The sequence below is a fragment of the Acipenser ruthenus genome, chromosome 1 (genome assembly GCF_902713425.1).
Source record: "Acipenser ruthenus chromosome 1, fAciRut3.2 maternal haplotype, whole genome shotgun sequence".
In the NCBI taxonomy this organism is placed as follows: Eukaryota; Metazoa; Chordata; class Actinopteri; order Acipenseriformes; family Acipenseridae; genus Acipenser; species Acipenser ruthenus.
In genome coordinates, this window is record NC_081189.1 from 113658128 (window position 1) to 113802306 (window position 144179).

The window sequence follows — 144179 nt, forward strand, 5'->3', positions numbered from 1 at the left end:
AGACCGACAAAGGGCTGCATGTACACTACTCTTAGAAACGCACAATATCATATCACATCAACAGTGTTGCTGTCTTAGACTTGTAAAAGTTAATAACCATCAAGCTGGGACATTGGATAGGAGGGATTTAAGCTGCCTATCTACACACACATTCCTGGCAACTTGTGTCTAGCACACTGTAGCCTACTGCTTGGCATTTCACAGCAGTGGACCCCCATAATCCATCTCAGAAAGCTCATAGCTCAGCTCATGAGACTGTAAGGCCATGTACTCTACCACCCAAAAAAAAAAAAAAGTGTTTTAAGAGAGTATATGAAACTGCTCCTTCACTGTTGTTTATATGTTGGTTACTGTATTATTATTATTATTATTATTATTATTCTTATTATTATTATTATTACTATTATTATTATACTTTTATTTAATTTTTTTCTTCCCAACTGCAACATAGTTCTGTTTACCAGAACTACAGTACATAGTTTTACTGTACAGTGCCGATAGACATCTTTCTAAATGGCAAATATTGCAACTGTCAGCAAATTGCACTGAATGGGCTTTTATACAGTGAATGGAGGCATTCTAGCATTTTCCTTTGACTATTTAGTGTTTTTTTTTAATTTACACTCAGCATACTGAGCTCACTCGCTCTTAGGAAATTGCTGTGCAGGCTGTTTACAGCAGCTAAGGGGATCATGGCAGGCTCTTAGTGCATAAATGCAAGTATGGTATACCTCAAAAAACATTCAACCTTTCTTGTAGGAGAAACTGTTGTGATCCAGCCTACCTCTTTGTGGCTTATCAGAGGGAGAAAATACTACATCTTGCCTGGCCTTTAGACTGGGTCAGACCCAGAATAACACTTACAGTTCTGCCATGAGCCAAAGCTGTCCAAATAATAAACAATTGGTCAATCCAAAATATATATACTATTCGTAGTGTTCTGGTCTCTTGCTAATATATAGACATTCTGCTTTCTAACCAGGGAACTGTGTAAAATGGCACACCGCAAACAACACCGACTTCAACATAATTTTAATAGCGTAGCATTCTGCATTTGTACTCTTTTTTTTATTATTATGCTTTTGAAGAAATGACAGTACCATTAGTCAGGTGTCTGAATCAGCCCTTAATAATATGAAAGCCTGGTCTGTGTGTTAAAGGTAGATGAATATCTTTTAATCTTTTTAACCCCCATCAAAAGGGGAATCTGAGGTATGTGCCTTTTTGTGGCATGCTGAATACACCTACTGCACACCCCCCGCATCTGCTCTGGAAATGTGAATTAAGTTTACAACATTTGGCTTCCAAACACTGTACAAGGGGTCATAGTGCACCCTTCTTTGTGCTGTGTTCTCTTCTTTTTGAAATTGGGGAGTGATTTAACCATCCCGTTCAGCTGTGATCTTAAAAAAGCCAACTTGGCTATATTGCATCAGGTTAATGAAGGTTCCACGTGAACATTAAGCATGGGATTTGAGCTGCATTACCTTCTTTGGATGCTTAAGAGAGCAGTCAGAATCTATTGACATTCTTCATAATTCAACTATTCTTGTTAAAACTGTTCAAATATCTGATCTCTTGGATGACATGACTGGGCATTGATAGGTTTGTTCTGCACAAGCGATATATCATAATTAAAATACAATTAAAATAAAAAGGATACTCGCTTAAAATTAAATTAGGGTGCTCCTTAATATTCACCACTTTTATATTGACAGCACTTCAGTTTATTACAGTTAGCCTTTCCTAACTATTTTCACAGCATCTCTGATGTAAATACGACATGTACTAACCCAAGTGTATGCATTTGTTGCATCTAATCCTTCGTAAGTTTCTTGAGGCAAGCACTGTTAAAATTCAAGAGCCGTTTCTCTGACTTTAATGCAAACACGGGGGTTAAAGACCTGCTTAGGAGTCTAGCATGTTTACCCCTGTGTTGAAAACAGTACAGTGTTGTGTTTTTTTTTTTTAATTATCTGTTTATTGAACACATATAGCGCAAACAATTCCCAAAGTTTAGAAAGACAGGTGCTTAATATCTCCCTGCAGAACAATGATTACTAAATGAATCCCGGCTTGTAAGAGTCTTCTTTTGAGGTGTTTACTTGTGGGAAACTTCAATTAGGGGGAGGGAGAGCAGGTTGATCACTTTTTATGGAGTAAATAACTTGACTATTTGATAGTCAAAAGACATTAGATATTTATATGACAGACAGTCTATATTAAAAGATAATAATGAATCTGTGAAGTATAAAAATACTGGACCCCATTTAGAATGACTTGATTGAATGCAAAGTTAAAATGTAAAGCAACTTTGTGGGTCACCTGAGTCGGGATGAGTTGACTGCCAGTTTTCAGGTTCCCCATGAGTTGTGAGTATCAGCATCTAGAAAGATTTTAGCATGAGGACTTTGAACGGTTGAGGTACGATACTGTTTTTTTTTTTTATATATATATAAAAGTGTCATCTGGACAAGATGTCTGCCAAAAAAGCAGCTGTAACATCAACAAGTAAACACTGACACCCTTGTCGCTGCTTTACAAACCGGGACAGCAAAACTCCAATACCTGTCACTGCAGTCAGTCTTATTTTTTTCTCAGTACTTGAGAGGCACAAGGAAATGACAACTCCTTATTCAGTATTATTATGTACAGACAGTTGAGAGTGTAGTCATTTTCTCTGAAGTTAACATTTTTAATTCTTGTTAGATACTCACACACGTAATACAGACAGATTGTTAGATAATTGTGATTTTACTATGTTCTCTCTCTCTCTCTCTCTCTCTCTCTCTCTCTCTCTCTCTCTCTCTCTCTCTCTCTCTCTCTCTCTCTCTCTCTCTCTCTCTCTCTCTCTCTCTCATATACTGTATATAGTGTTTATGAACCCAGAGACTCACTTTCATAGACATTTTTGTAAACTAAGAATTCTGCAGCAGAATATTTTTGGAAACATTTGCTGTATTTGTAAGCTCTATTTTTGTATATTTAATTGCTATTTTGAAACTGAGATGCATTTTTGTTTTGCTTTGTTTATGTTTATTCACTAAAATTAAAAAAATGTTGCATGTGATTGACTTGAACTGTAAATAAATAAAAAAATACAAAGTTTTGGAAATTGTGATGTGATCTCATTGCTTATTTTTTTTATATAAGAAGTAGCAGTTAGTTTATAGGATCAGAAATGGTTCCACCAACATAACTTTTTCCATGCAAGTGTAACAGGACGGGGGCTGGGCAAGAACTGGCAACTCTGCACACCACAAGCGAGCATTTTAATCACTGCAAAAGAGTCTCATCTGCAATCGTGGTTATAGAGCTTTTAACATGTAATCTCACGGGACAGAATCCGCAACAGAAGTGAATTAAACATGGTTGGAGGAGAGATGACTGTGGCAGCATGGAGTTCCCGTTTCTGCTGTATTTCAAAAGATCAGTCATGTCCCTATGTGTTGACATTCACCTCACTAGTGAATAGGGGATTCGAGATCTTCACACCTGCTCAACCAGATGTTTTAGCCCAGTTCAACCTACATCCTAACTTTAGGATTTCCAATTAGGATACATGAAAAGGCAAAGAAAGACTACATTGACCTTGTAATGATGCGACACAGAAACTGCATACAGAAAGTGAAATCAATGTCTATTTGGTATGTTGCTTGTGGCTTACATGCTGCAATGCACTCTCATTAGAAGTCCTCTTACTGTTTTACATCATCACTATGCTTCCTTCTACTAAACTCAACTAGCATGCATTATATGTAATACACAATAGACTGCACTACACTACAGACCTGAATTATATTTCCATGGGAGACTGTACTTACCTAACCAAACAGCAATGTACCATGAACATTTATTACTCATGTGGTCTTCTAGACACTACTGGTACAGTATAGTACTGTGTATGGGTTCTTACTGTCACTAATGATGATCATTGTGGTACCATTCTAGCAATGGCTCCTAGAATGTTAGCTTTTCTTCTCCTGCCATTCCTAGAATGTTAGCTTTTCTTCTGCCATTGCTTTGTACAGAGGATTTTAAGAAGTCAAATGTTTGACATACAAACAGGTAGACAGAAGCAGTCATGTAGCCCCAGATTAATCTCTAAACAAAGGCTCATCACAACTGAATAAGCACTACATTTACAATTGTACATACAGACGTGCTCAAATTTGTTGGTACCCCTCCACAAAAAACGAAGAATGCACAATTTTCTCTGAAATAACTTGAAACTGACAAAAGTAATTGGCATCCACCATTGTTTATTCCATATTTAATAGAAATCAGACTTTGCTTTTGATTTTTTATTCAACATAATATTGTAAATAAGAAAACAAATGAAAATGGCATGGACAAAAATGATGGGACCGCTAACCTAATATTTTGTTGCACAACCTTTAGAGGCAATCACTGCAATCAAACGTTTTCTGTAGCTCTCAATGAGACTTCTGCACCTGTTAACAGGTAGTTTGGCCCACTCTTCCTGAGCAAACTGCTCCAGCTGTCTCAGGTTTGATGGGTGCCTTCTCCAGACTGCAAGTTTCAGCTCTTTCCATAGATGTTCGATAGGATTCAGATCAGGACTCATAGAAGGCCACTTCAGAATAGTCCAATGTTTTGTTCTTATCCATTCTTGGGTGCTTTTAGCTGTGTGTTTTGGGTCATTATCCTGTTGGAGGACTGTGACAGTCTGGCTCGCAGTGGTGATGTGGATGACGTCACGGACCAGGAAGTAACTCAAACCAAACAGTGGATGGGCGGTTGAAGCTGAGTGTTAGTGCACTCAGCGTATTTAATAAACAAAATATTAAACAAATTAACACAACACAAAACAAAAGGGCACAAGGGCCAAACGAATGAACAAACAAACAAGTAAGTGATGTGCTGGGAAATCCAGCACGTCTTAGCAATTGTTTGGTTAATGTTGCTTTTTCTCTCTCCGCTCTCCCGTACTCTCCTCTACACTCTCAACCCCGAGTGCAGAGTGCTGCTGGTTTATATACTCTGGCCGAGGGATTTAACTAGTTGGTAATTATCTTATTATCCCCCGGCCAGAGTCTGCACGCGTTTGGTAAGGATGCATGACTGTCAGCTAGTTAAATAATCAGTAGCTGATCAGCCATGCATCCTCACGGGGTTTTTAAATATAATAACAAAAGACGCGGCGCTTTTACCCGCGCCGCAAACAAAAATACAAATAATAATAAATAGGGGCGGGACACTCCGCCACACATGCCCCCCCTTGTGCGCAGCACACATGGCCTTTTCGGCCACCTCCCCCCTTAGTCCCCAAAGTCCCGGTCAGCAGTCCCGGCGCAGGAACAGGGGCAGCAACGGGCCAAAGGTGGCGGCCACGGTGGGATGTCCTCCTCCCACCCAAACAGCCGTAGTGTTCCAATGGCCCGCGCACCGGCCAGCTCCTCTGGCCAAAAAATTTTTGGGGGTGGTCTCCAGACCTGCCCCCCCTTCTTCATGGCCGACAGCTCCCCTCCGTGGGGCTCTGGCCACCCTTTCTCCTGCAGCGAAATTGCTGCGGGGGAAGCTGGTCTCCTGACCTCCCCCCCCTTCTTCATGGCTGACAGCTGCCCTTCACGGGGCTCCAGCCACAGTATTTCCTGCCGCGAAAGTGCGGCTGGGGGAGCTGGTCTCCTGACCTCCCCCCCCTTTTCCATGGCTGGCAGCTCCCCTTCGTGGGGCTCTGACCACATGATCTCCGGCCGCGAAAGTGCGGCTGGGGAAGCTGGTCTCCTGACCTCCCCCCCTTTCTTCATGGCCGGCAGCTCCCCTCCGTGGGGCTCCGACCACAGTGTAGTGACCCCAGGCGAAGCAGGATCCCTGGCGACCCCAGGCAAAGCAGGATCCCTGGCGACCCCAGGCGAAGCAGGATCCCTGGCGACCCCAGGCGAAGCAGGATCCCTGGCGACCCCAGGCGATGTGGAACAGGCAGCCCCAGGCGATGCGAGGCAGGCATCCCTGGGTGGTGCGAGGCAGGGCAGGAGCAGTCCTTCCCATGACGGTGGATGTGGAACCAGCAGGTATTCACCCTCTGCTGGTGGAGGTGGGAGGGGAAAGCAGTCCTCCCACAGCGGCTGAGACGGAACCAGCAGGTATTCACCCTCTGCTGGTGGAGCTGGGAGTGGCAAGCAGTCCTCCCACGGCGGCTGAGGCGGAACCAGCAGGTATTCATCCTCTGCTGGTGGAGGTGGGAGGGGCAAGCAGTCCTCCCACGACGGTTGAGGCAGAACCAGCAGGCATTCATCCTCTGCTGGTGGAGGTGGGAGGGGCAAGCAGTCCTCCCACGACGGTGGAGGCGGAACCAGCAGGCATTCACCCTCTGCTGGTGGAGGTGGGAGGGGCAAGCAGTCCTCCCACGACGGTGGATGTGGAACCAGCAGGCATTCACCCTCTGCTGGTGGAGGTGGCGGAGGCAGAGGCAGCTCTTGCTGCTCTGCTCCTGGTGATGGTGGAGACAGAAGCAGCTCCTGCTGCCCTGCTCCTGGTGGTGGTGGAGACAGAGGCAGCTCCTGCTGCTCTGCTCCTGGTGGTGGTGGAGGCAGAGGCGATGGGGCGGATGCTGGCCACTCAGAGGGAGGCTGTGGCGGTTCTGGCTCCCTCTGCTGTGGCGGCTGGGCTGGTGTGTGCCGTGCTCCCTTCAGCAGCATAAATAGAGGCTGCTGGGGAACATCAGCATCCTGCCCTTCTCCCCCCCAGAAAAATTCAGGGGGTTGAGCCTGTAACTCCTCCCCTTCTGGCTCTTGGGACTGCAGCTTGGGTCCTAAGGCTGTGGAAGCGCAGACTTCCACCTCTTGGGCTATGGACGCACCGACTCCCCCCTCTTTGGGCTGTGGACGCACCGACTCCTCCCTCTTGGGCTGTGGACGCACCGACTCCTCCCTCTTGGGCTGTGGACGCACCGACTCCCCCCTCTTGGGCGTAGGACGTTCGGGCTCCTCCCACTCGGCCGTAGGACGTTCGGGCTCCTCCCACTCGGGCGTAGGACGTTCGGGCTCCTCCCACTCGGGCGTAGGACGTTCGGGCTCCTCCCACTCGGGCGTAGGACGTTCGGGCTCCTCCCACTCGGGCGTAGGACGTTCGGGCTCCTCCCACTCGGGCGTAGGACGTTCGGGCTCCTCCCCAGGCTGTGGAGGCGAAACCAGCAGGCATTCTCCCTCTGCAGGTGGAGACGGTAGCGATGGCTCCTCTCCCTCTGATGCTGGAGACGGTAGCGATGGCTCCTCTCCCTCTGATGCTGGAGATGGCAGCGATGGCTCCTCTCCCTCTGATGCTGGAGACGGTAGCGATGGCTCCTCTCCCTCTGATGCTGGAGACGGTAGCGATGGCTCCTCTCCCTCTGATGCTGGAGACGGCAGCGATGGCTCCTCTCCCTCTGGCGCTGGAGACGGCAGCGATGGCTCCTCTCCCTCTGGCGCTGGAGACGGCAGCGATGGCTCCTCTCCCTCTGGCGCTGGAGACGGCAGCGATGGCTCCTCTCCCTCTGGCGCTGGAGACGGCAGCGATGGCTCCTCTCCCTCTGCTGGTGGAGACGGTAGCGATGGCTCCTCTCCCTCTGATGCTGGAGACGGTAGCGATGGCTCCTCTCCCTCTGATGCTGGAGACGGTAGCGATGGCTCCTCTCCCTCTGATGCTGGAGACGGCAGCGATGGCTCCTCTCCCTCTGATGCTGGAGACGGCAGCGATGGCTCCTCTCCCTCTGGCGCTGGAGACGGCAGCGATGGCTCCTCTCCCTCTGGCGCTGGAGACGGCAGCGATGGCTCCTCTCCCTCTGGCGCTGGAGACGGCAGCGATGGCTCCTCTCCCTCTGGCGCTGGAGACGGCAGCGATGGCTCCTCTCCCTCTGGCGCTGGAGATGGCAGCAGCAGGGTCTCTCCCATATCCGCAGCCAGGTAGTTGAACACCATGGCTGCGATGTCTGGGAGGGAAGCTGGGTGGTGTTGCTGTTCCCAGGCCTCCCAGCGCTCCCCATCTCTTGCCCACAGGAGGTTGATCACTGCAGGGAGGGCTTCCTCATAATCCCTCCCCGGCTCCACCAGCCAGTCCCAGACTCCCTCAGAGGAGAGTGCATTCGTCCTCTTTGGAGGATGCAGGTCCTCCCTCACTGGACGCTCTGGCTCCTCTTTCTCCTGCCATGGAGGGGGTTGGTCTGGTGCCACGTGCCCAACCTCACCAACCGCGAAGCACCACTCCTCACCCTTCAGGCAGGTGAGGCAGATATCCAGTGTGGCAAGGTAAGGCTGATGTTGCTGCGCCTCCTGCTGCTGTTGTTGCTGCTGCTGCTGCTGCTTTCTCCTCCGGCTACTTTTCCCCATTTTTAATTTGAAAAAAAAACGAACAAACAAAAAAAACCGCACTTTTCAATCCTGGTCCGGCTGTTGGAGGCGTTGTTTATCCCACGCAGGACACCATATGTGACAGTCTGGCTCGCAGTGGTGATGTGGATGACGTCACGGACCAGGAAGTAACTCAAACCAAACAGTGGATGGGCGGTTGAAGCTGAGTGTTAGTGCACTCAGCGTATTTAATAAACAAAATATTAAACAAATTAACACAACACAAAACAAAAGGGCACAAGGGCCAAACGAATGAACAAACAAACAAGTAAGTGATGTGCTGGGAAATCCAGCACGTCTTAGCAATTGTTTGGTTAATGTTGCTTTTTCTCTCTCCGCTCTCCCGTACTCTCCTCTACACTCTCAACCCCGAGTGCAGAGTGCTGCTGGTTTATATACTCTGGCCGAGGGATTTAACTAGTTGGTAATTATCTTATTATCCCCCGGCCAGAGTCTGCACGCGTTTGGTAAGGATGCATGACTGTCAGCTAGTTAAATAATCAGTAGCTGATCAGCCATGCATCCTCACGGGGTTTTTAAATATAATAACAAAAGACGCGGCGCTTTTACCCGCGCCGCAAACAAAAATACAAATAATAATAAATAGGGGCGGGACACTCCGCCACAAGGACCCATGACCTGCGACTGAGACAGAGCTTTCTGACACTGGGCAGTACATTTTGCTCCAGAATGCCTTGATAGTCTTGAGATTTCATTGTGCCCTGCACAGATTCAAGACACCCTGTGCCAGGCGCAGCAAAGCAGCCCCAAAACACAACCGAGCCTCCTCCATGTTTCACTATAGGTATTGTGTTCTTTTCTTTGAAAGCTTCATTTTTTCATCTGTGAACATAGATCTGATGTGACTTGCCAAAAAGCTCCAGTTTTGACTCATCTGTCCAAAGGACATTCTCCCAGAAGGATTGTGGCTTGTCAATATGCATTTTAGCAAATTCCAGTCTGGCTTTTTTATGTTTTTCTTTCAAAAGTGGAGTCCTTCTTCCATGGAGCCCACTTTCGCTCAAAAAGCGACGGATGGTGCGATCACAAACTGACGTACCTTCACCTTGGAGTTCAGCTTGTATCTCTTTGGCAGTTATCCTTGGTTCTTTTTCTACCATTCGCACTATCCTTCTGTTCAATCTGGGGTCGATTTTCCTCTTGCGGCCATGCCCAGGGAGGTTGGCTACAGTTCCATGGACCTTAAACTTCTTAATAATATTTGCAACTGTTGTCACAGGAACATAAAGCTGCTTGGAGATGGTCTTGTAGCCTTTACCTTTACCATGCTTGTCTATTATTTTCTTTCTGATCTCCTCAGACAACTCTCTCCTTTGCTTTCTCTGGTCCATGTTCAGTGTAGTGCACACAATGATACCAAACAGCACAGTGACTACTTTTGAATGACTGATTACAAGATTGGAGACAAGTGTGATACTAATTAAAGAAACTAATTAGTTTGAAATATCACTATAATCCAATTATTTATTATCTTTTCTAAGGGGTACCAACAAATGTGTCCAGGCCATTTTAGAATATCTTTGTAGAATAAGCAATAATTCATCTCTTTTCACAGCTTCTTTGCTTTATTCTATGACATACCAAAGGCATGCAAGTATACATGATAAAATAGCTTTTAATTTCATCACTTTTCAGGAGGAATGAAGCATTATTTCAATGAGCTGTAAGGGTACCAACAAATTTGAGCACGTCTGTATGTCTGCCTGCACTATATCCCCATGACAGGGATATACATTACTTATGCCACAGGAGAGGGTATATCTAGCGTGGGATAACATGCTTACCGGACTTGTTTTGAATGTGTCTTTGCTTACATTCCAATCCAGTGGTGTGCTGCTGAAATTCAGGACGGAGCTGCATGTCGGTAGTTCAGACAATACTGCCACCTATACGTGTTTTATAACAACTTTAAAATGTCTGAAATTATTTCAAATTTTTATTGTTGTTTTGATTTGGATTCCTGATTTCCTTGAGAATGTCAAGAAATGTCAGTTACCAATCTGACTGCGTCTGACTTAGGAAACAACAGAGAGGATGTAAACTGACAGACTGAGCTCAAGGTTCTTTCTGAAGACGGTTGCAAAGAGGCCTACACAAGGTTTGAAACTAATCTACGTCGAAGCATAGTCTGTTGACAAGGAAAGTAAAGATCTGCCATGTAAAATAATCCCTGAATTAATTGATTTAATATAAAAAAAAAATGTACACATTTTTGCTTTTTATTTTAAATATCTACTTGTGCTAAAAACAGAATGTTGAATGATTGTTCGTAGTATACAGTTTTTATTCCCCTTAGGAGTATGTCCTTACATTAATGACTCGTGATTTACTGGACATCCTCCTGCGGGGAATAAAAACCATATACCACAAACGATCATTCAGTATCCTCTGTATATGCATGCTATAACAATAGAAAGATATCTTTATGCATCGTAACAGTGCATTTAGTCATTTTACTTCAAATCATACGCTATTTTAAAAGTCTTTGTGAGATGATTAGCTTCATAAACAAAAAGAGCATCTCCACTTACAGTAGGTCGTGTTCACATTGGGTTTGTTACAAACAGTCCCGGTTCAGTTCCTTTGGGTTAAAACAATGAATACATGTCCTTGCTGTTCACACTTATCTGGAAGCACAATGTTGCTGAGCTTCTTTGGGTTTTGTTTCTTTTGGTTCATTCCCATGTTTTTTCAGGACAGAGTTCATTTGTGTTCACATTATGATTAGTGGATAAGATGTTTACGCTGGCTGCAGTACATCTTGGTATTGTTTTAAGACGGCTGTGATTGGGGGATTATTCTGTTCTTTGTATGAGATGCAGTGATAGGTCTCTCTGCAGCATCAGGAAGATTTGATAATACCTGAATTCATGAATAAAGAAAGGCCGACAGTTAACACTGTCGAAACTGATCAGAAAACTGTATTTTCCTGCTAGACCTGTTTAGATCAGCTATTGCCTGGGTCAACTTTTTCAAGGACCGTCCTGCTGCAGTACCATTAGTATGTTAAAATATGTAAACTTCAAAATGATATGATCCAATGTTGGGGAGAATAACAGCCCAACAACTGTTTGAATTAGTAACTTTGGCCCTGGTCCATGAAAGTATTGCAACAAAAAATGTTGAAGAAATCTTCATTAAATAACTCAGGAGAAGCACTGACAAAGAAAGAGCACAAAAATGGATGATTACCGAAGAACAAACAGAGTCTGTTTAAACTCAAGGATACATTGTTCCATACATCAGGGCAGATTCAATCCATTTATATCCTATTCTGCAGTACACAAGACAGAAGCTGGTGTCAGGCAATGCCTATGGATATGAATGAACGCACTATCCAATTAAACGTTACAAATACAATATACAATACACTTTATCTGCATCTGCAGAGGCTGTTTTATGCAAAGGGGGCTAATTGTGAAGGAGTTAAACAAAGGTTTGCTTCAGGTAAATGCACAGTGGGTGAGTGGGAATAGTGCATCATTGCAGGGATTGTGCCCAATGAAAAGGCTGCCTGCGTGACTGCAGGAAGCCTCTGAGAATAGCTGGTGTCAGAGATTTGCTGAAAGTGCAGGCAGCAGCAGAAACTGTGTAGTAACCTCTAGGGGGGACACATGGAACCCTAACTGAAGCTGACGGCAGCAATAACAGGAGACCAGGCCAATGGTGTGGTTCAGCTGGTACCGTACCTTTTATTGAAACTGCTCCTTTACTAGTTAAGGAAAGCGCAGGAACTGAACCACACTTAAACGGACTAGGATATGTGTGCCTTGCATATAAGCCTCCATCACCGCTGCTCCCCTAACTTCCTCAGTGTCATTTGAAACTCCGCCCAGACTATCCACATCATCAGCCTGTGCTCAATTCTCTAGTTTCGAGATGGCCACTTTCGATGCAGAAGTTCACAATAAATGGAAATGTGCATATTTTTAATAAGTGAATAATAAATTAAATTAAAATTGGGACTATATTACACTGCAGATGTATACACAATAACATTTTCTGGTTTTGTCTTAATTTAAAATGTTTTTTAATTATTTTAATTATTTTTCTTCCCCCAAATGACAGGTAGCTGTGTTATAAGCTGTAAATAGCAGTGTGTAGGTGTAGGGGTGATGCAGTGCTCAAGACAAGGACAGACAATAAAGTACTGGTGAAATGGAGGTTTATTTATAATCCAAAGTCTGATGACAAAGCAGTAAACAATAATGATAACAGACAATACACAATGGGTTGCGTATTGCTCTGTTTAATCCACGGATTGGCTCCGAAATAATAGTCCTGATATTTAAACACCCACATGTAACACAAACACAATCACAAGTCCACGGTGAGTTCCCTTTACACAGCGCCCCCACAGGTCGGAAGGGAGATTTATCACCAAGAATCATTCTGTCACTGTTATCTTTCTCCAAGAATGAGGGGTCATACTTGTGTTTTGCTTGTGTAAAGGAAGCGCCATTCAAATTCTGTAAAGCAATGAAAGGACTGGTTTCGGTCAGGGATTAGCGACAGTTTTGGCTTTTCAACAACGATAACATCTACAGAATAGGTATTTTTTAAGACTTTAAGATTCAAGTAAAATACTATGTTTATATAGGAAATACTATATGCAAACCAGAAGTAAATATGTTATTAATACAGCGTATTATTATTATTATTATTATTTATTTATTTATTTATTTATTTATTTATTTATTTCTTAGCAGACGCCCTTATCCAGGGCGACTTACAGTTGTAAACAAAAATACATTTCAAGAATCACAGTACAGGTATTAATACAATTAAGAGCAAGATAAAATACAATGACTTCGGTTCTAGCAAGTACATGACAAAATACGATTCAATAACGGAGCAGATAACAGTGTCAGTGATAGTTACATCAGGATATAATTAAATACAAAATACTACAGATTAAATAACACTTGTGATAGATTACAGTACAGGATTCAATGCAATAAAATAGGGGGCAGATAAGAGCAAGTAAAGCACATTTAAGGAAGCATGATAAGTGTCCAGAGACAAAAAAGAGGAGTTCTACAGGTGCTGTCTGAAGAGGTGAGTCTTGAGGAGGTGCCGGAAGGTGGTCAGGGACTGGGCAGTCCTGACATCTGTAGGAAGGTCATTCCACCACTGCAGGGCAAGGGTGGAGAAGGAGCAGGCTCTGGAGGCAGGGGAGCGTAGAGAAGGTACAACCAGTCTTCTAGTGCAGGAGGAGCGGAGAGGTTGATTGGGGGTGTAGGGAGAGATGAGGGTCTGGAGGTAGCTGGGTGCAGTCTGGTCAAGGCATCTGTAGGCTAGTACAAGAGTCTTGAAGTGGATGCGAGTGGTGATCGGTAGCCAGTGGAGTGAGCGGAGCAGTGGAGTTGCGTGGGAGAAGCGAGGCAGAGAGAACACCAGGTGAGCAGCAGAGTTCTGGATGAGCTGGAGCGGACGGGTGGCGGACGCAGGGAGGCCAGCCAGGAGGGAGTTGCAGTAGTCTAGGCGGGAGAGTACCAGGGCCTGGACCAGGAGCTGGATTGCGTAGTTGGTGAGGAAGGGTCAGATTCTTCGTATATTGCTCAGGAAGAATCGGCAAGTGCGTGCCAGAGTGGAGATGTGCTGGGAATAAAAGAGGCAGGGGTCCAGGGTGACTCCAAGGAGCTTAGCTGAGGAGGAGGGAGAGAGTGTGGTAGATTCCAGAGGAATGGAGATAGAGAGATCAGAGGCGGGGAGGAGGAGGGAAAGAAAAGGAGGTCAGATTTAGAGAGGTTGAGTTTGAGGTGATGCAAGTGCATCCAGGAGGAGATAGCAGACAGACAGGTAGAGATACGGGAGGGGATGGTAGAGTCAGAGGTGGGGAAAGAGAGGAAAATCTGAGCATCATCAGCATGGAAATGATATGAGAAACCATAGGATGCAATGAGGGAGTTGAGGAAGGAGGTGAGGGGGAGAAGAGGGTGGAGGTGGCAGAGTCTACAGAGAATTGTGAGAAGGAGTCTATAGGAGGGAGGTGAGAGAGAGCAGTGGAGGCAAGGACAGAGGGGGAGAGAGAGCGGAGGTTATGGCGAGAGGTGACAGTGGGGGGTAGGAGGAGCAGGGAGAGAGGGGAGAGACAGAGAAAAAGAGATGAAATAGTGATCAGAGAGGTCCAGGGGGGTGACAGAGAGGGTGGAGGGGCAGCAGGCCCTGGAGAAGGTGAGGTCCAGCTGACGGCCAGCTTTGTGGGTAGGGGGGGATGGAGAGAGACAGAAGTCGAAGGAGTGAAGGAGAGGGAGGAATCCGGCAGAGTGGCTGAGGTTGGAGAGATGGATATTGAAGTCACCGAACAGGACAGTTGGGGTAGACAGAGAGGGGAGGGAGTAGAGTAGATAGTCAAGTTCATCGAGAAAGTGAGCGAGAGGTCCAGGGGGGCGGTACAGTACAAGTAGCAGGAGTTGACAGGGAGAGGTTAGTTGGACAGCATGAAATTCAAAGGTGTTAATAGAGAGTGAGGAGAGGTCGGAGGGGACAGAAAAAAGTAAGGAGGGAGAGAGGAGGAGACCAGTCCCACCTCCCTGTATTATTATTATTATTATTTGTTTATTTAGCAGACGCCTTTATCCAAGGCGACTTACAGAGACTAGGGTGTGTGAACTATGCATAAGCTGCTGAGTCACTTACAATTACGTCTCACCCAAAAGATGGAGCACAAGGAGGTTAAGTGACTTGCTCAGGGTCACACAATGAGTCAGTGGCTGAGGTGGGATTTGAACCGGGCACCTCCTGGTTACAAGCCCTTTTCTTTAACCATTGGACCACACAGCCTGTATGGGACAGGACGTAGAGAGAGGACAGGGCGGCAGGAGTTACAGTGTTATCAGGGGACAGCCAGGTTTCAGTGAGAGCAAGGAAATCGAGAGAGAGGTGGGAGGCAAAGGCAGAGATGAAATCAGCTTTGTTAGCAGAAGAGTGACAGTTCCAGAGTGCACCAGACGGTGTGCGGGAGGGGGGGAGAGGCAGAGGGATGAGGTTAGAGTGGTTGGAGAAGCAGCGGCGGAGAGAGGGTAGAGGGCGAGAGGACAGAACAGGGATGTGAGAGACAGTAACACTCTTAGCAGCGTAACACTCTGATGATATTGTGTGCATTTGAAAAAAACAGCAGTGAACGTCGGAACCATGTAAACATTGATTGAGTTTGTACAAGTTTGAATGAACTCTGGATTACAACTTAATACCAAATTACAACTTAAAGCCAATTGAAACTGCTTCTGAACTGAACTTGTTGAAATATAAATGCATTCTTCATCACAAAACAGACGCGCTTAACACTGTCACTGAATCCTGCGTGCATTTGTACGTAACCATGCTGAAGCCTGCTTGCTTATGAAAATATTTGTTTAAATGTTTTATTCCTGCTCGTGTCTATCCTTACAATTCTGGTACCATGATTTCCTATATCTTCTTCTTACTTTTGTGAGCCTTAATAAACGTAATAATTTGTATGTGTTGAGTATCATTTTTCCTGTTATGAGTACTAAAGTAAGCATTTATGATTGTTTTGTATGTTTGTATGTAATATGTTTGTATATCCACAACATATTGGGGGGATGGCCTAGGATATATTAATGTTAAATATTATGTATTCATAAATATGCACTATACTGGCCCTTGGAAAGGCAAGCGATTTCCTTTCATGAAACCTGTCCACTGTTCAGACACACTGAAACAAAGGAGCTCTCTGGTGTCAGATCCTGGTACTGCATTTCTTGCAAGGTTTTTCAACATCTGAGTAGTAATGAATGGGTTGAGATATATATAATTATTTTTTTAATATAGGGTGTTTTCCTGTAACTCATGTTGTAGAGTGGACATTTTTTTGGTAATTGCATGAAAGAAAATGTGTTGGTAATGTTAAACCATTTGCTGGAGGTGAGACTGGCACACGTAGAGTTGTTAATACCAGGCACTGAGGCGACACAGTGAAGCTTCCAGTAACTGCAGGATCATTGTGGACCATCAAGGTATCAGTCTGAGGGATCCCTCCAGGTGTTCAGGTAATCCGATCAATTGCCTCTCTCTGTTAATACCTGGGGCATGTATTGTATCTAAGCAATAACATTCAATGTAGAATTTAATATGGGTGTTTGGAACGAATAAATGGTAGACATTGTTACAATGTGAAGCATGGTCTGGTCTCATCCTTATCGCGTAACAAAGTATTTAATTCCAGATTTACCTTCATTCATAACCCTTACAATGTAATTCCTGATTAATGCTTATGTCTGCCAAATGATAGGACACTGGCTACCTAAAATATAACACAAATGAGATTTTTTTTTTTCCGAAGCAATGCTGGAATACTGATGCGTAAAGAAAACTGTACTGTAACGGTTTCTGTGTCTTGACAAACAGGGTATTTATGTTTTGCCAGCACATTCACAAAGAGTTAACATGCCAACATGAAGTAGGGAATCTTGCTCAGTCTCCTGTTCACAAAAATGATCACCTTAGGTTCGAAGGATCTAACACATAGACTTAGACTGGCAACAGTATATTTTTAGACATCATTTGGAAGGCTGTTTTTAGAATACTCAAATTCCATATGAGTGTTCAACCTGCCAAGTTAAAGTCTTTCTGTTTTTATGTTTGTAGATGTTATATTTATAAACTGCCCTAACAGCTTGGTATTCAGCCACAAAGTTATTTTGTTACCGCACCATGACAACCCTATTTTTAGAGGTTAATGTTTGTGTATTCGGTTGAGTAATCCGCAGTTTGAAAGGAGAAATTCCCTTTTGTCCAGAGTTACTATCTACAAAGCTTTCATGATGAAACTGTCCTTGGCCGAGCATTTATATAAGCCCCTTTCACACTGGCACTTCTACCTGGGTTCTGGCTACCCGGGTCACAATTCCGCATAGTATGAAACCACGCACCTGGGTCGTACCCGGGTCATCAGGATGTGGGTTGACACACTTTGACCCGGGTTGAGCAAGACAATGCATGACGGCAGATGAAATAACAAAAAGCCACGCCGGCGTGAAGGTTTCACTCCTGCAAGGAATGTTGTTTATTCTGTTTAGCCATAGTTTTGTTGATTGAGACACACCATGAGCCAGATTGCAGCAGGGATGAAGAAACATTTGCTCTAATCAACATTTGGGCCTATGGTTCAATCCAGAGAAGCTTGGATGGAAGCGTCCGTAACAAGCTGCTTCCAGGGCACTGATACATGTATTGTTTACTTGCGTCTGTCACCCAGGTCAATCATGCTTTATCCAAAGCAATGTGAAATCATGTAGCTGACCCGCATGACACCAGGTCCTGACCCAGGTAGATCATACCAGTGTGAAAGGGGCTCTAGACTTTAAAAACACTCTCAAACACTTTAGTTAAGAAGGGTTCATTTAAAGGGTTAGGATGGAGTTGATTGAAGTTTTAAAAAATCATAAAAGGATTTGACAAAGTTAACACTAGCCAATAACTTAAACTTAATATAGAAATCAGGACCAGAGGACATAGTTGGAGGACACAGACAGACTGTGTGGAGGGTGTGAATCATTGGTTACCTTTTATACCCAATAGAGTTTTGGGATCAACAAATTACTATGAACCAGACAAGCACTGATAACCCAAATGGTCTCCTCCCATTTGTAAATGTTCTTATGTTCTATTGAATATCAAACAGTATTTGTTTAAGGAATAATGGCATTGCTGTGGCATGTTACGAAGTATTAATGAAATTCGATTGAGTCAATGAAGAACAAGACTGCAGGTTGACAGCATTATTTGAAAGAGGGAGAATCCATTTTTACTGAGGAAAACACCATAGAAATGCCATTATCACTGTTATGCTACAACTAAAGTTATTTGTTTATTTACCTTTGCTTGTATGAAGTAATCACTGTAGTTCACTAAAAAAGGTAACCTGTAAAAAAAACTTGAAAACATCATTTGCTATTTGTAATGAGTGCCTGCATTATACTGGTATGATGAATATAGGCCCCGCTGTGATTGGTGATTTTTAGTTGAGTCTAATTGGGTTGAAGTGCTAACACACAGCTGCTTTGATGGGACTTGACTTTGCACATTTTTGAATGATTTGTGAGTATAATTAAATCACAAAAACCATACATGTGCATTAGAAATTGCATTGTCTTTGTAGTTTTTGGAGGTTGGAGTAATTGTGTAAATGGAAACGATAGCGCCACAGAACAACCTGTGTCATTATGAATTCCGTGTCTCACAGTGCCTATAGGTAGGCTCACATGACAGATGTTACCTGTAACGTACGCATCGAGTCGCTTCCAGTCAGAGGGCTGAATGGAGCACAGGGTGTCTGTAGAGGTTCAAGATGGGGGTGTTGAATCAGGAACAAGAGGAAGGGCGGAATCAAAAAAGCAGGAAGCATGAACACACACATTTGTTTTCAGCCTACATCAAGTCCCTTGACGGTGAATGTAGCTTTTGTTTCGCAACAGACAATGAATCAATAGACCTTGCCTTTGTGAAGGAGGAGTTACATCACACACACAGATTTTTTTTATTATTTTGTTATCATTCTTTGTTCAATAAGAAAGAAAAACAAAGGGGACCTCACTTTTTTGGGGGTCTTTATTTTTTTAATAAAGGACATTAATTTTTAACAGTCTGTCAGCTTTGTAACTTCACAGAGTTTCCCTCTAGCTGGATGGTAACATGTTGTCCCCACACTCAAGAGTTTGGATTGATCCCTTTAAGACCTAGCCAGTACCACGGGCCTTTAATAAATGTCATTAAATAAGCGCCGCCCCTTTGGATTGTTCTGGACTGGCTAGTACAGTTCATCTCTCTGGTAAGAATGAAGAAGGGCAACGTGCGACTCCTGTCTTGTTAGGTTTAGGTTTATAAGCAACATGTGTGTTAAATAAATGGTTACGTGAATGGCGAAGACCCTCAATCCCGTGCCTGAGTTAATACTGAGAATTGCTGTACAGTCTAGCCTACTGTTGCACAACTAGTTCAAGCCCTTGGATAACTGTAACAGTAATGTTGAAATATTGGACACAAAACACTCAGAATACCCTGTTACAATACCCTGACATTTCTGTAGCCAAGCAGATGACTCAAAGCAGATTCATTTTTATGACTATGTGTCTAAAGTTCAGGGGTTCTGTACAGTCCGATACTGTATGTAATCACCCTGTGTTCTTGTCATCATTCTTAACACTCTTCTGCATATGGATACACTTCAATTCAGGTCACACACAGAGTTCATTATGTGTACATGAGTTGGGGGAAATAAAATCATAACACCTGCCATTTCTGTATTATATTAGATACATTTTGATTCCATGTTCAAATATCTTGTGCTGTCATTTGCACGACACTGTCCATCTGTGATATACAGGGACCTCATGATTTTTATTACATGATAGTAGCTGTTATTTACTTCATGCTAATATTGGACTTGGCTTACTCCAACATAAAATGAGATAGTAGTGGTGGGAACCAACTAAGACGTAGCTTCACTTTAATATATGAGCCTTCAGCACTTTTCCTCCTATTGGCCCAGTGTTGATGGCTGAAGTGTCATGCTGGTAGGTGTTTTTGTTCTCTCTATAAGCCATTATTGTCAGCGTTAATCACTCATTGTTCATACCTACTGAAAATAAATGTTGTCATTCATAATGGTAGAGACTAAAACTATATCTTCCAGGCAAAAAACAAACATTCTAGAAGAAAATAGTCTTGAACATTATTTGCCCTCGTTTCATCTCCCCTAAATCCCACTGCAACCACACTCCACAAGGAGTAACTGCTACATCCTTTATTAAAACACAATAGGTTCAGGAAAACAGAGTGTAAAGTGTAACAGAGTTATTTAGGAAATGCCCTGCCACACTGGTGAGTGCAACCCTAATGCTGAGAAGCTTCCCCAATTGAACAGTGGTAAAAATCTATATACAGTTGTTGCTTTAAACTAAGGTAGGTTTTACAAACCACCAAGAAACTACACTGTTAAAAATATTTAAGAAAAGTAGTGTTATTTGGGAGTCAAACAATTCTAAACATTGTTAATATGAGAACAAATATCTTCTGTATCCCCCAGCTTGGTTTATGTTTTTGTAACAGTGCAGAAATCCAGCTCCCAGATTTCAGTGGTCCTTAGTAAACTAGTAACTTCCTGTGCCATCCAACTGTTAAACACTCAATTTTGCGAAACGTAGAAATACTAAAAGAAGCGTAATCAATTCAATGACAAACATTTTGACTAGAAGTATTTTCAGTATCTTGGTGTACAAGCCTGTATCCTTAACACTAGAAGCGCCAAGCCGGTCAATTTTCCATTTATACAGTTGGGTTTTTACTGGAGCAATCTAGATAAAGTACCTTGCTGAAGGATACAGCAGCAGTGTCCCCTACCTGGGATCGAACCCATGACCCTCCGGTCAGGAGTCCAGAGCCCTAACCACTACTCCACACTGCACAAAACAGTGGCCTGAGACAGTGAAATACTATATTGCCACAAAGTTCGGTGAGGATGTGCTGAACCAAATGGCATGGCAGTATTCAGTCAAAGGCGGATCTCATTGGTGACCTGTGGCTGTATTTTATAACATTTTGGACCTGGCAGCCATCAATGCGTACGTTTTGTACAAGGAATGTACCAGGGAAAACTGCAGCAGGAGGGACTTCATCTTGCAGTTAGCCATGGAGCTTCGGCAAGCACATATGGATCAGCAAAGGGCAGAGACAGATGCCCTTTCTGGCAGTGCTGCAGCCGCTGCACCCACACTGGTTGTGGAAGGGCAGTGTGGGTAAATGCTCAGGGAAAGTGGAGAAGCGTGTATTGTGTGTGGACTGTACAGGTTAGAAAGCAGCCAGGTATGTAGGCTAAATAAATATGTTATGTAAATAGTTTATTGTATTATAGTTATTTATGTTTTGAAGTAGTGCATTATACACTATTTTCGAAAAAAAGGCCCTATGATGTTATTTTTACAAACAAATAAAATGTTTATATAATTCTTTATGTACAGAGACCCGTTACAAAATAGTTACTATTGAAATGTTTCTTTTAAGTTTGTTTTCTTGTAAGTTTGTTTTATTTAAGTTTTTCTTGTTTTGTACTGCTCCTTTTGAAAAAAAAGATTTCATGTTTTGTTTTTCCATTTATGTTTTATTTAAGGTTTTCTTGTTTTGTACTGCTCTGTTTGAAAAAAAAGATTTCATGTTTTGTTTCCCATTTAAATATGGTGTTTCTGCTATGCAAATGTTTGATTTGATGTAAGATCATTTGTCTTTCATTTCATTATGATATTACAGCTGTTTAAAAAGCTACCGGTTAAAATGACCGGTTCGGTGCTTCCAGGTACTTCGAAATTTCGGCGCTTTTAATGTTAAAGGCTTGTACACACAAACAGAGGGCACAGGCGTCTTCCTAACATACACAGGGTTCTACCAAGGGTGTTAACTGTGATTGACCTTTTCAGCCTGCACCTCCAGCATGTAATGCAGACGGGACAGCAACTGAACAACACATGCTTTGACCTGATGTATGAAAATGTGATCTGTTACCATACAGTCAGCAAGAAAACTAGCCACAACATCAGCATTGGGATGAACAAGCCAAGGTCACACAGTGTAGTCACACCAGAACGCCCCGGAACACCATTCTGATTCTATTTTCTATAGGCAGCAGTGGTGTAGTCAAACTTGTGTAATAGGCAAGCTGAATGACTAATATTTCTTGCACAACTATCTGAGTCCTCTTGATGCAATGAAAAGAGCATCAGGAACTTCTTCTATTACGAACTACTTCTTAAGAAGGACTAACCTTGTGTGGTACCTGGTGGGACACATCCCAGTCCTTCAAAACCATACTTTGGTTCCACCATCACTTAACTCTCACCATCCCAATTGCAAAGCAACGCTTCACAGCACGGGCCATCCAGAAGGCACAGAGGAGTGCGTGCTGTTGAGTTTTGAGATGCATTTGAAAGATACTTGGCATCAAGGGAGAATCACACAACACTGGAAATCAGATTATGGGTTGGGATAACAATAACCATTTCTGGCAATTTCAACAAACAGACATAAACGCTATGGTCACATAGCCATGTGGTCATTTTGTTTTGACCTGCATTTACACAGTGATAAACACAAGCACAGACAACTCAGGATTCATGGGCTTGACATTAACTGCACGTGGCTTACTTAACAGCCCTGAACAGAGCAACTTGTGGCTTGTTTCCGCTGCCTTTTCCCAGGTACAGCTGAGCTGGCTGCTCTGGGCGAGGTGTAGTTAAAGATGGCTGCGTTCCAGTGTCATTTTGTCAGGTATAGCTGACCCAGGAAGTAGCAGTGCGGCAGTAAAAGGTCACGCTGGATTGTGGGATAGATTGAATATATGCAAACAAGCGAAGATGGACATAGTTGAACAAACATTTGTAGCTGTACAGTCTGAGGTGTAGCTAAGGTACAGCTGAACGTCAGTGGAAACACCCTCCAGCTACACCTCACCCAGACCATCCAGCTCAGCTATACCTGGGGAAAGGCAGTGGAAACACAGCATTGGAGGCGCAAAATTAATGAGAACCACGTCAAAGTGGACTGGGTTTAATGTCGTCCCCCCCCCCCACCCCACCCTCCCCCTCCCCCTCAGGGTGATTTATCATTGAAATTTTCATTTATCAAATGCTAACAAACAAAATTAAGCCTGTCTTTAGAGAAGAGAATGTAGATTTAAGGTTGTGTGAAATTAATACAGAGGCAATGGAATTTAGTTATCATTACAAAGGTTCTTGATAGCCTGAGGTTTATAACACTAAGCAAATATCACTGGTCGCACAGTGAAGCTCGCTTAGTTTTTTTAAGCTAGTAGATGTCTCCATCTAGTGGCTGTTCTCTTAATAGCATGTCAACAAATGCAAAGGCTGATGCACGTTTAGTGGAATGCAATTACTGTCCTTCATAAATACACTCCTGTATTCTATAAATTGATAACAACAGATATCCAAAGTATCCTAACAATTGTACTATTGTAACCCGATCAAATCATAACATAATATTCAATTACCTATAACATGTGGCCAATTCAGGTCACAGTAAAACATGAAAAGTGTTAAGCTGCTATGCAATAGGGATTTTATTTCTATTCTTGAGGCACTGAACAGGACCCAGGTTTGTCCGATAAGTGTGCAAAATGATCCTGACCTGAATGTCCATTTTAAACTGCTGTTCACAGAAGAAAATTTTTACTTCACAGAAGAAAATCATTGCACATGCCGAGATCATTCCGAGCGCCGCCCGGGGTGAGGGAGGGTTAGGTCGGCCAGGGTGTCCTCGGCTCACCGCGCACCAGCGACCCCTGTAGTCTGGCCGGGCGCATGCGGGCTTGCCTGTAAGCTGCCCGAGAGCTGCATTGTCCTCCGACGCTGTAGCTCTTGGGTGGCTGCATGGTGAGTCCGCAGTGTGAAAAAAAGTGGTCGGCTGACGGCACACGCTTTGGAGGACAGCATGTGTTCATCTTCGCCCTCCCAAGTCAGCGCAGGGGTGGTAGCGGTGAGCTGAGCCTAAAAATAATTGGTCATTTCCAAACTGGGGAGAAAATAATAATAAAAAAAAATAAATAAATAAAAAAATAAAAAATTCTACAACCCTTAATTTAAAACACATATAAACTATATCTCGGCAAAGTTTGAGTGAATATTGCATTAGAAGAAGAAAATAAGGCAGGTGTCGTATATATTTGTTCGAAATAACATTAAACATGTGTAGATGAAAGGTGTTAAAAGGATCCAATGGAATGCACTGTACTCTCAGCTTCAATTTCCAGAACTAAGAATACAATCCAAGACCCACACTCCTGAATTTGTTTCACAATCTTTATTGAACATGTATCCACAAAATGATAAGCGATACACATCTGTCAATAATATATTTTGCTTGCATTCTGCACAGTTTATTACACAACAAGAGCAGCAAATTCTACAAGTGCTTCTACAGGTGCTCTATTATCACACAGGTTAGATGAAATCAGACGCTCGATTTGAATAAAGCGGTACAATAAAAAGCCAGACAGTCATAATATGGCAACTTGAGTTTTTCGAAACACATTCCGGAATGGCATTTATATGAGATTGACTGATTCTGTCCTGAGGGAGAAATTTATATTCCCATTGCTCAATAACAAAGCTTTTTTTTTCTGATTACACTGCTTACAATAATACGTAATTATGCCGAAATAGATTAACTTCTTCAGAATATAGAGCAGTTTCGACAATATTTACCAGAATTATGTATGTAATTATAGTACAAAGCCTTTAAATACCTTTGGGGATAATTCATTACAAGTTAATCTCAGCCTTGTGGTAAAATCATACATTATAAAAGCATCAATTACCATACAACTTTAAATCACAATTATAGAACTGTTGTACAGCATAAGATACAAAGTACTACTAAAAAAAAACTAATACACTATCCACACTCCATTTTTACAATCACACTTTCAACATGTGGTAAACACGCATTAGTTAAGTAGTGTGGACAGTGTACAGTTTAAGTGACTTTTCAAAACTACTGTATGCTTTTGTCACCAAACGATTCTCTTTAATTCATGGGGTAGTGTGTGAAATGAGAATTGAATGCCCACCAAAGGGGTGGGATACTTGGATAAACCCCTTGAATTTCACCCTCTGGGTTTATGTAGCACCTGGAGGGTGGGCATTAAATTCTCATTTATCACACACTACCCCATGCAGTATTTTTTATTATCTCTGGTGAGCAATTGTCCCGGATGAGAAGCGAGTGAGAGAAGACAGCAATTATGTGAGATACGGTTGCAATTCTTTTCAGTTTGACAGCTAGCGCTGGGGTCGCGCTCTGTTGACAGTGTTAACAAGTGTGTGTTTCCCCTAATATCTGGACAGGAAATATCAACTGGATGAGCCCACTGAAAATATTGATCACCAGTTATTATTGCATAATAACATATTTGTTAACTACGTCTTAATGCATGGAGTTACTAACCTTTTGTATCCTTTAAATGCTACAACAATCCACCCATCTCTACATCACAATGGGTGTCATCTACATAACTTTTAACAGTATGGAAACATGTCATTTTAAAAGAGTAGCTATAATTTAAAAAATGAGCATGTTACATGACATTTTTAACTTGAAATAGTACTTCCAATAACATTTGATGTTAGGGGATTGCAATTTAAAGCTGAAACAGTCACAAATTATGTAGTAGCTTCTAGGGAAAATAAATCATCTTTAACAAAATACATGCTTTTATAGACCAAAATTGTACATGTAGCTGCAAGAGCTGAAGCAAGTCCTCAAATGAGTGGTTTGTGCACGGGTAGATTTGATGCAAGGCCTCAAATGAGTGGTTTGTGCACGGGTAGATTTGAAGCAAGGCCTCAAATGGGTGGTTTGTGCACGGGTAGATTTGAAGCAAGGCCTCAAATGAGTGGTTTGTGCACGGGTAGATTTGAAGCAAGGCCTCAAATGAGTGGTTTGTGCACGGGTAGATTTGATGCAAGGCCTCAAATGAGTGGTTTGTGCACGGGTAGATTTGATGCAAGGCCTCAAATGAGTGGTTTGTGCACGAGTAGATTTGAAGCAAGGCCTCAAATGAGTGGTTTGTGCACGGGTAGATTTGATGCAAGGCCTCAAATGAGTGGTTTGTGCACGGGTAGATTTGATGCAAGGCCTCAAATGAGTGGTTTGTGCACGGGTAGATTTGAAGCAAGGCCTCAAATGAGTGGTTTGTGCACGGGTACATTTAAAACAATGTAATTCCTATATTCCTACAAAATGTCTGTAAGATACAAATTTTTGAAAATATTGTTATAGGATTTTTTAAAGGAATTCAATGAGATTTTTTAAACAATTCCTTTGAGATTTTTAAAAGGGTTCGTATAACACTTCTGTAGTACTGTACTCCCATAACAACTGTATAGGGTTTATATAAGAAGTGCATAGGATTCCTCAAACTGTTCTGTTGGAACCTATAAGATTTTTAGAAGGATCTGTGTAAAAAAATTATTCCCATAGACATTTTCTGTAGGATTGTTTAATCTAGGTTGTTTTCTATAAACAATATTAAAATAGCAATTGATTGAGTGTAAGTTTTTGGTAAATTTACCAGTTCAATCTTATTGTGTCTCGCTCTCTTTATGAAACTGTGTGTGTATCATTATTTATCAGCTCCAAATAAAGATGAAAAACACAGAGTCTAATTTATGAAATCAAGATCTACAGTCGACAAGCATGACCGAAAATGTATTTGCAGTTGTGCTGGAGCAGCTATTTTTTGGCAAATACGTTTGGGAAATGATATCACAATAGTTTATTTTTTTTTTATCACCATACAAACAACTGTAAATAGGCAAAACATGTTCTTTACTTGCAACGACATAATTGAGTGGTTTAGATATAGGCACGCAACACCTGTACAGAGTGGACTGCTACCAGCACCATTTCAGAGTAAGATAAATAGCAAGAACTGGTAAATATTATGCAAGAACTGTAATTAATAAATTATTGAATGCACTGCATCAGAGAGTCAATGAAGTACAGTCATTTTCAAAGGGTCTTGTGGCATAAGGTGCAGGCTGTGGTTTATGAGTCCTGTGATTAGATTCTCCTATGCAGCATGGAGTGGTTTTCTATCACATAAACAGCCAGGCTATGAGGCAAATCCAGGGACTCAGTTGGGTTTTCATTACCTTTGATGTGCATGCTATCCTGTTGATTATTTATAAAGGGATTAATTCTACAGATCCCCGACAGGACTGGTTTTAAAAAATATTAGTAGTAGTATTTCCACTACAGTAGGCAGGCATATTGATTAAAGTACCATGATTGTTGGATATATATATATATATATATTTTTTTTTTTTTTTTTCTAGTGTCCTGTACAGGAAATCTCTAGGTTTGCCTAACAGCATTCTGTCTACATTGTCTGATGTGAACTCCACTTCTCCTCTTAAATGAAATAAATGAAATTATACACTACCGTTTTAGAACACCCCCATTTTTCCAGTTTTTTATTGAAATTTAAGCAGTTCAGGTCCAGTGAATAACCTGAAATGGTACAAAGGTAAGCGGTAAACTGCCAGAGGTTAAAAAAAAAAGTTTAGGTTACCAAAAACTGAAAAATAATGTACATTTCAGAGTTATACAAAAAGGTCTTTTTCAGGGAACAAGTAATGGGTTAACAACTTACAGCTGTTCTGCAGCAATGGAAGTAAATTAAGCCTTGAAAGTTGATGCTAACAATTCCTACAGGTGTCCCAACTTTTGTTGATTACTTACAAACCCTCTGTTTGTATAAAAGCAGTGTTGGAACAGACTGTGTTACTACACCCTCTTAAGCATTATTTGGACAGTATTGTACTGCAGGAAGTAGTATATTGCTCTCATAATGGTGAGAAAAAGGCAATTAACAAAGGAAGACAGACAGACCATTATAACCCTTACAAGTGTAGGTCTTTCCTTTAGAGAAATTGCAAAGAAAGCCAAGGTGTCAGTGAGTACAGTTTCCTACACCATCAAAAGGCACTTGGAAACTGGAGGAAACTCTGACAGGAAGAGGTCTGGCAGACCCAAAGCCACAACAGAATCAGAAGACAAGTTTCTGAGAGTCAACAGCTTGGGTGATAGGCGGCTCACAGGACAACAGCTTCAAGCACAGCTTAACACTGGTCGAAGTAAGCAAGTCTCAGTTTCAACTGTGAAGAGAAGACTTCGAGCTGCAGGTTTGACAGGTCGAGTGGCAGTAAGAAAGCCATTGCTAAGATGGCAAAATAAGAAAAAGGGGCTTGCCTGGGCCATGAAGCACCGCCAGTGGACTACTGAAGACTGGAAGAAGGTCTTATGGACCGATGAATCAAAATTTGAAATCTTCTGTTCATCACGCAGGGTTTTTGTACGCCGTCGAGTAGGCGAAAGGATGGTTCCTCGGTGTGTGACACCAACTGTCAAACATGGAGGAGGAAGCGTGATGGTCTGGGGCTCTTTTGCTGGATCCAGAGTCGGCGACTCGCAGTCGGCGAGTGAGTGGCACCCTGAACCAAAACTGCTACCACAGCATTTTGCAGCGCCATGCAATACCCTCTGGTATACGTCTAGTTGGTCAGGGGTTCATCCTACAGCAAGATAATGACCCAAAACATACCTCCAGGCTATGTCAGAACGACCTTAGAAGAAAAGAACAAGACGGTAGGCTTCAAATCATGGAATGGCCAGCACAGTCTCCAGACTTAAACCCCATCGAGCTGGTTTGGGATGAACTGGACAGAAGGGTGAAAGCAAAGCAACCTACAAGTGCAACACATTTGTGGGAACTTCTGCAACAGTGTTGGGAAGAACTTTCCGAACAATATTTGATTTCCATTGTAGAAAGAATGCCACGAGTGTGTTCGGCTGTTATATCTGCAAAAGGTGGCTACTTTGATGAGTCAAAAATTTAGATTAAACTTTGTTAAACAAAACGATTCCATGATTTATTTTTTATCTCCAATTGTTTATTTGTTCTATGCTTTAATTTCAGAGTACATTGAGACATTAAACTGCATAAATTTCAATAAAAACTGGAAAAATGGAGGTGTTCTAAAACTTTTGACCGGTAGTGTATACATACATGTATATATTACATTGTCCTTCAATAATAAGGTATGTCTTATTTTAATTTTGATCTGAATCTTTAGTGAAATCAACTAAGACTCATAAAACTAGGTGTAGGCTTAGAAATGTTCATGGTACTGTACTGGATTTAGAAAATGTATGGGAGACATACAGTACATTTGACTCATGCTTAATTTCCTATTACATAAGGATACTTTTTCAAGACATCATTGGTACATTACACAATTGTATGGTAGACACACCATGTTAGTGTGGTAGCTGTGAAGGAATATGATTTAGGTGAAGTGATCAATCTAGTCTTGTTTTTCACATCCCTGAGTAATTTTTGAGAGAAGCAATGTTTTAAATCACAGCTGAACCAACTGCTTCACCTACAAAGGTGTGGAGTGTAGTTTGTGTTTAAAAACAGGTCCTAAAAGATTAGATTTCACCAATAATCCGCCTCAATACGGCTCAAAATTACTGTTACCTTTTTTGAGACCTTAAAACAATCAACATAATAACTGTGTTTAAAATTGCATGTAAAATTGGCTTTTGTTACTATACAGATGTAACAGTACTGTTGCTAAGGGAGGCCTTTCTAGCAATTTCTAAGGGTTTATTTCCGTGATTTCAACCTGTCTGTGACATAGTTCTGTATAGTTCAGTATATTGGCAGAGAAAAAAACGTAATTAGCCATGCTAATTTGAATTTTTAAGCATACAGCAAACCCTAGATGTTCTTATACAGGTAACTTTAAAAAGAAGACATTATACAGTAAATATAAACAAACAAGATTTTAACAACAAGGTCATGTCATTCATAAAGCCCTTGACCGTGCTGTATTTTACTTTGTGAAAGACGTAATACACCACACACTTAACAACGAAGGTTAACAATGCAATGTTGCAATGTAACTGATTGAGGTTCTCAGTGCAATGGTTTGATGTAGATGACCAAAACAAGGCCACAACATCTACACAAATGTAAACAGTTTGGCACCAGCTCTTCTGCATGGCAGTCCCAGAAGACACAGCACAAGCTGCCAAACTGGAACGGGAAAGGGTGTTTCCATAGCTACCCACAGCCCTCACTGTGATGTGAAAAAAAAACTAATAATAGCAATGATCTCAAAATATCTCTGCCTACTTGTCATACTCTATATTAATCCTGTTAATGCCGTCAAAGCCCATTATAACCCAATCGACGTGAGCTGGCTTTATTCAGATTAAAGCAGAGCCTTTAACTGCCAAGGTGATAAAACTGCTGTCTGGATCATTAGCTACATATTTCATCCTCACAAGGTATTCACAAGAAAAGAGGACAAACACACCAACACAAGGAACCCTCTTCCCTTGTAAATACAGTAATAGAAATACACTGGGAGGCAGAGCCCTGTTGTCTTTTAAAGATCGTCTCTTGTTCTGCTAATGCAACCGCTACAGCGTGCTGACCGATTCTCTAAGAAAAACTATCTTCTGTGCTCCACGCTACCATTGCTTGACCCTTTTGGGGAGAGTGGGGAATTCCTGGCTAGTTTTTGATTTGATTTTATTATGTGACAGCTATGCACAATGTTACAGGTGTGTTTTTGTTTTTAACATTGTCAGGTAATGCTACTCAGACAGCCCGCTAGCCCAGTTTTAACTTCTGATAGCTGTGCAGAGAACTATTGGGATCTTGCTGTCTTGATGTTCTGTACAGCTTCAAGCTGCTGTCATTTCTGATGAAGGGATTCCAAATAGCAGAAATGATGGCACTCAATGTACAGTAGTAATTGTCAATCAGCTATACCTGGTTAAATTAGCAGAAGCGGTCCTACAATATAATTTCTCAATTGGCTTTTGTTATTTAGAATTAGGAGATGATTGTATTAACGCAAATACGGCATGTAAATATCAAAATATGAACCTACTGTGATTTCAAGAGTTACAACCCCCCCTTACTTTTTAGAACATTCTAAGTAAGTTTTATAACTACTTACTCTAGCTGATTCCTACAATAAAGATGCATAAATACACACACTGCATTATTAATATTAATATTATAAATCAAACACTTATTTTCCGAAGAATGGTCGCTAAACGTTAAACACATTAAATGTTCTATATAAAAATAGAATAAAATACGTCAAGCTACTCATCAAAATTCCAGAAAAAATGGAGATGTTTTGAGCTCATTTTTTGGACCACTCTGATGTTAATGACTATAGTATCTTTATAAGTGTTCCACAGACACCACTAACCAGGCTGTGAGTGGTTTCTTTTGCTCTTTTGGTTCGACAGACCATGTGACTTCGCGTAGTCTAGGGTCATGTGACTCTGCAGAAGAGCTGGTGCTTCAAGTCTTGGCACAACTGACAAAACCATGAAGAATACACAGTCATCACATAGAGTACACCAAATAAGCTTGATTTACTACCAGTTTTTACCTTTCACAACCACATATCTCTAAAAGCGCTAGCAAAAATTCTAAAGTGCTTCTTTATAACAAATATTGATAAATATATAAACAATTGAAAAAACACCACAGAGCTTTTTTTTTATTTTTAAATACTGCACAAAAGGAGATTTTTCACTGGTGAAATGAACCAACCATGAAACTAAAAAAGAAAAAAGGAAAAAAGAAAAAGATGAATGGCAACAAACCCCTTATATACATAGTCTAATATAAGCTAAAAAACACACAAACATGCCAACGGTATAGATGTCTCTCTTTTTATAGAAATAAATAATTCAAATACTTTGTATCCTCTGTTAAATAATGTTATCTTTCTTTATAGGTCTTTCTGTAATACTGTATTTGATACACATTTGTAATAAATAATTAATTGAATTAACTGCTAATTTAATACTAAACTCTTATATTTGGTCTGTCTTTGTATATACTGCTCAGCTAAGCAGACTCCTGGCTAGAGCATGTGCCAATTGGAGGATTTTTATTTTGATATTTGTTTGTAATTTGTATTTTACGTTAAGGGCCTGCACAGACACAGAATCAGGAGAAGGGGTGGAGATACTGATTTCAACTCTAGCTCAATAAAAGGTCTTGTCAAATTGTGTGGCCTTTATTGAACCAAATACAGCATTAAATTTAATATGAATACATGGCACTAATACCTCTGCCTACCATTGATTGTCAAAAATAGAACAAAAGGAAACTATGGGGTTACAATCGGTCCCCATTGCCAACACTTGACTGCTTAGCAAGTTCTGCCTCCTGTCGCAGTAATGTCCGGGCAATGCATTAACAAAATACCAGGTTTGTTCTGTATGCTTCAAAATTTGGGGCGAAACATTAACTTTTTTTTAAAGATTATTCCCTCCTCGCAATTTAGGGCGATATATACTACACTTCAGAAAAGATTGGGCGCCTTTCAGATTCAGGTTTAGGCATGTGAAATGGGAGACACTTTAAAATACAGGTACAATTGCTAGATGTAGTCACCATTTACTAATATTCACTGCATGCACGTAACACAGAATTCAAAACACGTACAGGGCTCCCTTGATATTTCACCATTCGGGAATTCATAATTTCCTTATTCAATTCTGTTCATTCACATTTAGGGCAAAAATTAAATAAAAACGCCCAGTGCGGCTACATTGTAGCTAATGTACCTAATGTATTTTTAAGTATGCTCATAAAATGAGGATACGAGACAAACGGTCTGATGCTTTTCCCTGTGTGCTCTATTTATTTATTTATTTGCTTGCTTTTTAAAATGTATTTATTTTATTTCAAGGCAGAGGAGCTTGGATCTGAACTTGTTCACTCATCTCTAGACAGCACCTCTACATAGTGCATGGGCTCTATAGGACTCATTGGCATCTAGAGCACAGTGGACTGATATGTAGGAAGGAAAACCAGGTGTGTACTCTGCTTTGTATTCAGAGACTCAGTACAATACTGTACAGCTTTGGCAAAAAGTTTTGAATCACCTAGAAATTTAGGATTGAGACATAATTAAAAAAAAAAAACTATATGAACATAATTTAAATATTTTATTTAACATAATGCAATCAAAGAAACTACAAAATGTAGCAAAAGTCAGAAGCCATAATAGTAGTACAGTATTTCATGTTAGATTTTGAATGTCACGCTTCCATTTTTGTCAGTTTGCAGTAAGTATATGGAAAAACTACAAAGTGGTATGTAATTCCATATGTTAACTTAACATTATTCAGCAGGTTTTATTCACCTTAATGAAACAAAATGAGTAAATTCGAGAGGGTGATGCAAAACTTTTGGCCAGAGCTGTACTAGGCTGCCGAGGTGACTAGCATGCAGCAGATGACCATCAACAAGCTGAAGTGAGGAAGAAACCCTTCGCCACCCCTTATAAAATAAGATGTTTTTTTTGACGAATGCAGCCTATCCTCCCAGCGCAGTTTTCTCTCTCTCTCTCTCTCTCTCTCTCTCTCTCTGAACAGGTGGATTTGGTCTCATGATTGCATGATCTCTCGGCGGGAAGAGGAGAGAGGGGGAGGAATGAACATGTTTTATCCACAAACCTTTCACTGAAGTTTACTTCCCCAGATTCCCTCAAAATCAGCTCAGTAGTCCCGTCAGCTGCTTAACACGGAAGTAATCCCAGTTGAGTTTAAGAATACCAAGTTTAGGAAGCTTGGAAAGCACTGACTGGGTTTGCAGTTGGTTGTCCCTGCTGGTTTGTATTTTGGGAAGTAGAAAGAGTTCATTCCTTTCCATGTGGCTGAAACATACTGCTGTTACAAAGCATGGTTTGGACTATACTAATACGACATATAAAGGTTGCTGAGTTGAAAATGTTTAATTGCCCTGCGCTATTAGGAAAGCTATTGTCTTGTCTGTTTGGCAAGGAGCAGGGGGTGAGAGGTGGTCCCTAAGTCTCTTGGATGGATTTCGTCTTTTCGAACGCTCACTGCCACCAAAGGTTTTCTCCCAGTCGCAAGAGCATGGAAACAATATAAAGTACTCAGACGTACACTGTGATTGTTCTCTAGAAATACAAGTCTATGCTCCTCCCACTCCGGCACCATACGATTTACAAGGAGGACAGTTTCTGGACTGGCAACAATTTGCACAAAAAAGCTCCCATTATTAAAGAATATGAGCCAGCAGTGTCTGCAGTCAGTGTGAACTGATTTGTAATGCCATAGCTGCTTGTTTTGTTTTGTTTTGTGTTTGTTTGTTTTTTCCTGGCAAGCTGCAAAGAATGCATTCAGATTGTGTCTTGTTTTTCTGAGGTAAAGTGTGTCTTATCAGTATTAAAGCAGGGTTAGCAAACTTCATCTGCCTTCACATGAAGAATCTTTGAAAAACCTGGCCTTTTCCTTAGCGCCTGTGGGGAAAAAAAAACAACAGATAAACATGTTATCCTGTCCATGTTATTGTTGGTACCAACCCTGTAATTAGAAAACTACAGGTGTAAGCAAAGAGAAACATATTCTGATCATTTTAATGTGTGGTTCAAATAGTATGATAAAATGTCTGAATTATGGGCCACCTTCTGTATATACAAAGCAGGACAACAATACCCCCTCCTACTGTATGCTAGCAGTCACATGATTACAGTCCTCTGTGCTTCATGTGGGCTGTTTCTTCTGTGTTGTCGCTCACTCTGTTACCTCCCTCAGCCACCTTTAATCTCTCTGCTCAGCTCTCCTCTCTGGTGAAGGACCATTACCTATTCCCCAGCCTCCTGTTGGCTTGGTAGTCTGTACTTTCACAAGAGGCCAGGATTACACCAGAACTGCTTTCTGCCTGTTTAATTTCTATGATTATGATGTTACTCACCCGGGGTCAGAAACCACATTCTAACCCTAACCTGCCCGGGGTCAGAAACCACATTCTAACCCTAACCTGCCCGGGGTCAGAAACCACATTCTAATCCTAACCCGCCCGGGGTCAGAAACCACATTCTAACCCTAACCCGCCCGGGGTCAGAAACTGCATTCTAACCCTAACCCGCCCGGGGTCAGAAACCACATTCTAACCCTAACCTGCCCGGGGTCAGAAACCACATTCTAACCCTAACCCGCCCGGGGTCAGAAACTGCATTCTAATTCCTACCTCAAGTGGGAATGTTCTTGAGCGAGGGGGTTTCTACAAAGCAAAAGCAATTTCCTTCTACAGTGCTAGTTACGAGACTGTGCTATTTGCGTTCCATTTTATAACAGAGTACAATGAATCTCAATGGGTATGTTACCCTGTAAAAATAAATATCTCTACTCAAACTGTATAGTATGTGCAACTGTGAAATAAGTGCAGTTACAAAGCAGTACATGGAAAATGCAGTATAATTAATTCTGTATGGAGTACTGTAGGTCTGGGGTAAAAACATTAGCTTTCAGTGAAGCTAAAAAAACACTCAGTATTGAGAAAAGCAATATTCTTACCTGCAGTTTGTTCACCATTTCCTCAAAGAGTTTTCTGGCCTCAGGGCTGTTAGGATCTTCAAAATAATCCACAATCCCAATCTGCACCACAATGGATTTCAGATTCCGACACACACCTACAAGGCAGATTCAGGGGGCAACAGACAGGTATAATAAATCATACCGTCATAACGCAAGATAAATGCACAGTGAATACATTACCAAAGCAAGGCTAAGTACAAAATGACGGTGCAACTTTACCAAGTATAAAGCAAGCATTTAAGTGATTCAGCTTTTCTGCCTAGTGCGTCTCCTCTTTTCTGACAGGGAGGTTCGGGTCTGGATTAATGAGCACAGCAAGGATTTCAAACACCTACCAGTTTGGCCGGATGACAATGCAGTTGGGGCACTATAGCACTGCCTGGGTTACACTTTCTATATAAACAGTGAGGAGGATCCTGGCATCAGTACTCACTGTTGAAATGCAGCAGAGCTTTGGGCGTGACCGGGGTGGAGGTGAGCACCAGCATCTCCAGCCCCTTCAGTCCCTCTCGACACACCTCTGCCGCCACCTCCTGGTTGATTTCGCTCACGTGATCCAGCTCCAGCACCTGCAGCCGCATGCAGTTCCGTGCTGGGAGAGAGGAGCACAAAACTTTCAGTGCATGCAACTCAGAACACAAAACCCTCCAGTGCATGCAACTCAGAACACAAAACCCTCCAGTGCATGCAACTCAGAACACAAAACCCTCCAGTGCATGCAACTCAGAACACAAAACCCTCCAGTGCATGCAATTCAGAATGCAAAAACCTCCAGTGCATGCAACTCAGAACACATCACACGGAGGTTAGAGGGCAGCGTAGTTATCATCTGCTATCTGTATTTTTCTGAAAGTCCAAGGCAGTTGAAGAAAAAAACAGCTAATACAAACCTTAGCCCTCAGGTTTCCACACAGAAAAATAGTCCATCACTATCCTTGTAACATTTATTTAATTCTATTTTGTTCTTTATATTGTTAGTCCTTATGCCCTTCACTGAGATCAGTATTGTAGCTGTTGTCAACCAGCTCTCTCTGTCTCTAAACAGAACCTACTTGTGCTAGCCAGTCTAGAACAAATCAAATGAGGCAGCTATTAAAGATAAGAAAACGTTTTCAATCATGTCAAGGTGCTGTATGGCATTTGAATGGTATTTTAAAAAAGCACAATTACGAAAACTAACATTCTGTAATTGTGTTAGAAAATTAAACAGTGCCCCTTGGTCAAATAAAAAAGCAAATCAATTATGTGATGAATGAGTAACTGGTCTCTCAGAACTTTTTTCAAATGTGACAACCCCTTTGAGAACTATATCACCAAATTCATTCTCTGCTTGGCGTTTTATGCTAATATTACTACAATGCAACACACACTCCCAAGAGCCCCCTATTATTATCCAAGGCAACTTATAGAGACTAGGTTGTGTGAACTATGCATCAACTGCAAAGTTACTTACAACAACGTCTCACCAGAAAGACAGAGCATAAGGAGGTTAAGTGATTTGCTCAAGGTCACACAGTGAGTTAGTCAGTGAGGCTGGATTTGAACCAGGGACCTCATGGTTACAAGCCCTTTTCTTTAACCACTGGACCACACAGCCTCCTTAGTGGTGATACTGCAGCACACTAATGTCATGAAACAGAAAGGCACTGTACAGTACATGTTGTATACTGTATGCATTGGGCTATCCAGTCTTTCCCATTGCAAGACCCCTGGCTACCTGTAGTTAACAATGCACCATGTACTTACATCAATTTGACTCTGTATGCACAGATTTGTTTGGGACTGGAATGAACAGAGATGTATAGAAATATTGATCTGCCCCTGTGATTAGGCAGCACTTGAAACTGTTCAAAGCTCCTCACATTTCAATATGAAAAAGGAGAGGGGAGGGGTCCCAATATTTGAAATAGCTACACTCTCAAAAATAATTATAATGTAAAGAAATACTGATCTGCCCCTGTGATTAGGCAGCACTTGAAACTGTTCAAAGCTCCTCACATTTCAATATGAAAAAGGAGAGGGGAGGGGTCCCAATATTTGAAATAGCTACACTCTCAAAAATAATTATAATGTTTTTAGTTCACTATTATACAGTATATATCAATTCATTGCCCTGGACCAACGGCACTGCCTAGCTCAGACTTACAGATCACGTGCAGACCGATTTATGAAAGAGTAACACCTCAATAATATGAATTTGCAGGGGGAAAGGAGTAGGAGCAGAACACTGGCAGTTTCTGTAGGGCAGTGTTAGATGGGTGAGGGTTGACGCAGATGGACGCAGTCCACTCACTTTTGTTATTTATCTTGAAAAGTACTATTTTATTTCTCCCCCATATTTCATTGTCTAATGTTCCTGACACAATTGTCCCTTGTAGTGCGTCTAAGTGTGGTCTTTGGCTGAACACTCACTGGAGTACTGAATTTGATAAGCAGCACCGGGAACTGAAATTCACATGATAAATGGTTTCTAGAGGGCGATTACATTTTAATTTTTTACATGTGTTGATTCCATTAAGACATTTCTAAAGTAAACTAAGTGAAAATGAGTATAACAGCTCATTGTTTTTTTTTCTTCCAAAACTGACATCCTAAACACCGACAGACTTGAAAAACAGCATCTGCACTGCTTCCCTCATCGATCCTGCGTTCCAAGCAAGATCTCTAGATTTGCTTAAAATAATTGTGACACCACAGACCTCTTTTACTAGGCTATAATATAAAGCCTTCCGTTCTTTATTTTATTGTATATATTTTGTCATTTATTATTTGAGACCTTTTCTCTTTTTTTTTGTATGCATTCTGTTTGCTTGTTTCTTATTCCTGTGATCTGTGATGATGTCTATATGGTCTTTATAGTTGTCAGTGTAAAAGCCATTTGGGATACTATATTGTATGTAAAAAGTGTAAGGCTATTGTCAGATTTTTTTAAGCTTTCGATTTCAATTTGCGATCTGCAGTTGCATGGTCTGTTTTTAACTGTTTTTTCTTTGTAAAGAGGATCCTTATAATGAAATATGTTATGTAACAAAGATTATGATGACCATTTATTAATAAATAATACACCGATGATCAAAAGCAGGAAGGACGGTCTTACAGTGAATATGTGATGTCAAGGTAATAGTTGCTTCTCTCTTTTTGTGGATGATATATCTTTGTTCTCTGGTTTTAATCATTGTCTAATCCTAACATTTATTTAAACATTATACCAGATATTTAGTGTATGTAATAACAGTATTTTTATATTAAATGTTTAAACAATTCTCTTTGGGACCAATTAGGGGATGTGAATAGTCAGACTGTTTTCCAAATGGTTTCATGTGGGTACATCCGGCATTCACATTTTTGAAAATCCAGTATTGGACTGAATATAGCCTTGCAGCCAAATAATATTTCTCAAGAGCGGGCAAGGATAGGCCTCCTAGTTCAGAGTGAGAGTCTCCTTTTCTTAATTCTGGGCTGAGAACCTTCCAAAGAAAATCTACCCAACAGTGAGATTGGCAGCATTTTCCAGTTTAGCATCTTCTACTATTAATTATAATTATTATACTGGTTATTGGTAGCCTAAAACTTAGTTACAGTCTTCACCTAATATAATTATTTACATACAAATAAACATTTTCCCAGCCAACTAACTGTATGATATGGACCCAAGCTCTCCAATTAATATTTTCATCTTTTTAGGTGTAAAATTGACTGTACTGGCTTTGCCCCTGGACCCCACTGGAGGCCTGATAGCTTCCAAGAACCCTTGCACATAGGAAAATGTGCACCATTTTCTGTAGGAGTCCAACCCTGCTGTAGCAGGTTTTCATTGCAATACTGCCTCAGCATTATTAGTACTTCAGCATTATGAGTCCTACACATCCCGCTCGAATTAAACCCAAATTTAGCCCAGAGAATTTACTGGTGTACAATGAATAAGGAAATGGTTTGTGGCAGAAACTACTGAAATGCACCTTGTGGACAGGATGGCTTGGTGGTGACAGTTTAAACAAAACAAGCACTGAACAAAACAAAAGGTATGTTGGCAAAAACAAATAATAAACAGAGACAAACAAACAAGTATCGTGCTGGTTTTGACCCAGCACACATAGCAAGGTCACTCTCTCTGCTCTCTCGTTCCTACTCTCCACTCTCATCAACCCTCTATGAGTGACTGCTTTGCTTTTACAGAAATCCATCGCGTATCTGCCCGTCACAAACCCGTTATCCGCCATGATCAACCTCTTCAGCAACGTTAGTTTATTATTAAACAGATTAGTTCAGAGACTGTAGATCCTACCAAAGTTTTCGTACACTGTGTTGTATGTCGTAATCCGGATATGCAACAGATTACTGTATATACGTGGCCATCTCCCAATTGGTATTTAATTAATTTGGGAGATGGTCACTGGATGGGGGACTTTAACCCCATCCATGCTGTAAAACAATAATAACCCTATTTTAAACAAACACAACTCCGTACATTTAAATAATAATAATACCAAATAATACAATAAGCACAGGGGCGGGGTGCAACCCGTCACACACATATCATATATATATTTTTTTTAATGCAAGGGCGAATTGCTGACACCACACATGCTTAAAATATGCTACAGTTCATTTAAAACAGCCAGATAAGTTCATGGATCAATTCCAAGATTATTATTACATTTATTTGTGTTTATTTTGTTTGATAATTTGCTGATGTTGAAAACAGAATTTCTGTAAAGGGGGACATAAAAAATAAATATTCTGCAATTTAGCATGTACCGTTGTTGTACAATACCTCTAGAGAACATTTTCAATTTTAAACGTGAAGGTGCTATTTGTGCTTTAATAAATATTATGTTTAAATCATGAAGCATCTATTTTTAGACTGTGAAATACCGTGAAATAAGCAGGTTTGTACTGTAAAGAAATACAGCCCTAGGCATGGAGACATGTGGGACGGTACTCACCTAACGATGCCAGGCCCTGGATGCCACACCCCGCACCACCAACACCCAGAGCTCGCAGGTGGGGCCAGCATCGCCCAATGGTTTGAAGGCAGCGGTTACTGAATCGAGCAGGCTGTTGGCTGGATTGAGAACATCTAAATAAGAGACAGCTATAGTGCACAGCTTCAAAGCTTCCACCAGATTGCATTTGGTGAAATACAGTACATTTTAAAATGACATACAGTACATTTTAAAATGACATGTGCAAAAAAAGATTCTCATACCCCAAAAACTTTCAAGCATGTTTAGAATGTCTGATCGGAACAAAAGGTATCCCAAGATTAGAAAATATTTAAATTACAGGAACGCATCCAACCCAGGGTACCAGAGAACTGTTCTCATTTTACAGATGTCAAATAAGAGCAATTAACTGGTAGCCTGAACGAGTTTAGACCACATGTTGTTGTCATCGTAAACCCTTTTAAAACTGGAGATGAAAAGGGTTCATTTATATCATTCACTTATTTATGTTGGCTATTCCTGCTTATGTACAGTAGTTGCTGTGTTGGTAATATGTTTTGCTTACCATGGGTGGAGTGGCGCCACCTGCAGTGAAATAATGTCTCTGCAGCCTGCCCCAAGTGCCCAGATCACCTCCTGGCCAACTGGATCAGTGGCACTCCTGAACAAGAAAAGGGTTATACAATGAAGACGTTATGAACATTCCCCTTGTCACCGCTCACCTTCACTGGCTCCCATTCTGAGGACAACTATTTCATCTTGAAAGGGTGATAATCAAGGAGTGAAAAATCATATCCTTACCTCTCGCATTATAACATTTACCACAGTAAAAGTATAGCAAAGTGTTATAAAGAACAGTGAAAGCATGGCACAGCCTAGGTCAACCCAGAGAGGTATGGTAAACATATTAAAAAACATGGCAAACCAAGGTAAACTATGGTAAATGAAAAGTTTAGCCTGCAAAAGTACAGTGCAAAATTTACTGGGTAAACTTTTATAAGGGTTATAAGTTGTTTAAGTATAACTTTATTTGAACTCAAATAAAGCCAAATAATGATGCCACCACAGTATAAAGTAAGTATTCGGACCTAGTCTCCCCACACTCACAGTCTGTGATTCTATGTGTAGTTCTAGAACCTGTTACTCAGCAAGTTAATTCATAGTGTGGTGGCAAAATACATAAGCTTCATCTGCATCATAGCGGAGATAAATTGCGTGAAGCTAAATTCCACAAGGACGTGGACATGGTTAAAGGATTAGTGACCCTTTTAACCTATAAAAAGTTCAGGCTCAGACTAATTAACAAAGTACTTTATCTGCACTTACTGAAACAGAACATCCCCAAATGTACAGTATTGCTTGACTTTTCCATGTCATTGCTTTCAGGGCACAGAATGTGTCAGGGAAATCATTTCACTTGTAACCTCCTGCTGTTTTGTTTTTATGAACAGTGGAGATGTACAGTGTAAAGCATGATTCAGACACATGCTGTCTCCCAAGACAACACAGACAACTAGGCAATTCATTGTAATCACTTCATTAAATCAGTAAAGACCCTTGGCCAGTGTACAGTGACTGCAACAGAAGGAAGACCTAGAACCCTTGTATCTTTTATTAAAGTTTCCCATAGTAAAAGCATAGTATAATAAAGCATTGTGAAAGCATGTGAAAGCATAGGTAAGCATTGTAAAGAATAGCAAAGGTATGGTAAAGCATATTAATAAACATGGTAAACCAGGGTAAAAGAGAAATACCGTGCAAAAATACAGTGGTACAGATGTATAAGGGATTATATGGCTGAAGTATACATTGTAGGATTTCAATTAACTTCCACCTGCATATAGCAGAAGAAAAAACTGTCTGTACTGACCACTCCCCTGTGTAAACAGGATGCACTTGTAAATGAAAAGTAGCATGCAGCTGAAAATGTATATTTAAAATAATAAATTAACATATAGTCAAATCTACTTTTAATGGCCAGTCAAGGCACTATTAAAAAAATGGTCCTTCAAGGCATGTATCTTTCAATACAGATAATTTAACATTGTAACTATGTTCATCAGAGTGGCCACTATAGACAGTGGCCCATCAACACCTTTAAAATACCCTATAAAAACCGTTCACCTATTCCTTTGTGAACAGGTTCAGAGCCATGTCTTCACTCCCCCCACTCACCGGTAGGTTACGGCCTGCAGAGCACGGCAGTGGCAGCTGGCCAGCCACAGGGAGCGGTCAGTCAGCACACTGGGGCAGTGCGAGATCTTCAGGATCAGCAGATTTCCTCCTGCAGCCTTCAGCAGAGCCTCCAGCCCCACCTCCAGACAGCCTCTGAGCAGGGAAGAGGAGAGGAACGCACTGCAGTATAGCAACTTGTGGAAAGCGAATTGGAAAAACCGCAAGAGGGGCCAGTGTTTTTAAAAAAAAAACAAACCCATTGTGATTTAGAACCCTGATGTGTATGTACTGACAGACAGACTCTGATACACTCAGTAACTGGTGCTAAAGAATGTCCGAACCAAGTTTCCTTCCAATCGGATAGTGGTTTTGTAGATATATGTACGATCTTAATGTGTGACATATAAACATGCTGGCATAACCACTGTATCTCAATCCCCCAATGAGGTAATAATTGCAGCTGACATGTAGTGGTTCAATCATTCAGTTAAAGTGTTTATATGGGCAATGTCTGAGTGCTGTATACAGCTGTATTACAAGGCTTACCGTGTGCTTTTCAGGTACTCCTCTTTTGTCTCCTTCTTCACCCTTTGTCGTGGTTTGAGGTTTTGGAGGATGAGGGAGTGTGTCTGGGTACACCACTGAGACACGGTTGTCATAAACTGCAACAAGGGGCAAAGAACCGAACAGACAGTTTACATACTAAGGGCAACATCTGTATCACTGCTCAACCCTATAACTAAGCAACAGAAACCCAGAAATTGTACATAGTAAAGGTATAATAGAGCCCTATAATGTGCGTGCAGTCCATTTCCATGTTTCCTATCAGGTCCCCAGTGTCTGAAAACAAGCATGTGGTCCCCCTATATTGAAGGCTGATGCCGTGTCCTCCTATTGCACAAATGTACAGCACAGATGTGGTGAAAAGCAGCACACTGCACCTTGGAGGATATCCTGGCGTTCTCCAGCAGCACCCGGGTCCACACTGCAGGGTGCCGGGCGACAAACTTCCAGTCCTTGCAGACCTGGGCGGCCCGGAGCAGGGTCTTGGTATCCAGGTAGGTGAAGATGCAGAACAGCACAGCCCTCATTTTGAGAATCTCCGGGCTGATCACCTCGTTCGACTGGGAAGGGCTGTGCTTATCGTGCCGGCAGGGCTTATACCCCCCCTCCGACCGACCTGTTCATCAAAACAGTAACAGTGTTCCAATTAAAATATTCACTCTTCCACTGGTCCCAGCTGTTTGTACCAATAGCAGGTTTACAGATGGGGCAGCCTTCAATGGAAAACTACATAGCTAATCGCATCAATATTCAAATAAAGACTCCAGACTACAGAAAAGGCCTATGCTTCCGTTTTTTAATAAAGCTTGATTGCTGAGGCTGAAATGCACAATGAATCTGCTCACAGATGAATGGTGTGAGGAGCTAATGAAGCTGAAACACCTCTGACTCACAGAGGCCTTCTGGTCTGTGTGATTTCATTAATAATGTATAGGTTCGGACTAGAATGCAATTTCACCTGCTTATACTGCACTCTGCTGCAGCACCCGTATGCATGAGAGTGTTTTATTTGTTCTGTCTATTCTTTTTTAATTGCACAATCAAGTATTCTACCCCATTTTCTCCGCAAATTTAAATTGCTAATTTGTATGTCACCTCCTACGTACTGACTCAGGAGAACTATAGATCAATGGGCAGCCTCCATTCTCGCTGCTTTGCATATCGCCTCTTTTCACCCAACAAATTGAAGCACCAGATATTGCAAAGCTAATGAACCGTGTAAGCAAGACCCAGCCTGGCTGGTTCTGCCTGGCCTCATCTGGAACCTGACCAGTAGAGTTCACTATGGCTAGCAGGAGCAGAGAGGTTAATGCAGAGCTCCTTATGGGTCACTGTGGGTCCCCAGCTAAGATTGGCAACATCAGCTAGTTCCATATTGCACAATTCATCCTGTGCTTAACTATGTTATACTGTATAACTGTGATGAACAGAAGGGCTAACAGCAGTGATCAGCAGTGATCAGCAGTGATCAGCAGTGATCAGCGTTCCTGTGATTTCTTCCACCAAATACATTTTTTTTTTCTTTATTGCGTTTGGAATTTCTTATCGTCACGAATCAATAAAACTCACATTTTCTAAATCGCTATATATTACCAACAAAAACATAAAATGCGAAGGGCATCTTGAATTGTTTGCAGGAGAAGAGAAGACTACATAAACCCTTTCAGTTGGGTTTGACACCATTGTTCATGGTAGTCTACTGCCATAACATATTGCCAAATCAGACAGGAATGTGGCTCCATACTGACATCCTGCGTGGCATGAAGCTAATCGAGACCCAACATGTCAACAGGAAATAATGTCTGCATATTCCACCAGGAGGCAGCTACATTTAAACAGTTGACCTGCTGAAACTGAGGATCCGATGACCTGAATGACGGTCATTGTGATGATACCACAACATGAAGTTTTGAGACAGCATGTTCAACAAGTTGCTATGAAATAATTCAATTGATCTTATTTATATAACACCTTTCATACCACAGTATCTCAAAGCGCTTTACGAGTTAAAACTAAAAGAAGTCTGCAATATCAAGAAGTAGTAACAATTGCAAAGAAACAAGAAATAATAATAATAATAATAATAATAATAATAATAATAATAATAATAATAATAATAATAATAATATAACAAAATCTAAATAAAGCAATTGAAGAAAACAGGAAATTAATAAAAAGACCACTCAGAGATGCTAAAGAAAAAGAAAAAGAAATTGTCACAACACTGTCAATATGATGCAGACAATGTTTATATCTTCCTAAGGCATACATGTGGTGGTACGTGACCAATCTTCAGTGGTTTCTGCCACTTTATACTTAATAGAGAATGGGGTCGAAATCTGCAGCATGGTTGCTGGAGTCATTACTTTTGAGACAGTTCCTTGTGGAAAAAACCTTCAGTTGTACAGTCATCAATCAATCAATCTTTATTTTATATAGTGCCTTTCATAGTGGACCACCATCACAAAGTGCTTTACAAGATGCAGTAACAAGAAAATCCATAATACTTTAAATACGGAGAAATGCAGTAAAAAAAACAATGCATAATACATGACATACAGTAAAAAAAAAAGCATAATACATTAAATACAGTGAAAAATGCATAATACATGATATAGTAGCATAATACATGAAACAGTAGCAACAACACAGCAGCTAATAGCAGATATCAGGCTAAAGAGCATGGAAAGCAAGAGAGAACAAGTGCTTCTTGAGAGTTGATTTAAAGCGAGCGTCGGTGGGAGCATCACGCACCAAAGCAGGGAGAGAGTTCCAAAGAGTCGGAGCCATGAAGCTAAACGAGCGTTCTCCAAGTGTGGTGCACTTTTGCTTGGGGATAACAAGCAGGCCAGAGTCTTAGGACCTCAGCTTGCTGTCAGGATCATAGCAGGTCAGCAGGTTGGGACTTGTGTGATGGAGGGCATTGTAGGGGAGCAGGAGTTTTGAAAGTAATCCTGAACTTTACAGGTAGCCAGTGCAGTTGGGCATGGGGGGGGGGAGTGGGGGGTGGGGGGGGTGATGTGTTCGCGTTTTTTACATCTGGTAAGGATTCTGGCAGCGGCATTCTGAACTAGCTACAGTCGGTTTATGGTGCGTGCCAGGAGACCACCATAAAGAGAGTCGAGAGGAGACAAATGCATGACAGATTATCTCCGCATCCAGGAGGGAAAGGTAGGGACGGACTTTGGAGATCTTTAGAAGATGGTAGAAGGAAGATTAATATTAGCAGAGATTAAGAAATGGTTAGAGAGAGAGATAACTGAGATGGAGAGATTTGAGGGGTCAATACCCTTGGTGTCCCCGGGTGTGAGTGGGGACGTTGACAGGTTGAGAGAGCCCAAGACAGTTCAGAAGTGTGTTGAAGTCGGTCACTAGGGGGGAGGAAGGCAAGTCAACATGAATGTTGAAGTCACCTAGGAGTAGGATTTTGTCAGTAGAAGTGCAGAGGAGGGAGAGGAATTCTGAAAACTCAGCAATAAAAGCAGAGTTGCTCTTAGGTGGACGGTAGATAACAGCAAGGGTGAGGGACATGGGAGAGGGGAGCGTGATAGTGAGATGCTCAAATGAAGAGAAGCAAAGAAAGAACCGAGGAAGCAAGCACAGAATTTGCAATAACAGCAGTGCCCCCACCTCGGTCAGTGAGGTGAGGTTTATCAAAGAGGGAATAGCGCTTTGGGGTGGCTAGATGCAGCGAGTGCATGTCGTTTACAGAGTGCCAGGTTTCAGCAAGACAGAGAAGATCAAGATTGGTATCAGTTATAAGTTCACTGAGAAGCAGAGATTTGTTAGTCAGAGAATGACAATTGAAAAAGGAGATTTTCAAGTTTGTAGCAGGCAGCGTAGGGGGAGAAGGAGTTAGTAAGGGTATGTGCAGCAGGTACTTACCAGTGTTCATTCTGGGAGTGGAGAACGAGTGAGCCCGCTTTGTCCAGGGGATCCAGACGTTAGGTGTCAAAGTAAGAATGAGGCCTCTAGTAGCCATTGGGAGGGATTTGGAAAAGGTCCTCACTCCACCTGTCCTTGCTCTGACTGCCACAGCTCTGACTGCCCTTTGACATGTGGCTCTTCGACTGTCTGGCGCTTAGAATGGCTGTCGTTCTAAGACACTGTTCGCCAATTTATACTGGCCTGCAGGTCTAGAGCTGGTCCAGTTTACACGCTATCTAAATTCACTTCAATCTACCACAGCTCTGAACATTTTAGAAAATTAAATTACTTCAACCAGCTGATTTAGTTACCTCAGCAAATAAGATTTCAAAAGTTACTTAGCAATCGCTATTTTCTTCCTTCCGACTGCAAACAGCAACAAAACCGCGTGCTAAGCAGGTCACTCGCTTAAATAAACAATCACTATTTTCTTCCTTCTTCCTTCCGACTCCAAACAGCAACAAAACTGCGTACTAAGCAGGCCAGTCATGGTACAGAAGCCTATGCCAACTGAGAGCTTACAATCCTATCAGCCCACTGTGACTGAAATACGTGTCAGGGAGCGACAACCAAGAGTACTGTATCAGTGAATGTATTTTTTAACTGAACCGACTACACAGGACTGGCAAGTGCTTTTTTTAAAAGTAGACTGTGTCTTGTACTGTAGCTGCATAACCTGCTCTGTTACTGTCCCCTAGGACCTTGTATTGTTCCTCCTGCAGTGCCTGCCGCTGCTACTGTTTGCTTACACCATGAAACAATGGGTTAAATTTGTGTTTCCTGGTAAATTTATATAATAATAATAATAATAATAATAATAATAATAATAATAATAATAATAAGTAAGGTACAACAATGCCATCACCTGGAACAAGTGTGGGACACCAGCTGAGGTAGATTAAACTCATCAGCTGAGAGATGTTAACTGACTTATTGAGAAGTCATTCAAATTACTGTCTAAAATACCATCATTTATTGCTTCACAAGGTCTTGATACCCTCACCCTCAAGTTTGTCAACCTGCTCTTTCGCTGCTCAGATGACTTGTCAGAGACAGATGGACATGATCAACGAATAAGGCTCCTCAGTTTGAATGAGGACCCAAAACAGGGTGTTAGTATTTGAATAGGGGGCCAATATTACCCGCAGGCAATAATATGAGCAGGATTATTAAAGTTAGGGTGGCAGTATTTAGATCAATTGCTGTTTATATATCACAGAGACCCCACTGGTCACACTGTGTGAACACATCCTGGGGTTAAATCTGAGATTTTTCTGCTGGTCTCCATAATCCAGTATGTTACTACAAGGTAAAACCAGCCACAGTCAGGCACCACCCAACACAAGTCGTTCACCCTATCCTGGGTTTCAGAATCAACCCTTAGTTAAGTATATTATTTAAATGATCATGAGCAATCAGACCGCCTCTTAAACTACCCTATAGCTAGCTTTCTAATAGTTAGCTAACCTACAGAATATAAAAGGAGAGCTTTTCATGATGTGATATGTGGTGAGCAGCAGCTTTAGCATGGCTGACAGCCAGGACAGGGTGCATGACTAGTGTGAGTTTTTTAAGACAAACTTCCCTGAAGGCTCAACAATGGAATTGGACCCTGCACCAAAGCCTTTTAGTAACTGGGTGCAGGATCCTGCACTCTTTGAAATGAATCATGAAGGGTCACCTGTGCCGAGCCTGTATCCCCCGCTGGCCTTGTTGGAGTTGGACTGCTGTGCCTCTGAAGAGGCCTCCCTCTTCTGCTCCCAGACCTCAGCCTCGGATTCGGTGGTACGGGAGCCCCCATCGGACACGTCTCCCTCCTCCCCCTCGGTGCTGTTGAGGTAGGGCCGCCGCTGCCAGTTTTGGATGGCATGTTTCCTCAGCCCCCAGCTCTGTGACATGCTGGCCCTCTCAAACCCCACCTCCCCTGAGCGGCACTGCACATGGTAGTACTGTGCCTCGGGGCACTCCTTCAGGGGGTGCATCTCGATGCTGTCGCTGTCATACCCCCCCGAGCTCTGCGACACCGTCTTCACCCGGCTGGAGGCTCTGAAACAAGGGGGCACAGCCATAAGCATTGCACCACAGCGTCCAGAACTTAAAAACCCTCAATCACAATTCAAGGAAATAAGTCAAGCAGACAAACTAGCCAAGACGTGTGTCTACTCAACTTAGTTTCTTCTTTCTAATAGTATTACATTATACCACAATGTGATACAAGTACAGCAAGCTCATGCTTTGAGGTAAATACTGCAGCACCAAATTCCATTTGAATAGATGTTTCCCTCACTTTTTTCTATTTGCAATCATTCTGAGTAGTTCTGGGTTCAACTGCTCCAATAATGAGTTATTATCATTTTTACTGTTACATGGCTTGAACAATTTTAACTTCTGTATTGAACAGACTTCTGCATTCTATTTAAATCATGCGTCACTGTGACCTTTCAACTCTGCTGTCCCCATCTACTGTACATATATACAGTATAGAGAGAGTAAGCGGGTGGGGCCAGCATAGCTGAAAGCTCAATAGACCCCAGAACCACTGTGCATGATAGAAAAGTAAGTGCTCTGTTCCAGTGAAATGCCAAGCAGCATACGTTCTAGAGAAACAGCATGTTTTTACACACTGGAATTCATTTATTTCTACTTTTTGAATATCACCTGTAAAAGGGTTATTCTTCGCACTCAGTTTCCACTTCTTGCAGTTTTGAAAGCATGTGTCTTTTATATTCACCTGACTACGTCTCACCCAAAAGAGCACAAGGAGGTTAAGTGACTTGCTCAGGGTCACACAATGAGTCAGTGGCTGAGGTGGGATTTGAACTGGGGACCTCCTGGTTACAAGCCCTTTTCTTTAACCACTGGACCACACAGCCTCCTAAAAGGAGAGCTTTTCATGATGTGATATGTGGTGAGCAGCAGCTTTAGCATGGCTGACAGACAGGACTGGGTGCATGGCTAGTGAGTTTTTTAATTCATGTACCTAGATGATGTTGCTCACTTCCTACAAGGCAGTGAAAGCTGTAACCAGGCTTGGTACAGGTAAGAAATACAAAATAAAATTCATAACAAGCTTCCATTTATTGTTCTCCAGTCCAAGCAAATACTGTTAGACACATTTTTTCTTTTTACGTAGACAGTACCTTGAAATAAACAAATAAATAAATAAATAAATAGTATATATAATGCTGCATAACATTACAGTATCATGCAGACAACCCCAATAAATCCCCTGTTTGGAAGCTACAGCTACTGACTGGCATAGTGGGTCTGCATATCACAGCAGTGTCATTTATTGCAACAAACCCGTGTAGACAGAGACAGGATCCTGAATCAGACAATACTGTGACTCAGTCAAGGTTACAAGAGAAGGGTGTTTGAATGCAAGATTCTCAATGTCATTCTCATTCTTACGTAAAAAAAAAAAAAACAGTGTGATTCCAAACAGCTTCAGCTGGTAAATGCAAACTTTGGGTAAGCCACAGTAACTTGATTATGCAAAATGTGCCTCTAGGTACAGCAAACACAGCTGTGCGAACGAAACGTAACATTTGAGCAGGCCTGGTGATATTCAGAGAGCTGTGAGGCTATGGAGGAGCCTTGAGAATGTGTGCACTTGTGCAGCTACATAGCAGGCTTACTAACTGGACGATGGCTGGTGAAGCAAGCCTTGCCCTTGCCTGAGCAGTGAAATGGCACATAGAACACACTCTGACAGACATGGACAACCCACAGTGTACTCAGAAACTTCCTCTGCTACACTCGCAATCGTGTGCCACTTTAGGCATGCACAGAGGGTTTACATTAGTCAAACAAGCAGCAGCTTATGAAATGACCTGCTATGGTGGTGAAAGTAAAAGTAACACTTGAATAATTCAGTCAGTTCATCCTGTGTTTTACAAGCTGTCCACCGGGACCATTTACCAGCTTGGTATAGTTTGACAGCAGTGTAATAGATGAGGGGGAGCTGCATAGTTTAAGAGTTACATTAAGAACCAACCATGGCATTCACCTACTGCAGTCTAATTAAAACGTTTTCAGTTGTCAGCTGCAGAGGTATATGCTTCCGTGTACTGTTGTCCAGTACAAGTGATTTCTGATGACAATATTTTAGTTTTTAAGCAGATAGATCTTTTACCAATTGTCTGTGGAGCCCACCATACGTTAACTGCCATGTGAAACATGGTTTCTCAATTTCTGAGTTAACAACACTATAGTAAACTCCCTGGCCAATTTGTTAGGACCCCCCAGGATACCTTTGCCCCATTTTAATTAGCTGGGTCATATGATTCTCCTTGAAGGCTGAATAATGTCCTGTGTGTACTGAAACGTTGTTGCTGTTCCACCCTTAACCCTTTGCAGTCCATTTATTCAGTGTGTCTCAGGCGCGTCAGGTCCAATTTATTTTCACATGCGCTGTTTTAAAGTTTTTTTTTCACATTAAAACAGGTTTAAAAGGCACTGCATATCAACAGGACAGCCCTGCCGCACCCCCTGTTCACTGTATTTTTCACATACCTCTTCATAGTCGTGCATACTGATAAATCATCTCCTGATCACTCGTTTTATCACCAAACTCCTCAATAATGCGATCCAAGTCATTATTTTATTACTATAACATCTGAAAAAGCTCTGCAAATGTCTGTGATGTTCTTTGAGCGCTGGATGCGGAAGCAGCTATCTTGTTTGTTTATGTCCGTGTTATCTCTGTGGTGCCGGGGCTATGTGTATTGCTCAGATCCGCCCCTTTTTTTTTCTCTTGGCTTTCTTGGCTATCGGTTTCACTCGGCCATTGAATGGTTTTCTCGGCTTTTTCCGGAGAAAAAATGACTAGAGACCTTTCTTTTACGTCTTTTTGATTACTTTGGACAGGGTCCGACATCGGACTGGAAAGGAGAAATTGTAATGTTGGACCTGGTTCGACATTACAAAGGGTTAATGCTGACTGTGTAATGTTTTAATGGAGTAGAACTAATTGCCTTTCTTCAAATGATCTAAATACCATCACTGTTTCAACAATAAATTAGGACATAATCTGGCCTGTGAAGTACAGTCATCTATGCCTAAACCTGAGATTGAGAGTAGTGCTGAATCATTTTTTACATACAAAATGAATGTGCTACAAGTAACAAGTACTACGCTTTTAGCTTGTGTACTATTCATGCTCCAAAAAAAAATGTAATCGTAACTGATACCCGTATGATCCAGGCACTTGGAACATCCTGATGAACGTTCCTGTGTAAGGACAAGGACTGATGTGATGTAAATCTGGCAGACTCACCCAGTGCTTGCTGAGGAGCGTCGATCCGACACCTCATACATCCCTTGAGAAACAGCTGAGCCAGAGTTTCTTTCCCTCTAAGGAAAATGATTAGAAAAAATGTAATATAATGTGAAACATCTTGAATAAAACTGAATAATAAAAAGGTACGTTAGCACCCTGCTTAAACCCAGCCAGGGTTATACATAACACTTGCTTGAGTAAGTATGTAAATATCCACCACTGCATGTAGAATAGTAGCTTGCAACCTATGTCCATGTAAAGTTTGATCTGATTTATGCAAGAGTTTTTGAAAATAGTTATAAGATTACACATGGGGGATATAGGACTAACGCAAACACATTTGGCAAAACTAACGCACATTTTGTCAATTAAGGTCCATTAAAAAGGATTCCAGAACTTGAACAATTATTTTTTCATAACATAATTTGACCAGCAATTGAAACTAATATATTTATCTTGCCCTACAGCAGGGTTTACAATGGACTTAACATTTATGTTGTAAATCATTATGTTCCTCTGAAGACTACTGTAACAAAGTGATTGAAATGATAAAATGTGGTATTTCTGGTTCTTCTTTCCTGCCTGGATTCAAACTGACTCATAAAGAGACACATAGGTTATATATAGCATTGGTGTTAGTAGCTGCATCACTGGTGGGGAGCATGAGAAATGCAAAAATATACAGAAACACACACATTCCTTTTGTAGCAGAGGTTTGGTCACAAGTTAATCCCACTTTGGAGCTTTTTGTTATAAACTATCGAGAATATTAAATAGAGAGAGCCCTGCTCACCCATTGTTGTAAACATTTACGCCACTTGATTGGTCAGTGTTGTGACGTACTTCCACCCATCCCGCTTTGGGAAAGGGTCCAAAAATAACCTAGCGGCAGCTCGGACTGGTAGCCAATCCGGGTTGGGTAAATTAACATGGAAACACAGGATCAGGGGCACCAGGGTTTTCAACCCAGGTTGACTGGTGCATGTAAACGAGGTATATATTGTTCTGCATAACCCAAACTGAAGGTAAGAAGGAAAAATATTTATTTTTGTATGGTAGACCACTTCTTATGATGCCCAAATTATGATACTCTCAAAAACTTGTTAAGCGGTTCTCAAGATGTACAAATGCAAATGTGACATATTGTATATATCGCCTCCAGTGGGTACTGATCTCATGGTTATTCAGTACTTCTTGTGGCCCATCGTCATATTTATTACAAGGTGTGTGTGTGTCAATACTGCTGACTGCAACACAATGTCAGCAAAGTTTTAGCAAACAAAGCATTCCGTCAATGTTCAGAAATGTATTTTATTTCTATTTCACTAATCCCAGTACATTTTCCTAAAATAACAGTGTGCATAAAAGTTATGATGAAGTGAAGTGAATGTGCTGTTGAATGCCAAGGCTAATACGAGATGGAAAGTGATGTTGTCATGAAATAAATGCCCTGAGTAAAATATTTGGATGTGGTGGTGTTTAAATGTAAAGAGCCATTGTTGGGAGCAAAGTGACAAGACTTTACTGGTATATTGGTCAAAGTGACAAGACTTTACTGGTATATTGGTCAAAGTGACAAGACTTTACTGGTATATTGGTCAGAGCGAAGCTAAATAACCAAAACACATTCTCTCTCTTCCTTTGAATCTTGAGCCTCCCTATAACTTTACAGTACACTTTCAAATATGATTTTCGGTTCACAATAGCAATTAATTTAGTTTCAAAATGCCACGATCAGTCATCTATCAGCTTGGCCAATATAATTCGTATGCTATGGAATCCATTTTACCATGTATTGGAATTACATGTCCTGTGCCATTAGAGGAAAAACAACTCCATAGAAGGATATTACCACCTCCATGCTTGACAGTAGGTATGATGTTCTTTTCTTTATACGCCTCACCACAGTCTCCAAACTTAACGACTATCAGTGTGACCAAATAGCTTGATTTTTGTTTCATCACTCCACAAAACCTTTCACCAGAACTCATATCCATCATTCAAATGCTGTTTTGCAAACTTTAAGCGATTGTCCTTGTGATGTTTTCCTAATTGTGGCTTTTTCCTTGGCATGGAACCATTGAGACCTTCACCATGCAATACTCGACCTATGGTTGAAATGGAAACCCCACTTGCAGCCAATTCACTTTGAATATCTTTGGCAGTCAATCTCGGATTGTTATTAACCTTCCTCACAATTCTTCTTCTTCTTCTTGGTAAAATAACTTTCTTTCTTCCAGACCGAGGGAGCGTTGTGACAGTACCATGAGTCTTGTACTTCTTGATAATAGAAAGTTGAATAGTTGAAATTGGGATACTCAAATGCTTGGAAATCTTCTTGTATCCTTCTCCAGTTTATGACAAGGTCTTCTAAGGTCTTCATTTAGCTTTTTGCTTTTTCCCATATTGACTTATTGGTAATGACAGCAATCAATCTATGCCTAACCCTTTTATGCGCTCTAAGAATGTTCACCTACAGACTTTTCTAGAATTAGGTTCTGCATTATCATATTGAAATTTCTAGCACCTTGTAGACAATACTATCATAGCATCAAAGGATATGAATACTTCTGAATTAGCATTTTTGCAGTTTTGCAAAAAAAAAAAAAACAATTGTAGACATATATTTCTTGTAACTTTTTTCTTCATCCACAAAAGCAAAACTTTTGCCCACAAAGATTTTTCCTAAAATTCTTTGTTTTCGAGAAATTTCTAGGAATTATAAATTTCCATTGGTGTATGTCAACTTTTGACTACAACTGTATATATATATATATATATATATATATATATATATATATATATATATATATATATAGTGTTAAAGTGTTGGGTAGAGTTATAGAGGGGAGATATCTAGGACAAGCTTAATGAAAACAACATAGCCGCAAATATGGCAGAGAGTGATGCGTTAGGGGCTTTGTTTCCGTTTACTGATTCGGTTATATCTAATGATGTACGAGGCACTGAAAAAAAAGAAGAAAAATAAAATATATAACTTGGGTTCAACAGGTGTCCATTCTTTCCCTTTATAAGCTCTGGCAGGGGGTGGATCGGGCCAAGGCAAATGCCCTGTTCTGTCCCATTCCAGTGACACCGAACAATACAAAGTCTGGACAGAGTTAAGCGTACCCATTGATAAATGTGGTAGTGCTCAATTGTGTGACTCTAAAATTTGCAAGAGAAAGTGTAGCAGTGGTAAACCTTCACGTACCTGTCTCCTTCCCATTCTTCTAAATGAAAAATGATTTGCTGTATCGTGTGGACAAAAAAGGGGTTGACATGGTCGAGCAGTTACTGGTACCATGGGCTTTTAGAAAAATGGTGTTAGATTTAGCACATGGCCGTGTCCTGGGGGGACACTTGGGCACTGATAGAAAGAATCACTAGTGGGTTATTTTGGCCGGGAATTCACGCAGAGGTGAAAAACCATTGTACGAGCTGTCTGGTCTATCAAGAGAAAGCCCCATTCCAAAAGTTTCACAGTCCTTTGATTCCACTGTCCATTATTGAGATGCCGTTTGAGCATATAGGAATCGATTTAGTAGGACCATTAGGGAAATCCGCAAGGGGGCACCAATACATCTTAGTAATTTTGGATTATGCCACTCGGTACCCTGAGACCATACCCTTTCGAAATACACCAGCAAAAACGACTGCCAAAGAGCTAAAGCACATGTTTAGTAGAGCTGGAATTCCAAAGGAGATACTAAGCGACCAGGGCACCCCATTTATGTCTCGAATTACCAAAGAGTTAAACTGTTAAAAATAAAACATCTGAGAACCTCTGTCTACCACCCACAAACAGATGGACTTGTTGAGCGTTTTAATAAGACCCTTAAAGCCATGCTCAGAAAAGTCATTGACAAAGATGGGAAAAACTGGGATGTTTACTACCCTAGTTGATGTGTGCGATATGCGAAGTACCACAAGCCTCTCTGGGATTTTCATGATTTGAATTGTTCTATGGGAGACATCCCCAAGGCTTGTTGGATATCGCAAAGGAAACATGGGAACAGGAATCAACCCCCAATTGGAGTGTAATTGAACATATATCCCAAATGCAGGACCATATTTTGGCCGTCATGCCAATAGTCCGGGAACACATGAGTCAAGAGCAGGAAGCACAAAAGAACGCATACAACAAAAATGCAAAAACCTGAGTTTTTGAACCAGGGGATCATGTGCTAGTCTTGATGCCAGTGGTAGAGAGTATGTTCCTAGCTAAATGGCATGGGCCATATGAAATTATTAAATGGGTGAGGCCAGTGAATTACAAGGTTAGACAGCCAGGTAGGTGAAAACCGGAACAGCTCTACCATGTAAATTTGTTGAAGGCTTGGAAGGACAGGGAAGCCTTGTTTGCCATGGGAACAGCCACGGTCTCTGACCCTGACAATAACTCAGCTGGACTGGCCATGAAAGTAGACGAGACATTGTCAGACTGCCAATAGCAGGAGATCCGGGGGGTTGTAAATAAAAATAAAGCGTTATTTTCAGTCTTACCTTGGAAAACAGAGTATTCAGCCTGATATTGTAACCGAGCCAAGACAAAGGGTTAATTTGAAGCCGTACCGGGTACCTGAAGTCAGGAGAGAAGCCATCAGTGCAGGGGTAAAGAAAATGTTAGATTTGTGGGTTATATAAGAATCACACAGTGAATGGTCTAGTCCGATTGCGTTGGTCCCAAAACCAGATGGGTCAATTCGATTTTGTAATGATTATCGGAAACTAAATAACATTTCAAAATGTTATGCTTACCCCATGCACTGATGAACTAATTGATCGGTTAGGTAAGACTTTGTTCCTCACCACGTTAGATCTGACTAAAGGCTATTGGTAGGTTCCCCTCAGCAAACAGGCTAAGGAAAAAATGGCGTTCTCCACCCCAGAAGGGTTGTTTCAGTGTACAGTCTTGCCATTTGGTTTGCACAGAGCCCCAGCCACATTCCAATGAATACTGGACAAGATTTTAAAACCTCACAGACAGTATGCAGCTGCTTATCTGGATGACGTCACAATCCAAACTGAGGATTGGGAGACGCATTTGCTTAGGGTACAGGCCATGCTGGATTGTCTTCAGGCTGCTGGGTTAACTGCTAACCCAGCAAAATGTTCGATTGGCTTAGAAGCAGCCAAATATCTGGGCTACATGACTGGTCAGGGGTTAGTGAAGCCCAGTGGAGGCTATTCAAAAGAGCCTAGGCCAGTAAACAAAAAACAGGTACGGGCTTTCTTAGGTTTAACAGGGTACTACCGGTGCTTTATCTCTAACTTTGCCACCCCTAACACATTTAACCAGAGCCAGAGGTCCAGACATGGTTAAATGGACCACGGAAGCAGAGGTAGCATTCCAGGCACTGAAACATGCACTTTGCGCACAACCTGTGTTGGTCACCCCTGATTTCACAAAATAGTTTGTAGTACAAACTGCTGCATCCAAAGTTGGTTTAGGAGTGGTTCTTTCTCAAAAGATATGAGGTGAAGAGCACCCTATATCAGGAAACTAACTACCTAGGTGAAAAATTATGCCATAGTGGAAAAAGAGTGTCTGCTATAAAGTGGGCGGTAGAAGCCTTAAAATATTATCTCCTAGGAAGATGTTTTAAACTGGTCACAGTTCATGCTCCCCTAACCTGGATGCATTAAAACAAAGAACACCAGGTGGTTTTTGAGCCTACAGGTTTTTAATTATTCTATTGAGCACAGGACAGGCAAGAACCACGGTAACGCTGATGGTCTTTCCCGCGTACACATACCCGATGGGTCTGAGAATGGAGGATATGTGGTAAAGGGTTAGAGAGGAGAGATATATAGGACCGTGACTAGCGCAGAGCCTATACCCTCTATAACCACTGGATGAGACAATGTAGCCCAATAGCCTATGGGCAGGGTAAAATAACTACACTTCCCAGCAGACGTTGCAAGGTCCAGAGAATTCAGAACACCTGTGGTTTATTGGCACGCATATTTAAAGACCCTGAATCCGCTTGCTAGCTGTCTGTGTTAAGGCTAAGGCCGTGGAGTGTGGCGGAGAGACCGACTGAACGAAGGTCAGAAACAAAGTGTTGTTAAATCTGTGCATTTATACTGGAATTGGGTTCAACTGGCAAGCAGCTTAGCTGCCTGGTTATTAGTCAGTAAATTACTGTTTAGCTAGTACTCCGTAGGGAGGTTTTGTTTTGGTTTTGTTTATTTTGGGATTCAAACTGCATCCTATGAATGAGGAGCGCTGTATATAAATAAACGCCCTGTTTAAAATTCCACTCTGTTGTCTGAGTTTCATTCAGATTACGAAAAGACTGTGATGTGCGCCCAGCTAAACAGTGGCAATCAAGACATGTTGTCACTTCATAGGATGCAGTTTGAATCCCACTATATAATATTAATATATTAACCCTTTGCGGTCCATTTATTAAATGCACGTCAGGCACGCCAGGTCTAATTTATTTTCACACGCGCAGTTAAGTTTAGATGCGCTGCTTAAAAGTATTTTTTTTCACAGTCAAACAGGTTTAAATGGCCCTGCATATCAACAAAGCACTCACTAGGCATCTCCAGCCCCGCCCCACCCTTTCGTTCGCTATAGCTTTCACCTATGTAAGAAATAAATAATAATAATAGTCGTACATACCGATCAATCATCTCCTGATCACTCGTTTTATCACCAAACTCCTCAATAATGCGATCCAAGTCATTATTTTATTACTATAACATCTCAAAAAAGCTCTGCAAATGTCCGTGTTCTCTGTGCGCTGATTCACAGGCAGCCAGCTTGTTTACATACGACCGCCCCGTTATCTGATACCAGGGCCAGGTATGACTAATCATGAGATATGCCTTTTTTTTTTTTTTTTTTTTTTTTTTTCAACTTGTCTCGGCTCCTGTCGTTCCCACTCGGCCATTGAATGGTTTTCTCGACTTTTTCCAGAGAAAAAACGACTAAAACCCGTTTTTTGCGTTTCTATAATGATGTCGGACAGGGTCCGACAATGGACCTGATAGGAATAATTGCAATGTCGGACCAGGTCCGACAATGGACCGCAAAGGGTTAAATATGTATGCTAATGAAGTTATGGTTGTTGTAATCGTTTGACTATGGAATCAATGAACTGTACACTTGACGCATATCTCTAACCAACAGCCTTTCCTTTCTGTAGGGGTGCACCCCTTTTTATTCTTAAATAAACTATTGTTTTATATTTCTGACAGGTTGTGTGAATGTCGGTTATTGTCTAAGGTAATCCGATCTGGAACCAACTCCCCAGTAATGTTGTTGAAGCTGCTTGATGAGATTCTGGGATCAATAAGCTACTAACAACCAAATGAGCAAGATAGGCTGAATGGCCTCTTCTGGCTTGTAAACTCTCTTATGTTCTTAATATATATATTCAAAGATATTCAAAGTGAATTAGCTGCAAGTGGGACTGGGGTTTCCATTTCAACCATAGGTCGAGTATTGCATGGTGAAGGTCTCAATGGTCACAGGCCAAGGAAAAAAACACTCTTAGGAAAATGTCACAAGGACAATTGCTTAAGGTTTGTAAAACGGTATTTGAATGATGGATATGAGTTCTGGTGAAAGGTTTTGTGGAGTTATGAAACAAAACTCGAGGTGTTTGGTCACGCTGATAATCCTTACGTTTGGAGAAAGTCTGGTGAGGCGTACAAAGAAAAGAACACCATACCTACTGGAGGTGGTAATATCCTTCTATGGGGCTGTTTTTCCTCTAATGGCACAGGAAATTTAGTTCCAATACATGGTAAAATGGATTCCACAGCATACCAAAAGATATTGGCCAAGTTACAAAACTTGGTTTAAAGTGCAACTGGATGTTCCACACATATCAAAATCTACTTCAGAATGGTTAAAGATGAATATAATCAAGGTTCTGGAATGGCCTAGTCAAAGTCCCGATCTAAATCCGATTGAGAATCTTTGGTATGAGTTGAAGGCGTGCACAAGAGAAGTCCTTGGAATTTGAATGAACTGGAACAATTTTGCGTTGAAGAATGGTCAAAAACCATTGTACGAGCTGTCCGGTCTATCAAGAGAAAGCCCCATTCCAAAAGTTTCACAGTCCTTTGATTCCACTGTCCATTATTGAGATGCCGTTTGAGCATATAGGAATCGATTTAGTAGGACCATTAGGGAAATCCGCAAGGGGGCACCAATACATCTTAGTAATTTTGGATTATGCCACTCGGTACCCTGAGACCATACCCTTTCGAAATACACCAGCAAAAACGACTGCCAAAGAGCTAAAGCACATGTTTAGTAGAGCTGGAATTCCAAAGGAGATACTAAGCGACCAGGGCACCCCATTTATGTCTCGAATTACCAAAGAGTTAAACTGTTAAAAATAAAACATCTGAGAACCTCTGTCTACCACCCACAAACAGATGGACTTGTTGAGCGTTTTAATAAGACCCTTAAAGCCATGCTCAGAAAAGTCATTGACAAAGATGGGAAAAACTGGGATGTTTACTACCCTAGTTGATGTGTGCGATATGCGAAGTACCACAAGCCTCTCTGGGATTTTCATGATTTGAATTGTTCTATGGGAGACATCCCCAAGGCTTGTTGGATATCGCAAAGGAAACATGGGAACAGGAATCAACCCCCAATTGGAGTGTAATTGAACATATATCCCAAATGCAGGACCATATTTTGGCCGTCATGCCAATAGTCCGGGAACACATGAGTCAAGAGCAGGAAGCACAAAAGAACGCATACAACAAAAATGCAAAAACCTGAGTTTTTGAACCAGGGGATCATGTGCTAGTCTTGATGCCAGTGGTAGAGAGTATGTTCCTAGCTAAATGGCATGGGCCATATGAAATTATTAAATGGGTGAGGCCAGTGAATTACAAGGTTAGACAGCCAGGTAGGTGAAAACCGGAACAGCTCTACCATGTAAATTTGTTGAAGGCTTGGAAGGACAGGGAAGCCTTGTTTGCCATGGGAACAGCCACGGTCTCTGACCCTGACAATAACTCAGCTGGACTGGCCATGAAAGTAGACGAGACATTGTCAGACTGCCAATAGCAGGAGATCCGGGGGGTTGTAAATAAAAATAAAGCGTTATTTTCAGTCTTACCTTGGAAAACAGAGTATTCAGCCTGATATTGTAACCGAGCCAAGACAAAGGGTTAATTTGAAGCCGTACCGGGTACCTGAAGTCAGGAGAGAAGCCATCAGTGCAGGGGTAAAGAAAATGTTAGATTTGTGGGTTATATAAGAATCACACAGTGAATGGTCTAGTCCGATTGCGTTGGTCCCAAAACCAGATGGGTCAATTCGATTTTGTAATGATTATCGGAAACTAAATAACATTTCAAAATGTTATGCTTACCCCATGCACTGATGAACTAATTGATCGGTTAGGTAAGACTTTGTTCCTCACCACGTTAGATCTGACTAAAGGCTATTGGTAGGTTCCCCTCAGCAAACAGGCTAAGGAAAAAATGGCGTTCTCCACCCCAGAAGGGTTGTTTCAGTGTACAGTCTTGCCATTTGGTTTGCACAGAGCCCCAGCCACATTCCAATGAATACTGGACAAGATTTTAAAACCTCACAGACAGTATGCAGCTGCTTATCTGGATGACGTCACAATCCAAACTGAGGATTGGGAGACGCATTTGCTTAGGGTACAGGCCATGCTGGATTGTCTTCAGGCTGCTGGGTTAACTGCTAACCCAGCAAAATGTTCGATTGGCTTAGAAGCAGCCAAATATCTGGGCTACATGACTGGTCAGGGGTTAGTGAAGCCCAGTGGAGGCTATTCAAAAGAGCCTAGGCCAGTAAACAAAAAACAGGTACGGGCTTTCTTAGGTTTAACAGGGTACTACCGGTGCTTTATCTCTAACTTTGCCACCCCTAACACATTTAACCAGAGCCAGAGGTCCAGACATGGTTAAATGGACCACGGAAGCAGAGGTAGCATTCCAGGCACTGAAACATGCACTTTGCGCACAACCTGTGTTGGTCACCCCTGATTTCACAAAATAGTTTGTAGTACAAACTGCTGCATCCAAAGTTGGTTTAGGAGTGGTTCTTTCTCAAAAGATATGAGGTGAAGAGCACCCTATATCAGGAAACTAACTACCTAGGTGAAAAATTATGCCATAGTGGAAAAAGAGTGTCTGCTATAAAGTGGGCGGTAGAAGCCTTAAAATATTATCTCCTAGGAAGATGTTTTAAACTGGTCACAGTTCATGCTCCCCTAACCTGGATGCATTAAAACAAAGAACACCAGGTGGTTTTTGAGCCTACAGGTTTTTAATTATTCTATTGAGCACAGGACAGGCAAGAACCACGGTAACGCTGATGGTCTTTCCCGCGTACACATACCCGATGGGTCTGAGAATGGAGGATATGTGGTAAAGGGTTAGAGAGGAGAGATATATAGGACCGTGACTAGCGCAGAGCCTATACCCTCTATAACCACTGGATGAGACAATGTAGCCCAATAGCCTATGGGCAGGGTAAAATAACTACACTTCCCAGCAGACGTTGCAAGGTCCAGAGAATTCAGAACACCTGTGGTTTATTGGCACGCATATTTAAAGACCCTGAATCCGCTTGCTAGCTGTCTGTGTTAAGGCTAAGGCCGTGGAGTGTGGCGGAGAGACCGACTGAACGAAGGTCAGAAACAAAGTGTTGTTAAATCTGTGCATTTATACTGGAATTGGGTTCAACTGGCAAGCAGCTTAGCTGCCTGGTTATTAGTCAGTAAATTACTGTTTAGCTAGTACTCCGTAGGGAGGTTTTGTTTTGGTTTTGTTTATTTTGGGATTCAAACTGCATCCTATGAATGAGGAGCGCTGTATATAAATAAACGCCCTGTTTAAAATTCCACTCTGTTGTCTGAGTTTCATTCAGATTACGAAAAGACTGTGATGTGCGCCCAGCTAAACAGTGGCAATCAAGACATGTTGTCACTTCATAGGATGCAGTTTGAATCCCACTATATAATATTAATATATTAACCCTTTGCGGTCCATTTATTAAATGCACGTCAGGCACGCCAGGTCTAATTTATTTTCACACGCGCAGTTAAGTTTAGATGCGCTGCTTAAAAGTATTTTTTTTCACAGTCAAACAGGTTTAAATGGCCCTGCATATCAACAAAGCACTCACTAGGCATCTCCAGCCCCGCCCCACCCTTTCGTTCGCTATAGCTTTCACCTATGTAAGAAATAAATAATAATAATAGTCGTACATACCGATCAATCATCTCCTGATCACTCGTTTTATCACCAAACTCCTCAATAATGCGATCCAAGTCATTATTTTATTACTATAACATCTCAAAAAAGCTCTGCAAATGTCCGTGTTCTCTGTGCGCTGATTCACAGGCAGCCAGCTTGTTTACATACGACCGCCCCGTTATCTGATACCAGGGCCAGGTATGACTAATCATGAGATATGCCTTTTTTTTTTTTTTTTTTTTTTTTTTTCAACTTGTCTCGGCTCCTGTCGTTCCCACTCGGCCATTGAATGGTTTTCTCGACTTTTTCCAGAGAAAAAACGACTAAAACCCGTTTTTTGCGTTTCTATAATGATGTCGGACAGGGTCCGACAATGGACCTGATAGGAATAATTGCAATGTCGGACCAGGTCCGACAATGGACCGCAAAGGGTTAAATATGTATGCTAATGAAGTTATGGTTGTTGTAATCGTTTGACTATGGAATCAATGAACTGTACACTTGACGCATATCTCTAACCAACAGCCTTTCCTTTCTGTAGGGGTGCACCCCTTTTTATTCTTAAATAAACTATTGTTTTATATTTCTGACAGGTTGTGTGAATGTCGGTTATTGTCTAAGGTAATCCGATCTGGAACCAACTCCCCAGTAATGTTGTTGAAGCTGCTTGATGAGATTCTGGGATCAATAAGCTACTAACAACCAAATGAGCAAGATAGGCTGAATGGCCTCTTCTGGCTTGTAAACTCTCTTATGTTCTTAATATATATATTCAAAGATATTCAAAGTGAATTAGCTGCAAGTGGGACTGGGGTTTCCATTTCAACCATAGGTCGAGTATTGCATGGTGAAGGTCTCAATGGTCACAGGCCAAGGAAAAAAACACTCTTAGGAAAATGTCACAAGGACAATTGCTTAAGGTTTGTAAAACGGTATTTGAATGATGGATATGAGTTCTGGTGAAAGGTTTTGTGGAGTTATGAAACAAAACTCGAGGTGTTTGGTCACGCTGATAATCCTTACGTTTGGAGAAAGTCTGGTGAGGCGTACAAAGAAAAGAACACCATACCTACTGGAGGTGGTAATATCCTTCTATGGGGCTGTTTTTCCTCTAATGGCACAGGAAATTTAGTTCCAATACATGGTAAAATGGATTCCACAGCATACCAAAAGATATTGGCCAAGTTACAAAACTTGGTTTAAAGTGCAACTGGATGTTCCACACATATCAAAATCTACTTCAGAATGGTTAAAGATGAATATAATCAAGGTTCTGGAATGGCCTAGTCAAAGTCCCGATCTAAATCCGATTGAGAATCTTTGGTATGAGTTGAAGGCGTGCACAAGAGAAGTCCTTGGAATTTGAATGAACTGGAACAATTTTGCGTTGAAGAATGGTCAAAAATCACTAAATAATCATGCCAAAAGCTCATTGACAAATGTCCTAATCGTTTAAAAGAGGTTATTATTGCTAAAGGTGCCTCAACTAGCTATTAATTTCATTTTCCTTGTCAGGGTATGACTACTTTTGAATTTCCATGTTTGGAGTTTTGCAAAAAAATTGCTGAAATAAATAATTGTAGACATCTATTTCTTGTAACTTTTTTTTCCCTCATCCACAAAAGCACAACTTTTGCTGCAAAAGATTTTTCCTATAATTATTAGTTTTATGAGAAATTTCTAGAAATTATAAATTTACATTGGAGTATGTAAACTTTTGACTACAACTGCATATCAGAAACCTCATATAAACCTTGTGGACCTTCTGATCCAACCCGGCAAGGAAAACGAACAACATCTGACAGAAGTAGAAGCGTTGACACAGGACCAAGCACTCTCACACAGTCAGTGTGGGTGCAGCTACACAGTCACTGCAGAGTCTCTACAAGGTGAGTGATGTGTGAAGACAACTGCGCCAGGGGACAAACTAAAACAGGGAAGCTTGAAATCTAAAAGAAAATGCATGACTTGTTCTGTAACTGTAATTGCTTACAAGAGTGTAGCGCTGCATAAATTCACATGCATTCAAAAACAGCCTTGGTAAAATACAAACAACCACTGCATTTCATGATCTGGAGCGATTTCTTTACTATGATATGTTTGCTTTGTTGTCTTGTTGCATGTGTAAAGTTAATTCTGAACTTATAATACTGTTCTGGAATTTGCCCTCACCTAACAGATTAAACAGTAATTTGGAATAAATCTAAGTATTTTAAAACACCACTATAGTCAGCTAAGTAAACAAGACTGAATTACATGTTCAAAATCTGTATCATTTTGAACATGTAATTCATTTCCCTACAAATTGTAGCAACCGTAGTTAATAAGTCTATAAAATGTTCCGTTTACAGTTCATTTATTTTTTTTTTATTTTGAATCTCTACGATGTATGATAACAAATAAAAACACTTAATGTATTTGCTTAAGATTGTAAGTCGCCCTGGATAAGGGCGTCTGCTAAGAAATAAATAATAATAATAATAATAATAATAATAATAATAATAATAATAATAATAATAATAATAATAACAACAAATAAAACAAATGCATAAATCTGCATGTAAAAAGGTGCAATTTACTTTTGTGGTTTATCATGTCTCCAAAACCCCAAAAGAATGACAGTCTTAGATCATTATAGTGTACATTATTCCTTGTATTATCAACAATAGCATCAATAATAACAAGCACAATAACAATACTACATTTTAAGATGGCAACCAAGGGGCATTACAGCTGCCTCTTACTGGAGCGCCACGTGGCTGTGGTTGTGTACCTGTCGGCCGGTGCTCTTGCATCCCGGCACACTGCAGCGGCTCAGACTGCCGTTGGGAGTGGAGCTGCAACTGCTGATGCTCTGGAGCTGCTTCTCAGCGCGGTCAGCCCGGTCCAGGAGCTCCTCGATGAACTGCTGCAGACGCACCTTCGCGTTGGCCTCCCTCGCCGCCGTCTCCTGCAGGAACTGGTCAATCTGTGCCACCTCCCTGCAGGGGAAGAGCCAGTGAGAGGCACGGCACAAAACAGCACAGCAGGGCCAAGTCCATGGCAAACACAGCAATTCATTATCGGGAGAACTGGGACCAGTCTGACGGGTGCTGGCTTCAAATAAATAAATTGATTATTTTACCCTGTTTCTGAGCTAACAGTGTAGTCGATTTTTATGGATGACCTTGTAAAAACTTACATTATGAACTGGGACTTATGCTTAAGTCTGAGTAAAAATGAACAAGCTTTAGCAATTTGAAATGCCTCAAGTGCTAAGCTTCCTCCACGCTCACACTGGCAAACACCATCCAGTTCACTAATAATAGGTGTGTTTCCACTGGCACAAATATTCCGGATCGAGAGGATGAGAGGACGGACACTTTTTGCTCGTGTAAATGCTACTGAGCACGTTCCGGAATTCGTCCTCTTATCCTCTCAAATGTTGAGTTTGTACTCCGGACTGAAAGGACAAGAGGAAGGATTCTGTTCACTTTTTTTCAATGTAAACGTGCTGAGGACGTATTCTGGAAAGATTGCAGAAGTGTAACACATTTCTATATTTTTTATATTAAGTATTGATAATATGTTTGCTATATCAATTAACTGTGGTGGCTGCATGTTTTTTGTTATGTAGTTTTTTGTAGCAACTACTGGCTAAACCTAATTGTTTTGTATTACAGATTTCGGAAATAATGTCTGACTAATGCTTGTGCAACTTCACTGATGAAGAAAGCAGGGTTTTAATATCTATCTGGAGTGAAGACAGGATCCAAGGAGCACTAAATGGGCAGCGGAAAAATCTGTCACTACAGCAGGGCGTCAGCTTCTCTTTTTTTTCTTCCCTCCTTTTCTTGCTCCTCTGAGAAGTACCCCCTGCTGTTTCAAGCAAGTGTAAACACACCGATCTGGTACAGACTGTCCCAGAATCTTATCGGAAAGATTCCGGAACGCTAGTGTAAACGCACTTAATGATCTATTCAAATTTAAGAGCCAAGCCACGCAGTCTCATACCGAGGGAAGGGAATACCCATTTCATTTATTAGAACATTTTTAAAAAAATATTAGAATGCATTTACTGAAATTTCATGTAAGCAGCTTAAATCTCATAGATGACTTTCACAGGCACATGAGTGTTTGATTTTATTAAAAAAGGGAGGTTTTAGCAGGTGTTCTCCACTGAAGACACAAATGTCGGTTCTGCATTTTTAGTAGTTTACAATTGATGAAACAGATGAACTAATTCAGCCATTCAATATGAAAAAAATATATTAATGACAGTTGATTCATTTCACTTGACCGAAGAAGTAGAAGAGTTGAAGCAATAGGCAGCAGGCACTCAAGTAGAAAAAACATAATACAAATCTAGAAAGAACAATGGTACATGCAGGTGCTGCAGCTACTACAGGGTCTCAGGATAAGGTTAGAGGCTCTAAAACCATGAATGCAGACGAGCCCAGCTCTTTTACCCAGTACTCACTTGCAGTGTGGGGGGGTCGCTGGTTCATGCCCAGCCTCCGCCCTGTTAAATGAGTTGATAATTCAAACATCATCATAACAGCAAATAAAGGGAAGGGTTTCTCTCTAGCTTGGCAGAGAATGGAGCGTGTCTGGATTAAAGTGCCCTGTAGGAAGTGGAAGCTATTTGAGACTCAGAACACAATGCAGTGTTGATGTATTGAAGTATATTTGCTAGTTTATTGCGTCACAATCATTGGAGTGCCCAGGAGGATGAAGCAGGAAATCATGCAACGATTTTAAATGCTGTAACACTTTAAAATCTGTGAATGCGATAGAAACGTTGACACCAGCACATAATTATATGGCCTTGGTCCCTTAATTAAACAATAATAACAAACAAAGAGGTATTTATCAGAGATTTACTAGTAATTTCCCTGGTAATTCCCAAAGATGAGGGTATTGTTGTGGTTATATGTCAGTCAAGATATGGAATGTGTATCTTTATTACTTGCATTTTAGGTGAGGGGAAAATTGTTTTATTTAGATTTTATTTTCTTCTACTTGAGGTGTGTAGGGATATTACTAGCTTCTGCTGTTGAGGTCTCAGGAATCAGAGATTAGGGACCCGATCAGATTCAGATTGTGAGTTTATTCAGTCATTGACGTACAGTATAATGAACAAGGTTCTTGGGAACAATTTTTTTTTTTTTTTTTTTTTTTTTTAAATAAATAAATAAATAAATAAATAAATAAATAAAAACTCTATGACCTAACAGTAAAGCAGTGTGTCTCAGATCGAATCATGAATAAAGTGATAATACTAAATTGGACGTGGCAGAACTTTCTGTTTCATTCTTGTCAGAGCATCCTGACTGATCATCACTGTGACAGGCTGTAGTTAGCAGCAGAATACAATGTGTTCCACATGAAATAACATCTCCACCCCCACTCACACAGAGTACCAGCCTTTATTAAATTGTCCATTGATCTGTCCACGGATTGCAGGTTATAGGAATTTTCCATTTTCTTTATTGATGTGCACCACAAATTGTTAACTTCAGTGCAGAGGCAGCTGTGATAACTAATGTGCTCCTGGCATTAAAACAGGTTGGAAATATGCAGATAACAAGGCAGTTCTTTTTGTCCCCTAATGTGAAGCATCCTGTTGGAGGAATTTCCTGCTAGTACTGTTGTCTAGAGTATGTCCACAGTTAATAAGAAGGATTAGGTCTGGAAAGATCCCCAATGCAGGTATGTGATTGCTGGTTTAGTATCATTTGAATTCTTGCTTAAATCATTGTGTGTAGGTTATTGTTTGTGTTGTGTGCTTTAAGCTTGCCAAGTCTTACATTCAGATTGATTATCTTCCTGGCTCAAGAGTAGCTGTAGGAAGGATCACTTAATAACAATCACTTACAGTGTAACATACTCCCTGTGCTGGTGGAGCAGAGAGGTGCTGTAATACTGAACTTGAATACTGAATTACAGCTGTGGTGAAGTGTGTAGAGAACTGCATATACAGTGCATTGCAAAAGTATTCAGACCCCTGACCAATTCTCTCATATTACTGAATTACAAATCGTACATTGACATTTCGTTCTGTTTGATATTTTACTTTAAAACACTGAAACTCAAAATCAATTATTGTAAGGTGACATTGGTTTTATGTTGGGAAATATTTTTAAGAAAAATAAAAAACTGAAATATCTTGCTTGCATAATTATTCAACCCCTGTGCTGTGGAAGCTCCCAGTTAACACCGATGAAAGAAATTGCCCTAACGAGGACACAATTACCTTACCATTGGCCTCCACCTGTGAACCATTAAAGTTGCTGTCGCATTTTCTGGATAAAAACCCCACAGTTGAAGGATCATTGGTCAGGCTGTGAATCTGAAGGAAAATGAAGACCAAAGAGCATTCTACAGAAGTTAGAGATAAAGTAATACAAATGCATAGATTAGGGAAAGGGTACAAAATAATATCCAAGTGTTTGGATATCCCAGTGAGTACAGTTGGATCAATAATCAGGAAGTGGAAGCTGCATCACACCACCCAGGCACTGCCAAGAAAAGGCCGTCCCTCAAAATTCAGCGCTCAAACAAGAAGGAGACTTGTGAGAGAAGCCACAGAGAGGCCAACAATCACTTTGAAGGAGCTACAGAGTTCAGTGGCTGGGAGTGGAGTAATGGTGCACCAGTCAACCATATCAAGAGCACTGCATAACACTGGCCTGTATGGGAGGGTGGCAAGAAAGAAGCTGTTACTCGAAAAGTACCATCTGAAAGCACTTCTGGAGTTTGCCAAAAAGCATGAGAGTGACCCAGCTGCGATGTGAGAAAAAGGTTTTGTGGTCAGATGAGACCAAGATAGAGCTTTTTGGCCAAAACTCAAAGCGCTATGTGTGGTGCAAACTTAACACTGCCCATGCCTCAAGACACACCATCACACAGTGAAGTATGGTGGTGGCAGCATCATGCTGTGGGGATGCTTCTCATCAGCAGGGACTGGGCATCTTGTTAAAATTGAAGGAAGAATGGATGGAGCAAAATACAGGGAAATACTGCAAGAGAACCTGCTTCAGTCCGCTAAAAAACTGAAGCTTGGGAGGAAATTCACCTTTCAGCAGGACAATGATCCCAAGTACAAGGCCAAAGCAACACTGGAGTGGCTCAAGAACAAAAAGGTGAATGTCCTACAGTGGCCCAGTCAAAGTCCTGATTTCAATCCCATTGAGAATCTGTGGCACTATTTGAAAATTGCGGTCCACAAGCGTCGTCCAACCAACCTGAACAACCTGGAGCAAATCTGCCAAGAAGAATGGGCCAAAATCACTCCGACACTGTGTGCAAAGCTGGTACATACTTACCCCAAATGACTTAAAGCTGTTATTGCAGCGAAAGGTGGCTCTACCAAATATTAATGTGTGGGGGTTGAATACTTATGCAAGCAAGATATTTCAGTTTTTTATTTTTCTTAAAAATATTTCCCAACATAAAACCAATGTCACCTTACAATAAATTGATTTTGAGTTTCAGTGTTTTAAAATAAAATATCAAACAGAAATGTCAATGTACCATTTGTAATTCAGTAATATGAGAGAATTGGTCAGGGGTCTGAATACTTTTGCAAGGCACTGTATTTACTATACAAGATCCTCAGCCTCTCCCATGTAAATGTGTCTGTGGTGGATCAAGAATTCATTGGATATAAAACAGAGGACTGCAGCAAGTGACTGGACTGCAGCGTGAGTCATACCAACATTGACAGTGAGGTGCCGATCTTGGCTGTTGTCCCACAGCAAGTGCGTTTCTTTGAGTTAGTAAAGAAAATCAGCTGGGGATAGTTCACCTCATCACGCTTTAGCGACCCCTGCTGGTCAAGTGCCAACGAGGCCATACAGGCTGGGCCTCACCTGCATGGTTCAGTAGCTTAGCAATATTCTTTCCTTAGGTTAGTCTGGTGAAAAATGCAGATGATGAAAAGGGGGTTTAAAAAGAAATGAAAAAGGTCTGTACTTTGCTGCCCACAGCAAACCTGAAAGCCTCTTGTCTGCCTGCCTGAGACATTTCTAGCATTTTTGTTAATCATTTTTTAAAGCGCCTGACAAGTAAAATTGTACAGCCAGTGTTGACCATGTTAGAGATTTAAAAAAATCGTCTGGATTTCGTTTCGGGGTGGTATGGCTGGTGAATGATCGCCAGGATTTTGTTTCGCGGGGGGGGGGGGGGCTGGTGATGAATCGAGAGATTTTGTATTGCCCCATGTAGTTCAATAATTACATTCTGGGGGGGGGGGGGGTGTAACCACCCCCCAGCTACACCACTGCTATGTGTTGTTATAACTGTTTAAATAACATACCTGTCATTTTTATTTTCATTGTTAGCAATTTTTTTCACTTATAATTTTAAAATCTGTTTCAAAGCTATTTTCAAAATGGCTGCTCTAGTGCACTGGGGTTTAAGATCTGTCCTCTAAATCACTGCAGGAGTTAAAAAAAAAAAAACATAACAACAAGTCCTCTGGCTTTTCTGTTCCATACCACATCATGGCCCATAAGTACTGCGCTTGATTATGCATTCGGGTGGCCATGATTGGGAATACACAGAGATGCTGGCTGAGAAGGCCAGTGTAAACATAGACCAGGCAGGAACGCCAGTGGTTGGAGCGAGAGAACAAAATAGGCAAGCACGGCTGAGGAAGACAGCCAGCCTAGAGAAAGAAAATAATATATAAAATAAATTGTTACGAATCCGAGGGAACGTGTATGAGTAGAAAGGGAACCTTGGCCACCCCAGTGTATAGTGCATAACAGCGTAGGATGGAGACCGGAGCTGACCAGATTAGCGGCAGTGGGGGCACTGTGTAAGCAGCACCTTTTATTTTGTAGTTTTATTACTGTGTTTTATTTTCCCTTTTCTTTCGTCTTTTGTTATTTATTATTTCAAAGCACCTGTGAGTGCGCCAGCATTTAACTGTTTACCAGTATTGGTATTTCTGTGGTCCTGTTTACCATTGATAGTATTCAGGCCACGGACAAGCGCGCCCTCTGTGGGCTAAAAATATAGAAAATAATAAAACTGGACACCAGTGCTGTGTTTTCAATTAAACCCTCTGTCTCCCGTGTGTATCAGTGAATTGCCCACCACCCTTCCACACGTAGTGTTAGCAGTGGGATTCACTGGCACTGTCCAACCAAAGCAGTGCAAGAGCAGAGGGAGGCAGAATGGACCTGCCAAACCCTAACAGAGGTAGTGCAGGGGGTTGGCCGACCTGCGGGACCGGACCCAGGATTACTACGGCCGACAAAAATGACGGCAGAGGATCAACCCAAAGCCTATATTGAGATATTCGAGGCTATGGCGATCTCTGCCGGATAGGCCCAGGTACTGCAACCCTTGCGGGAGGCTGGGCTCACTGCTAACACAAAGAAATGTGCCATTGGGAAGAGTGAGTCAGAGTATTTGGGGTATCGAGTAGGGAGTGGCCAGATCAGACCGCTGATTGCTAAGATGAAAGACTTGGCTGACTGGCCGGTCCCTACGACCAAAACCCAGGTGCGCTCTTTCTTGGGACTAGTGGGCTATTATAGGAAGTTCATCCCGAGCTTCGCCACGCTCGCTGCTCCCTTGACAGACCTCACCAGGAAGGCTGCCCCAAATATGGTTCAGTGGACGGAGCCGTGCCAGACAGCCTTTCTCACTCTGAAGCGAAGGCTGTGTAGCAAGCCAGTGCTATGCAGTCCTGATTTCAGCAAGAGGTTCACCCTGCAGACGGCTGTGTCACAAACAGGTCTCGGGGCAGTGTTGTCTCAGGAGGTGCGGGGAAGCGAGCACCCGGTTCTGTATATCAGCAGGAAGCTCCTTCCCCGTGAGAAAAACTGGGCAGTCAAGTCACTCCGGTACTACCTCCTGGGGTTTACACTTCAACCTGGTTACAGATCATGCCCCCTTAGCATGGCTTCACCGGGTGAAGGATAACAATGCCAGAATCACGCGGTGGTACTTGGTTCTGCAGCCCTATGCCTTTATAGTGCATAACAGCATAGGACGGAGAGCCGAGCTGACCGGCTTAGTGGCAGTGGGGACATTACCATTGCTAGTATTCAGGCCACAGACAAGCGCGCCCTCTGCAAGCTAAAAGAAAATATATAAATAATAAAACTGGGCACCAGTGGAGTGTTTTCAATTAAACCTGTCTCCCGTGTGTGTCAGTGAATTGCCCACCACCCTTCCACAGCATCTTTTTTTAAAACAATAGTGTAATGCACACAATCATACATGTTCTATAAACTTGCATTTTGTAACAAGGAACAGTTACAAGGCTCTGGCATCAGCACACAACATAGTTAATCTTTAACTAACTGCAGTGCACTTGTCATGTTGCAAATAGGAAATACCAGATTCAGTAATAACGACTTGGTAACCCTGATTCCAGTTCTAGGATTATTAAAGAGAGTACGTATGGACCTATCCAGGCACGGAGTACAGAAAGAAAAACCCAACACAAGATGGACAAATGGAAGTGGCAGCCATGTAAATCGCTCTGCTGTTAATTTGGACTGCTTTTATCCTCATATTCTGATGCTCTCAATAACCTGCTAACAAAAGTAACCAAGTTTTCTTACAGTTATATATGCAGTTCTGTAGATGTATGTAAAACGCTAAGGTGAAGTACTGAATACATGTTGTGCCAGCACCTACACTGTGTCTACGCCTCCAGGGAAATGCATCCTAGGCAGGGGAGGATAATAAGTTTCACTGGGCTGATGCCTGGATTCGTCTAGCTCAAGCCTTTGTTGTACACAGCTTACTTATTCTGTACTTATATTACAGATTTTATAGAATTTATGCATTTCTATTTATCTATTTATTTATTTATTTTTTGTCCTATGGAGCTCGCTACTGATTTGTATCTGTTCAAAACACCGCATAAATAGTTGATCACAAAAGTCACTACACAACAGCAAGACACCATCATTGCTTTTATCAGACATCCAAAAGAGATGCTTTACTGGCTCTTTGGTTTGGAGAAGTCCATACAGTACAGAACTTGATGCACAAAATACTTTGCGCCTAAAGGATTGGCTCCAAGATTAATAAAAAAGAGGGAAACTGACAGAAAATGAATAATGAACAGTACAGGAAACACTCCCACTCCCACAAGCTTAACAGAAGCCCAACAAGAAGTAGCATGACTGAGCGAGTCTGCATCTGGCTCCTTGACAACTTGACTCCAATCCCATCACAGCCCACTGCCTTCTTTATCAGACATTTTTTTAATTATTTGACTGGGTGCATGCCCAAAGGACAGTCATGGCGGCTAACTCATGAAAGATAAATGGGCTGGAATTAAAACTGTCTCGGCGCAGTGTCAAAACCTGGAGGGTTAGACAAGGTATATGCAACTGGTCAAGTGTGTGTCTCACATGAGGAAGTTTTGAAAGAAGCATGTGTTATGGCAAGCATTTATTTATTTATTTGTTTGTTTTTATTATTATTTATTTATTAGCAGACGCCCTTATCCAGGGCGACTTACAATTGTTACAAGATATCACATTATTTTTACATACAATTACCCATTTATACAGTTGGGTTTTTACTGGAGCAATCTAGGTAAAGTACCTTGCTCAAGGGTACAGCAGCAGTGTCCCCCACCTGGGATTGAACCCACGACCCTCCGGTCAAGAGTGGAGAGCCCTAACCACTACTCCACACTGCTGCTTTTAAAAATCATATGTGGTACTATACAAGGTTAAAGAAAGTTCTTAGTTTGCATTCCCTTCTTTCAGGTAGTCAGGACTTCACAGGTAGTTTCATCAGGAGAGTGAAGTTCCCCATCCCTTCAACTCCTTTTTCCTGTCATTAACTAACCAGCTGGTTCCCTTATAACTGACAAGCATTGTAGCCGATGCTGAGATGAAATGACCTAGGGAATGCAAGTGCAAGAGACTTCCTGAAAGAAAGGCATGAAAGCTAAGCACTTTTTTAACCTTGTATGACCAGACCTAAGTTAAAACCAAAATGTTTGCTACGTGCGTCTATAATAATAAAAATAATAAAACTTAATAGCACCTTTCATGACTGTCCCAAAGCACTTAACAATAAAACCATTACAAAAAATAAAACAATGATATGATGGAACCCATTAAAATGCCTTTTCATAAAATCAAATGAAAGAGAGTAAACAAGTGTTTTTTTTTTCAGTTTGGACAAACACTATGTCTACTGTCTTTAGCCAGTGAATTCCAAAGTACCACACAGACAAAAGTACAGCTGCCAAAAGCTTCTTGTTTAAATCTTGGCACAACCCAGATGCCAGCCTTGGTAGATCGGAGCTGGCACCCAGAGTTAAAACCTGTGCGAGGTAAAATAATAATAAACAGGCCACAATCGCCTTTTATTTTTCACTATCCCCTCTTCCCTGAAAATACTTAGCAATTCGGATGTTCATTATTTCTCTAAGGGGGATGTGGTGTCACAAACACGCACCTATTTTAGCTGTAAATAGCGTCCGGAACGGTTTCCTTCCAAATAAAGACCTCTGTATTAAAATAGAGCCCCTTTTGTCCAAGACGCCTACTCTAAAGTCTGCAGGAGGCTAAGCAGCTGACGTACATGCGTACACACAGACACAATCAAACTGCACAGGAAAGTTGGACACTTTTCAAGAGAATCACTATTAATAACACAGCCATGGACATCTTTTTGACACTTCATTTATTTGGATTTGGAATTCCAGTGTAAGTGATGAGCTCATTCTTTGTTTGTTACCATGCCCACGCTGTAGCCCTACATGGTAAAATACATGTATTTAATTATACTTCAGATATTGAAAGATTGTTTTACACCCTGATAAATATAGGTCCTGGGCTCAATACACAAAAGATTATAATTGTGAATAATTAAAAAGAAAAGCTTGACTCTACTAAAGTGTTAATGGTTAATGAATACAGTACACCCTCGCTATAACAAACCTGTTGGGGTTCAAGCCTTTTGTTCGTTATATCGAGGGGTTCGTTATAGTGAAAGGACAATCAATATGAACGATACACTGTTGGAGTAAGTTTAATGAGATGAGATTGTGAATAAAAGTAGAATTACATGTACCTGTTCATCTCATGTATGCAGTATTCTGCCTTTGCTTTATCCTATTTATTAAATAATTAAAACGCAGTACAAAAAGCAAAAATCCCAAATTGAATCTGAACTTTTATTCAAAATCAATCTGCCATGAATCATTTCAAAGTGCACCAAATCTTAATCCAACATGCAAGAATCCCAAACTGAGCTTTTATTCCAAATCAACCCAACATGAATAGTTTGACATGAAAAGTTAATCAGATCCTCCAGTTTTTGTTGTTGTTTTTTCTTTAATCAATTTTGCTTTGCCGCATGGTTGCTGAACAAGCCAAAAAACTAGTGCTTTTTGACAACCTATATTCATGACAGAGATATGCCTACGTTACCCCTTTTCCAAATGATCAATATAGTTTCCAGCTTTGTTCAACATTAAATGATTTTTGTTCCGGAGGCATAGTTACACAGCGCGTGTATTTATTAAGACAAAAGAGTTAACTTCACTGCGGAGGTGGCTGTGCGTACATACTGGGATGTTGACAGCGTGTGTTGATATTATCTTTTTTATATTTTTTTTTATTTGAGGTCCAAGGGCCAGGTTCGTTATAGGCAAAAGTTTGTTATAATGAAGGGCGTTATAGTGAGGGTGTACTGTATCATACATTAAACCACATTTTATTACAGGTAATGAGAAAAAGTAAAAAATATATATATATATATATATATATATATATATATATATATATATTTGTTTTGTGCATAAGTGTTTTGTTTTGTTTAAACCAACGCATTCAACCCCAGTACTGTGTCCGGTCTCTTCCTGGTCTGACATCACCCACGAAGCCATCTCTGTTACATATGGTGTCAGTAAAGTGGCAAACAGCCCCTCAGGCTAGGAGAAGTACTGTGGGTACAGTTTTTTTTTAACAAGATTTTTTTTTTTAAAGAAGAATAGAGGTGGACACAGTAGCCCCAAAGGAGTGGTACTACTGCTGGATGGAGAATCACCACTGGAAGGAAAGTCCAGAAGTCCAAGACTGTGGTGAGCTGTGTGAACATTTCGGCCATTTATGGCAAAAGTGTCGGCAGCCCGATGGCCCGATGCCAGTCCTGAGGAGGAAGAAGGGGAGGAGTGGCCATCCTTGAAAGAAGGCAAAGAAGCCAGTACAAGCTCCAGCACCCACAAGGGGAGAGTCTGAGCGCCCAGCGCCCAAAAAGGGGGAGTACGAGCGTCCAATATTGTCGAGGAAGATGAGGGACTGGCTGCTGGACCCTGAGGGGAGAATGAGGGAGAATGTCCCGAGGGTGATCAACCTGCTGTGGGCCAGAAATGGGGAGCAATGGGACGCCTGGGAACAACAACATCGCCCAGCGTCCCTCCTAGACATCACAGCCATGGTCTTCGACTACCTGGCTGCAGATATTGGAGGGACCACATCATCTCCAGTTCCATCAGGAGGGGCCATGCCTACCCTACATTCACAGGCAGTAGGCACGTCCACACCAGTCCCCAGCGACCGAGGGAGAGCTGCACCAGTCCCCAGCGACCAACAGAGAGATGTACTAATCCCCAGCGGCCGAGGGAGAGCAGCACCAGTCCCCAGTAATAGGGGGAAACTACCTGCTGCTCCCGCCTCCACCGCTAGGGGGAGTCTACCGGCTGCTCCTGCCTTCGCCACAAGGGGAAGACTACCCGCTGCTCCCACCTTCGCAGCCTGAGGGAGACTATCCGCTGCTCCCACCTCCACCGCCAGGGGGAGACCACTTGCTGCTCCCACCATCACCACCAAAGGAGCTGAAGCTCCTGCTATCGCCTCCCAAGGGTCAACTCCTGCAACGCCTAGGGCTGCCGAGCCTGCAACACCGGGGCTTTGTTGAGTCCAGCAGCAACTGTTGCGCTGCCGAAAATTCTGGGTCCAGAACCCAAGAAAAGGGAACTGCTGGCTTCAGAGAAGGGGGAGAGGTGAGGAGATCACATCCACCCGCAGTAGTTGCACTGCCACTCTCAGAGTGTTCTGCACAGAGGGAAGCAGGACCAATGCCAGCACCACCACCACTTCCAGAATCCGCTGCACCACTGTCAGCATTCCCGCTGCCAGAACCACCTGTGCTGGAGTAGCCAGCCTTACCGCTGTCAGCATTGCAGCTGCCAGCGTTGCCGCTGGCAGCATTCCCGCTGCCAGAATCGCCTATGCAGGATTGCCTCGGCTGGAGAAGCAATTAAAAAATTCAAGAGGGTGGTGGCTGCAGAGATTCAGTTCGGATTCAATGTAGAAAACGTATGACCAGCTGCTGTACTTTCAGAGGTATTAGATCCCTGCTACAAAACACTGCAATTCATTGATGCTGATATGAGAGAGCAAATCTATCGCGTAGCAAAGGCGGAAATGCATACAGTAACTATCCCTACCAACATTGGCAGTGAAAAACACAGGCATCTGAAATTGTATCATCAACCACAGACATAGAAGCTTCATCAACTCACACTGAGGACAAAGGTGCTCTGGAAGCGAAGCGGTTGACGTGAGGATCCGAAGTCAGCTTTGTGTTTTCTACTCCGAAGAAACACACAGAATGTGCCCGCCATGCCAACTTTGAACGATCATGAATTTGAACATTACTTAACTGAACCCGATCCTGACATAAACAGTAACCCACTCAACTGGTGAGCACTGAATAGTACAAGATACCAGTGACTGGCTAAACTGGCTGCTGGAAATATTGTTACAAAACCCAGAAATTCTTTGGATACAGAAAATGTAGACAAGCTAGTCTTCTTGCAGAAAAACAGTGGATTTTACCATGGAACTGGCTTGGATTTGTTTGGACATTTTAATTTGATTTGCTTTTAGTTGACATTTGCTGTTTTTTTTTTGTGAAGACTGATTAGCATCGGCATGAAAATTCAGTGTAAATAACTGTGTCTCTGTTAGATACTGTGCGTAGTGGTTAGGGCTCTGGACTCTTGACCGGAGGGTCGTGGGTTCAATCCCAGGTGGGGGACACTGCTGCTGTACCCTTGAGCAAGGTACTTTACCTAGATTGCTCCAGTAAAAACCCAACTGTATAAATGGGTAACTGTATGTAAAAATAATGTGATATCTTGTAACAATTGTAAGTCGCCCTGGATAAGGGCGTCTGCTAAGAAATAAATAATAATAATAATAATAATAATAATAATAATAATAATAATAATAATAATAATAATAATAATACTGTGCGCTTGCTAAAGCATGCTTGGAACTCGGTGAGTGCAACGTGTATGCAATCGATGGCTCCCATTACTCTGGGAAATCCAGCAATGTCATAAAACTCCCTTTTAATATTTTGTAGCTGCTCCTGATTAAGTGGGATACTGATATAATCGTTAACCCTCTTTATCAAGTAACCAGTGACCCTTTGAAATGACTCTGGGACCGTATTCACAAAGCTGACTTAAGTCTAAGAACAAAAAAAAGGGCTTAAGTCAGTTTTGCAGACTATGTTATGACCGAGTCTTAAGTCCGACTCACAAAGCAATTTTCTGCGGGTTTTAACTTAGACCATGCTTCTGTCCTCATGCAATGTATCTTCATTATCTCCCGCTCATGAGAAAGCTGCTCGCTGCCTGAGGAAAAATGGTCAGTTTGGCTCCTTCACTGGGATTATAAGGTAAGAAACATAATCGTATCAGAAAATGTACTGTAAATATATGCAATAATGTCAAACTAGTATACTGTAAACACATAGTATATTAATATATATATATATTAATTACACATAGTTATAATTATATTTAAAGATTATCAGGAGGCTGTGTGGTCCAGTGGTTAAAGAAAAGGGCTTGTAACCAGGAGGTCCCCGTTTTTTTTTTTTGGATAAAGGCGTCTGCTAAATAAACAAATAATAATTATAAATAAAGTGATATGTTGATTTATTTCACAGTGATTAGGCTATCTCACTAATTACATATAAAAAATCCACCTGTAATTACAGTGAAAAAATACATTAAAAAAATTAATCAAAGACTTTTAAAAAAAAAACATAATAAACCAATGGATTGATATTAATGATCGTGAACACGTATATTTTAGTATTTAGTTCTTTAAGCGTTTATTATTTTCTAAGGAGTTATCAGCTGCTTAGAAATAATTATAAGTGTGTGTGTGTACATATATATATATATATATATATATATATATATATATATATATATATATAAACATCAAACATCCTTTTACTGTACTTATTTATGTTTATCCCTGCAGATTTTTAAAAAATGTAATTTATTTAAATAAGTTCGAGTGAATGTAAAGATAGTAATGTAGGTTCTAAAATGACATTTGCTGCAACTCCTAGCAAATCCATACTGTAGTTTGTTTGTTTTATTTTTTTTAACACCAAAGAACTTAAATACTGTTTCAAAGCGAGTTATATACTCTTTCGTTAATTAAAACTCTCCTTTCCCAGTGCAAATTAACTCCTGATAAATGATGACAATTAACACAGATTACCTTTTAAATTCCCAAGCAAACAATAGAAATAGTCGCAAGAAGCAGTGCTTGTTAAGATATAGACATTATTTCGTAAATCAACATCATTTTAGAAATCACATTTGCATGATTATTTAATAATGAAATAGGGATAACGATCGCTTGAAAATGACAAAATGGGTTATCAGTTATGAACTTTTGAAAATCACCCCTATGAACATTCACGGTGTATCCTTTCTCTATATGTATAAAAGCAGTGTGTTTTATTATGCAAGACCAGTGGTCTACAGCCTGGTGTTTCCCATGTCAACATTATGTATAGTGTCTCTTGACAAAATGCATCCTGAGTGATGGATCTCCTGTCACTTACAGCCTACACAGTTGCCTTTGTAGAGGCTCCTTTACAAACCACCCATCAAGATAGATGATGAGATACAGGTTGTCCTGTTCCCTCTGTCTGTGAAACATAGCAGCTGATTTATGTCTTCAAGAATAAGTGGGCGTGGTGAGGTTCCCAAGGGGAATACTGCAAACATTATGAAACAGTGCTGCCAGTTGTCATAATTTAAAACTGAACTCCAGATGAAATTCTGTGGTTATGACAGATAAATGGTTATTACAAACCCGGATCTTCGGTGCTCAGCTATTTATTAGCCACTCTGGGACCATGTTCATAAAGCTTTACATTTAAATAAAATGTAATATTAATGAAATTGTTCTAGACCATTGCTGTTTCAGTCAGACCAAACAGTGATAACGCAAATGAGCTGGAGCAGGAGAAGTGTTTATTTACTGTCAGGGTCGCACTGCAGCTTTTCAGTGTCAGTTGTTGCTGCACCAACAAAATCTACATCTCCCCAGAAAATATGCCTCAAGGAGGCTTTTCAGAAGCATTTTCTATTATTGTTTGTTTATTTAGCAGTCGCCTTTATCCAAGGAGACTTACAGAGACTAGGGTGTGTGAACTACGCATCAGCTGCAGAGTCACTTACAACAACGTCACACCAGAAAGACGGAGCACAAGGAGGTTAAGTGACTTGCTCAGGGTCACACAATGAGTCAGTGGCTGAGCCGGGATTTGAACTACATTCGAATCCCATGGATCAGGGAAGAGTCCTGTTCTTCCTCGCGTCAGCCAGGGGGCATGGCAAAGTGATTCTCCAAGAGCTATCCTGAACAAACATCTCTAAATAAGCAAACGCTGCCTGCGGCTACAGGTGCTCCTACAGGAGCATCATCATGTCTCTGAAATGGGTCTTTTAAAAGACTGGAGAAAGCAGCCTCTTGTCTAACGATAATGATATGGTTTTAAAAGAAAACATTGCCTCCGACTCTAACCTCATTTGAACTGCTTTAGTGTAAACCTCATGTTTGATAGTGTATCTTGTATTCCCAGAGACACCATTGCATATTATAAATGCATTGTTTCCATAACAAATTAATTACAGTAGCATAACACATGCCAAACAAAGAATGATAGTGCTAGTTCACTGCAGTAATATGTACAGCATGTCTAGACTTTATTGATGTCAAGGTTATAAAATCAATAGACGTACAGTATGCAACCTTTTGATTATTGTATGATGGGTTGTTGTGGTGGCTGTTTTATTTGTGGTAATTGTTTAGAAATCTATTAATAACAATAAAACGTGCTAGAATATATCTTGGCTGCAATATTTAACATTTAATTTCAGTCTGCATTTTATTAATTACTCTGATGAGGTATGTGATGGAGTACACCCTGCCCCTGTGTGCAGTTTGTGTTATTTTGTATTGCATTTGGTGTATTATGATTTAAATGTATTGTTTAGTGTGTAAAAACATGGTGTTTTGTTAATTATTTTACAGCATGGATGAGGTTAAAATTAAAATTAAAATTCCCCATCCATGCTAAACCCATGCAGAATGTGAGTCTCCAGATTGATTGATTAATTTTTTACTAATTTGGAGACGGTCACATATATAAAAACCTGCAGCTTTAGCGTAACGAGGCTGGTTTTGGTTCAGAGGCGGAACGAGAGACGTGAGTCGTGAGTGAAGTTAAATACTAGAGAAAACTACTGCTATTCATGCAGACTTTAAATCAGCATGTTACTTGTTTCTGTGTTAGTTCACTGTTCTGTTTTGTCTGTTTATTTTGGCCACTGTGCCATTTTGTTTCATACCCCAGTACTGTGCGTCTCTCTTCCTGGTCTGACGTCACCTTTCCACAGGAAGCCATCCTTTCCACAGGTACGATAAATACCTTAATATATGGAACATCTCTTGTAGGCCTACCCATTACTCAAGAGAACACACACTTGGGACGGCTAAGCTCAATTGGTTATTGTCTACTCACTGCTGCTTCCTGTTGAGCTCCTGCTCCTTGGAAACCAGGTCCTGCTTGAGGGTGGCCAGCATTTCCACTGAGACGTCCACCTGGCGGGAGAGCTCCGAGGCCTTGTTCTCCAGGTCCTGCTTCTCCTGGTCGAGCCTCATGCTGTCTTGCTTGGCCTTCTCCAGTTCCGAGCTCTTCTTCTCCAGCTCCACCTGCAAGCGGCCCACACGGGCCGCAATCTTCTGTTCCACCTCCTCCGAGAGCTTTTCCAGCCGCTCGTCTAGCTCCAGCTTCTCAAAGGCTCGCACCTTCAGCCGGGCCAGCCCTTCCTCGTAGGCGGCTTCCACGGCATTGGCTGCAGCAGTAGCTGCTGTGACGGCAGTGGGAGTGGGAGGTGTGGTGGAGGTCATTCCTTCCTTGACAAAAATGTCGCTCAGGGGAATCTCTAAATTGGGGATGTAGCGAGCAGCCGCTGCGATCAGGCCCAGGTCATTAGCACATGGCAAGTCGTAGGGGTTGCGGTGCTCCTTGAAAGAGGTGCTCTCGAAGACGTCTTTTCGGCTCAGCAGGGGCCCGTCAGACACCAAGGGGACAAGGGTGGTGTCGCTCACACTGTTAGACTTAGACAGGATGTAGAGGGTCTCATAGGTGTGGCTGTACTCCAGGTGGGCTCTAAGGGAGGACAGGCTCCGGAAACGTTTGTGTTCCCCGCAACGTGGACAGCGGTAAGGTAGGTCCAGAGAGGCCATTCCTCACTCACGATCAACCGTGAAGCCAGCTGCTCAGCGCACTTTCCAAGGGGGGCAGTGCTCCTCTCATCATGAACCCAGACAGCATGGTATCAGGAGAGCAGACTGGAAGTAATATTGTCCAGTTCCGTAGTTGTTAATGGAGACATATCAATCTCTTATTGTTACATCCTGGAAGAAAAATAGATGAACAGAGTGAGAATAATAAATATACTTTAAACACCTCACTCTCCTGTTTACCGAGATGTAGGTAATATTGTGAGTAGAATAGGTTACTTGCCACCCAATTTGGTCCCGGTTTTAGACTGAAGCAAAGGGCTTGTCAGATGTTATTTTGATATTTTAACTTTGGTGTGCTGTGCCAGCCTTTATTTCACATCTGTTACAATACTGATTCCGAGGCAGAGACTTTAGGAACTGTGAAGCCCTCTTTCTGATTAGATGGGTTAGTGTGTTTTGTACTGTACCTGCCGACACTTGCATCCTTTTAAAAAAAGGATTTACACTTGAGAAGACATTTGTTCCAATTCTACATCTTGATGTATCTTTTCAACAACCAATACATTTGTTTTACCATCCTCTCAGGCTACATTTAGCACACCCACCTCAATCAAACACAAAGAGCTTCAGATGCCAGCACAACCCTGTTTTCAATCACAGATTAAACCCATCCAGCAATCTACTATAATAGCCATACATCAGCATCAAACATAACATTGAAAGTACTAATAAAACATGTGTTACATTACAATGGAGTCCATTTACAAATCACTGTACAATACACCAGAAAACTAGGCAGTTGTCTAGCTGCTTTTCCATAGAGTAAAAATATTACATTTAATTTATGCTACTACTGTATTCACAAAGTTGAGTGCTTACAACCAGTATCCAGTATACTTATTGCATTCCTCAGAATAACTCTTGAGATAAAATAAATATTAATTAGCAGGTTAATAATAAATTACTGGAAGCAGGAGGACACTTGACATGGATTGACATTCAGCCCAGCGGCTGTAGGTACAGATGTATTTGATTAATATTTAATCAACGCTACACAATAAACTGGGAGATAAGACTAAAATGGAGGTGAAAGTTAGGGTCAAGGAGGTGAACTAAACAGCCTACCTACTTAAGCAGGGAGATTTTAACAAGTTGCTCACTACAGTGAATGACTGACAGGTGCTGTGAGATAACTCTTTGCTTTAGATCAGGGTTGTCAAACTCCGCTCCTGGAGGGCCGCAGTGTCTTCTGGTTTTCATTCCAACTGAGCTCTCAATTACTTAATTGGTCTAATGATTTGATTTGACAAACGTAACACTTCTCTCCAGGTCTCAAAATGTTTAATAGGTCGTGTACCTTGAATCAAATGCATTTTTAAAATCATCAACTGTAAAATACCTTGAAAAATAATAAATATGTCCAATTGAACAAATAATTAGATCAATTAACTTAATTGAGAGCTTAAGTTGGAATGAAAACCAGAAAACCCTGAGGCCCTCGAGGACTGGAGTTTGACACCCTTGCTTTAGATTCTCAATAAGGCTGGGAGTCTGGGACAATGCCTCCCTTTTACCATCAATGCACTGTTTTCCAAAACTGACAATGCATTGATGTCCTTAAAACAAAGTCACCAAAACTAACAGAAACATTATTTTCATCTTCATTGGCGCCAAGTGATGGTGAAAGCACAAACATAAACCACTGAATAATTCAAACAAGTAAATCCAAGTAATGGATTTCTTCGGCAATGTGACGGCAGGGTAGCGTCACGGCCAAGCTGTTACCGGCAGGGAGAGAGACAAGAAAGCTGCAGTGAAGCGCTAATGCACACGTTTAATAACAAATACAAACATCTAACAAACACACAAAACTAATAGGCACAGTGGCCAAAATAAACATGTAAAACATACAACAAAACTACTACACACTCGTTCTACCATACATTTCCTAACACCATATATCTCCACCCCCCTAAACACCAACTAACATCACCTCACACTTAACTCACATTCAACTCTCACATTAACACCCGTGATCACCCTTTTTATACCCCTGTGCCTAATTAATCATCATTTATTCAATTTACAGCTCCAGCCACATTCCCACATGATTTCTGGCAGAGAGGAATTTAAGCCCCTCCCTACAAACCCAATATTCCCCCCCCCCCCACACACACACATTAAACCAGTGCATTGGCAGGGGTTTCACCCTGCCACAGGCAGCAGCAACTTATTTCCAAAAGAAACTTATATTTGTTTTTTCTTAACCAAAAGGATAGCATCTGTTTTCTTTGAAAGAGGATCACAGTTTGTTTATAATCTGCCACTCGCTGGTGACTCACGTTGCTGGGATGCTTATTAAGATGCTTCTGGCCAAGCAGGCTACTTTTGGAAAGCGATGTTGACATCGATGGTGATCGACAGATCGATGCATCTCCCCAGCCTTAACTCTCAATGTCCTAGGATGAAGAATGACTGTGGAATGAAAATATTTTGGTTTTAAAGAACCCTCCAATCTGAATGTGTGTCATCTTCTTAAGGCCAGTTTCTTCCACGCTTAATTGATTCCTTAAATAAGCAATGTAATTGTTTCCAGCTTCTGTCCCCTGGCCTACCAATTAGGTCAATTACTATACAAGAAAATCTTCTCATATGCCTTGCCATGGTTTTTAAGGCGAAACTAATTCAGGTTCTCTCAGCGGCTGAGAAGCATTCCACAGGCTGGTGACCAATAGCATCAGGCTATGGAATTTGTCTTGCTTCATCAGACCAAAGCAACAATCATACATATTCAACTAAGGATATTATTGCCCATCTTTCTCTAAAAGGATATTTCTGAAGAAGGCTTAACAACTGGTATTTAATTATTTACATCTATAACCGGAAAAGCACTACTAAAAGAAACCAGTTTCAACAGGAACATTATCAGGAGCATCTTTTCGAAAGCCACATTATCTAACTATCAAAAATATAATGTAATATACATTCTGTAATCTAAACTAAATGTTACAGTAGTTGGACTTTTACATAAGCTGCATTAATTGTGCTGGTACTGTATGGTAGCAGATGTTGTCCTTCAGAGTAATAGTTCTAGTGGATTCCCTGGTGTAGGAGACTGTGAAGTACTTTGTCCACATTACCTGCATGTAAGACAACTGTGGAATTTGACCAATATAAGGTTTTGAGTATTATTGGCAATAAGATGAACTGTCTGTCGCCTGCACCTGTTTCACTCTACCTTAACTATCCTTATTGCATTCTCAAATACTCTTCAGCCAAATGTCTAATTAAAAAGCAGCGAGTTTAATACCTCGGAAGAAACAAATGCAAATTCATGCATGACTTAATATTTCCAATGACAGAGAACAAACCACATTTTTATGGAGAAAACCATACTAAGCATGTGGAATGTTCACAGATTCCTATTCTCTAGAAATTGCCAGTAAGCACAAATAACCGTGTAAAAAGATCCCAGGAGATAATACATCTTTTACTGTATGAAACACGATAATGGCTTAATTCTAAATCTCAGTGATAAATATATGTGAAATGTTCTCATATTACAATAAATGGGCTGTAGAATGATAATGTCAGGATTGGCCTGCCTGTATGCTCCGTACACACAATAAAATGCATCCATTAAAAAAAAGAAAGCTAATAACGAATATCATACTTTTTTGTTTGTCATTTGGTGGTCCATACTTTGGTGGAAGTTGCTAGATAAGCAGCTCTAGAGATTGAAGTCATCTATATTTTTACACACAGTGGGAGAGCACAAGCAGCAACAAAGTGGAACAGGGTGGGGGCTGGGCACAAACCGGAGATCCTGCGCAGCGTAAGCATGCGTCTTAACCACAATGCAGAAGAGCCGGGCTCATCTGCATTCATGGTTTTAGAGCTTTTAACATCATCTCATCTCACCGACAGCGGACAGAATCCGCAATGGCAGCGTATCTCACAACACCGCCCATTATACTCTTCCCCCCTTAGTTTAACCGTGGGTCTGTTAATATACCTGCCTGCGTGCAATATCTGGTGACCCGTGCTGTCTGAGGTCTCAAAGCTTAAATAATGATGCCATGATAATAAGCCATGACAATAAGCCATGATAATAAGCCATGATAATAAGCGATCAATCATTACTACATAATCTGGAGATGTCCACCTGCTGCCAAATGTTATTAATTCATTGGTGTAAACAATCAATCAATTAACACAGAAAATAAGACCAACCCTTGGTAACTTTTACCTTTCACCCACCCAAAAAAATGTGACTGATCAGTTGATATACTGGTTAACCGTTGCAATGCCATGCAAAATAGAAAGTGACCTCCCCGCTCTGCTACGTCAAACTGTTGTATTAAAATCAATATTTCTGATAGTACATTATACTGTTATTATTACACAGTGCTTCTCACAAGACCAAAACGGAAACCCACAAAAAATGAACTTGTTCTTGTAAGGTTCTACAGACTTTCTTCTTTGTTTATTAAAAGATTTGTTCTTAATAGCGAAAGGTTTTATGGGTTTTCTCTCCAATTCTTTATTCATATTCTCTCTGGATTTTCCATTTGTGGATTGTTGGGTTTATTTTTTTTTTAACACTAATTAATCTGGGTAACTCGAGAGAATGACAAGTACAAAATGAAATTGAATCACCACAGAGTGCAGTGTACTCTTGGGTGTGGTGTGCACACACACTGAGGAAAGAAAAAAAAAGAGAAATGCTGGCAAGTACTGTGATGACGACTTAAACATTATAAAGAATATAGTTAGACAAATCATGTTCTAAACACACGGACTAAGTGAAATGACTTGAACTGACGGTGTGACCATGTTGGCTTATGGTTTCAGTGGTCACAGTACTGTAATTACATGTCACATTGTAAACACTGTGACGATAACAATAATACAAATAAAAATAAATAAATAAATACTATTAATAATAATATTAATACTAATCAGCATTAATTGAGGTTTTATGTAACTGGTAACCTTCTTTTTGTGCAAATAACTTACTGTTGTTTATATAAATAATATCGATAACATACAATTTCATAGCACAGCCTCGTAATATACAAATATACGTGCAGCATAGTAAAGATATATACAGCAGATAGATAGACAGACAAAAAGACAGATAGACAGAATGAACCAACCTCAGGCATTTGAAATACAATTCTGTAGCACACTGGTCTTTACTTTTAAAAAATATCACATCTGCCAGTTATTAGGTAAGATCCCGTCAGATTATATACGTTATATAGATTTTTGAGTCCCTTGCTTTTTTCTTGTAATAAACAAAATATGAAAAACAAATCGTATCGCCTTATTGCATTTCCTAACCCCTTTGTCCTCTCTAGTCCAACATATGTGTGTGTGTGTGTGTGTGTGTGTGTGTGTGTGTGTGTGTGTGTGTGTGTGTGTGTGTGTGTGTGTGTGTGTGCCTGTGGTAATGAACATTCTCTAGTATTAGTCACGTACTGCTCTGAATTTGATCAGATGAAGTAATAATGATTTACACTGATACAACTGGTGTCCGAACGTCTCAAACTAGCTGCCCATCTCAGTTTGCGATACGGACGACTCGGTTTTAAATCACCACAAAACTAAGCAGCAGGTTTACCTGTGTTAAGCTTTCTTGGCTGGTCATTGATTAAAGACTTTCATCTGTCATCCTTCTACAATACATATTCTAATTAGGAAGATCCCCTAAATAGATTCTATCACTCGTCACGGGGCGTGAAGAAAAATTGCCTTCGGTGTAAAATATGATCATCTTTTTAATAATTTTGTATTAATACCCACTTGTTAAGACACCATTATTACATTACGCTGATATTTAAAAATAGACTCACCGTCCGCTAATACTAGCAATATGCACATACAAAGATATATTACTGGAATTTAATTATATTAGAACCACCATAACATGGCAATGTACATAGACTAGAGCAAGCAACGATAATACAAATGAATGAACATACTACACCATAGCCACCTTATCACCATTTTCTCAAAAGCACTGAATGCTGATAATAGTAGGGTTTTCTCTTTTATATCAAATCATTTATATAGAGCGCATTTAAAAAGACAACAGCGCATTACAAGACATTACAAAATAAATAAAAAATAAATAAACACACACACACACACACATACACACACACACACACACACAAATAACGCACCTCTGCATATGCATAACGTACAAAACAAAATCATACCTCGCATTTTCCTCTCCATTTTTCTCCAAGGAACTGCTCCAGCAGTGACGTCACTGGCTCCACTCTGCAGCAGAATACTGAACTAGCCAGGAGCTGGTGCAGGCGGAGAACAGTACAGAAACAAGAGGCAGAGTAGACGGTGCTGAATCTATAGAGAAGATTTAAGCTGCACAGCAGTAATATATGAAATATATCACGCAGACATGTGTTCGTGTAGAAGTTTGCCATGCGGTTATGAGCCAACGATTTGATTTGGTTTTACAATAAATGGCTGTCTCAAAACTTACAACTTACCCACTTACTAAATGTGCTATTTAAAAAATAATAAAATAAAAAAAATGATTTAAAAAAGTTTTGTTTACGGTATCACTCATTTAAAATCATAGTTTCCACGCCATCAGTTCCAGTCCCATTCACAAAAAATCAGTTGACAAATCTTCTATGTAAAAAAACCCATTAGAAACAGAACTTGGACACCAGAAAAAAAGGTGTGTGAATATGTAGCCAAACACTACATTGTGCTGCATGTGTTACTGTCATTTCACAAATTATTGTCAGCATCTTTGTCCTTACCCACTTTTTAGTCAGTTAAATACCCATTTGATATGGAGCATCATGTTTACTGTTGACTACAGCAGGGATGTGGTTTATCAAAGAAGAATACATTAAAGTAGGGGTCACAAAGGGTTACCAAATACTGTGAGCACACTTGAGAACGCTGTAATCAAGCTCAGCTGGAAAAGGACGCTCAGTCAACCAGCTCAGGACAGGAACAAGGGATTGATACAATGGGGTGCATTTGACCTTGCTCGCTGCTACATTGCTGTGTCTAACGATAATGTTTGAGCTATATGCGTGGGACTTTGTTGGAATCAATACATGGAAATGTACTAACATAGACAGTGTTGCAAATGCAGTGTGTACTCATTTACAGACATCAAATTAGTTTGATTATAAAGATAGATAATAAAGATTGCTCATCGCTAAGTTATGACTCTCTTTATTGAAGCAGGTACTTCCTACATTTGTCCAAGTATTACATTCTGTAAACAAAGAATGCAGAACGGTGAACAACTGTGTAAATCAGTTTCATGAATATCAAACTGTATTTTATTTTTAAATCATTTATTAAATAGCAAAAGAGAATGTAGGTGCATCTGTTATGTTTTGGGTCATATTGACCCGTTGCAATTTCAAACTAATTTAAACAGCCTTAAATTGATTAAATGTTTTTATTTGCAAAGGTTTTACTCTTATGGTCTTTTAGTCCAGGAGCTGTGATCAAACTTCTTTGACAGCCAACCTGGGAGCTCCTCATTTTGGAATGTCTTTACCAGTGAGATGCTGTTGCAATACTGACAGAGAAAATTAGGCTCTGCCTTATAGATATATATATTGTTTGTTTTTTTTGTTTATAAATATCTCCAGACAGGTGCAGCCATTTCCAGAAATAATAATAATAATAATAATAATAATAATAATAATAATAATAATAATAATAATAACACATTAAAGAAGTTTGTTTTATTCCTGCACACATATCTACATAGATAAATGCCATGGGTCATAGTGACCCGAAACATCTTAGTTGTATACATGACCTGTTCTAAAAAAAAATAAACATCTCAGAGGTTCTGTTTTCTGTGTATAAGTCCATGACCCCAACTTAGGAAAAGTCATAAAATATTATACAGAAAATGAAAAGAAAAATAGCATTTAAGCTAATTGGAAACTAGTGTCGGGTCAAATAGACCCAAAACCTAATAGGAGATTAAACAACCTATTTATTTGAATGCCTTTAGTCCCGAGTCTTATATACAGTACTAAGGAATTATGCATGAATGTACTGCCATGATCATTACAAGTCAAATAAAAGTAGTTTGTATCGCCTTGAAATGTAAAGAGTTTTTTACATATCAAATGCATGGTAAAGATGCATTATTGTACTGTTCCATTCATACTTTTGGTACAGGACAGTGCAAAATGAGCAGTGTGTGTGTAAACACTGTTTACAGTGCCGCATTTCTACATAATAGACGTTGTTAAATCATGTGGCTATACTGTATGTCCAAATGTGCAATTTTGTAAAATGTGCAGATGTGAATTTTGTTTTGGTTCCTATAGTTACAATATTTGACCACATGTTGGCACTGTCCATGAAGTTTAATACCCACATTTAGATTTGACCACACTTACAGTAGGCCGTCCTATTCTAAGTACCCTGCAAAAAAGAAGTAATTTAATTAGGGATACCAGACGTCCCAGGAAAACTGGGATTGTCCAAGTTTTCAGCCTTCGTTTTTTGTCCCGAACAGAAACAGTAAAACTGATAAATCGTCCCAGTTTTGCTATTTTGTATTCACATTTTTTAACGTGCAAAACTGTAGCAATGTGACAGCAAGTTATGGATTACTTGTTTAATAATTCTGATTATGTCATTAATAATTAATATTCTGTTTTACTTCCTGGACCATGGACTACATATTTTTTTTATCTTGGACATGCCACCAGTCAAGTTAGCCTTTTCAGTTAGTCCCTATTGTGTTTTGAATAACACAGCCATTTTTATAACTGATTTAAAAAATATGTACAGTACACCCATTGTTTAATTTTTAAATTATGATTGTGTTATTATTTACGTATTTTAACTGCTTCAGAGTAGCGCTAAATGTAATTACTTTTTGTTAGGAAGTATGTGGGATTTGAACAGCACTCTTCCAAGAAGGGCTCATCTATAATTTTCATTTTTATAGGACTGTGAGGTAAAGCTGAATATGTCTTTTCTCTCCAATGAGGAGCTAAAATAACATAAAGAGTGTTATTTAACTTCTGCTCTCCAGTAATTTGCTTGGTAATAAAGCAATCAGGAGGCTGGGCTGTAGAGGTGACTCTGCCCAGAACCACCATATATTATTAATACACTGTCATTCTTTTCTGACAGTCAGGGCAGACCAGAGGGGGACAAACACCTAGTCAAGGAATGCATCCAGGTTACACAGGGAAATACATAGATTAAGATACCTCACACAAAGTCAACATAAACACTTCTAAACATCAGAAAGAAAATCATATGGCACAGCATTTCACAATATCACAAAATGAAGACAAAAGACTGCAACTTGCAACATTTGCTCATTGGATTCATTTGACTAAATTATCTGCAGCCTTACAAATTACTGATTGATTTTGTTCGGCAGGCAGGTGAAACCTGTCCAGCAGAGGGCAGTACCAGCTGCAACTGAAAATATTTCACCAATTAAAACAAACAGAAAACTGAAATGTCATTTAATGACTGCTGGTTGAAGAGCATTTTACTATAAGAACGATAATGCTCAAGCTTTAAAATATGATTTCATTAAAATCAGTAGATGCATTAAGCCTGTACTGGTAATGCATATGATTCAACTGTGAGCTAAAATGTAAAATGTCTGAGCTAAAAGGTGTTTTATTTATTTATTTATTTATTGTTTAAAGAATTTAATGAGCTATCTTCATTTGAAATCTAGAAAAAAATGGTTTTGTCAAAAAAAAACTATTTCCCAACCTCTGCCATAACTATCCAAATGACTTTGCTGACAGTGTCATTAGAATACTGAACCCCTGAAGCTGACCCAAAAATGACATTTGCTGTTTTTACACATAAATTTACACTATCCCGACACACAAATGTTTAGTAAGTTAGGGCTAAAATGTATTTCTTATTGCACTTACATTTTTTACCACCAGGTGGCACTACTGACAGTATAAGAAAAGAGATTAAGGGCTAAAAAGAAAACCAGGCCTTCCATGCACTTTTCAATATAATGCTTGTAGTAGTTGTTTTTTTTAGTTTTTTTATTGTGCAATAATCTGCTTCCATCCACTGGCCACGTGGGTGAGCAATGTGCTGCTGTGAGTGAGCAGTGTGCTCAGTTCAATCTATTGGAGACACTATTGGATTGATTAACAACATGTAATAAATAACTGGCACACTTCTGCTGTAAATTGATCAGAGGATACTCTGCTAAACATTAACCTTGTCTGTGAGTTTACAAGAGTCGTAAATTTACCTTTCACTGTTCTTTTACAGAAAATGTGTAGCAGGATTTTGTAATCTAGAAATCAAATAAAATGCATGTTAGGACTATTACAATACTAACATTATACTGCAATTATTTGTAGGGGCCAGTAAATGTGTACAATGCTATGGGTACGGTTACAGAAAATAGTGTTTATTTATTTTACAATGAGCAAACATTCAAGAATAATGAATTTTCTTTTATAAATACTGTTCCTCTAGTTTTAATTATAAATGAATGACTTTATATTTCTTGAACCAAGTAAATTGAAATTATTCCTTATTTAATGTTTTGAGACTATGGCTCTTGAGCAGTTTCTTATTAAATGCTTTTGAAAGTAAAGCTGTTTGATTCCCCTAAGCATTACATTTCCGTGTCATGGTTTACATGTTTTTTTTTTTTTTAATGCTTTTTACCATATATTTTTACCATACCTATTTTCCCTGGCTTTTCCATGCTTTCTCTTTACTTTCACTATGTAGTACTGCTTTACAGGGTTTGCAAGGATATGTATTTGACAAATGTTTTACAAATCATACTATTGGCAACAGTAACTGACTTGAGCTTTTTGTCTGGAGGTGTCAGGGAGCGGTCTCCCTGATCTGAAATACCACAGCTGTCATGATTTCATAGACACAGCTTGTTATGTAAGGGAACCTTTTAAAATCAGACACAAACAAATTCTCACCGAGGGTGGATTTATGGTTGACAGAGCATCTATCAATGGTTTTACAACAGAAGTGTGCCAGTGCGTTTCACTATATGGTCCCAGTTGATTTATGGAGCATTGACACTGTCATGTGTAAAGTTACTGGCAGGTTAATATTTTCAAGACCCCACTACATAAACTGACACTGTGAAAACACACTGCATTGCCTGACCGTGTAAGCAGATTGCGGCCCTCAAGCATATACACAGTGGAGCCTATCCACAAGCGTTCATTTTTGATTATCAAACTTATTTCATTAATCTAAACAGTAAAAAAAAAAAAAAAAACACGCTACATTTCTGTAATACATAAAAAAGAATATGGTTTAATACTGCAGGCTTTCAATCTGGTAATCCTATTAAACACCCAGAGCCATAATTACAAAACCTGAAGGACTGTTTTAAGGAATGTTTGGTTAAGGACTGTTTTTCTAAAGTCTGTTTTGACTGATTTAATAGACTGCAGTTTATGATAACCTTCTTTCCTGTTTTAAAGAGGGTTTGAGAGAATGTGTATACACACTGTTCAAAAACAGTCCTTAAAAAGTTTTGTTTGACTTCAAACTTCAGTGCATATAAAACATAAAATCAGTGTCACTTTTCTAAACTCTACACTCTAGCTGCAGTCTCCCTGACACAGTGCTTTATAATGCTCTATTATGTGATAATTAGCACAATTCTACATTTCATTTGCTCCTTTTCACATGCTGACTCATCTCAAAAGTGCTTTGTAAAGCAAATCTTAATGGAAGAAGACCAGTATTGAAACACAGCCTCTCAGTTACTTCCCAAATACAGTCTTGCACCGGGTTAATAATGGTTTTTGAAGCATCCTGCAATCCGCTGAAGAAGTGTGCCAGTGGCTGGCAATAAGGTTTGGGTTTTGTTATTTTCTAGCAGGCCGACTTCATCTAATAAATCCACCAGTACAATAGCATTGTTTTGGTGCTCTTTTTGTTATTTTGACAGTGTCTTCCTTATCTGCTAGCCAGGTTAATGATTTCATAAGACCGCACTGCATAAATACGTAATCTGCATAATCTGCCCTTACAGAATAATTGTCCAAATGCAGAGGCACTGCAGTAACAGTTCTGCACTGGGGCAATGCAAGGGGAGCCGCACTGGTATGATCCATGTGATACAAAAGTGGTAGCCCTTTCATATCTTGATATACAACAACTGTTTGAATTAATACCCACGGGAAAATCAATTGCAGTGTCATGCGTCCATACAACAATCATCATATACTGTAGATATATTGGCTCCATAATCCATTGAGTTGCCATTTTGTGGTTTGGTAAAGGTCCGCTTGCTCACCGTTCAGCACGGTGCATAGCATGAAAAATCTGAAGAGGGGTTAATCCTGTCTCAAATTCTTTGAGCTACAAATAAAGAATTGTGAGGCCTTAGTTGTCCCAAAGTATCTTATCCTTCATGTATCTCCTTCACACAGCAGTCTATTGCTGTTTGAAATAGTCTTGTTACAATGCAGGCTATTGTGCCGTGAATTGAGATGAATGACTGGTGCCCAGATCTAGTAATCATTTGCTGCAATGGAAATAAGAAAACAACTTCTTCTCAGTATGAACAGAAACTTGTTTTTTGTTAAGGAGGAGAAAGAATTTAAAATAAAATAGACGTTAATTATTATTATTATATTTTTTTTGTTGTTAGTTTGCAGCTGAATATTAAGTGGTATATTTAACATTTTTAAACCTGATTTTTTAACCTCATTTCAAAACACTTTTATTGTATGCTGTAATGTTAATATGTGGGTCAATGAATCAGCCCTGGTGGACAACATGAACTTGATTGATATAGAACTAAACTGAGGGTGTACTTGTTTTTAGATCATTAAAGTAACCCTCGCTTGTGGTGTGCAGGGTCACCGGTTCACACTCAGCCTCCACCATGTTACACACGCACATTTAAAAATCTTGTATTTGACTGTGTCTCTATTGAGCAGCTTTTTCCAGTCTGCCACAAGCTACTTGGTTATAGGAAAAAGTGGGCAATATTTTCCATCACATGCTGGACGAATGGATCTGTGCTTCAACTGTAGTCTTAGTTTCTGCCAAGTGCTGACTTAGCCCACAGACCTGGCTCAATGAAATGGAACACAAAAGCAAAGACACTTCTTTTTTTTTTAAATTTAGTAGACGCCAACTGATTTTACCCTGTTTTTCTCCCAATTTGAAATATCCAATTGTATTTTCTAGGCTCAGCTCACTGCTACCACCTCTGCGCTGACTTGGGAGCAGCGAAGACGCGCTGTCCTCTGAAACGTGTGCTTTCAGCCGACCTCTTCTTTTCACTCTGCAGGCCCCTGATATTGGAGTGTAGCATTTAACATGGTTCTGGGACGGAGCAGCTTTCAATGTGGAGCACAAGAACTTTTAAAATAAAGCTGAAGGGGTCTGTTACTGACTTAAAATGCCCAGCAATTAGCAAGCTTCCTCTGCTTGGTTTCTAGGTTACTTGTTGTTTTCCAAAACTATAATTAATGCTGCCTTTGCCCTTGGATTAGAAGGACATTAGTTAGTTATTAATGAGTCAATGCAGAAACCCATGAGTTCATTAAGTCAAGACAAAAAGTAATAAAACCACAGAGATCCGCAGAAAAAAAACAACCTCACATCACAGGCTACGATTAGTAAGCTCTTAAAATTGGAGTTGCTAAATTACACCAAGAGTAGCACACTTAAATTCCAGAGAAAGCATTAAATGTTAGAAACTGTAAATTGACAGTACTAGTAATTGACTTCTGGTATTAGTACTGTGTATATGAGCATATGAATACCCATGCCCCCAGATAAAAAAAATATTTTAGGCTTTAATAAAAACAACAACAAAAAACCATATTCATTATTCACTGTTTCCTGTATTTAAGTGAATCTGAGGTACAGTACTATGATTCCCTCTATATTATTACTTGAGATGGGAAGCCTTAAAACATCCATTCCAGAAGAGTATTGGTGAATTCACTTTTCAAATGGTATACAACATAAAATCCCCCATAAACACTGATTTTTTTTTTGCCATATACAAAAGCCTGTGCATTCCTAAAGGTAAAGATTGAAAAAAAAGGAATTAAAACTCATATACAAAACATATAAAAACATTGATAACGCAGCATTATGGCTGTTAAAGGTATGACAAACTGATAGATTTGGAGAGACAGGAAGCACAAATCTATTAATAGTAACATGTTTAATTCTAATAGCTCTTTATTTTGGGGTCTGGGTTTTATGTATTTGTTTATCTATTAAATTACCTTAAAACAGAGTGAGTGTAATGAGTGTACTTTAAAAGCATGAATTATTATTACTGCATTTGAATTTAAAAGAAAAACCATAAAGCTTGTTCATAATATTGTTACATTTGAATTACACACAATTTTTATCTGTTACTGTACCACTAATTCTAATATAATTCTTGTATGTCTCAAGTAATGTATGGTTTTAAAACTTAATTTAAAAATAACTCATTTGAAGTAAGCAAATTATTTAAGGAGTCCCACCCAAAAGCTGAGGGAACACAAAGCCCCTTTTTCAGGAATGGTGGCTTGAAACCTGGTTCCAGGCGACCTAGTTTGAGGCAACTTTGCTGTATCAAGTCTCCTCTGTTGTGCCATGCAGTGGCCTGAAACCAAGTCTCCTGAAACCAAGTTCCAAGCCGCAAAGAGGCTTTGCGTTCCCTCAGCTTTATAATAGGCTCCTAAAGTGTGACAAAATATTTAAATCAACTAAACAAATAGGGAAAACAAATGTTCTAATCGTAGTGTCAGAAACTGCCATCGTAACTGCAGAGGATCGTCCCATCCTTGGAAGAAGGAGAAATGAGTAAGAAGTGTGCAATGCCTCTGTGCAGCTCTTGAGGGATAAGACTGGACTGCAGACATGACTTAAGTCACACTGAATCACATTTAAGTCTAATCAAACTGATGGATATGCATCTCAAGCGGAGGAAATGGAATTGAAAGTTAATGATTAAAAGTTTCTTCCCTGTATCAATCAAGCAGCAGCAGCAAAAAAAAAAAACATGACTTAGACACAGACTAAGTGATGCAATGACAGGGTTAATGGTTAGACAACTTCTCCTGTCATCTATCACGCATTAAAAGCCATATCTGTGTGTCACTCTGTTCCTGTGTAGTACAGTGTTTAATGGCTAGGAGGAGAGCATCCTCTAATCAATCCCCAAAGTTACAATGAAGCCATTGGTGCTGCACTATAAGTATGTAGCAGAGATTCTGTGAGGCAATAACACAGGGATTCTGTTAATGGTTAAACTGGTCGTCATCTTATCAATCACATGTGCTACTGTAAGGGTCCAGATGCAATTATATGACAAGCACAGGCTGACACGGGCTATCGAACCAACTGCTGTCAATCCATTCTTATTGATAGAGAAACAAGCTTTGCTGTATTATATATATATATATATATATATATATATATATATATATATATATATATATATACTGTATTGCTATGGGCAGCATCTGACTGTTGACTTAATGCAATATTTAAGGATTTGAGGATCAACTAATTTAATAAACCTTTTTCATAGGAAATACTAGTTTACTAAAAACAATAATGCACATGATTTACTCAGCATTTTACAGCACATTGTAATTGTATTAAGTGTATGTTTTTAATCAAATAAGCCTCCATTAAGGACACACTACAATAAAGAACACACACGAGTCACAACAGCCATGCTCTTACACGCACTTCACAAGAAAGCCAGCATCTAAATATAACCAGTTCTTAGAAATAATAGCATAGCAAATAGCCTTACAACTAAACACCATTCACAGATCTGGTACCTTTTTCAATGTCATTTAAAGAACTAAACATGGCTAGGCAAAGGTCGGCATGCAGCTACTGACACCAACAATAATAAAGCACGAAATCCTGATCCACAAGCAGATGAGAACTTGAAGCATGTATGGGAGTTGCTGTGAATCAAGATCGCTACATTAGGTCTTGAAACAAAAATGCTGTCCCTCTTCCTTAATTAAAATATTTATATATGTATAGAAATCATCATAGTACAATAGTGTATGTTGTATATTGAGGACTTTTTGTTTAACTGCTCCATGGCTATGTTAAGTTCTGTTGGCAGTCAATCTTTGGGGCTGGGGGTGGGGGGTGGGGGGTGGGGAGGTGGGGAGGTGCAGTCTGGGGGGTTGAATTTATGCAAAGTAAATTAGCTTTTAAATTGCTCTTGTGTTTTCTGCTCATGATTCCTTCAGTCACCGACATCAAGAGGCCATTTCTCCAAATAGTTTATGGCTAACTAGTGCATATAAGTTACACTGGGCTGCTGTGTTCTTCTTTGATTGTGATTTTTCTACTCCATCGGTTTCTATGTACCTTACTGTACATGCGGCTAATCTCTTGCTTGTGTTGACCATTCTGTTGGGAAATATTAACTTTTTCATTACTTTAAATAAATTAACTTCAATTATATTACTTAGTTGTTTGTTTCTAGTTTTTTTAAAAAAAAACAATACTGCTATACAGAACCACAAATGAATACTTAACATTAAATATGAATCCTTACCATTAATTAATCAGAAACAGACATTTTAATGTGCAGACACATACTGTAATAAAACTAAACGAAAATATACTATTTTTTGAATTCGTAGCTGCCAAGTTGCTATTTAAGGAGAGTTTTAACTCAAAATCAAGTCATACAGTGTACTGTATGCTGTGTACTGTGAGTTAAGAGAAATGTTAGGTATCTAATCAAACTGATGGATAGTATTTAATTGAAACCAGTGGGAAGGGGCAAAAAAGTTATAGATTAAACATGTCTTTCATCTATCAATCAACACAGTGGCCACTGGGCTACTGGTGTGTTACAGTACCGTGTGGCTCCGGTGACATGGTTAATGATTAAACTGCTTCTCCTGTCATCCATCAGACATTAAACAGCCATATCTGTTTCACTGTCTCCCTGTAAAGTACAGTGACAGGGTTAATGGTTATGAGAGCATATCCTCTAATCAATCCCCAGCTTACAGTACAGCCAATGGAACTGTAATTCAACTCTCAATGGATCCTGCATTCTAGAAGCATCATTGGCAGTATTTAAAAATGTGTTGGTATTATTATTTATTTATTTATTTATTTATTTATTAGCAGACGCCCTTATCCAGGGCGACTTACAGTTGTATACAAAAAATACATATCAAGAATAAAATTCTGCTTACATTACAATTAAAAAAAACTTCACATTCCTTTATACAGCTTCACCGCCAGGTGTCGCCATTCTTAAACTTTATTCACCCTATTATATTAATTGCAATACTATCAAGATCTTTATTTTTCGTCCACCACATTACCCCTTGATCAATTCCGAGTGCAAACCATGAATATTCTCTGCCACTGCTGTGTCGGTAGGGTAAACGGTGCACATTGTGACTGATTTTTCATGATGTGCACCATGATTTTCCAGTCACATTTTATGTGTACTATTATTTACAGAGTAATTAATGAGGTAAAAGTTAAGAATGAATGGGTTAATGTTAGGATTTAGTCTAGAGGTAGCGTAATAAAATTAAATCACTTGCTAAAATCTTATAACCATAGTAATTATTGGTAATTATTGTCTGGTTAATATAAACCTTTACGCGATGTTCTTTTGAAGTAAAACTGTGATATGGTAGCTGCTTGATGACAAAAGGACACAGCTCCTTCCCTTTAAGACAAAGGTGGGCACCTTTGTGCATGGTATAATCTTCCGTAGTAGTGGAAAGTCAAAAATATTTTAAAAGGGGGCTATGAAAGTTTAATCAATTGATTCTCTGAAAATCATGACACACATGACTCTTGGTTGACGACAGATGGTGACGTCAAAAATTGAAATTTCTTGGTTGCTTAGGTAAACCTGCACATCAAGTACAACACATTGATGCTCCACCATAAAGCTTAAAGAAAGCATTTTAACTGGAAAGAAATAATTTTTCAGAGCAGTAAATGACCAAGCCAGATAAGTTATCAATACTGGACAATGGATGGTTTGAGCCATGAATAGAATATTGGGAGACATTAAGAATATTGGAGGCCCATTAAGCGGAAGTCTGTGTTTGTGGGGAGTAGGGCAACGCCACATATGCAGTTCTACATAATTGATACAGTAGCTGGTCAACAATGGTTACATATGCTAAATTGAGTAAAGCTGAGGGAACACTAAGCCACTTTTTCAGGAACGGAAGCTTGAAACTTGGTTCCAGGATACCGGGAAACCTAGTTTGAGGCAACTTTGCTGAGTCAAACCCTAAGTTTCACCTGAAACCTTTGCTGGCTAACCCTCATGTTTTTCTCAATTGCACACAAACTGTGCTCAAATGTGAAAATTTACCAGTGTTTCCTGGTTTGCTTGTTTGTGAGAGGGCATGCTTCAGAAACTCAAAGAAATATGACTCCTCTGGTCTTCCCTGTGATTGATTATCACCTGAAATGAGCAATACATAATCATTACCAACAGTCTCTCTCAAACTCTGCCTGCCCCCTTCCCCTCTCTCCCCCCATCATCAGGTAGAAAGCCACACTGACGAATGCTGACAACTCTTGAATCAGTCAGTGGTTACATTTCTAGAGTTAGCTCCATGAGGCAGGCTGTCTACCACCTCACGACCGACTCTTCACTTTCATACACAGCTGTTAATGGGAAACACCTTTTATTTGTGGAGTTTTTTTGTTCGAGAGGGAATGTTTGGTTTGATAGAAATGTCCAGGACTGGAAAATGCCATTGTTGCGGGTGGGTGTTCATAAGAGACGCTTGAATTCTGTTTCACAGTCAAATATTTTATTTTTAGCAACATACAGTCATTTTATTACCACGATGTATTTCAGGTACACTTGTCATCCTTCAGAATGACAATTTAAATGGGAGCTGAACTCATCACAGGTTGTAAAAGCTTTTCTCCTTTAGAGTACTGGGTTAAGATCCAGCCCAGACCCCAAGTGAAATTAATTTAGTAGTTTACAATTAGCCCTTACTACACACACACCAAAAAGATAAAAAAAAATATTGTTTTACTTTACTGCTGTATTAACCTACATAACCCCCCCCCCCTCTCTCTCTCTCTCTCTCTCTCTCTCTCTCTCTCTCTCTCTCTCTCTCTCTCTCTCTCTCTCTCTCTCTCTCTCTCTCTCTCTCTATATATATATATATGTAAAATTCGGACCCGTGCAGGACTCTATCTTGTGTATTCCTAGTCGGCTGCACTGCACATCTCTGTGAATACACAAGACTCAAAGTTGCATCCTTGGTCGGAGTGCAGCTCTTGGGGGATCCCAAACCGGCTGAAGAACCCCACTCAACAGCGCTTCGACCACCGTTACTGCCTCCTGGTCAGTGAGGGTATAGGCTTGCACTGCCTGCTGTGGTCCTTCACATCGCATCGACACCGACCCCAGTAGAAACTCTGGCGCAACGTCTTAGTCACCCTAAAATGGCCGGTTCCTGGGGCACCATGGTGTGCCCGTAGTACCGATTCCTGGAGTTCTTGGGTACCACTACCTGCCACTGTTCTTATCCTGTGGCTGGCTCCCTCCAGCGTGACTGTAGGACCCCCGCTTTCACTCGCAGTCCCTTCCACTGCGACCATAGCCGCTTTGTCGTGGACGACTGGACTAGCACCATATTCCACTCGGGCCTTTGGCGCAGTTGGAACCACCCCAGCACTGGTCGAAGGTCGGGGTCCTCAGCCTGGGACTGCCTCCAGTCTTCCAGACCACCGTGGTCAATTCTTGGCAGCCCATAATCCATCCAGATCCTGAAAGGGAAGCTGCACAAGTAGTGATGGAAGTGGCGGGCCGATGCACGGCTAACAGCTCCCGTCAAGTCACACAGTAGCATCATTCAGCCTTGTTGAGGGATCGGCTGCATTATGCCACCACTCTTTCCTGGCATCCGTGTCCAATGTGAATGGCAGGTGGAGGTCAACGGGTGCCAGAATGGGTGACTGTGTAAGAGCGGCCATTAATGTGTGAAAGAGCTCTTCTTGAGCCGGCATCCAGTCGAAAGCCTCCCCCTTCTTCAGGAGCTGGAACAGAGGGGCAGTGATGCCGGCGAAGTTCAGCAGGTCGTCCAAGTAGACCTTCCACTCCTGCGGTGGTACGTCAACAAGGACCCTCTCCATAAGGTGCTCGAAAGGTGCTCGCAAAGGGCATTACTGCCAGAGCCCCCTGCTGGTGGAAAAGGCTGTCTTTGGTCGGGCGTTGGGTGTCAGGGCTACCTGATAGTAGCTACTTCGCAGGTTGATGGAGAAGAACTAGGAGGAGCCTGCCACAAGGTCCAGCGACTCATTGATACGGGGAAGCAGGTATGTCCTTTCTTGTTACTTCATCCAGGCACCATCACCACTTGTGCCACCAGTGGCTGTCCAATGGTTTGATCAGTCCCGCCTCCCTCATATCTTTTAACAGCCTTTCGGCGGCGTCGTGTCAGACTAGTGGTAACCGGTGAGGCCTCAGTTTAACGGGACCTGCTTCCCCTGTGTTGATTGTGTGCTGGACCAGGTGGGCGCGTCCTGTCTCTTCTGCTCTGATTGCGAAGCTGTCCTTGTACTCCAACAGCAGTTGCTACAGATGTGTCTTCTGCTCCGGGCCAAGCCCCTTGCAGTTGTGGTGCCAGATAGCTGTCACTGCAGTTAGAGTGGCACTTCTGATGTCTTTGTGCATGGGGTTGTGGTGCCATGTTGGGGGGGGGGTTGGGTTGGGTGGATGCTGGAGGGGAGCTGGTTGGGATGACTCAGGGTGGCTGTTTGGCAGTGGCCTATTCTGAAGCCGCAAGCTGTCATTTGGGGTTCCTTTCTGGTGTGGTCCCTGTGTTCACCTCCTGGGATGAGGTGGTGGAGGGGTGGGGGGTGATGTAGTCCAGCTGGTTTGGAGTGATCGAGTGAGGGGACTCTGCTCCCCTTCACCTCTCTGTCCTGTCGCTGAATCTCTTCTGGGGTCCACTATCGGGAGTGTGGGCCCAACCCTCAGCTGTAGGACTCCGGTTGCCAGGTATAGGTGTCCCCGAGTGCTACGGAGGAAATCCAACCTCAGTATGCAGGGGTCCTGTACAGCGGCTACTCACACCGAGTGACGAAAGAGCTTGTCCTCAAGCTGAATGGACATGAGAGCTTTTCCTTTCATGGGGCGGCCGACCAGGTGGGGGGGTAGGTTAGGCAAGCAGGTTTGTCGGATTGGGAAACGCCGGAGCTGCTGGGTTGAGGGAGATAGGGTTGGGGGATGTGGTTGCGGTTGATAGGGGCATTACCGGCGAAACAGGGCAGGGCAAAGCCTGGGTTTGAAGCGCTGGGGCCTGTTGTTATTCATGGTCAGGACACGTAGAAGGGCAACCAGATCAACAGTCGCCAGTGCAGGGGGGCTTGGGGTCACTGCTGCTCCTTCTTCAGCAGTGACTTGACCTGTGGCTTGTCGGCCTCTTCCTCTTCTGCTACCTTCTCCCACTCCCAGGCCATACGCAGTGCGGCCTGTAGGGTCAGTGACCTCTGTAGCCTCAAGTACCTCTGAAGGTGGCCTGGTCTGAGCGCCTCCATGAACTGGTAGCGGGCATTATCCTCCTGTACACCGGGGGTTGTGGCTGCATAAGCCAGTCGGCTCTCCCTCTCCAAGTCAGAGGTCATTTTTTCCAGGTTTTCCCTGGGTTACCGCCAACGGAAGTCTAAAATGAGGCCATCTGGGTCTGACAGGCCACCGTAGTGGCAGTTGAGCACCTCTGTGAGACCCAAATAACTCCCGTGTTGTGCAGGCGGGAGGTTCAGGAGTACCAATTGTGCGTCCCCCTTCAGCGCTGCCGCTAATCGCAGTACACGATCCTCTTCGCCCCAGCATTGGAGTTCAGCCATCAATTCCATCTGGGCCTTAAAAGCCTCCCAGCTCCCAGTCCCATCAAAACCCGGAACCCTCTACCCTCCAATTAGCATATATGGTGCCCATCTCAGGGCTCTAGCCTTACAGTCCCTCTGTCAAAACATTCCCCAAGTCATTGGACTATGACTTGGTAATCTGAGTGCAGTCCAGGTTCCAGCTGTAGCAGCCTTTGCAATGCTTCCCCTTTCACATTGGTAATTAAATGTTTTGCTTTCTCTTCATTGCAAATAATCTTGCCAATCGGCCCCGACGTCAAAGCCTATGCAGTGAGTCTGGTCCCACCCCCATCTTTCCTATGAGCCTGCAGCTCCTCATCGCCATCTTGGCTCTGTAGTCTTCCCGCTCTTTGTGACGTCATCGAACCAAGGCAAAACAAAGTTGAGTGTTTCTTTTAAGCGTCCAACAGTTACTTTGAACTACTGAACAACCACGCGTGTGTTCTACAAGGTTCTTTATCGGTTCTTTTAGCGGTTGCCATGGCGATAATTCCAGTTTGATTTGTAGCTGGACAGGGGTGTTTACGCTTCAACATGTGGAGCTTCGAATTTTTCTTTTTCTTACTTTGATTGGCTGCAAAGACAACAGGGCTAGGCAGCGATTGGATAATGTTGTTGGGCTGGTTTTTCTTCTGTAGTTTCCTAGTAACTACAGACATTGCATTCTGGGAGATGTAGTTGTTAGTGGAAGTTTGCGGGGAGGCTGACAAGTGGTGCAGCAAAATTGCTGTTCGTATTTTTACGCATTAAATTTAAATTTTGTATGTTTTTAGGATTTTTTAATGATTAATTGTCTTCTTTTTCTTCAATATCTTATGGTTTCCTTGACCCTGCAGATGTTTTTACCACAGTAACTGTTGGTACACGTGGGACTTCATACATGCAGGGTTACTTAACTCTTAACAGTCCAAGCTGAACCTATTAGAATCTTCCAAAATTAATGAAAACATAACCCTGAACCATCAAACACCAATTGATGTGTTTATTATAATCATGTTTCCTGCCTGCTCTGTCTGTGAATAATAACCAACACTCTCAGAGCTACCTACACTATTCTTCAGCGTTCACAATGGGATTGATTCCCTATGAATGATTCAAAGGTTTGCTGATGTTGGGTCTGTTTCATAATAGAGCTTGATTATAAAACCCAAATGAGATTCTCTTTGCCTCCTGCTGTTAAGAAAATCATAGTAATTAAAAGCTTAGAGAAAGGTGGGTCATATTTATCGTTCCATTCTTAGTTACTTAGAAGATCACTAGGTAACCTGCCATTCACTTTCACTGACATCCCCAATTCTATTATCCTGCAGTTACACAACATGGTGCAGTTTGTTTAAAAACAAGTCACAAAAGGTCGCTGTGCCTGTCTTTTTTTTTTGTTGTTGTTATAAAAAAGATACTTGAAGACAACCGTCTCCCTAATACCTCACAGTTTCAATAAAAGCCACATGGTCTAAGTCAACAGTATATAAGACCGTGAACATTAATCTGACTGGTAGCTGTGTTCAAAGTGAGGAGAGTTAAAATTGTAAAATTGTGTTTGCAAGTGTCTGACTGCAATTGGGACATCAAGGACATATCTTGCATTTTCAAGGAGTTTCGAATCTACAAGGGTGACTTCAAGACCACCCACTTCTGCACACCGTAGCCGAGCAGAAATTATTTCACTGTAAGAAAATAAGACAAGGTGTGTTTCTGAAGATGACAATGCCACTTATCACGGTCATAAATAGACTGGGAGTGGTTTGAGTGAAATGGCCCAGAACTCACACATCTGGTAACCTAACTCAGAATCCGTGAGGTGTAATTTTGCAAGTGCCTTCTGGCTCCATCATCCCTGGCACCATCACACGCTGGTGGACGTGAATGTCATGGCATTCCAACGGATTTCTTAAAGAAACCCCCGGGTTTTTTTTTTTTTTTGGGGGGGGGGGGGGGGGTTAAATGCCAATATCCATAGACTATGTATTGTTTTTTTTTTTAACTAGATAATCCTTAATTGCCTTAATAACAGGGAGACTGAACCAAACACATTGCATACAATGGTGTGCGTTAGTTGTTCAAATAATTACATTTAATAATATGAATTCATTTGAAAACATGTGTTAATTATTTAATAATTACATTTGAATTAACGGTTCTCACTTGTGCCAATAGAGATAGTTAACTCAAATATATGTTTATACTATTAAAAAAAAAAGTTTCAGGAAAAGCCTGTAAGCAAGCGACTGACAGGGTTAATGTTTACACCAAGCGCCCAGTGAGCGGGGAGGCATCAATCTCGTGGTTGCAATGGAGTAGCATGTAGCAGGGCCTGTCCAGACAGAACCGTTTGATCGGCCTGCATTACCATGTTAACACATTGTATTACAATGGAACCTAATGTAGCCTGAAAGCAGTTTAGTGTAGCGCTGGAGGGAAGGTGGTGATGGGTGTCTCTGGTCTGGTAATGGTTTACTAGCCAGATGAAAAACCTCTCGTTAAATATTAATTGGACATCCGTAAGTAGTGAATGGGAGAAGGAATTATCTCGTTATTCTGTACCTGTCAAGAGCGATCCGCTCAGGAGGTTGGAAAGATATCAAATTAAAGTCAGTCGCTGAATAGTGTGCCGTCAATAATATCCATGCATAATCGTTCTGCTGATTTAGTTATTTACAAGCTAATCATCCAATTGTGTGTTTCAATTTTTTTAAACATGATTTATTAATTGTTAGAAGAAAATCGCTTTGGGTTCGATCTGTTTTATAGGATTGAGCTGTTTTGGTTCTGTGATGCACCATGCGGGGTTAATGGTGAAAGTGAGTTTTGTACAGCACTTGTGTCACTGTTGAATTTAAGTCTACTCATATTTATATTGTATATTGCATAGTATGAATTAATGAATGTCATTTATGCTTCAGATTAACTTTACTTCAAACCCCTTCAGATTTTGAGAAGGTGAGCCGGCGACGCTTCTTCTGGCGCAGTGTTCATTTCAGTTAAAGTATTTCGCTCAAGAAGAGCATAATTGCCAACATGCAGAAAACGTAATTAACTTATTAAAAAGGAAACCCCACAAAAAAGGGAAGGATGGGAATTGACACAGACTACTTGATTAGCCACAGTGTATATGTAAAAAAACTTAGGTATTAAAACCGTAAATGGATCAAACTGCTGTGCAATGTGAGTTTTATTGCCATCCCTGATATATATATATATATATATATATATATATATATAGAGAGAGAGAGAGAGAGAGAGAGAGAGAGAGAGAGAGAGAGAGATTGCAGAGGATCTATTATGATTTATATAAAGGAAAATATTATTATCCTGTAGTGTAACTTCAGATTGAATATTATAAATAGATGAATTCCTTTAAGAGAACTGTCGCAGATTCTACCCATGGCATTAAAGATGCTGCAGTCTTCTGTGGTTAAGGATTAACTGGTGTACTGTTCCTGCGGCGCTATACCATGTGTGCTGTGAGAGAACGCTCCCCATGACATCATTCGTTTTCTTATCACACTGAAGAGGAGATCGTTTCCCTGGGAAGATGTGAAGAAGTGTTCCAGTTCAAAGCTTGTACCTGCAGAACGCGCTTTGTGCGAGCCAGCGGGGATCACCCCAAGCAATCATACCGACAAGTCACATGCAGGCTTGAAAGTGCATTGAAACGCTGCCGTCCGGGAGACTCGATATATACAATAGGATCTCAAGGTTGTCCGGTGGAAACGTTTATTTGTGATTTCTATGATTAATGGCAGGAATATCTTCAGTAAATCAGTAAATTCCAAATATTTTCAATAGTCTTGCAGATGTTTTTTATTATTATTATTATAACAAGAGTCTATGAACATGCATTGTAATGTATCCAGAACAACTGAGGTACACGGTCCAATAAAACAGAACCATTTAGGGGTTCTAAGTACCACATTTAGAATTCTAAGATTCCCATGGTTCTGTTTAGACACTTTTGTTATATATTGCATGGGTTATGTAAATAATAATAATTATTATTATTATTATTATTATTATTATTATTATTATTATTATTATTATTTTAGAAACCAAATAAATAGGGTTTCCAGGAAAAGCTAGAAGAACTATAGGCTATGGTTCTACAGTACATGTTATCAGAGCATGATATATTCACATTTACTTAGGAAAACATGAGAATAAAACATCATTAGTGAGCTTAGTAAGCATCATATGAGTTATTCACTTGTAAACTATTAGTGTTTAATATGCAATTTGACTGCATTTCTCATTGAGCTTCAATAGTTAACCAGCAAAGTTTTTCACTAAACTACTGATTAAAAAACCTGTGATATCCCCTCCTATGCCGCTACCCTCTCAATACTCAACAGATCACCACTCCCTCACTGCCTGAAGTCGCTGCTATGCCATCTGTTCCAATTAGACTGCAGTGACATTGTACAGTAAACTCCTGAATCGCCAGATTCTCTCTCTGTGTTTTAAAAGTGGTCAGTCTTTAGTTAGATGAGTTTTTCTCCCTTTCAACAGCCACAAGTGAAATGCATGTCTTCATTATAGGTATCCACAGCTGGTTATGGCCAGAGTAGTGAAAAACATGCATTTAACATAAATATTCATAACAGTACCGCATATGTTACCTTAAAGTGGCATAGTCATGACACTCTTTCATTTTACAACAATTGTTAATATAAAATGATATCATTACTGTTTAACAGGTACGTAACAATAATGAGGCCTCCTGATCTTTCAGTTTGCATTGTGAATTCTAAAAGTAATTTGTTTATTTTGTATGTGAAAGTCTTTTTCCAAGCAGAGTAGCTGTGGAAGTCATCCAATGTGCAGGTGGGAGATGGGAGAAAGGGCCCATGCCTTAGCCTCTGCCTGGTGCTCCGACATGTCTAACACTGGTTCTGTTTGCATCATAGTGCTATGCTGGATAAAATCCAAACTTATATAAGCCTATAGTATACTAATTCAAAATACCCTAGAAGGGATCCCTTCTACAGTATAAGCCTCCACCAGACAGATTCAGTAAGGATCATAACTCCCTCTAATTAGAGAATATTATTTTTTGGATGACAGCGACTTGATCCATCATTGTCATCTTGGGACTAGGCTGTGCTTTCCAGATGTTTTCTTCAAGTGTTTCCATTCCTGTCACTCCAGGCAACTGTCTTGATGGACACTTTGGTCAGTGTTTTCAGGCTACCATGTTGGACTGAAAGCTTGATGATTGAGATGGAATCCAAATCATGCAAGGTTCTTGAAATTAGAATTGCATAATTCTCAAGGTTGCTGGTGCTTACTATAAACTCTATGGGAGAGCCATTAGTGCTGTAATAGAACCCTGAGGTTATGTGAAGTGGGAGGGGCATAACAGTCAATGGTTTTATTTATTTGGTTATTAGTTAAGGTTAATCAAAAATGGTTTTATTTGTAAAAATACATTCATAGAAGAACCTTAAAGAACCTTTTTAATAACCTGTGTGGTTTCTTGCAAAGCAAGGATCAGTGCAAATACTGTCTTTCATAAAGAAAAAGTAGGCTAAATATGTCCACTAACTTTATGAACAGATATTATCTATATTTGGGTAACAAACAACACAGAATATATACAAGAGACAGTGATAGCATCTTTTTTTCCAACGCATAATTATTATACAGGATTTACAAAAGGTCACCAGGATAAGCACTGATGAGCTCTTGGATTTTATTTCTGTGAATGAGAGTCATTTAGGGAATTATTTTCTGTGAAAGAGGCCTACACACTACTGTCAATAGATGACATTTCATACACAGCTGATGGAAAAAAAACTGTAGCCCTTGAAAATGGAAAAATGTCAACCATTTCCATAAAGCTTTCACTTACTGGTGCAATAATGAATTGGAGTACAATGAAACCGACAGGAAATAACCATTACAACCGATAAACTATTTATAAACCTTTTTGCAATTTGCACCACTTCTGCAAAGGTAAATAGCCATGTAAAAGGACATTCAGAACCTATAGTTTAGCTTCAGGGGATGGATTTTAAAGCGAGCGTTGAATTCATCCCCATTTATTTCTGAAACTTACTGCAATTGTGTTCTTCTGTGAATGGATCATTCATTGTTCAGTAAAAAGGCACAATTTTTTTTCAGTGGGGCAATATTCAGAAAAACAAACTTTGGTTATCCATAATAACCACACACAGCAAAGGGAGGATTGACACTATGTGAAATATTTTCATTTAAGTGATAAACTAGAATATATTCTGCACAATAAAAGCAGGACCAGTAGTAATGTTAGGAATAGCAGCACGCCTTAAAGACTAGAAGTGCACTTCTAAGCATTTTCATATTAAGAGACATATTAAGAGATTGTTTTGCAATGTTTGCTGAACAATCTTCTTGCCCAGGGACGTGGTGGGTATAGATGATCATTGGAATGAAACCAAAGAAACTTATCTTACCCCATCCCCTTCGATAGTCCCCAGTGAAGTCTGCCTAGAGCCCTTATGAAACATGGTTTCTGATGAGATTATTTCTACTAAATGTGTTCACCCTCAACATAATATATGTCTGTTTAACAGAGCTGAAAGCCATTTATTCCCCTTGCTTCAGTTAATATATATTTTTTAAAATAAATGCATTTCTTAGGGGGAAACAAACATGAAACACCCAGTATGTGATAAAAACAAAAGTTTTATTCATAACATTAGTATTAAAAAATAACCACATATTCATTCAGAAGCACTTAATACAAAAGTTGCTGCGTATGCATTTTCATAGTTTTTAAAACAGTTAATATAACTTAAGGCAACTTCAAGTTACAGGTTGTTTTTTTTTGTTAGTTTTTTTTTTTAACAATACCTTTACTGACAGTTATTTTGGTGTTGCATTGTAACTTTGTTTCAATCTAAAATCTGCAAGCAAATAATAACATCACTTGTATGTTTAATATACAGTTCTGTTTAATATATACTGTATATATAAGCTGTGGTAAGCATTTATATTGACATTTCTGATGGCAGTCATTTAGGCAGACTTTCGAAGGTATTACATATTTGTATGATTGTAATTGTTTGTCTTTTTTTTGTTTACAATTCAGAGCAATGTAAATTATATTTCTCTGTAGTTTCCTTTATAAACAGGGGCATAACGTTGTTTCTTCCACCTTTTACATCCCACGCAGGTCCCCACAGTAATTTGAAACTGTTACCCTTTCAGGACTATTTTACAGAGTGACGTTGGTGTCTATTTGTTTGGCACACCGAACATTGCAAATACATATGGCTGACTAGAAATTCCATAAAGCACGTTGTTCTGTTGTTCTTGAACACTGACACAATAATACATTACCCAGTTAGAGAAATACAATGGAAGGTGTTTTTTTTTTCTGTGCGTGTTACAAAAATATTTATTGGCCACAAATAATTTTTAGAAGTACAACACATTTACCATAACAAAATTGATTTAGCAAAGCAGATTTTCAATAGCCTTGGCACATAAAATAACACCTCTAAAAAGAAGTGTAAAAGAGGTAATTTACAATCAGTGTTGTCAATATGCATTGCAAACTTGTGTTTTGTTTTCAAAACAGAGAATAATAATAACAATAATAATACTACTAATACTAATACTAATACTAATACTAATACTAATATTAATAATAATAATAATAATAATAATAATAATAATAATAATAATAATAATAATAATAATAATAATAACATTTTAACATGCAAACCGAATACATTCTTATCTAAACAAAAGCAGAAAAAAGCTAATCACACGTTACACTGAACTGCAGGCCACATTTAAGTGCAATGCTGTTATCTATCTATCTATCTATCTATCTATCTATCTATCTATCTATATATATATATATATATATATATCTATATATATATATATATATATATATATATATATATATATATATATATATATATATATATATAATCATTCAATGCATGTGCGTGTAGGCGTGGAGCTGTTCAGAGCTCCAGTGCTGAAAAGTTTGTCCGTTTATGGCTGCTGAAGTTCACTTTAAAAAGTACAATGTTTTTAATCTCTTGTAGGGATACAAGTTTATAAGGACACTGAGTGGAGCAGCATAGCGGCTGTTGTAGCCAATGTGAGTGTTGAGTTCTCATTAAAGGACATGATTCTTATGATGTAGCTGGAAAAGCTGATGTACAGTAAAATACTTCTATGCACATTCGCATAAAACAGTAAAATTAGGACAGCAACACATTGGTGGCAAGTTTCAATACGGTTTTATCCAACTTCAAAACTTTGTTGCCTCAATCCCAAAGCAAATTCACCATGCTTTCCTTTCAACCATTTTGACGTTGACAATCGCGTCACCATCTATTTGCGCTGACAACTCAAGTAGGTCGACTTTTTACTCATTTTGTTAACAGACCTCAGCTGTTCAAACCCTTCAACCTCGGAAATATTTTTTTATATCGTGCTCTTGCATTTATAGTATACAATGCCCCTTCAAATTCCTTGAGGTACAGAAAAGGAGCAGGCAGTTAGACGCTGGGGTTTGTGTTCCGCCTTTTCCTTCTGTTTCATGTGTACCCTGCCGTGTCTTTTCCTCTCGTCGCTTCTGGCAAACCTTCTGCCGCAGACGTCGCATGAAAACGGTTTCTCTCCGGTGTGAGTTCTGGTGTGGGTGGTTAGGTGGTCACTACGGCTGAAGCTCCTGAGGCAGATGCGGCATTGGAAGGGCTTGTGGCCAGTGTGAATGCGCAGGTGTCGGTTAAGCTCGTCTGACCTGGAAAAGCGCCTTTCGCAGTTTACCATGGGGCACGAGAACGGCTTCTCCTTGGGAGGCCCACTTGCGTTAGTTTGGACTTTTTTAGCACGAATCGGCTTCCCAAGTCTTAATACGCTCTTTGCGTAATTATTCTGTGCTATAGACGGATTAAGAAGCGAATCTAATGCGCTGGGTAGTGCAGAAGAAGTGTATGCTAAGTCACTCTGACTTGTCAAAGTTTGGATCCCTGAGTATGTGCTCGGTTTCAGCAAGTTGTTATTGTTGCCCAAGCCGCCCAAGTTATAGTTATTGGATATTTGGCTTTGGAATGTGTGCTGGTTATCAAGAAAACACAAGTCCTGCCTGAGTGCGCCATCCAGCTTGCCCGCGAGTTCTGAGGTATGGCCAGCGAGGGGAAAAGACTCAAGGAAATCTTTTGATTCCACTTGCGGGTTCACAGGTGAGCAATTACCCGTGACACCGAACAATTCGGATTCATAGTTTGTGGGCAGATAATATTCTGGTTTCGTAAAGGGGTCCCATTCGTAAGCACTCGTCTCGCACTCGCTTTTCACAACGACCGGGAAAGTTGTGCCATCTAATTGAGGGCGTAGTGGATTCTGGTTTGAATCCTGAACTTGTGCTGCAAGGGTAGCTTGAGTTATCGCAGTATCCTGCACCTGCAGGTTGACCTGAAGGTCGGGGTAACCGGAGTAGAGCTGGTTCTGAGAGTACAGCTGTGGCGTTGTAGAACACATAGAAGTCTGGCACGGTAAAGTAAGATCAGAGAACCCGTGACTTGGGTCAATTTGGGTGGCAGAAGAATAAACCGTCTCGGGTTGATTCTGCTGGAATTCAGAGATTGGTAAAGATGAAATACCAACGATTTCTGAAATCATGTTGAGTAATGTCTCGGCGCAGAACGGGGCTCCCGCTGAGGTCTCCACATAGAAACTGCCAGAATAATTGAGGGATGAAGGGGACCCACAACAGGAGCGTTCACTGGGGTCAAAGAAGAAATCCGAGTTGGAAGTTTCAGTTTTGGGCTCCGCTGTAAAGAAAAAGGCAGCGTGTCATTACATTGAATTTTACTGTAAATGACAACTTGTTAGTCATTATTATTATTATTATTATTATTATTATTATTATTATTATTATTATTATTATTATTATTATTATTTATTAATTAATTAATTACAATTCTTTAGCTAGGACAAAATCCCCAATGTTATTAAAGACATCTCGTTTCGCTAGAGTCCCGGATGAAATTCATATTGTTTTACTTGCCAGCAATATATGCAACCCATATACTTTACATACTGTACCATACTGTATTTCATAATGTATTCAATGGTGCGTTGGTTAATGGCAATATATATATATATATATATATATATATATATATATATATATATATATATATATATATTGTTATAATTGGTATATCAACCGTGAATAAACGTTGAAATAACAGAATGATCTGGTATGTATAAGATGTTCTTTCTAGTTTAATTAAGATCAGGTTGTATTATTATATACGACAGTGAGAAATGGCACTCACCTTGACTAAACTGAACAGGTGATTCCCTTTGCACTTCGCTGAAATGTTTTTGATTAATCTCTGGTGGCCGTGTCTCAATCCCAGGTGACGAATTACAACAACCGTCGTATTGGGAGTCGGAGTCCCGTGATCTTAGATCCATATTGTTAAGCATCTTTACACTGTAAAAGCGTATATGTGTCAATCCAGGATAGTAATGTGATGGTAATAATAATACAAAAGCAACACTTCAAATAGATGCAATCCGTCTTCTTCTGTAGATGTAGGAGAAACCTCTTGGTTTAATTTCCACACACACACAAAAATTAAATTGCAGGAAATAATTCAGGATTCCCCTTTTCGGTTCAGAATTAAATTCCAGTCCTGCACCTCATCTGCTATCTGTTGCTGTAAATTCACATCAATGGTTTCGCGTCCCCCTGCTTTTATACCCAGTGCAGTCTACTTACTCCGCCTCCCCATTCATTCTCGCCAGTGAAAGGATTCCCCGCTGCGTATTTGCTTGTCATGTTATTGCCCATACATGGACAGAGGATGTGACGGGGTTTCCCAAAAAGGAGACCAACGTTTGTGACGTACTTGTAAGCAAGACTATGGATATGTCTAAGGCTCTGTCGTGACATGAGTTTCGTACAACTTTATAAGCATTCAACTTTACATTTAAGTACATTGAAAATAGGCGCATTTCTTTATATCTCGATACATCATTTATGTTGTATTCTATATATTACAGTAAACTTTGTATAAATGGCTTGACATCTCTCACTTAAGATAACGCTTCTTGTTTTTATTGTGCTATAATCCGTTATGTAAGGACTGATAACAAAGGCATATATAGTGACTCGTTTCCTCAGTCAAAATACTACTTATTATTCAAAATAATGTACATATATAAAACTGAGTGTACCAATAATGTATTTACTACGGTGCAGATTGTTCATTTTACTAGAGTAGGTTTTTAAAGATCTGCTTTTACGCCACTAGAGTTAAGTTGGAACTATACTGTATTGGGGAATGGATTTATTATAGATTAAAAGGCTACATATTTCCCTATACTTTATAAAATGTAAAACGTGTGTCTGTGTGTCTGTAGGCTATCGATCTCTATGAAGTGAAGGTGATTTAAACCAGAGATGCCTTTGCATTTGCAGATCAAGAAATTGATGTGGGAGGAAGTGTAATTGTTCATTGATGCATTGTTTAGTTGTGCGTATTCGTGTTATTAAACGATGGATGTAAACCTGGGTTTGTATAGTCGAGGAGTGAGAATCAGTACCACGGAGAGTTCCACCCCCTAGCGCATAAACCAATGCAGGTATTTAAATCAAACCTGTGTTAAGTTACAGTGGGTTGTTGGATACAAAAAGTGAATCAACAGTTTACATCAGTGTTGTTAGACTTTTATTTTTTTAATGAAGCAAGGCTCCAGGACTTTTTTTTTTTATTTATTAAAAAATAAAAATGAAATTAAAAAATCTAGAAAATGTTAAAATATTTCCAGCAATGTTTTCTTTATAAGACACAAAACGGTTTTTTTATTTATTTATGTATTTATTTGTTTGTTTGTTTGCTGCCATATAGTAATAAGGATATTCAGTAATATTTAAGTACACGATAAAGACGCGATAAAGCAAGGGAGAACATCTATGATTCAGGAGCCTTCCCAAGAACGGTATGTTTATGCTGGGAGAAAGTCGATGAGACATGCTTGTTTCTGAATGATTAGAACAGGAATTGCAGATCATGGTGTACACAGGAGGCGCGAGCCTCATTAATGTGCACAGTGTGTGAGAGCGAGGCACTTCAATTGCAGCACTTACATAACCGCAATGAGTTTGTGTGAATGTGCAGAAAGAGGTCGCCAATGCTACATTTCATTTGTTTCGCGAAAAGAAAAGCTTAATTTGTAAACATAATGTGGAGTTTGATAATATTATGCTCAGCGTATAATTTGCAAAAAGATGATATAGACAGAAATATAGAAAGATAGATAGATAGAGTCGATCTCGCAGTCATATCATACTGTTATATAAGGACTGCGATATACAGTAGGCATATGTATAATGGTATTAACCATTTAAATACTGATATGCATGCTTATTTTACAAAGGTGATTACTCCAATTGACTGTATTTATTGTGAGTGGGCATGCAGTAAACGAGGTGACAATGACTTGTTTTGTATATAGGTATGCCCCCTCCAACCCCCCTACCCACGACGTTCTTTCAAAATCGATATAAATGATGTAAACATGTTTTCTCCCATAGAAATACATGTTTGGTGGGGGGTGGGGGGTGATAGTTACTGACTGTTTCCCATAATGGTGTTCCTTAAAATGTGATTGTGGGGAAGCTATAAAAAAAGGCTAACAAGATGCTCGGATATATTGTGAGAAGTGTTGAATTTAAATCAAGGGAAGTAATGTTAAAACTCTACAATGCATTAGTAAGACCTCACCTAGAATATTGTGTTCAGTTCTGGTCACCTCGTTACAAAAAGGATATTGCTGCTCTAGAAAGAGTGCAAAGAAGAGCAACCAGAATTATCCTGGGTTTAAAAGGCATGTTGCATGCAGACAGGCTAAAAGAATTGAATTTATTCAGTCTTGAACAAAGAAGACTACGTGGCGATCTGATTCAAACATTCAAAATCCTAAAAGGTATAGACAATGTCAACCCAGGGGATTTCTTTGACCTGAAAAAAGAACCAAGGACCAGGGGTCACAAATGGAGATTAGATAAAGGGGCATTCAGAACAGAAAATAGGAGGCACTTTTTTACACAGAGAATTGTGAGGGTCTGGAACCAACTCCCCAGTAATGTTGTTGAAGCTGACACCCTGGGATCCTTCAAGAAGCTGCTTGATGAGATTCTGGGATCAATAAGCTACTAACAACCAAACGAGCAAGATGGGCTGAATGGCCTCCTCTCGTTTGTAAACTTTCTTATGTTCTTATGTTCTTATTGTGACCTTGTATGTTTAAGAAATTGAACATCATTATTTTCAGTCCGTAACGGGATTCCTAGATGTTGATCCCAGTACTGTCCTGATAGATTAAAAAAAAGTGCTTAAATAAGAACCGTAATTGTCTTCACCTGCTAAGTTAACCTGTGCAAAAAAAAAAAAAAACACCACCCCAACCATCAGAAAACCAAACAAAAAACTAAAAAGATATACTTCATCGCCACTTACTGGACAGCATGATGCAGAACCACTGAAAAACACGTCAGTTGCCTGGGGATTGTGGCTAGAAATCCAAAACATTCAGTTAGAACAATTTACTTTTGAACAAGATGAGGATTGGATAGCTATTTTTGTTAGTTCCTTTGCTGAGTATCGCAAAAGACCTGGGCCTGTATCCTACTTCTTGATAAGTACATCTGGATTATCTTCTTGTCTTCACTCTATCTGTGCCCAACTGTACTGTGATCTGTCTGACCTTTGATAGTCTGACTCGGCTCCTTGTGTTCGCTCATAGCTGACCTTGCAATACATGTACAGTATGGTGGTTTATCTACAGTCGGTGCACACAGCATGACCTGGAAACATTTCTAGTGTTGACCAATTAAGAAAACCATTGGTTCAATGAAGTAATCAAGCACTCAGCTGGAACGAAAACCAGAAGACCCTGAGGCTCTCCAGGAGCAGGGTTGGCCACCCCTGGCATAGTGGTTAAGTGCTTGTGTGCAGGGTCACTAGAAAGCTGATTTTGCCAAGAATTACCTAGTATATATTCTTTATAGTCTAGTGTGAGTGCACCAGAATATGTAATGTTACAAAATGTACAGAAAGAATATTATTTATATATTTATAAAATAATCCCCACAAAACAAAGCCCATGCTTCAAGTTCAGACTTCTGCATTAAAAAATGTAAAAAAAAAAAAACAGGTCAGCTGTTTTGAATGAGAAAGAATAAAAGCGAGTCTAATATTAGGAGGCTGTACCAGCGGCTATATGAGATGAGTCAGAATGGTATGTACTGCAAACACTGTAAGCTTTGTCTGGTCTATCGAGAACTGAACACACATCAAAAGACTGTGATAGAGTGTGGGGGGCTCTGTAGTGCTGTTTTAATCAATAGTATTGGGTTGGCTTCGCATGACAAGTGGAAGAGGGAAATCATCGAATCACATGTACGTGGAAATAATAATACATTGTACTGTACAAAGTGAACAAGGAAACAATTCTAACGACTTTATAAGAGCACCTCACAATGAGTGCTGGTTATGTCAGATAGGGATGATAGTGTTTCATTTGCACGTTCACACAGAGAAGAGGGGAATTGGATCGAATGTGGCTTGTCTCTTAACTTCCTTATAACCCTTTTTTGTGTTGATATAAAGGGATCCTAATCACTGATTAAGAACACAAAGATAAAAATACACTAAATAGACTCACGCATAGTAAGAGACGTTAGTATTCACAAAGTCCACTATATTTAATTATGTAAGCCATCATTCGACTGAAAAGTGCCTGATTAATAATGGCTCAAGAAATTACTGAAGGGAAGAAATAACTTTTTTTTACAGTATTTTTGGGTGAAATTCCATTTTGAGGCTAAAAACCAAAGTCAGATAAAAATCTAAAATCAGCCCCTATGGAGCTTGAATAAAGGACATGAATCATAAGAGCAGTGGGAGGCAGAATTGTGTTGTGGGGTTTGCAATTTCTGATATAATAGGTGCAATTTAATCAAATGCAAAGTTGTTATTACAAATTCTACAACAGGAGTAAAACCAGCCGTAACTGTGCAGTTAGTGCCTTGTTTGATACATGTTTTTCTTACACTTTCTGAACTGCAAACATCACAAGAAAAATATCTATTTTTTATAATAATGATAATGATAATAGTGTGCTGTGTTTATTAAGTGTACTCCAGGTGGAATTATAGACAATATTGTCATGACCCATCCCTTTAAATTCCACTTCTCCCACTTTATGTACCAGACTATACTCCACATTGGCCTTGAGAGTCAGGGATTTCTAGCTGGCATTGTGTTGAGGCTTTTCACTTACTTGAACAGTAACTCAAGTAACTTCACCTGCCACCACTTAGAACTCTGCTTTACACATCATGCAACAGTGTGTTTGCTTCAGCGAGCAGCACTAAATAAATTAAACTTGAGAACCACTGACATGTATCACCTGTGCTATATAGAAGTAGGTAAAGGAAGTCAAACTTCCTCATTTTGTATTGGGCTTGCTGTGTTGGACTACTAAACAAGTAGGTTTGAATGAATTGTATTGAATCGTGTTTCCCTTTATTTTTCTTTAGCAATCTCCATTGACTCTAACTGCTCTGTACTATTATGGTGAACTATGGACAACAGAGTTCGGTGCACAATACAAGAAAATACTGACTTGTATTTAACCATTAATACCTGGCACAGTGCGTATTAGCTGCTTAGTTAAAGGTGTTTCACTTAATGAAAGTTAAGTTCAGTAATGAATGTATAATGAACGGAAAAGGAGTTTTAATGAATGAGGATATTTCTAAAAGTTACTGTTTCGTGTTTATTCACTGAAAACTGAATAAAAACAAATAATGTTCTTGACTGGAAGCCAGAACAGGTGTGATTCGCTGGCAAGCTTCAGGTTTTGTGAGTGCACAGGAATCCCTCTGTGCCAGGGTGGCCCGAGCAGTCACGCTCAGGCAGGCAACCCACAAACGATTCATTGGATTTGAAGCGCAGGATGCACAGCTTTATTCACAATAAAACAAGTCCAATAAAATTACAAAAGTTACCTTACAGCATGCTTTTAAAAGAAAGGAATCAACTTGCCTTTTGCAAGTGGATTGATTAACCCCTTAAGGTACACAAGGAATTGAGCGGTTGTTCAAACGGTTTCTTCTTAAAATACATTTGAGAGTGTATCACAAGGAAACTGACAACTTGGATGACCAGATCCAACCTGTCAGTACATTTTAAACCATGTTTCGTGCACCTCATTGCAAGAATAAGAAAGTTGGCTTCAGTTTATTTGTGGGACATATATGTCCCTTGTACCTTAAAGGGTTTAACCTTAATTGATCAATTGTATTGCCCATCAAAGGTCCCAGCTTCCTCTATTCCAGCCACATTCTAACATGGCTGGAATGGGTGGAGCAAGGGGTCTATTTTCCTGCAGGAAATGGGAATTTTAACAACATCCCTGCCGAGTTTCACAAAATCTACTACCCTACCACACCCTCTAAATGTGGCGCTGTAGTAGAAGACTGAAAAACACAGCGGCATGAATCACAATCTTGGGAATAGTCAACATAGTGAAGAACAAAGTTGAGCGGTGCTCTTCAACAGGCAGTAACAAATAATAAGTAATAAATAAATGTTTTGTTGTTTTTTTTTTAAAGAAATGACAAACAGTTGCTGTCCATACAGGATATATTGGGCTGTAATGCATAGAGGATTACCACATCTACACCTGTGTCATGAGGCACCACTGCCCTCTGGGGGTGACTGAAGGAAATGGGGTAGGAGTTAAATTCACTTGTCTGAATGGATCCAATCCTTCTGTGCAGTGATTAAGATGCTTGCCTGGGAACTATAAGGTTGTCAGTTTGCACACAGCCCCCGCCTGCTGCTTTGGAGCCGTGACTCGGATCCTCACAGATCGGCAGGCAGCTGATCTCTGAGCTCTTAGCGTGGAGAGCGCCATGTCATATGACACACTGCTGGTGTGCCTGTTACAAATGTATGGGTCGCAGTCTGCAGTACATGATGATTTAAAGGGATGGAAACAGCTTGGAAAGCAGCATGTGTCAAATTCAAATAACAAGTCAGGCCAGCTGGAAGAATGGAGGGGTGGAATGTTGTTTTGATGGGGGCGGGGGGGGGGGGGGTAGTCAGCCCTGATCTTTTCTGACCTTTTTCTTTAAAAATAACCCCTCAAATAAGGAAAAAAAACCCTACCTTCTTTACAGTTTTATCATGAACTACCTTTAAAGAGGTTCTAGTACAGTGAACAGAAATGCACCAGTAGTGTACTTCCATTTACTATACTTTACATGTTTGTGATAACATTTTGTTTGCCTTACTTTGAGGTACAGTAGTCTGTTACACTTGCACTTCCTAAGTTATTTAATCTGGAGAGTAAATTAGTTACCCCTCTTCAAAGTCTCCTTTCAGGCCATTAACAAACCAGCAGCCAGGTTTTACCAAACTAACTTTGACGCCAGTGACAGACTTTGACCCCAAAGGTGAAATGGCCCACGAGCTAAAGCTTTCCTGCAGCAAGACAATCAAACTGCAAACTGGCTTTAACCTGGCCCCATATTTTTAAATATTAAAATACATGCTGTCTATAACTTGTGCATCTTCAAAACTGTGTTTGTGAGATATATGGAATGATTTCATCCCCTGTAACCCCCTTTAAAAGTAGTCCATGGTAAAATGACTAGGCAATTGGGTTCCATGTATTTTGAAAGTAAAAGTTCTACAGACAAGGTTAGTATACAGACAATGGGATTCTGGATGCTATAACGATGTTAAAAGATACAATTTGTACAAGATAAATCCTCTTCTATCACGAACTATGATACAGAGATGAAAATAAAGTTAATTTTGATACCATTTATTGGACCAATATGTAATTTTAAAGTCGAGATCCAGGAATACATTGATCTATCAGTGTCAGGAATACTCAATTGATCTATCAATGTCAGGAATACTGCATTGATCTATCAGTGTCAGTAATACTGCATTGATCTATCAGTGTCAGGAATACTGCATTGATCTATCAGTGTCAGGAATACTCAATTGATCTATCAATGTCAGGAATACTGCATTGATCTATCAATGTCAGGAATACTGCATTGATCTATCAGTGTCAGGAATACTGCATTGATCTATCAGTGTCAGGAATACTGCATTGATCTATCAGTGTCAGGAATACTGCATTGATCTATCAGTGTCAGGAATACTGCATTGATCTATCAGTGTCAGGAATACTGCATTGATCTATCAGTGTCAGGAATACTGCATTGATCTATCAGTGTCAGGAATACTCTGATCTATCAATGTCAGGAATACTCCATTGATCTATCAGTGTCAGGAATACTCTGATCTATCAATGTCAGGAATACTCCATTGATCTATCAGTGTCAGGAATACTCTGATCTATCAATGTCAGGAATACTGCATTGATCTATCAGTGTCAGGAATACTGCATTGATCTATCAGTGTCAGGAATACTGCATTGATCTATCAGTGTCAGGAATACTCTGATCTATCAATGTCAGGAATACTCCATTGATCTATCAGTGTCAGGAATACTCTGATCTATCAGTGTCAGGAATACTGCATTGATCTATCAATGTCAGGAATACTGCATTGATCTATCAGTGTCAGGAATACTCCATTGATCTATCAGTGTCAGGAATACTGCATTGATCTATCAGTGTCAGGAATACTCCATTGATCTATCAGTGTCAGGAATACTCCATTGATCTATCAGTGTCAGGAATACTGCATTGATCTATCAATGTGTCGTGACTGATAGTGTCAGATGCTTCTGTCACGTTCCATTACAGCATTTGCATATAAATGAAAAAATAATACTATAAGAATTGCCTTCTGCAAATGTAGTTTATAATCTTGTGTGAGTAAGTGTGTTAGGAAACCCCTTTAACAAGCTATTGTAAAAAAAATAAAAAAAATAAAAGAACAGACATTCCTAGTGCTCCAAAAATAACATCCCTCCCACTTCCAACAACATCCTGAACTCTGAAAAATGAATATGAAGAGACTGTGCATTAAACATCGTGACAGGAAAGACCAATGAGAGCTCAATTCCAATGTTCCCCTCCACAACACACACACACACACAGTATAATCCCACCAGCAGAGCTTAGTGGGAGAGCTGTCTGCCTGCAAGATTTTATAAGCCAGTTTATTTACCGAGCATGGGAACTTCAGAAGTTATTTAAAGACGTTTTAAAATACTTTTTCATGTATTAAGTTTCATATTTGTGAAACTGTTTGTAACGCTGGGCAGGCTGGGTTGATGTTAATCTAGGCCAGAAGGCAGTTAGAGAGTCCAGGTGCGGATTCTGGGTACAAGCAACATTTATTTTAGTAGTCAAATGCTTCAGACCAAACCCTAGTTCCACAGTTCCATTCTATGCAATACATGTCACAGAGTCAGGTACCTCCATTATCTAGCCCACGTTACTCCGGATACATCCGAGCCACGTCTATACAGCTCTCTGCCCTCCTCGCAACTGAGAGATATTCCACAGAGTACAATCCAGCAAGTGGTACAAATTAAACTGATTTGAAAGCATCTGCTAACACAGCCCAGGGATATCACCCTGTGGCAGGATGACAGAGGTTTGAGGCTCAGAGACAGTGGAAGGGGCAAAATAATGATCTTTATTCAACAAAAAATGATCAAATAAACAGGCACAAGGGCCAACAAAAATGTTCAAACAAAATACAGAAATGTAGGCTGGGCATTTGCCTTCACTACAGTTTCTTTCTCCAAAACTAAGCAGAACAGCACACCAACAAACAACCTCACCCAAAAACTCCTCTCCCTAACAAAGGGTTTCAGCTGTCTTTTATAGTCTGTGGCTGGAGCCCAATTAACTAATAATTAACAATTAAACACTTAAGGCTCCAGCCACATTCTCACATGCATTTTACAGGGAGGAATTTAACCCCCTCCCTGCCAATCCAAAACAAACCAAGAATCACAAAAACATCATGAAAACAGTAAAAACAACAACAATAACAAAACACAAATTTATAGGGGCGAGCTGGCACCCCATCACACACCCACACTGCATCCAAGAAGAAAAAAAATACCAATTGTGAGTATTACTTGTGTCCATATTTCTTACATACCTTGTGACAATAAAAAAAGACTTTTGTTTGGGCTATCCAGTGGAGCTAGTTCTTTAGATGACCAGTAAAGTTATCAACCTACTAACTTAGAGGTTCTTATTATCCCTTGGTCGTCATTATTAAATGACAATAATACAAACAGCTTTAGGAAAACATACTCTACTGCAAGAAAAGTCCCACAATCCACTACATTCTGTACGTAACCATGGCAACAGTTCACTATACAGGTTAGCTGCTGCTGAACTAAATGGATAAAAGTGTAAAAATAAATCTAAGCTGGTAAGACAAAAGACACTCAGTGTTCTATTTGCAGATCCCTGGTTATACAGCTGAAAAAGAACACTCCATAATACTTTGCATGCCTGAGTGTGAGAGTGTGTTGCTGAATAAAAAATTTAAATAAAACTGAACGACAGCCCAAGAGTTTTCTCACCTATTTTCCCCATCAGAAGCTGACCAGTCTAGTGGCATGCCCCTTACCAAATAATCTTCAATAGTGAGACTGTGGGACTTCCGTGGCAATGCCATGGTAGCACAAATGAACATGCAAAAGAAACAAGAGTTGTAGAACGGTGCCACAGTGGTATCAAAGAAAGAAACAGATTGTATAATGTTAATATACTGTGTAATGTAGTCAGTGTTAACATTCTAGAAGTGGCATTCTAGCTACTGGCTGCCATCAGCCTGTGTGACCTACTTCAAAGATACCAGGATACAGCAGTTTATTAATACTGTACATTAATACAGTTTATGAATTCAAAGAATTATAAATCATTGGTTAGCACAGCACCCAAGAACAGAAAGGATCACCTTTGCATATTATTTACTCATGCCCAAATTAATTATATATAGGTACTTAGTAAATATACTTGTTTCAATTAAAAAAACAAAAACACACAACAACTAAACACATACTTTTTAATACCTTTATTAAATATGTTTCACCTACAAAATGTCAGTCTGCTTGCATCGCTATTCTGAAAGACTTGTACTGTAGTGTGAAAGTGCACCCTCTAGAAGTCAAATGGAGACATGACAGGACAGCTGATTACCATCCTATATAGTTCATTATAAAACTGTATCAGCCCTTTGAAAACTATAGCAAGCATATTCATATTTCAGCATGAGGTCTGGGGCGAAAGCAGTAATCAAGCATTGTATTCAGAAGCGCTCGCATTGCTGCAGGGAAATAATCCCTAGAGCATACAAGCATCACAGTATACTAAAACATACATGATTTGTATTCAGTAGACCTACTTCTTGCTTAGGCTTGCTCTCTGCAGACGTAAGAATTGATTTGTTAGGTATTTGGGGATGAATTGCATATCACAGCATGCATCCTAAACAAAGGCACATCCCATTAGCAGTCTTGTTATTAGACTGGGTGAATGTAAACCTTCACATTGCTTTTGAACCGCCGAGTGCACTTATAACAAACAGCAGAATAACGGTGTTACTGATGTTTTGGTTTTCTGTTTGATGCAGTAACCATGCAGTAAATAAATCATCAAAGTAATATTCAATGTCATTTCTGGGTCTGTTTATTATCCCATTATATATCTTTTTTATCAACATGTATTACTGTTTCTGGACTCATGCATATTTTGCATATTTATAAAGTCTCCACCATATTTTCCTTAAACGCAAACTATAAAAATATTTTGCGTTTAGAGAGGTACTGAAACAACATTGATTTTTTTTTTTCATGAATCCCAAAGGAAGATGAGTCATATATGTCCAAAATATTTCACATGTACAAAAATGGGTCCAGCCATATGACATGTGATTTATTGCAGTAGGAATTAGGAGCGACATGAATAACACAAAATAAAAATGTTGGCCTAAGTTTGCCCCAACTGTGTCTTAAACTCTTTTCAGGGCTGACTCTTCTTTGTACATATGGCCATATGAGGGTATTACATGTCAATTCAATCGAAAACAAGGAGCAAACAAAAAACAAAAGAGACTTCAGAAATTGCATTCCCTAGTTTGTGTTATTTCCCACAAGTGTGCCGAATTTCACAAACATGTCTTTCTTTACTATAGGTTTTGCCTCTTCTTCAACAAGGAGAAAAATAACACAAGTCATTTTTTCCCACCCTTTAACTGATGATATATACAGATATTAAAATATTATTTTGTATGTGATGCTTGAGTGTTTAGAGCTGTCCAGAAAGATGATTTGAATGGAGCTGTATAGATATAGGTGTGGCAATACCCTAGATTTCCCATAAAGTTTGGTCCTTTCCTGGTGAGACTACTGTGACTCCCAGTAACAAGTAGAAACAGACTATAGTTTAGGTACAGTAGTATATGGTGGCACATAACACAATAATGGTAATTCATACAAACCTTCAAAACATACATATCGTTTTATTTATGTATTTATTTGTTTGTTTGTTTATTTTTATGACCTTCTGTTGTGCTGACCTGCAGAGATTACTCTTGATGTTTATTTCAGTACATGTTTATTTCAGTTTCATGTGCTACCTTTTCCAAAACTGTAATAAAAGTTTCAAAAGAACACAAACTTCTTCAAATACATTTTACAACTGGTTTCAGAAGTGAACACCAACGCCATTTGCCCAAAGTTTGAAAATTCTATCAAACAGTTTTTATTCAAAGCGATCAACATTTTTCGATCGCTCTGACACAAACTGTTTCTGTAGCATTTTGCACTGACAGCAGGGCCTACTAACGTTGCTTTGCCATGGCAACGCAGCCTAACAGTAACAATTACTTGCTTGGGATTGACGTCATGCAGGATCCTTCAGCTGTGTGTGAGGACGTAAAAGTCTGCTTTCATGTCGCATTTGAATCAAATCACAGACAATCGATTCAAGTTCATATTAGTGATTCAACCTGAGGTAAATGCAGCTCCCGACACTCAGCAGCCAAGGTTACAGGCTGTACTTCATGTCAGAAAGCATGATCATGTGAGAAAAAAGAACAAGAATAAAAACAAGCAAGTGCAACAGGGTAGCACTTTCCATGAAGTGTCTCTAATTACTGTGTATCTACATAGTAGTTACTTAGTAGATACATGTGTACTTACATATAAGTATAAGTACTTCATGTATAAATCTTTTTGCACAATACCAATACAATTGTGTACTTATATATAAAAAGATTTACACATTAAGTGCATTGTAACTATGCATAATAACACTGTGATTATATGTAAGTACACATGCATTTACTAAGTCACTGCTATGTAAATACACAGTAATTAGAGATACTTAATGTAAAGTGTGACCTGGAACAGTATCATTACAGTCAGGTTAATGATTTGCTCCACCCCTTGCAAATTACACAAGGGGTACTTTGTATGTTCTTTTACAGGGCCAATTTAAACTGCTTTATAATATAACACAACTTTTATTCAGGATAAAGATTTTTAACAAAGAGGAGCTTCACACTGTGCAGTTTTTTGAATGGGAAAAATACACTTTGAAAAAAGGTTAATAAAATGTATTAGATAGACCGTGATAACAACGGAAAGTACCACACCCTCCAAACAAAGTTTTGTGAAAGTTCAAAGTCTTTAAAGAGACTCTTCATGTGTGATTTCACATGATCAGTATTGAGGTTTGTACTGTATGTTCATTGTTAGATTGTAGGAAGTGGTGCATTGAACATGTTCTGCTAACCAGGAAAAAAAAAACTTTTATTTCATACAATACTGTCTAAATAAAATAGCATCTTACAAAAACAAAATTTACTTTGATCTCCATCCTGACTCAGTGGTCTCAGTTGTTATTTGCATTTGAATAGCACTCCACTCCATTCTATTCATTCACCCACTTCTGTCAGCATACTGCAGCAAGAACCTCTTAAGAACAATATAAAATAATCATAAATTATAATACAAGGGGAAATGCTACAGAAAGGGTCAGTAAGGGGAAAGTGTTGTAGGAAACTGGGGTATTGAGATGCAATACAGGTGCAAATAGAGGCTGCTTCTTCACTCATTGTTTAACATTTTCAACAAATATTATCTACATGTTTCAATGTTTTGACTGACTGAATTACACTCTTAAACAATATCTCTCTCTCTCTCATATATATATATATATATATATATATATATATATATATATATATATATATATATATATATATATATATATATATAATGGCGCACACCTATTGATTGTGATTACCTTAGAACTATAAATGTAGAAAGCCCCAACTAGAGAAATAATAGTCTTAACCCTTTGAGTTCTAAAATGCACTGCCGGTCCTATGGGAGTGAGTTTTTTTTTTTGTCTACTGCATGCGCTTGGTTATTACGAGTACAGCGTACAAACAAGCTGAAAGCTATATGTTAGTACCGGTATGTATGTAATGAATACTGACGAAATACAGACAAACCATTTTTACCGTAAATAAATAAAACAAATAAATATATTTTTTTATTTAGTCATAGGGAAAGGTTTTGACTAATAAATAACATGTAGACAATAAACAATACTCAACGGGGTGGAACAACCACAACACGTCCTAACAAAAAAAAAGGGTGCGAGAGAGAGAGAGAGAGAGAGAGAGAGAGGGAGAGAGACATGAATAAATCATATCCGGGTAAACAGGTTGTGGGGGCGGAGGGAGTGAGAGTGTCTAATGCTTCAGCGTATAACACTGCTTGGTGCCGCCTCTTCGCTGACACTTGATGTTGATGATAAATATTCTTCGCTTATGTCTTCATTGGCACACTCACTGGCATCCGATTCAGTGGAAGAATTGTATGTATTTGAATTTAAATCGGAATCTGAATTCCTTATTACTAATACTTCTTTCTCACAGCGATTTTCGCAGATTTACAAACACTGACATTTTTGGGACTGGGATATGTAATTCAGTCAATATCTCGCAGAGAGCGCAAGAGACCAATAAAAGGTGTTACAGAAACCTAGTGTTACAATATTAAGTGATCAGGGGTTTTGTAGGCTCAGTAATTCAAGTTTAAAGTTGCAGAACGTACTGGTATGTTCGTACTCCCTGGGGACCAGAGAGCAGCGAACGTACTGGTATGTTCGTACTACTCAAAGGGTTAATTATTTGTTCTCTATTAAGCTAGAAGGGGTACATAAAAGACTGGGAAATAGTGGGATCATTGGGAACAAAGGGCCAGCAGAGTTGGGGTCAATTCCAAATTGAATTGGAATTCATGGGTCAATTCCAATTCCAGTTCCAATTCTACAATTGGAATTGGAAATTAAAAACATCAGTTACAGAATTGGAATTGGAATTGACATGTTGAAATGAGTGGAATTCATCAACTCCATTTCAATTCCATTCAGCTCCACCCAGGTTTGTACAAATCAGTTGCATTGAATTACTTTAGAAAACTTTGATGCACTTCACCCATTTTCATATCAATACTAATTGTGATGAATTGGCTAAAGGTATATTTAATTTATAGTCTATATTCATCATGAAGAACTAAAGCATTTAGATGATGAGAAGTTTTAGTGTCATTGTACTGCTGGTGAAGCGTGGCTTAATAGTTTCAAGAGAACACATCTGCGTGTAATTAACACAAGTGAAGCTTACCGACAGCATTGTAAGCTTCATAGATAATGACGCTTACTACCAAATTGAAATAGAGCAGTTTTCAAAGGATAATTGTGTGGTAAAAGTGTCATTCTTAGATTAATCAACATTTATTCTCAACATTATCATATACACTACCGGTCAAAAGTTTTATAACACCTCCATTTTCCAGTTTTTATTGAAATTTACGCAGTTTAATGTCTCAATGTACTCTGAAATTAAAGCATAGAACAAATAAACAATTGGAGATAAAAAAAAGAAATCATGGAATCGTTTTGTTTAACAAAATTTAATCTAAATTTTTGACTCATCAAAGTAGCCACCTTTTGCAGATATAACAGCAGAACACACTCGTGGCATCCTTTCTACAATGGAAATCAAATATTGTTCAGAAAGTTCTTCCCAACACTGTTGAAGAAGTTCCCACAAATGTGTTGCACTTGTAGGTTGCTTTGCTTTCACCCTTCTGTCCAGTTCATCCCAAACCAGCTCGATGGGGTTTAAGTCTGGAGACTGTGCTGGCCATTCCATGATTTGAAGCCTACCGTCTTGTTCTTTTCTTAGGTAGTTCTGACATAGCCTGGAGGTATGTTTTGGGTCATTATCTTGCTGTAGGAGTAACCCCTGACCAACTAGACGTATACCAGAGGGTATTGTATTACTTGGCGCCATGACCAGGTGCTGCGATGTTTGGCCTTAGCATTGGAAGACAAGCGTAACATGACCAATAAGTTGCCACCTGTTCCATCAAAACATTACACACAAAAGACAACATTCCTCCGCCCAGGAGAGCAACCACCAAGAAAAGGTGTTAAAACCAATCCTCGCCCAGGACAACTGGAAGCTGCTAGAGACTGGAATATGCTGGCAGATGTTGGTCAACGGCTTATTTTTCCACCTGAGATTGCCACCACTAACCTTCGACCAGATATTGTCTTGTGGTCTGGATCAGCACGCCTTGTTCACCTGGTAGAGTTAACAGTGCCATGGGAGGATGCTGTAGATGAGGCGTATGAGAGGAAGAAACTGCGGTATGCTCAACTAGCCACTGAAGCGGAACAGCGAGGATGGAGAGTTCGGGTTTACCCAGTGGAAGTGGGTTGTTGAGGATTTGTGGCACACTCTACAACCCGGTTTCTCAGAGACGTCGGATTCAGTGGCCAAGAGTTGCGTCGCACAGTGAAGAACTTATCTGAAGCAGCAGAGAGGAGCAGCAACTGGCTGTGGTTGAGACGGAAAGATTCTGGCTGGGGACAGGTAAGTAAGCTGGGCTGAGTTGAGTGGGGGACGGAGGGGGGTGATGCTGGGACGCCAGAATCACCGTCGAGCCCTCGAGGTGTCGTGGGCTAGTCGACGAAACACTGAGGATGGAAGGTGCCCACTTGAAAACCCCAGAGACGTACCCTACTTAGCTCAATCCAGACGGTTGTCATGCTGATGCGCTGGGGAGGCCGCACTTTGGTTGATCCCCGGAGCCAGCATCGCAGCCGTTGTGTGTGCTGATGCGCCAGGGAGGCAAAATAAGCTGATCCCTGGAGCCAGCATTACACTTCAGCCATTAACACCAGACAGAAGGATATCTACATCATCATATGGAAGGAAACGTAAATGGATGGAGACGCATATGGATCACATTAGTTTACTGTAAAGCTACGTCTTAGTTGGTGCTTATCTTGGCGAGAGCCGAGTTCAAATCAGCATGAAGTTTTAACATCTACTCTCGTGTAATGGAAATCATGAAGATCTGGATACGTCCAGTGACTGCTGTGAATAGTGCAGCTGGCAACAAGGGAAAGACCTTGTGACAGCCTGGAGAGACAGCTGACAGGAGGAAAGAGACCCCATTGGGGCTGGTAAGGGTTAGCTACCCTTGTCGGCAGTATCCAGCTCTGTTTACAGGATGCTGGAGACACCTGCCCAAGGCTTCTAAGAAATTAAAGAGAAAAATACCCCTAGAGTCTGCGAGAGCGGGGGCGGAAGATGACTCAACGTTGGACAACACGGTTAACGGCTTAGGAACGGAAACGGATATGAGTATGGAGAGTACTTCACAAAAGACTAGTTCAAGATCTGCAGTTAACAAAGACATGGAACTCCAGGTTTGTGTCTGCGGCTGGAGCAAGGCGACAACGGTCAGGGGTTTGAAGATTCATCAAGGGAGAATGAAATGCTTGAGGGAGAAGGGACAAGGGCCTCGCATTGATCAGTACTTCTTACGAAGTCAGTCAAGTCAGTCGAATGAAATCCAGCGACAGGAAGCAAACCACAGTTCGCAGGATATCAGCACCCCTGTCATAGATGTGAGGAGGACTTGCATGGACACAGTTAGTGATGAACCTAATGATCCTTGTGAACCCGGTCAGACAAACCAGCATAAGAGAGAAAAGAACCTCAACGGGCACAAGCCTGGAGTTAAATGGCCAAGAGCTTGTGAGAAAACTGCATGGGACACAGTAAACACAGATCTCTGCGTTGCATTGGAAAGATTAAGTGGAACAGTTGAAAAGAAGCTGGATAAATTTGGGGACATCATCTACGCATATGGAAGTGAGAGGTTTGGAGTTGAAAAAAGGAAGGAAAAAGTACAAACCATTCCTGGAAAGTCTAGACGGCAGCAGGAGATTGAACGCTTAGTTAGAGAAAGGAGGCAGCTGAGGAACCAATGGAGAAGAGCAGAACAAAGTCAGAAGGAGGGACTCAATCTCTTACAAAGGGTCATAAAAGATAAGCTTGCAACATTGCGCAGAGCTGAGCGCCTACGGAAACACTACAAAAAGAAGGAGCGTGCGAGAGCTAACTTTTATAAAGACCCATTCAAATTTGTAAAGAAGTTATTCACCAGTGAGAAGAATGGCACACTAAAAGCATCTAAGGTTGAGCTGGAGAGATATTTGGAGGAAACACATACAGATTAAAAAAGGCAGGAGCCTATGTCAATTCCGTCAGACATCCCACCTATCAATCCACCAGAATACCAAATGGAGGACTGTGCACCTAAGTTGAAAGAAATAGAGCAAGCTGTGAAAAAAGCAAGGGCTTCATCATCTCCAGGGCCTAATGGAGTTCTGTACAGAGTGTACAAGAGTGCTTCAGGAGTTCTACGAATTCTGTGGAAATTGATGAAAGTGGCATGGGAAAAACAGGTTGTACCAAGAGCATGGCGCCGAGCAGGTGGAGTCTTTATACCTAAAGAAAAAGATTCTACAAGCATCAGTCAGTTTCGTCCCATTTCCCTATTAAACGTAGAAGGCAAGATTTTCTTCAGCATTATTGCTCAGAGATTGTCAGCTTACCTATTAAAGAACTGCTTCATTGACACTTCAATACAAAAAGCGGGCATTCCAGGTTTCCCAGGTTGCTTAGAACACATCAATGTGATCTGGCAACAAATTCAATCAGCTAAAAAGGAGAGGAAGGAGCTCCATGTGACATTCCTGGGTTTGGCTAATGCATATGGTTCAGTGCCACATGAACTACTTTGGGCTGCATTTGATTTTTTCAGTGTACCGATGACAATAACAAATTCAGTGAAAGCCTATTTTGGAGATTTGCAATTCAGTTTTTCAACTTCAGAATTCAGCACTACATGGCAATGCCTAGAGGTTGGAATAATGGCAGGATGCACCATTTCTCCACTGGCTTTTACCATGGCAATGGAAGTAATCATTAGGGCATCAAAATGGGTAGTAGGAGGAGAGCGCTTGGCTTCTGGAATGCGACTACCACCAATTCGAGCATACATGGATGACATGACAACCATGACTACAACAGTAGCCTGCACTAATCGATTATTGGGCAAATTAACCAATAACATTGAATGGGCACGAATGCAATTCAAGCCCACTAAATCAAGGAGCATCTCTATAATTAAAGGCAAAGTAGTAGATAAAACATTCTTCATTAATGGTGAGGCAATACCAACAGTGTCTGAGAAGCCAGTGAAGAGTCTTGGGAGATGGTACGACGGGGATCTAAAGGACACAGTTCGTGTGGGAGAAGTTAGACAACAAGGAGTGGAAGGGTTGAAGAGCATAGACAGCTGCGCTCTACCAGGTAAACTAAAACTCTGGTGCTTTCAGTTTGGTCTACTGCCGAGGTTGCTGTGGCCACTGACTGTGTACGAGGTTTCTTTGACAACAGTAGAGAAGCTGGAAGCTTTAATCAGTTCATACATCAGGAAATGGTTGGGAGTTCCACGCTGCCTCAGCAGAGTGGGACTTTATGGTAAAGGAATACTGCAGCTACCAGTCTCTGCTCTAACCGAGGAGTTTAAGTGCGCCAAGGTCAGATTGGAAATGACATTAGTAGAGTCACGCGATAAATGCGTAAGGGAGGCAGCACCTGTGTTGAAAACTGGAAGAAAGTGGGCGGCAAAGAAAGCTGTGGAAGATGCAAAGGCTGCCCTTCGAATTGGTGATATCATGGGGCAAGTTCAGCATGGAAGAGGGGGTCTTGGTTTCAGTTCAACTCCTCCTACATGGCACAAGGCGGCCCCAGCTCAAAGAAGGAAGCTGGTAGTCAACGAGGTGCAAAAGCAGGAGGAGAGGATGAGGTGTATAAAGGCCATTTCCCAGGCCAAACAGGGAGAATGGATGAGATGGGAGAGTGTGGAACAACGCAAGATTGGCTGGCAAGACCTATGGTCAATGGAACAGAGCAGGATCAGTTTCCTCATCAGGTCAACATATGATGTTCTCCCATCACCACAAAACCTAAACCTCTGGGTAGGAGAGGATCCCTCATGTCCTTTGTGTTCATCACCTGCAACATTAAGGCACATTTTGACAGGATGTAAGGTGGCTCTTAGCCAAGGACGGTTTACTTGGCGCCATGACCAGGTGCTGCGATGTTTGGCCTTAGCATTGGAAGACAAGCGTAACATGACCAATAAGTTGCCACCTGTTCCATCAAAACATTACACACAAAAGACAACATTCCTCCACCCAGGAGAGCAACCACCAAGAAAAGGTGTTAAAACCAATCCTCGCCCAGGACAACTGGAAGCTGCTAGAGACTGGAAAATGCTGGCAGATGTTGGTCAACGGCTTATTTTTCCACCTGAGATTGCCACCACTAACCTTCGACCAGATATTGTCTTGTGGTCTGGATCAGCACGCCTTGTTCACCTGGTAGAGTTAACAGTGCCATGGGAGGATGCTGTAGATGAGGCGTATGAGAGGAAGAAACTGCGGTATGCTCAACTAGCCACTGAAGCGGAACAGCGAGGATGGAGAGTTCGGGTTTACCCAGTGGAAGTGGGTTGTCGAGGATTTGTGGCACACTCTACAACCCGGTTTCTCAGAGACGTCGGATTCAGTGGCCAAGAGTTGCGTCGCACAGTGAAGAACTTATCTGAAGCAGCAGAGAGGAGCAGCAACTGGCTGTGGTTGAGACGGAAAGATTCTGGCTGGGGACAGGTAAGTAAGCTGGGCTGAGTTGAGTGGGGGACGGAGGGGGGTGATGCTGGGACGCCAGAATCACCGTCGAGCCCTCTTGAGGTGTCGTGGGCTAGTCGACGAAACACTGAGGATGGAAGGTGCCCACTTGAAAACCCCAGAGACGTACCCTACTTAGCTCAATCCAGACGGTTGTCATGCTGATGCGCTGGGGAGGCCGCACTTTGGTTGATCCCCGGAGCCAGCATCGCAGCCGTTGTGTGTGCTGATGCGCCAGGGAGGCAAAATAAGCTGATCCCTGGAGCCAGCATTACACTTCAGCCATTAACACCAGACAGAAGGATATCTACATCATCATATGGAAGGAAACGTAAATGGATGGAGACGCATATGGATCACATTAGTTTACTGTAAAGCTACGTCTTAGTTGGTGCTTATCTTGGCGAGAGCCGAGTTCAAATCAGCATGAAGTTTTAACATCTACTCTCGTGTAATGGAAATCATGGCGCTGCAAAATGCTGTGGTAGCAGTTTTGGTTCAGGGTGCCACTCACTCTGTGCAAGTCGCCGACTCTGGATCCAGCAAAAGAGCCCCAGACTATCACGCTTCCTCCTCCATGTTTGACAGTTGGTGTCACACACAGAGGAACCATCCTTTCGCCTACTCAACGGCGTACAAAAACCCTGCGTGATGAACCGAAGATTTCAAATTTTGATTCATCGGTCCATAAGACCTTCTTCCAGTCTTCAGTAGTCCACTGGCGGTGCTTCATGGCCCAGGCAATGGCTTTCTTACTGCCACTCGACCTGTCAAACCTGCAGCTCGAAGTCTTCTCTTCACAGTTGAAACTGAGACTTGCTTACTTCGACCAGTGTTAAGCTGTGCTTGAAGCTGTTGTCCTGTGAGCCGCCTATCACGCAAGCTGTTGACTCTCAGAAACTTATCTTCTGATTCTGTCGTGGCTTTGGGTCTGCCAGACCTCTTCCTGTCAGAGTTTCCTCCAGTTTCCAAGTGCCTTTTGATGGTGTAGGAAACTGTACTCACTGACACCTTGGCTTTCTTTGCAATTTCTCTAAAGGAAAGACCTACACTTTTAAGGGTTATAATGGTCTGTCTGTCTTCCTTTGTTAATTGCCTTTTTCTCGCCATTATGAGAGTAATATACTACTTCCTGCAGTACAATACTGTCCAAATAATGCTTAAGAGGGTGTAGTAACACAGTCTGTTCCAACACTGCTTTTATACAGACAAAGGGTTTGTAAGTAATCAACAAAAGTTGGGACACCTGTAGGAATTGTTAGCATCAACTTTCAAAGCTTAATTTACTTCCATTGCTGCAGAACAGCTGTAAGTTGTTAACACATTACTTGTTCCCTGAAAAAGGCCTTTTTGTATAACTCTGAAATGTACATTATTTTTCAGTTTTTGGTAACCTAAACTTTTTTTTTAACCTCTGGCAGTTTACCGCTTACCTTTGTACCATTTCAGGTTATTCACTGGACTTGAACTGCTTAAATTTCAATAAAAACTGGAAAAATGGGGGTGTTCTAAAACTTTTGACCGGTAGTGTATATATAAAAAATCAGCTAATTGTTGGTTAGTTCCCAGTCTCCTGCGAATGAACACCACAGCAGGTATAACTGGTTACTGACTAAAGGTTAACAAGGACGGGGTCGTTTCTATATACCAAACCGACGTCGTATAAGGTGAATACAACATCAGGAGCAGAATATACGAGTCAGTTTTTCCATATAACGACAGCCAAACAAGTTGATCGTATTACCTGTCGAATTCCACCGACACCACTTCCCGTAAAAATACGGGATTTTCTGGGTTGTGGACAAAACCGGGTCATTTAACGCATAAGGTTTACTTAAGACATCGGCAGAGACAACTACAGCGACAGAGAGCATCAGCAAATATAAACTTCAGCTGAAGATGTGTGCGATGATTTCACAGCTGGGACATGAGATGGCAAAGTGTCACATCCACCTGGAACACCATCAGTAGTAGACGTCCCCAAAATTCTCTCTTCTGCAGATAGATCGTAGCAGGGTGGGGGGCCTCTGTCTGTTTTCTCACTCTCACATCTCCACTGCTGATGTTTTTTAAGGGTTAAGCGAATATAATATGTCCATTTCTTTTTTGCTTGCACCCACGTTACAGTCCTCCCAGCAGCAACAGCACTCATTTTATTTGCTATCTCTGTCCATTTGTTTTTTTTTTTGCTAAAAAAGTTATTCTGTTCAGTTTTTAAAATAATTCCTTATTATTTACAACTTCATCTAACAGCACGTGGAAGCTGGGCTGCTAAAATGCTTACTTTTTGGGCCATGTTTTTTTTTTCTGATTCCATCATCCCTCGTCTCCAAACACATACCACATTCCCTTAGGAATGAATATCCTTTTATTTAAACGGTTTAATGTGTCACATGTGTTCTGACAGGTGTAATTACTATATGGTGGATATTATCTTTTTATTAATTACTATTTTTATTTAGGTTTTTTATTATATTTTTATTGTCATCTTTTTTTATGTCTCTCTGTTGTATTGAATTGTTTTAATGTTAAGCGCTTTGTGAAGGCGGCCCACCTTGAAAGACGGTATACAAAATCTTGATTGATTGATTGATGGTTATAAGAACATAAGAAAGTATATAAACAAGAAGAGGCCATTCAGTCCATCTTGCTCGTTTGGTTGTTAGTAGCTTATTGATCCCAGAATCTCATCAAGCAGCTTCTTGAAGGATCCCAGGGTGTCAGCTTCAACAACTTTACTGGGGAGTTGGTTCCAGACCCTCACAATTCTCTGTATAAAAAAGTGCCTCCTATTTTCTGTTCTGAATGCACAGTGTTCGCCACTCCTCCTATTTTTGTGTCGTCTGCAAATTTAACAAGTTTGCTTACTACACCAGAATCTAAATCATTAATGTAGATTAGGAATAGCAGAGGACCTAATACTGATCCCTGTGGTACACCACTGGTTACCTCACTCCATTTTGAGGTTTCTCCTCTAATCAGTACTTTCTGTTTTCTACATGTTAACCACTCCCTAATCCATGTGCATGCATTTCCTTGAATCCCTACTGCGTTCAGTTTGAGAATTAATCTTTTATGCGGGACTTTGTCAAAAGCTTTCTGGAAATCTAAATAAACCATGTCATATGCTTTGCAATTATCCATTGTCAATGTTGCATCCTCAAAAAAGTCAAGCAGGTTAGTTAGACACGATCTCCCTTTCCTAAAACCATGCTGACTGTCTACCAGGATATTGTTACCATATAGGTAATTTTCCATTTTAGATCTTATTAAAGTTTCCATAAGTTTACATGTAATAGAAGTCAGGCTTATTGGTCTGTAGTTACCTGTTTAACTATAACGCTACGTAATACAATCTTTGTGAATGGCGCACAACCAAACGACTACATTATATGTGTATATATACAATTACAGTCATAAAGGTTAGTTGCAAATGTGTTTTAGGACATTTAATACAGTACTATATGTCTTCTACACAATTTCCCAGACCATTCGAAATTGCGGTGCATATTTGCCAGGTAATATGGTGCTCTAGCCTCCCTGTTGTATTCAAACGCGAAAGCAATTAAGATCCGACAAGTTTATAGAAACACACGAGACCCCGTGGTGTTCAGAGGTGAGGAGTGGTTGAAAGACTTGTCGTGTTTACACATAAAACCTTGTGATATAGAAACGAGCCCCAGGTCTTCATCTGCTTACAATGCATGGTGATAATTAGGCTTTAATTGCTGTATGTTACAGTTTTCTGAAGAGTTTCAATTTATTTCAATCATATTTCAATATTTTGAAATAATTTCTTATTTCAGCAAAATGTATTTAATTATTTTCAAATACTACTTTCTACAATTTGTATTTAATTATTTTCCAAATAATAGTTAATTTCTGTAAAATGTATTTAATTATTTTCAAATAAGTAACTTTTCACAAACCATATTTATAACTCATTGTCCCAGGTCTGATGGATATACCCATGTACATTATGATAGATGGATATCATAATACTACTGTAAATCATATTTCTATATTAAGAACAATTGCAATAAAAGAGGAAAGATGTACCGCATATATGAATGCAAGTTATTGTATGTACCTACACAATTTGTATTATTTCATGGATTGGAATTGGAATTAAAGGAAATATAATTGGAATTGAATTGGAACTGAAGGCAATAGAATTGGAAGTGGAGTTGGAATTGAATATTTATGGGTGGAATTGGAATTGACCAGATTGAATTGAGGTGATGGTGGAATTGGAATTGAATTGAAAAAAAGGAATTGACCCCAACTCTGAGGGCCAGAATATCATTAAATCTGAAGTCCATTCGAAAAGTAAACCTTCCAACAGCCCCAAAATATCAGTATAGGAAGAAGCTAAGGATCTAGGGGACAACTGGGGAGTGACAGCAGAGGTTGAGAAAGCAATAACAGATTTACTGAATGAATACATCAATGGGAACATCAAAAACATGCCCCCCTGGTTACAGACAGTCCACATGATATGCTAGATTAATTTAGATTGAATAAGTACCAAGAGAACCAGTGGCTTTCAAGAACAAAACATGACGTGGTTTAGGAGGAAATTTCTCAAGAGCACATAAAGAAACGTGGGAAATTAGATCTCGTCCACTGCCAGAGATCCATAAAGACAGGAGCTGTCCCGGCTGAGTGGCGCTTAGGCAGAACAGGGAAATTACAGACCAATTTCAACAGAGGCACACAGGAGGGGACAGCTGGAAAATCAGCAGAGACAGATAGGTCAGGGGCTTGGCGACAGTTATATTTTTTTTCAGTTAGTGGCAAGCGCATTGCACGTTATTGCTGCTGAATCATTGGGATCCTTTAAAAACTGACCAGATAAAGTTACGTATTTATGGGCTGAATGGTTTCCTCTTGTCGGAAAATGGTCTTAAATTATTACTGAGTATTAGTGGCTCAGAATAGAAGTTATGGACAACTGTTACCCTTTCATGACCCATCAGAGTGGTGCAGCTGTGCATTAACTGCTGTGCTCCCTGCAATTAACAATCTGTTTAACAAAATACCTGTGCTAAGAGGTCCACATTGATTAATGAAGGTGATACACTATTCATATGAAGATAATTTTGTTACAAATGTCATCTTGGTAATCAAATTACTGTCACAACCAATACTTAATATTTTTCAAATACTTTAATATATACTTTAAAGACACACACAGAGATGGCTGGTTTTTCGAAAATCCGCCGCCTTTCACCAATTTAAAAAGCACAAAGAAAAGCAGGTTCACTACATTGGATTTGAATATGTGAAATGAGAACATAACACAATCCACACTCGTTCAACATCTTTTATTTTCAATTTTTTGAATTACAGATTTTACAAAACAAAGTCAAGCCCTGCTCATTACGGGTTGTTTTTCAATCACACTGACAGTACCATAGCTGCTCGGAGAACAGAGCTTTTCAGTCTCACATGTCTTTACCGGCACTAATCCACATTGAATTAAAACAATCGAAATACAACACACATATACAAAAAAATGTAAATACCTGAGCTCAAATGTTTTTACTGTTAAACATATCCTACAGCAGTGGTTCTCAAACTGAGTTCTGAAGAGATTGCCCAGGGGGTCCGCAAAATATTACGGGTGGAAAGAAAATTCCCACCACACATCTGCTTGCCTACCGAGTAAAACAGGCAAATCTACTCTTTCTGTTTACACAGCGTGGTATTCCTAGACAGTGCATGTGTAGCGGGGCTGGTTGAATGACTACTGGTGATGTCACTCCCTGGTAACAGCTATAGCACCTCGGCCTGCCTTGGCTCTTTTAGCAAATCGAGGTCCGGCAATAAAAAAAGGTTTGAGAACCTCTGTCCTGGAGCAGTATTTCGATGGACAGATTATTAACATGGGTGGGCCACTGGATTTGCAACATCCCCACACACTTTGCTTGCTCTCAGTGGCAATTCGAGCTTCATGCCCAATAAAGCCAACACAGTAAAACAAAGATCCATGTCTGTCTTTGTGACACCAATCAAGCCAGAACACTACCATCTGCACATGGCCTGCAACTCAGAACTGCCATTAAATCCATCCAGTCATTTCTCTTAGGCCATGGAAAAGGAAACATGTAAACAGAGAACAATATTGGAGATAAGCAATGTAGAGATGATACGCTTCAATAATTTTAAACTGTATGACAACTTAATTAGTGATTATGCATCTCAATTGAATCTATACAAATATGCACATTGTGCTGGGTACATTTTACTGAGTTCCTGGGTTGCTATTGGTACCACAAATACTATCAATGATCCAGATGTGCCTGCAGTTTCAGAACAGTACAGAGCCCTCAGCAAACAAAACAGTATCTGGTGCTGAGAGCGGTCTAAAATCATTGGAGAAATGTGACCAGATAGGACTTATTTCACTGACTAAAATTAAATCAGACAATATAACAGGCCAGTAATACCCGTATATGCAAAAACAAACCTTTAACCACAAGGTAATTAAAATACAAATTACAGTAAACGTTTTGGGTCGTGTCTGGTCATCATAGTCACATTTTAATGCTAACATTAAAAAACATGCACACACGGGATCCCGAGTGGCACATCCAGTAAAAGTGCAGGATGCGCCCTATAGTCCGGACGTCACGAGTTCGAGTCCAGGCTATTCCTTTGCCGACCGAGGACGGGAGCTCCCAGGGGGCGGCGCTCAATTGGCCGAGCATCGCCTTGGGGGGGAGGGTTAGGTCGGCCAGGGTGTTCTCGGCTCACCGCGCACCAGCGACTCCTGTAGTCTGGCCGGGCGCCTGCGGGCTTACCTGTAAGCTGCCCGAGAGCTGCGTTGTCCTCCAACGCTGTAGCTCTTGGGTGGCTGCATGGTGAGTCCGCAGTGTGAAAAAAAGCGGTCGGCTGACGGCACACGCTTCGGAGGACAGTGTGTGTTCGTCTTCGCCCTCCTGAGTCAGCGCAGAGGTGGTAGCGGTGAGCTGAGCATAATAAAATAATTGGCCATTCCAAATTGGGAGAAAAATAATAAAAATAATTGGCAACGACTAAATTTAAAAAAAAACAAAAAACATGCACACGCACACACACACACACAACAAATACTGCCTGGCATGTTCAGAGTTAAAAATAACGTTGTGGTAGGATTTT

The 144179-nt window shown here is 40.4% G+C and overlaps 3 protein-coding genes across 3 annotated transcripts in view; all 3 read right to left on the reverse strand.

Annotated features, from left to right (window-relative positions):
- Window positions 1-24185: 24185 nt before the first annotated feature.
- On the reverse strand, window positions 24186-90352 carry LOC117421550 (F-box only protein 41-like). The gene is made up of 13 exons (XM_034036075.2): window positions 90247-90352; window positions 83292-84190; window positions 66238-66445; window positions 52248-52324; window positions 48651-49015; window positions 43420-43658; window positions 43025-43140; window positions 42479-42631; window positions 40869-40964; window positions 40304-40422; window positions 35791-35949; window positions 35337-35452; window positions 24186-34279 (listed from the first exon to the last, which is right to left on the reverse strand). Exons 2-13 carry the CDS (start codon window positions 84017-84019, stop codon window positions 34217-34219), a joined length of 2439 nt encoding a protein of 812 aa, XP_033891966.1. The 5' UTR covers window positions 84020-84190; window positions 90247-90352; the 3' UTR covers window positions 24186-34216.
- A 23502-nt stretch (window positions 90353-113854) lies between these two features.
- On the reverse strand, window positions 113855-116920 carry LOC117420544 (early growth response protein 4-like). The gene is made up of 2 exons (XM_034034004.3): window positions 116203-116920; window positions 113855-115692 (listed from the first exon to the last, which is right to left on the reverse strand). Exons 1-2 carry the CDS (start codon window positions 116354-116356, stop codon window positions 114380-114382), a joined length of 1467 nt encoding a protein of 488 aa, XP_033889895.3. The 5' UTR covers window positions 116357-116920; the 3' UTR covers window positions 113855-114379.
- Window positions 116921-142348: 25428 nt separating this feature from the next.
- LOC117420866 (mannosyl-oligosaccharide glucosidase-like) overlaps window positions 142349-144179 on the reverse strand; it is an 8974-nt gene continuing 7143 nt past the window's right edge. Inside the window, exon 5 of the mRNA XM_034034579.3 lies at window positions 142349-144179. This exon is cut by the window's right edge and continues 3665 nt beyond it. The gene's annotated coding sequence lies outside the window, so the exon portion shown is untranslated.

Excerpts from the sequence above, each read along its gene's own strand:
- LOC117421550 (XM_034036075.2), bottom strand. The coding sequence starts at position 84,019 with ATGGCCTCTCTGGACCTACCTTACCGCTGTCCACGTTGCGGGGAACAC. Across the intron at positions 66,446-83,291 it reads GAGCTCAACAGGAAGCAGCA|GGAGGTGGCACAGATTGACC; the intron begins GTGAGTAGACAA and ends CTTCCCCTGCAG. Across the intron at positions 34,280-35,336 it reads AAATGGTGAACAAACTGCAG|GCGCTAAGGAAAAGGCCAGG; the intron begins GTAAGAATATTG and ends TTTTCCCCACAG.
- LOC117420544 (XM_034034004.3), bottom strand. The coding sequence starts at position 116,356 with ATGCTTAACAATATGGATCTAAGATCACGGGACTCCGACTCCCAATAC. Across the intron at positions 115,693-116,202 it reads ACCTGTTCAGTTTAGTCAAG|CGGAGCCCAAAACTGAAACT; the intron begins GTGAGTGCCATT and ends TTTTCTTTACAG.